Source organism: Stenella coeruleoalba, assembly GCF_951394435.1.
Source record: "Stenella coeruleoalba genome assembly, chromosome: 10".
Taxonomy (NCBI): Eukaryota; Metazoa; Chordata; class Mammalia; order Artiodactyla; family Delphinidae; genus Stenella; species Stenella coeruleoalba.
The window spans coordinates 104,717,350-104,858,225 of NC_137156.1; the positions used below are offsets into that span (position 1 = coordinate 104,717,350).

The 140,876-nt window shown below is 56.3% G+C and overlaps 2 protein-coding genes across 7 annotated transcripts; both read right to left on the reverse strand.

The window, feature by feature from the left end:
* Positions 1 to 3,615: 3,615 nt before the first annotated feature.
* Positions 3,616 to 84,243, reverse strand: ALDH1L1 (aldehyde dehydrogenase 1 family member L1). Of its 4 annotated transcripts, none has more exons than XM_079934825.1 (23): positions 83,670 to 84,243; positions 46,560 to 46,711; positions 44,901 to 45,135; positions 43,979 to 44,144; positions 42,262 to 42,363; positions 41,427 to 41,516; positions 40,168 to 40,305; positions 38,111 to 38,236; positions 35,471 to 35,562; positions 29,575 to 29,722; positions 28,181 to 28,300; positions 27,017 to 27,144; positions 23,813 to 23,963; positions 22,767 to 22,837; positions 19,254 to 19,359; positions 18,183 to 18,270; positions 11,423 to 11,516; positions 9,891 to 9,990; positions 8,597 to 8,695; positions 7,771 to 7,936; positions 5,343 to 5,448; positions 4,671 to 4,870; positions 3,616 to 3,850 (listed from the first exon to the last, which is right to left on the reverse strand). In XM_079934825.1, the coding sequence occupies exons 2-23, from the start codon at positions 46,684 to 46,686 to the stop codon at positions 3,795 to 3,797; spliced, it is 2,709 nt and encodes a 902-aa protein (XP_079790951.1). In that variant the 5' UTR covers positions 46,687 to 46,711; positions 83,670 to 84,243; the 3' UTR covers positions 3,616 to 3,794. The 4 variants fall into 4 exon arrangements, with proteins under 4 accessions (XP_079790951.1, XP_079790952.1, XP_079790953.1 ...); XM_079934826.1 differs by lacking the exon at positions 83,670 to 84,243 and adding an exon at positions 50,536 to 50,638; XM_079934827.1 differs by lacking the exons at positions 23,813 to 23,963; positions 27,017 to 27,144.
* A 22,850-nt stretch (positions 84,244 to 107,093) lies between these two features.
* KLF15 (KLF transcription factor 15) lies at positions 107,094 to 121,740 on the reverse strand. 3 transcript variants are annotated; one of them, XM_079933035.1, is made up of 3 exons: positions 120,278 to 121,740; positions 114,992 to 116,242; positions 107,094 to 108,190 (listed from the first exon to the last, which is right to left on the reverse strand). In XM_079933035.1, exons 2-3 carry the CDS (start codon positions 116,065 to 116,067, stop codon positions 108,028 to 108,030), a joined length of 1,239 nt encoding a protein of 412 aa, XP_079789161.1. In that variant the 5' UTR covers positions 116,068 to 116,242; positions 120,278 to 121,740; the 3' UTR covers positions 107,094 to 108,027. The 3 variants fall into 3 exon arrangements, with proteins under 3 accessions (XP_079789161.1, XP_079789160.1, XP_079789162.1); XM_079933034.1 differs by having other exon boundaries at positions 114,992 to 116,092; positions 120,278 to 121,739; XM_079933036.1 differs by lacking the exon at positions 120,278 to 121,740 and adding an exon at positions 117,318 to 119,860 and having other exon boundaries at positions 114,992 to 116,092.
* Between the last annotated feature and the right edge of the window lie 19,136 nt (positions 121,741 to 140,876).

The following is a 140,876-nucleotide window of genomic DNA, read 5'->3' on the forward strand; positions in this document are numbered from 1 at the left end:
CAGTAGCCCAAAGCCTCTGGGCCGCCTGTCCTACTAGTCTGTTATGGTCCAGGAAACGGTTCCCTCTTGTAGCTTCTTCCCACATCTAGAGTTACGCTGTTATAATCACTGATCTTCCAGAACTATGAATTTGACAATTGTTTTAGGTCACCTAGTCGTCGTCATTTTTATCGGGTTTGGTAATGCAAGAAACAATAATCTTGTAAAATAGGCAGCATACAAGTAATACAGCTAGTGACATGAATACGGTCATAAGTAAGTATTTGAGCTAAGAACTTCTTTTAGGTGCAGCCCAGTATCTCCCCAGGTCGTCTGACCAGTCTGTTCTGCACCAATCACTACCTTTAAGGGAAATGATATAGTGGCCTTGCCCATAAAGTCCACCAAAGATGTCTGCACGTACAAGGTGAGTGGTGGGTCATCGTGACCTCTTAGAGGATAAGCAAAGGAATGTTACCTTCTAAGGAGTTCCATGGCTGTCGCCAGAAGGAGGAACGTGGATTTCTGTGGCTGGGCAGATATTTCTGCCATTGGGGAGGTCAGGTTACACCCAACGCAGACGCCCATGCACACTAGTGGGGAGGGAGGAGGCCAAGGGCAGAGAAGAAGTTTAATTTTTTCTTGTCTTGCCTTAAAATACGAATTTAATTTCATCACCACCCTGTGTAAAATCGTGTAAGACAGCGGTCATCACATTGTAAAATGTGTTTTAGGAGGACTCGTGAGATGAATTCCATTCTCTTCTCCAGAAACACAAGCTTGTTTCTGTCGCACAGACCCCGCGAATTAGGCCACTGATCAGGTTTCCTCGCACTCTCGGTAGCTGGAAAGCCCTGACTAAACTGTGCTCCAGCTTTAGAAGCGGATAGGGTTTCCCTGCAGGCAGTGTGGGCGCCACCGCGTTCCTGCTCACCTTCCTAGCGCCCTTCTCTGCCCTGATTCACCCACGCATATGTTAATTGTATTATTTTTCTAAGCTGCCTTGAACTCCTCTGTCAACTCGGTGAGGACAAATGCATTTAAACATTATAAAAAGGGAGGGGCAAGTTCACCGTCTCCATGTAAAGGGCTGCTGGCGGGTCCCCTCTGAGCGCCGCCCAGCCTTATCTGCTTGTTGGGAAAACGCCCACCATCAGGCCACTTCCAGCCCGCCCCAGGGAAGGAGGGAGGGAGTGACAGCCTGAGCCCCGACTCCCCTTGCAGGCTGAGCCCCAGGAGGGGCAGCTCCACGTCCACTGGAGCTCTGTCCACTTGACTGGGCTCTGTGGCCACTGCCCGGCTGCAAAGGATGCTGGGAACTCCATCCTTCACGCAGCCGTGTGCCCGGGTACAATTTGAGAGTTCTATGACTTAGGAAAGAAGGGAAAGAAATGGCAGGTAACTCACAGTCTTATCCTCCTTACTGTGAGATACTAGAAAATACATGTTTTCTCCGCCCCAGCTCCTGGCACAGAGCCCCTGAACCCTTGTAATTTCCTAAATGATAAGAACACTGGGAACATCTTTTGTTCACCGAGGCGACTCTCGGGGGGCTCCTGGTGGGGTTGGTCACCAGAAAGATGAAGCCAGGATGAGAAGCTTCCGATTCTCAGCTCCTCTCCCGCCCCCCACCATCCTCCAGAGAGGGGAGAGGGGCCGCGAATGGAGTTAATGATGGATCACGCTTACACGAAGGCGGCACAAAATACCCCAACAGGACAGGGTCCAGGGGCTGAGCACAGCCACACCGGGAGGGTGGCACCCCCAAGTCCATGGGACAGAAGCTCCCGTGCTCAGACCCTCCCAGGCCTCGCCCTACGTACTCCGCCGTTCATCTGTTTCCTTTATCACGTCCTTTAATGAACTGATACATGTAGGTGTTTCCCTGAGTTCCGTGAGCTGCTCTAGCAAATGGACTGAACCCAAGGAGGGGGTCGTGGGAGCCTCTGCTGTGTAGCCACGTCAGACAGAAGTTGGAGGTAACCTGGGGGCCCTGCTTGGGATGGGCACCCGGGGGGCAGTGTTGTGGGGCTGAGCCCTCAATCTGTGGGGTCTGACACCAGCTCCGGGCAGCAGTGGCAGAATTTGGTTAAATTGCAGGACACTCAGCTGGTGTCACGGGACCAGCCCCCCGACATCTAGTGACCAGAAGTGACCTGTTCTGTGTGGAAGTGAAGGAGCCTCACTGGAGAGACAGACCCAGGCGGGAGAACTGGGTGCTTTTCTTATACACTTGCCTGTGGCTTCTGAAGGATTCCTGAATCCCTTCTGGAGACAGGATTCAGGACAAAGCCAGGCGCTGCCTCGCACCTGAACCAGAATTCTCAAGTGCAGCTTAGTCGCCCGGCCAGCCAAGCCCTGGGCCACGGGGAGGAAGGTGTTTCCTAGCTCGACCTGGGCGAGGACGGGCTGTGCTCCAGGCCCTGCCTGCTCTTCTGCCTGCGGGGCTGTTTTCAGGGAAGCCAGGCTGACCCCTGGGGACCCTGCAGGCTCCCACCTGGCGAGGGGGGCAGTAGAGCAGCCGCTGAGGGCCAAGCCGGCTGCAGAGCCTGGGCTCTGCTGTGGACGCCCTGGCCCTGGGGTCGGGGGGTTGGAGGTGAAGCAACGGGGACCCAGCAAAGGGGCAGGAGTGGGAGTGTCACTCCAGTTAGGAGATAATAAGGCAGGTCCATGTCCCCTCAGACAGGGCCGGTCCCCTCCACCGTGGGTCCTCACGAATGGCCCCAGGCAGGGGACAGAGTCCAGAGACGAAACACATTTCTCCCCTCTGTGGGCCATGAGACTGGAGACCCGGCACCAGACTGGGGGGCTGGCCCTGCCTCGGGCAGGCAGGTGGGCATGGGGCGGGGTCTGGCTCCGGGGCTGCGTCGCCCCTCGAGGCGGGGTTGCTGGTTCTTCCTGACCCCTAAGAAGGTCGGGGGAGAAGAGAGGACACAGGGAGAGAGGCCGCCCCAAGGCGGAGCGGGGCCCGGGGCCCAGACCAGCCCCGGAGCGAGTCTGGGACCCCTGCCTGCTTGGAGTTGCTGGGCTGTTCTGCCGGCAGGCGTGTCCGAGGTCCTCGCTCCTGGGATCTGAGAACAACGACGTCCACTCAGCCCCCTGGTTTATAAACAGGTGAACCCGTGGGCCAGGGGAAGGGTTAAGTGACCCACACGCGGGGCGGGGGCAGGGAGGGTGTGTGCAGGTAGCGTCTAGGGAGCAAGGAACCCGCTCCTCATGGCTCTTCTGCCACTCCCCAGGGAGGTCGGGACGCTGAGGGCCGGACGGACGGAGAGGAAGGCCGCATGGCGGGGGCCAGGAGAAGCGGGGAGGCCGCCGGGCCCCGGAAGACACAGGCAGGGCGAAGGGGGAGGACGGCCATCGGGGGGCCGTGGACGGGTCTGCTCGGCATGGGGGGAGGGTCCAGCCACTTGCTGGGGAGGCGTCCGCGGCCCAGCCTGCTTCCTCCCTGGCGTCTCCCGGGGTCACCCCAACAGACGTGCGTCCTAACTTCATCTCAGCACCCGGTTTCCGAGGCGGGAGTCGACACCCCGCCCAGGAGGGCGCCTGGCTCTCCCGAGCCCGGCCAGCTGGCCCGAGAGCAGGACCCGCTCGGAGGGCCTGGGCACACAGACGCGCCGGGACGCAGGGTGCCAGCCAGAACCTTTATTCGCACAGGGCCGCTTTCTGCCCGAGACGATGGCCGCGCTGACGGGACAGGATGGGGGTCCCAGATGGGGACAGGGGTGCAGGCAGGAGGCCTCCACCACGTTCATGGAGGGGCTGTGCACTGCGGGGGGCGAGCCCACAGCCGCGGACACATCCTGAGGCCCTCCTCAGTACTCGAAGGTAACCGTCTTGACCCGCAGGTACTCATTCAGAGCCGCCTCTCCTGCAAGACACCGCGAGCCCGGGGGCAACGTCACGGTCCCGGCAGCGCTGTGGTCTCATGACCCCGTTGGCCCCGTAGCTGAGAAGAGCATTGTGCTCTCCTGCACCTTCGCACCCCCCTGCCCCGCTGCAAGCCTGACGTCAGAGTTGATCCCCGACTGGTCCTAACCCCCAGCTTCTGGCTTCCACAGTGGCGGGATGCGGGGAGTGGGACCCAGCCTACATTACAGAGCAGCCAGGGAAAGAGGGGGGCCGGGCAGAAGTCCTCTTCCCTGGGCAGGCAGGCCCGGTGACACCGTCTCTACACTGGGACTCACGTCACCACATCGGGCACGCTCAGACCCCACGGGTTCCCCTCTCTGAAGCCCCAGCCCTGACCGCGGTCCCAGGTCCCGCAATCCGGACGTTGCCTGCCTCCCTGGCCTCCTGCCCGCCCCTGGGCCCACTCCAGCACTCGGCCTCTCTCTGCAGCTCCAAGACCAAAGCTGGTTCCCTCAGGACCCGCCGTCCCCTCTGGCAGGAATGCACGAACCTGGGCCTTCACGGCAGCTCCTCCAGCCACTCAGGTCTCAGCCCAGAGGACACCTCCTCAGGGAGGCCCACCTGGCCCCCAGCTGAAGCCACCCTCCAGCCTCCTGTTCAGATCGCTCTGTCTGGACGGCTTCCAGCAGGATCTGGCTTCCAGCCCCACTTATCACCGATCCCCTCCCGGCAAGAAGTGAGCAGCCATCTCGTCAGCTCCACCCCTGGCCCCTGGGACCGAGCGGGCTCTAACCGACGTTTGTTGAATGGATAAATGAAAGCGGGCACGATTAGGTTACCCAGGTCTTTGCCAAATCCCGACTGCTTGAAGCCTCCGAAGGGGGCAGCCACGTCGGTCTTGTTGTACGTGTTGACGAACACGGTGCCCGCCTCTAGCTTGTCGCTGACGTACAGGGCCTTGCTGATGTCCCTGGTGAAGACGCCAGAGGCCAGGCCGAACTCTGTGGCATTGGCCCGAGACAGCACCGCATCCACGTCGCTGCAGGGAAAAGCCAAGAGGGCCTCCGTGAGGAGGGCAAGGGTCCAGCCCTGGACGTGGGACCCAGAGAGACCTGTGCCCCCTGCCCCGGGGGTAGCCCGACACGGCCGGCACAGGGCACAGACCGGTCAGCCCCACTGACCAAACTGCAGATTCACAAGCGAAACAAACAACGGTTGCTATTCCGGCCACTGAGGTTTGGCTGGCTCATGACGCAGCCGTGGGTGCTCAGGGCTGAACCCAGCACGCCGTGGAGACGCCCAGAGAGACGCGGAGGACACTCCTGGTGGGCCCAGCCGCACTGCGGTCCCCTGGGGTCCCCACCCCCGCAGCTGCGAGGAGTCTGCGGGGTCCGGGCTGCGTCCACAGTCCCCACCCGTCTGAGCTCCCCTCCCGGCCTCGCAGCTCACGTGAAGACCCCAGTAACAAGGGCAAGAGTCAGGCTGTCATGAGCCATAAGTGGGCTCCCTACCCGCTGGCAAACCGAGAGATGATCATGATGGGCCCGAAGGACTCCTCCCGGGCTATGAACATGTGGTCCTCCACGTCCGTGAAGACGGTCGGCTCGAAGAAGAAACCTGTGGTGGAGACAGAGGAGTTCGTGACACTGTGGGTGGCTTTCCTGCCCCAGGCGCACGAGTCCTGACCCTCACAGCCTTTCAACTAGTGCTGTAAGCACAGTGAGGTGATGCTGGGAGCTGGTCTGTCCACCGCCAGGGCTGCAGCTCGCAGCCGGACGAAACCTGGGTTTTTCTAGTGACCTTTAGTCTGAAAGCACATCTGGATCCTTCGGCCAGTGCAGCCTCCGGAAGGCCCTCCATCGGCCCCGTGGAGCGGGGCTTGGACAGAGATCCTGGTGGACAGGTCCTCCCAGGACAGCCTCCCCATCCTTCCTGACCCTGCGGGGTGGGCACTGCCTGCCCGGGGGTAGGGGCCTGTGCTCTCGGCCAGACACACCTCCCATCCCGACTGCCGCCCCACAGGCCCCGGCTGCCCCACAAAACCATTTCTGGCGGCAGAAAGGCGTTCTCTGACTACTTCTCCTCTGGACATAGAGCCGCGGGCCCTGAGACCCGCTGGACTAAACTTTAGTTTGGCCTGATTTAGGGAAAACCAAGAGACTTGAAATTTTCTACCTCCAGTGTTCAGAAGAACAAAAAAAAATTTTATCTTTAATAAAATATTCCGTATTTTTATAAACTATATTTCAACAGTAATTACAGTTTCTTTAATAAAATATTCCGTATTTTTATAAACTATATTTCAACAGTAATTACAGTTTCTAAAACATGAGTTGTGTATGAACACCTGTTGACCCCTGGGGTGTGGCCTGTATTCACCGTGCCTGCAAAGGAAATGTGCCCCAGGTCCCCGTGCTCCGGGGTGGCCAGTCTCCGCCCACACCTCCGTCCCGGCTGCGTGCCGGGCCCCGGGAAGGAGGGCTGCATGCCCGGAGTCCCTCATCCTCTGGCCTCCAGGTGGGCGGGCCACTGGGAGAAGCCTGTATTCACAGCACTGTCCCCCATGGGGGCCCTCAGGCTAGGGGGTGGTGGGGAGCGGGCCCCACGGTTCCTGGGTGCTGCAGCCCTAGCTGCTCTGCAAAGGTGCCTTCACGTCACGTCAGCCCCAGACGCTGGCTTCGTGGAAGCCCAAGTTCGTGGGGGCAGGGAAGAGGGCAAGCAGACAGCGGTGGCACAGGGGCTACATAAGCTCTGTGCAGGCACGAGGTGCCCAGGAACGCCCGAGACCTGCGGGAGCACGATGGCCTGAGCCCGAGGTCACCTGAGTGATGAGGTCACCAGGTGGGGACGCTCAGGAGGCACCTGCAAGTGGAGGAGCAGCCAGCACACGAGCAGGAAGACGCCGGGCGTACTCGGAGGGAGAGTCAAGGGCCGCAGGTTGGACACAGGTGGGGAGACGCGCCGGGGTGAGCTTGCCTCTGTGGTGGCGCTCACCGTGGGAGGGTTTCAGCACGGGAGACACACAGCCAGACGCGGCAGCCGCATAAATGCATGACTGGGGGCTCAGGAGGCCCCCGGGACCCCCGCTCCGGTCCAGACTCAGGGGAGAGTCGGCACGATGGTGGCGGGGGAGATCTCCAGGTTTGAGAGAATCGGGCAGTTAATTAAGAGCTGGAGTCAAGAAAGGGAGGAGCCTGGAATCCGTTCCCTCCTTCCCTCCTTCACGCCATCGGGCGGACAGGCTGGCATGAGGCTCGGTGCCGGCACCAAGGGTTGGATGGTGAGGGTGTAGGAAACAGACGTGTGCCTGACAGGGGGAGCAGCCCAGATCGTCCGAACCTGCTGCTCCGGCTTCTCGGGCTCGGTGACTGGATCGGACTGAAGATTCTAGAGGGGCAGGTGTGTGTCTGGGGTCAGGTCAGGGCTGGGGATGCTGTGACAGGGTGGACTTGGCACCACTGAGACTCAGGGGCCTGGGTGACGTGCAAGCGGAGGGGTCCAGGGCTCAGGAGTCTGGGTGAGGAGACAAGTCCTGGGCGGGTCTGAGCCGCTGCAGGGTGAGAGACCCCCCAGGGAAAGTGTCCAAGCTCAGGACAGACCCGGGGCTCTCCCTACATTTAAGGGACAGGCGGAGAGGGGGTTTCCGGCCAAGAGTGGCCATGGAGGAGTGATGGCCAAAGATAGGCAAACCATGAAATCCAGCACCATGGATCCATGGGAGGAAAGAGTTTCAAGGATGCGGAGATGCTTGGGCAACCAGGGCCTCATCTTACCAGCCCCACACCTGACCTGGCAGGTGTCCAAATAGCCAAGGTGCCCCCCATCCCCGACGTCCCGGATTGGGGGCTGGAGCCTAGGCGCCTGGCCCTGCGACGCCTGCCCCGGAGGCCATGCCACTGCTGCCTTGGCTTGCCCACGTGGCCAGGAGGGCTGACTGACCTGGCCGGGGGACTTGGTTCCCACCACAGACCAGCGTGGCCCCTTCCTTCACGCCGCGCTGGCAGTACTCCACCAGCTTCTGGAGGTGGGCCTGGTGGTTCTGTGGCCCGTGGCTGGTGTCCCGGTCGAGGGGGCTGCCGATCTTCATCTTCCCCACCTCCTCCACCTGCAAAGGTCCTCCCCGTCAGGGTCGCCCGGTGCCGTGGTTCCTGACCAGTCGCCGCCTGACCCGCCTCCCACGTATGCCTTTTCAGCAACCAACCGCTGGCCCCTGAAGAAAGTCCACACGCAGGGCTCTGACTCCTGGGACCATATTCTGGTTCCAAACCTGCCTTCCAGGCTGCAGCCCCCACTGCACCCTCCGTGCAAGGAGACCTGGGCCTGGTGCCGGGGGCTGGGATGACGCAGACGTGCAGAGAGGTGGGAGTTGGGGGGGGCGCGCGCGGGGGCAGCACAGGGAGGTCCTGCACCCGACCTCCCAGACGGAGGAGCTACAGGCCACGGGGTGGGGAAACAAGACAATGACGCCCCGTGACAAGGTGGGCAGATGGAGCGGCGTGCAGGGGCTGCACCTGGACTCCCCCTGGCCCGGCCCCATGTCTGTTCGCCCGGGTTGCACCGGGAGGGCCCCGCCCGAACATGGGCCCCGCTGCTCACGTCAGGGGAGCCGCGGGGTTGCCGTTTCTCGCCGAAATAATAAAAACCAGGGAAGACTTGTCACAGCGCCCCCGACCAGGTGGATAGCGCCTGGCCCGGCCCTGGCTCTGCCTGCCAAGGCCCTGTACCCGGTGAGTGGGCAGTTCCCAGGCCCTGCGGCACAACTTACCACCCTCTGCACAAACTGGTCGTGAATCGAGTCCTCTACGAAGAGCCGGCCGGCGGCGATGCAGTTCTCGCCTTTGTTGAAGAAGACAGAGCTCATTCCCTTCGCAGAAGAGGTGACAGGGCTGGGTTACAACCCCCGGGCGCCAGCCCCCAGCCCCCACTGGGCCCCGGTGCCCCCTCGTCGGGAAGGGGAAGGAGGCAGGTGTCCTGACCTCCTGCGGCCATCCAGGCTCACCAGCACTGGGCACCATCCCCGGAGACGAGCGGCCACAGGGGAACAAGCAGGAAGTGAGGCCGCTGGGGGACCAGGCCAGCGGGGAGAGCACGAGCGGGCGTGCAGTGGGGGAGCCTGGACACCCCGCAGGCTGGGTGGGCTCCCGGGCATGACGGGGCTCAGGACTGTGCTCCTGGAGCTGAGCCTGGAGACGGGGTCTGCGCCCTGAAGCAGGCGGCAGGGGTGGGCCTCTCGGGAGGGATGGTGCCTGCCCAGGCCCGAGTCCCGAATAAACGTCCTCAGAGGCCCCAGGGAGCCTGCTCTTTGGACCTGGGGAGCCATTCAGGCTCAGCCCTCCTGGAAGAAGCTGCGACTGCACTGCCCAGAGACACACACAGGCCTGCGGCCTGGCAGCATCGGCCTCTGCTCGGCCGACAGTCTCCCTCGGTCTCCCCTCTAAGGAGGCTGCAGCCCCTCCACGCGGTGCCAGGCTCACTCCTCGGCGGCACAGCAGCACTTGGATGGGGTGGGGGTGTCTGGGCACCTGGCTGAGCGTGGCCTGACCGGCCTGCTCCCCCTGGTGTGCAGAGGTGTGGTGACGACAGTGACAGTGTCAGGACTACTGACCCACCGCACCTGCCACGTGGTCCACGCCCTTCAGCCATGACAGCTGAATCCCGTATGCCCATCCTCCCCCATCGTCCCGGTGAGAGCGCAAGGCCCAGAAGGGCTAAGTGACTTCCCGACGCTGCCCAGCGAGTCCATGGCGGCGCTGGGCAAGTGTGGGCGGCCGCTGCCAGCAAGGTCCCGCCCAAGTGCCCGGGGCTCTGCTTGCTTCTCTGTGCGACAGGAAACTTGGCCGTGCTGATTTCACAACAGACGGAACCCTGGCTCACGTTTCCCCATCTTTGAAGCCGACTGCAGTTATCCCTGCAGTTGTGAAACTTCTTGGGGGTCTGTTCTGTAAGGTACATGCCACTCCTTGGCCCCAAGGCCTCTTCCTTCCTTCTCTGCGGTCCAGGATGCCTGTGCGTCTGCCCGTGGACCCTGAGCCCCGGCCCCCGCCCTCCATGGCCCTCACCATCTGCACGGCCTTGCGGAGGTCGCAGTCAGCAAAGATGATGAGGGGAGACTTCCCGCCCAGCTCCAGGGAGACCTTCTTCACGTTGCTCAGGGCACAGCTGAAGGGAACAGAGTTGGCTAGCTGGGTCCCGGAGCCCGGGACACGGGGTGGTGGGGGGAGAGCCAGGTGAGGGACGAGAGCAGCTCCAGAGCACGCTTCACTCAAAAGGACGGTGGAGGGTCCGGGCTGGGGGGAGCCCCGTGTGACCCAGGCCGCGCCTTCCCCCGTCACTCTCCCCTCGTCCCCCCGCTCTCCCCAGCTCCCTGCCACCTTCCTAGCCCAGCACCCCAGCCCAGCCCTGCCCCAGGCCTTGCTCCCACGGGCACCCCTGCACCCCTCCCCTTGCAGACGATCCTCCAGGTCAGCCTCGCTGTCTTCAGGCCTGACCCCAAGAGGAGGCCACGCAGAGCCACTCTGATGGGCACCTGTGTGGTGCCCATTCAAGAAGGGGCACATGGCCCCCACCTCAGGGTTGAGGGGTACAGAGAGGCCTGTGGGAGCCAGGGCAGGGGCAGGGTGCAGCTTTAATCCCCATGGAGATGCCCCGCCACAGCTGGACCGTCCCGGGAGGTCCCATGCGTGACCCTCGGAGCACAGCAGTCACCGCGGTCAGGTGTCCTCAGAGAAAGGGCTTGGAGACCCTGCAGGTCAGACTGCACAGCAGCCCCAGCTCCTCTCCCTTTGCACCTGTCACTCAAAGTGCAGACGTCTGCCCAGACCTCACCCCAGAAATTCAGCTGCACTGGCGGGGGGTTTCAGGCACCCTGCGAGGCCTGGGGCAGCCAGAGCTACAGCTGCTGCCCTGGGGTCCGGCCCCATCGACCTCTCCAAGCTCGTCAGCAGCCTGGACCAGAACCACTGACATGCCAACTTCCTTCACGGGACCGGGGGAAACAGGCCTGGAAGGGTCAGAGCTCAGCCCACGTCGTATCATAAATCAGCAACACGACCCAGCGGGTTTGAGGCTGACGTCCAAGCACTAGGCGGGGAGCGGCCCTCGGCCAGCGCTGGTCAGCAGGAGAGGGCAAACGCCTCCCATACCAGCCGCAGGACACGGTAATTTTTGTTTAGTGGCCACATTAAAAGCAAGCTCAAGAGAATCCAGTAAAATTAATTCTATTTAAGCCCATTAATAATAATATCATTTCAACTGGTAACCTATATAGAAACTGTCGCGATGCTCTACTCTGCTAAGTTTCCGAGATCTGTGTCCCTCGCGCTCACAGCTCGTCTCAATCCCGAGCAGCTTCGTCCCCAGCAGCCGCGCTTGCTCGTGGCCCTGGATCGCAGTGAAGCCCCCGCCCCTCGCTGGTCCCACCCCGCTGCACCGGCCTGACCGAGGGCTCATCAGACTCATGGAATAAGGGTCTGCAGTGGCCCCACCCTGTGACAGCCACAGGCTCGAGCTCACACACAGCACTGTCTGCTTCACACGCGGGACCAGAGGCCATTGGCCCCGCAGTGCTGGCCCCTCCACTCACTCCGCCTACCTTTTCATGATACGCTTTCCCACCTCGGTGGAGCCCGTGAACGCGATTTTCCGCACGTCGGGATGGTCCGAGAGTCTCTGGCCGACCACTGAGCCTGGGGGAGGAGTGGGCGGGGGATAAGGATGGCCACGGTGCCAGGGCAAGGCAGGGGTCCGGCCACTCTCCTCCAGCCCGTCTTCCCATGGCCAGAGCTCGGGGCCCACGTGCCAGGGCCTCGGCACCCCCGGGCTCACCGCGCCTTGGTCCCTGGTGTGGGCAGAACTGTGTCTCCCCAAATTCACAGGCTGTAGTCCTGACCCCTGACCTCAGATGTGACTATACTGGATGTAGAATCTTTAAAGGGGTGACTGAATTAAATGAGGTCATTAGGGTGGCCTTAAACCAATACGACCTGTGTCCTCATGAGAAGAGGAGACAAGGACACACAGAGACACAGACGACCATGTGGGGACGCAGAGAGAAGGGTGAAAGCCCCCAACCAGTACACATTACCCCTCCTGTGGGGATGCCTGGACTCCTGGCCGCCCCACACTCCACGACCCCCCACACCATGCCAGGCCTGCAGGGACCCTCCCCAACGTGGCCAGCGCCTACTGACCCTCCTGGACCTGCAGGGACCCTCCCCAACGTGGCCAGCGCCTACTGACCCTCCTGGACCTGCAGGGACCCTCCCCAACGTGGCCAGCGCCTACTGACCCTCCTGGACCTGCAGGGACCCTCCCCAACGTGGCCAGCGCCTACTGACCCTCCTGGACCTGCAGGGACCCTCCCCAACGTGGCCAGCGCCTACTGAGCCTTCCGGGCTGCTGTGCAATGAGACCTCAGGGTCACCTCTGCGCAGACTTGACGCAAGGCCCCTGCTGACGTCTCCTCCTCTGCTACTGCACTCCCGCTTCCCTGACTGCCCTTCCTCCACCTCCTTGCGCCCCACTTCCCTCCACTCTTACAACACCCAGTGCCTCTGGCTGCACTCTGGGCCCCCTTCTCTTCTCCATTCACGGTCCCCTCAGTCATCTCACCCCGGCTCACCTCCTCAAATGCCATCTGCAGGCTCACCATCTTCTCAATCTCTATCTCATGCCCAGCTTCCCTGCATCCAGACCCATCTATCACGCCTCGGCCTGCTCGGCACCTCCACTTGGACGCCTTACAGCCTCTCAAACTCAGCATGTTTGAAACTGAACTCCTCAGCTTCCCCAGACCTGCTTCTCCCCCATGTTCTCCATTTCAGTCAGCAACCTCTCTGTGCAGCCAGCCATTCAAGCCAACAGTCAGTCCCCACACCTGCCCTCCCCCAACCCTCCACTAATCAGCCAGTCCCCCCATCGCCATTGTGCACCTGCCTCCACGCCTGTAGAACTGCCTGTGCCCAGCGGCACCAGTGAAGGTCTGCTTCAGAAGGTTTGGAGTAGGACACTTGCATTCTCTCTAAACAGTTAAGGCTCCATAAGTGATTTTTTTTTTTTTGCGGTACGCGGGCCTCTCACTGTTGTGGCCTCTCCCGTTGCGGAGCACAGGCTCCAGACGCACAGGCTCAGCGGCCATGGCTCACGGGCCCAGCCGCTCGGCGGCATGTGGGATCCTCCCAGACCGGGGCACGAACCCGTGTCCCCTGCATCGGCAGGCGGACTCTCAACCACTGCGCCACCAGGGAAGCCCCTCCAAAAGTGATTTTGATGCTAATTTCATTCCCCCACTAATGTTTTAAAAAATCACTGCCTTGGGGAGAAAATATTTGCAAAAGATGTATCTGATAATGGATTATTACCCCAAACATGCAAACAACTCAACAATAAGGAAACAACCTAATTAAAAAACGGGCGAAATATCTGAAAAGACACCTCACCAAAGAAGATATTCATACGGCAAATGATCACATGGGAAGATGCTCAACATCATATGTTATCAGGAAAATTTAAATTAAAACAACAACGAGACGCCCCTACACATCCACAGAACGGCCAAAACCCAGAACCTTAACAAAGTGCCGGCAGCGATGTGGAGCCACGGGAACTCTCGTCATCGCGAGAACGGGGTAGCCATTTTGGGCGGTTCCTTACAAAGCTAAACACACTATTACCATATGATCTGGCAATCGTGCTCCTTGGTGTTTATCCGCAGGAGTAAAAAACTTATGTCTACATAAAACCCTGCATCGGGGGCTGGATACAGACATGCACAGGAAAAATGCCATGGAAGGTCAATTTATTCATAACTGCCAAAACTTGGAAGCAACCAAGACGTCCTTCAGTAGCTGATGGATAAACTGTGGTCCTTCCAGACAGGGGAATGTTATTCAGCTCTAAAAAGGAATGAGCCATGAAGCCAGGGAAAGACACGAAGGAAGCTTAAATGCATGTTACTAAGTGAAAGAAGCCAATCTGAAAAAGCTACACACTGTATGATGATGACTAAATGATATTCTGGACAAGCCAAAACTCTGGAGGCATTTAATAGCTCAGTGGTTGCCAGGGGTTGCAGGGGAGGGAGAAATGAATGGGATTTTTCCTCGTCCACAGAGGGTTCTTAGGGCAGTGCATCCATTCCATCTGATACCACAATGTTGGGTAAATGTTGTTTTACACTCGTCACAGAATGTACAACAGCAAGAGTGAATTTTCATGCCAACTATGGACTTTGGGTGATGATGACATGCCAGTGTAGGTGTGTCATCTGTAACACATGTGGGACATTATGAGGGGGACAGGGCATGTATGGGAATCTCTATACTTTCCATTCGATTCCTCTGTGAACCTAAAACTGCTCTGAAAAATAAAGTCTATTGAATAATAATAATATCACTGTTTTAGGCTCTCCAAGAAATATTTATAAGAAGGTATCATATACTAGGTCACAAAGAAATTCTCCATTTTAGAAAGTAGAATTTTTACAGGCTATCATGGGTTGGATTGTGTCCCACTCAATTTCATATGTTGATATCCTAACACCCAGTACCACAGAATGTAATTTTATTTGGGAATAAGGTAGGTTGTTGTTGGGACAATGGTGTCCTTATAAAAGGGGAAACTTGGATACAGACATGCACAGGAAAAATGCCATGTAAAGGGCAAGTCCCAGGTCAGGGTGATGCTCTACAAGCTGGAAGAGGCAAGGAAAGGTCGTCCCCCAGAGCCGTTAGAGGGAGCACAGAACTGCCGACACCTGGATCTCGGGTTTCTAGCCTCCAGAACTGTGAGACGATACATCCCTGTTGTTTAAGCCTCCTGGCTTGGGGTACTTTGTTATGGCAGCCCTAGAAAACTAATATACAGGCTGAATTCTCTAATTATGACATAGTAAAGCTAGAAATATTAGAACAGAATTTTAGGGGGAAAAAGCTGAAAAAAAATCTCTTTTTACTTAGCGGGTCAGAGAGGATACCAAAATTACAATGACATATTTTTTAAGAATAATAAAAACATAAACACAATGTATTCAAAAGGTATGAGGTGAGGGGCTTCCCTGGTGGCGCAGTGGTTGAGAGTCCGCCTGCCGATGCAGGGGACACGGGTTCGTGCCCCGGTCCGGGAGGATCCCACATGCCGCGGAGCGGCTGGGCCCGTGAGCCATGGCCGCTGAGCCTGTGCGTCAGGAGCCTGTGCTCCACAACGGGAGAGGCCACAACAATGAGAGGCCCGCGTACCGCCAAAAAAAAAAAAAGGTATGTGGTGAGAGTCACCACCAAAGGCCAGTATGAGGAGCCCGATCGACAACTTCTCAGGGAAACAACCAAAACTGGTGAAAATCATTAAAAACAACAATTTAAAGTCTCTGTAAATCTTCCCAAGGGCAGAGACCAAGTGAAGAGACATTTATTCAGGAGAGTCTGTGGCACCTGAGCCGTGAACCACTCTCCCCTCTCCTCCAGCCTAAGCAGGTGTGGTCAGCAATGCAGTCCAGGGATGGGGCACCTCTCCAGGAGGGGAGGCCGGCATCCCCTCCGACCCTGAGTTTCAGAGGCCACATTCTTTGTGAGTATGGCTTCCACCTGCCCTTCTTGTAAGGTGACAGCTCTTTCCCATGTGTGGCAGGCTGAGTCTCCCAGGACCTCTTCCACCTGGCCCCAGCTGCTGCAGGGGGCCCAGCGCCTGAGGCTGTGGCTCAGAGATTTTGGCCGGGGAAGAGGTTTTCTATAAAAACAGAGAGCTCCAAAACACTCCCCAGAGGAACTGACTTTATTTTTTTTATTTTTTGCGGTACGCGGGCCTCTCACTGTTGGGGCCTCTGCCGTTGCGGAGCACAGGCTCTGGACGCATAGGCTCAGCGGCCATGGCTCATGGGCCCAGCTGCTCCGCGGCACGTGGGATCTTCCCGGACTGGGGCACGAACCCGCATCCCCTGCATCGGCAGGTGGACTCTCAACCACTGTGCCACCAGGGAAGCCCGGAACTGACTTTATTTGAAACTGTATGAGGAAGTTCAATCCTAAGGACATTCTCAAAAACACTAGATTTTGGAGGTGAACAATTAAGAGGAGGCTGGTAGCTCTATGGCAGCAATAAGATAGACCACAGGTCATTTAGTTTACCAGAGAGAACCAGGGAAGAGCCCTCTGTGTAAGAACAAACCTCAAGGGCTGAGCAAAGAGACAGGAATTTAACCAGATCAGACCTTGGAGCAGTTTATGCCCCAGGGTACTGGTGAAAACAATAGAGCAGCCAGCCTGCAGTGAGTGGAGCGGAGCAGCTGGCGTGATAACGACAGAGGCAGCCAGATGAGCAGACCGGGAGAGGAAGAGGCCCCTGTACACCGGCTGCCACTGGGCGACTGCACAGCCCACAGCTGTGCTCTCTGGGGGGCGACCTCACTGGCTGCACACTGCAGGGGAAGGACACTTCTCTGAAACCGTCCAGCAAGTCACTAAACAAATAAACAAGAAAATGGTGAACACAAGCTCTGGAGAGGGGACAGGGGACAAGTACCCAGAGTTGGTATACTGTGTTACCTAAAATATCTACGTTTTAACAAAAAAATTATGAGGCATGCAAAGAAACTACAGAACGTGACCCATCACAGGCAAAACGAGCAGGCAACAGAAACTGACACTGAGAGGACCCAGACGCCACACTTAACAAAGACTTCAGGGCAGCAGTTATAAAGACGATCAGGGCTTCCCTGGTGGCGCAGTGGTTGAGAGTCCTCCTGCCGATGCAGGGGACGCGGGTTCGTGCCCCGGTCCGGGAGGATCCCACATGCCGTGGAGCGGCTGGGCCCGTGAGCCATGGCCACTGAGCCTGCGCGTCCGGAGCCTGTGCTCCGCAGCGGGAGAGGCCACAACAGTGAGAGGCCCGCGTACCACAAAAAAAAAAAAAAAAAAAAAAAAAGACATTCAAAGAACTGAACAAAACCACATCTAAAGGCAGCTGCGATACGATGTCTCATCAAACAGAGAATAGCAAGAAAGAACAAATAAAAAAAGAACCAGGAGCTAAAAAGTACAACTGAAATGAAAACTCAGTAAAGGAGCTCAACAGTAGGTTTGAACTGGCAGAAGAAAGAGTCAGTAAACTTGAAGACTAATGGAGATAATGCAATCTAAAGAACAGCGAGGAGGGACTTCCCTGGTGGCACCGTGGTTAAGAACCCGCCTGCCAATGCAGGGGACACGGGTTCGAGCCCTGGTCCGGGAAGATCCCACATGCCTCAGAGCGACTAAGCCCGTGCGCCACAACTACTGGGCCTGCGCTCTAGAGCCGGTGAAGCCACAACTACTGAAGCCTGTGCGCCTAGAGCCTGTGCTCTGCAACAAGAGAAGCCACCACAATGAGAAGCCCGCGCACTGCAACGAAGAGTAGCCCCCACTTACAGCAACTAGAGAAAGCCCGTGGGCAGCAACGAAGACCCAATGCAGCCAAAAATATATAAATAAATAAATTTATTTAAAAAAAAAGAATAGCGAGAAAAAGAATGAAGAAGAGTTAAGAGAGCCTCATGGAAAAGTGGTACAGCAGTAACAACATCAATATACTCATAATGGAAGTGCCAGAAGGCATGCAGAAAGAGAAAACCACAGAAAAAAGTATTAGAATGAATAATGGCTAGAAACTTCCCAAAGCTGATGAAAGACATTACTCTACGCATCCATGAAGCGGAATGAATTCCACATCAAATAACCACAAAGAGAACCACACCCAGATGTAGCATAGTAAAAATGCTGCAAAACAAGGACAGAGGAAACTTTGAAAGCAGCAAGAGAAAACTGACTTGTAAATAAGAGAACTATAAGATCAACAGATGACTCATCAGAGACAGCAGAGGCCAGAGGGCAGTGGGATGATACAATCAAAGTGCTGACATTCAGCAAAACTATCTTTCAAAAAATCAAGGCAAAATAAAACATTTCCGGATAAACAAAAAATTAGAAAATTTGTTGCTAGTAGACCCACCTATGAAAAATACTTAAGGAAAACAAGTGACCTGGATGGAAATTCACATCCATAGAAAAAAACAAAGGACACCAGTAAACGTGATTATATAATTATAAAAGACAGGGTAAATGCATATTTTCTTTCCTTTCTTAACTGATAATTCCCAAGTTGTGTAGTTTATTCCAGAGCACACACACATGTACAGAAAATGGAAAACATCTGGGGAGGCATTTGAACGCTAAACCCTTCCACGTACAGCTCTCCCCGACCGCAGGGCAGCGTCCTCCGCCTCCAGGCAGGCCTCCCCACCACTGCCCCGCCCACCAGGGCACACCACATAGCAGGCCCTGTTTTGACCAAATGCACCTCATGCCCCCGACCACGGCCCTTACCGGATCCTGGCAGGACGTTGATCACGCCCTTGGGAATGCCAGCCTTCAAGGTCAGCTCTGCAAACTTCAAGGCTGTGAGTGGGGTCACCTGAGGAGGCAGGACAGGAGGGAAGTGGGCTCCGCCGTCCCCTGCTGGCGGCCGTCCCTTGCTCTCGACACCCCACAAGCCAGCAGCCGCTCCTCTTCTGGAGGAAAAGGGGTAACTTTTCCTCGCCTGGTTCGGTGGTCCACACCCCACCCACTGCTGGGCCTCAGGCTGAGAGGTGCATCTGTGGGTGCTCAGACTTTGTGGGGGCTAGGTGAGTGGGGCCTTCCAGGAACAACTGCTTTGACCTCTCAGCATCCCATCACGCTAAAGGGGGAGGTTAAGGGTCACCTCAGGGGTTAGTAGGCAGATGTACGCAAATTACTGGGAAATTTGTTATGCACGTTAAAATGCCTGAGGAGTGCCTAACTCAGGGTAAATACTATAAACGAGTATTATTTTGCTGGTTTTTACTATGTTAATACTCTTGAGGCCAAATCGCCCCAGAGGAGCTGAGTGAGACCCCCTGGGCCCACCGCCCCAGCATCTGACCTTCAGCTCCTAACTAAACCCTCCAAAGTACAGATGAGGGTTCGAGGCTTGTGGGGTGACCTCACCGCAGGGCACCCTGCTCAGGCCCCTCAGCCTGCATGAGGGACCCCGTCACACGGCTTCTCTGAGGGGGGCCTGGGTGGTGGGCACACAGAAGCTTCCCCAGGATGTCTGGGCCCTGAAGCACCAGCCTTAACAGCAGACACCCAGGGCTTGGAGCCCGGATCCTGGTGCCCGGGGCCGCACAAGGGGGCTGAGCTGGAGTCTGTGAAAGACCGCCGACCACTCACCAAGCAGCTACACGCACGCATGGCTAGCCTGACTCGGCCCCGTGGCCCAAACACCACCAGATCCGCCCAAGGCCGCCTCTGCCCCGTGCACCGGCCCACAAAGGCCGCCCTCCCCCACAGAGCCCTCCCCCTTGTCCGTCACCCCTCGCAGGTGCCACCCGCCCTCCAAGGCCTCAGGCCCCGCCAGGACGTGCCCGCACCCACCTGGGCAGGCTTGATCACCACTGTGTTCCCTGCAGCCAGGCAGGCGGCCATCTTCCAGGACAGCATCATCAAGGGGTAGTTCCAGGGGATGACAATGCCACAGACCCTGTGGGACGAGGGAAGCAGGCCTTTGTCTCTCCGCTCGGCCTGGGTCCCGCGTGGACCTGCCGCTGCCGCCTCTCCACTCCAGGGCCAGGCTCCTGATGCGGCATCAATGGCCCTGCAGAGGGACCGCTGACACCTGCCTTCCCAGGCCCTGATGGGGCAGTATGTCCAGTCCGGCAGTAGCCCCTCTTCCCAGCAGGGTGTGATGGCAGGGGACAGTGCACAGCTTCTGATGGGACACAGTCTAGGGACACAGTTGGGTACGGGCAGCACCAGGAGATGGGGAGGTGACAGCAGGCAGCAGGCACAGGTGAAAACAGGCAGGGGCTGAGACACAGGGGTCACAGGGGTGGCGGGGGGGACGCGGGAGAGGTCAGGGGTCATATGTGTGGACCAGGAGGATGTGAGAGAGGGTCAAGGGTCCCACAGGTGGTTGTGGATGAGGGTCCTCCTGGGCATTAGGCCAGGGTCAGTGCCAAGGAGACAAGAAGGACGCAGTCAGTCTGGGGACCTGACGAAGCCTGCCTGCTATGCACTGAGAGATGGTGTCCAGGGTCAGTGCTTCCCCTTTGTCCCAGAGAAGCCTCTGGCTGGGCAGTGTCTCCATGGAGGGAGCCCCTACGTCCTAGGAGACATACTGATGACACCTGTGCTCCCAGGAGGCATGTGGCCCTGCCTCCTCCTGAGCCCGTAGAACTCGGTGATGGCAGCCCCTCCCTGTGAGTCAGTTAGATGAGCTTGTCCACACGGAGCCCCATGCAGACCACGTGACTGCTGCTTCATCATCGTCACTGCCGTCTTCTTCATCACCTTCACCATCGTCTTCATCACCATCATCTTCATCACCTCCATCATCTTCAACATCATTTTCATCACCATCATCTTCATCATCTCCATCATCTTCACCATCATCTTTATCACCATCTTCATCACCTCCATCACCTTCACCATCGTCTTCATCACCATCTTCACCATCATCTTCATCACCTCCATCATCTTCACCATCATCTTCATCACCACCATCTTCATCACCTCCATCATCTTCATCACCACCATCATCTTCACCATCGTCTTCATCACCATCATCTTCATCACCTCCATCATCTTCACCATTGTCTTCATCACCATCATCTTCATCACCTCCATCATCTTCATCACCATCATCTTCATCACCTCCATCATCTTCATCACCATCATCTTCATCACCTCCATCATCTTCACCATTGTCTTCATCACCATCATCTTCATCACCTCCATCTTCACCATCATCTTCATCACCATCTTTATCACCTCCATCATCTTCACCATCGTCTTCATCACCATCATCACCATCTTCACCGTCATCTTCATCACCATCATCTTCATCACCTCCATCATCTTCATCACCATCACCATATTCACCATCATCTTCATCACCATCGTCTTCATCACCTCATCATCTTCACCATCGTTTTCATCACCATCATCTTCATCACCTCCATCATCTTCACCATCATCTTCATCACCATCATCACCATCTTCACCGTCATCTTCTTCACCATCATTACCACGATCTTCATCACCATCTTCTTCACCATCGTCACCAGCATCTTCACTGTCAACATCTTAACCATCATCATATTCATCACCATCTTCTTCATTGTCATCATCTTCACCGCCATTACCACCGTCCTCTTCATCGTCATCACCTCCATCATCATCAGAGAATGTTTCCCCAAACGATGACGGCTCAGCTGACCCAGCAGTGGGAAGAGCACACGCAGAGGCCAAGGGCATGACGGGTCACTGACGAGCCACAGGGTTCATGGGCCGGGAGAGCGGGAGTGCAGTGGGGCCTGGGGCCGGCACGGGGCCCCACACACCTTCCTGGGAGTGGTGGGGTGTGCTGAGGGGTTAGGAAAGCCGGTCCTCACCCCACATACACCCAGCACACCCAGAGGGACAAGGCAGTGGAGGGAGCAGGGTGAGAGCCCCCAGGGAAGCGGGAGAGGTCACCGAGGAGAAGGAGGCTGAGGCTCCGGAGAAGAAAACGCAGCACAGACTTCCTGCCCTCAAGACTGAATCATGCCCTCACATCCCGGTGCTGAGGACGTAACTCCAGTGCCCCAGGTGTCACCTGATTTGGAAACAGGGTCATCCCAGGTGTAATTAGTTAAGATGGAGTCTCCTCGGATTAGGGTGAGCGCCTAACCCCATGTGACCGCCGTCCTTATGAACCGAGAGCCCTGTGAAGACAGACCCGCAGAGGGAGAGGGCCGTGTGGGCGCGAGGGCAGAGCCCGGGAGCACCAAGGTGGCCTCCATCACCAGAAGCCAGTGGGGCAGCCTCAGAAGGAGCCAACTCTACCGACACGTAGCCTGGGACCCCCGGCCCCCAGACTGTGAGATGACCAAAGTCCACAGCGCGAGTTTCGCAGGCTGTGGTGCTTGGTTACGAAGCCCTGACAAAGCCCCCCACCTGCCAGTACAGGGAAGGCCTCCCCACCAACTCGCCCGGCCAGCCAGGCACCCGGGCAGGGGCAGCGTCCTACTCAGTCCGACGGGATGGGCACCCTGTGCGGGGGCTGAGGCTCAGGGACCTTGCAGACTCACGTGACTGGCCCCTGGCCCCTGCACCTGAGGGGGCTCTGAGCAGGGTCCTGGCTCCACACTCCTGACGCCTCGGCTGGGCAGTTCTTTGCTGGGGGGGTGGTTCCTGCAGCCCCCGTGTCCTGACCCCATGCTTTCCCCCGGCACTGAGCCCCTCCCGGAGGCGTCTGCATCCACGTGCTGAGCCCTTAGCTCTGCCACATGCCGTCTCCTTGGGTGCCCGTCCCCGTCCTGCGTTAGCGAGTCCCCACACTGAGCCTCGCGGGAGAGACACCAGGTCTCAGCGGACACTGCCGGGTGGCCTTGGCCGAGGCAGGCCTTTGGACATCGGATGGTAAGATGGGGCCCCTCGCTGCGGGTTTAAAATCCCTCCCAAACCTAGTCTTTCCATGTTGACTGGACGTCTGTCCTCCTCCTTGTGCCGCGGGCTGGTCTCGCTGAGGGTTCCTGTCCCCGCTGCTGTGTAGGAATTCCTTGTCCTTAAGTACACCGGTCATTACACTCTTCAGATAAAATTTGGGGGCGTGCCCTCTCTTCCCCCCATGACCCTGACTGATGGAGGGTTACTATAGGGATTAAACACAATTATGGTCTCAAAGTCGTTAAATAGTGCCTGGCAGGGAACAGGGGCTGTGGAGGCGAAAGCTGTTTTCACCCTGAGGACAGGAATTTTCATTGGTTTTTCTCTTTATTGCATCTCCGGCCCTTGCCATGTCTGGGAGGTAGTGGCTGGCAAATAAACGGCTGTCTGATAAATACACAGAGAGGGGACATCTGAGCCCCCCGCGCAGTCCTAAAAAGTGCCCGGCGTGTGACTCACCCGATGGGCTCCTTCCGGGTCATGGTCAGGTTCCGGTTGGGTCTGGCCTGGTTGATGGGGATGGTGGCACCCTGGAAGAAGCAGCAGCATCACCGGGAGGGGCTCTGGCCCCTCACCCCTTCCCCTGTGGGCAGCCAGCCTGCGCCTGGGACCCAGGGAGGGACAGGGGCTGTGTCCCGATGCCCCCGCTTGTGCAGGACAGGACAGCTGAGGGGTCCAGAGCCGGGTGGAGCAGGCAGCCACAGGGGGTGAGGTGCTGAGCCTGGCCGAGTCCTCAGACAGGAAGCAGGTCCTGCACGGGGACGGCCTCCGGGGCAGGGAAGGGCCTGGAAGGGCCAGGGTGGGGGCCCGTTGCCTCTGGGGGCCTGTGATGCAGGGGCTACCGGGGAGCAGGCACCGGGCAGACCCCTTCCCTTGAGCTCACACCTGCACTCGGACGGGGCGAGCGCCCAGACCCAGCAGAGACACCGAGAACCCCGCGGCCGTGGGTCTCCCTGGAAGGGCTCAGCCACCACTGCCTGCGGCAGGGAAACCTCCAATAATGGCCCCCAAGTGAGGCCCTGAGCCCTGGGACCTGGTGAGCTGCCCGTACGATGACACAGTATGACAGAGTTGGCCTTAGGGTGGGGAGATGGTGCAGGTGGACCAAGCATAAGCACAGGAACCTCGGGGAGAGCAGGTGGCTCTCCTCTAGGCCTCTGGTTAGTGGCAGCAGAGAGTCAGAGGGGCGGGGTGCGGAGGGCTGGGCAAGGACCAGAGAGACGACTGCAGGAGCCCCGGCCGCAGCCCTGCCCCCTGGGCGCCGCCGACACCCGGTCCTCCCCGGAAGCGCCAGCAAGGCCCAGCCCAGTGACACCCCGACAGCGACCCTTGAGACCCTGGCACAGAACCCAGCCCCGCCCGACCCGTTTCCCACCTGCAGAACCGGGAGCGGATAACTGGCGTTTTCTTAAGGCCACAAAGCTGTGGCAGGTTGTGGCGCGGCCTTCAGAGTGCTGTGCCGCCCTCGGGGGCCCTGCCGGCCCGGACGCCCGTGGGAGCCCCACCTGGATCTTGTCGCACCAGCCAGCGAAGTAGCGGAAGGTCTGGATGGACATGCCCACATGGGTCTTCAGCGCCAGCGTGTAGACGGCCCCCGCGTCCAGGGCCTCGATGGTGGCCAGCTCCTCCTGCTGCTGCTCCAGGAGGTCGGCCAGCCTGAGCGGGGCGGGCAGGGCGCGGGGCTCAGGCCTGGCACGGCCTCGCCTGCCCTTTCGGGGCCCCTCCTCAGGAGCCGGGCGCCCTGCCAGCACCACCTCACTCAGGGGCCGGCCTCAGCATCCTCATCTGTGACATGGGACGGCGGCGTGTCCTTGGCTGCAGGGGCGTGAGCATGGTGCCCCGTCCCCCTCCTCTCCTCTCTCTCTTCCTTCCTGGGATATCAATGGATCCACTGCTTCCTAATTACACCTCCTGCCTCTGCAAGAAGACGCCTTGTCCGGGGACAGCATGCTGGTGTCGAGCAGCAACCACTCCACGCGGCTGTACCGGGGATGAGGGACGGAGCATCTGCACAGCCTCCTCCAGGCTGAGCCCACGTCCAGCCGCCCTCAGTGGTCCCTGTGCCCCCGCCATCACACCCCACAGCGTCCTGCCAGCACCCTCCCGCTCCCGCCGCCCTTCAAACTCTCCGGCCGGCACAGACATGTGCCGGGACAGGCGTTCCAGACTGCCTGCCTCTCCCGCGAGCAGAGACAGCTGGCCTCCCTGACCTCCCGCTCCTGCTGGGTGCACGGCCCGCACACAGCGTGGGGCTGGCGAGTGGGACTGGGGACTGAGCAGAAGGGCCCATCGTCACCGCACAAACAGGAAGCACCAGGTCACTCTCCGGGTACGAGAGCAAAGGTAAGTCACATTTTGAGAAAAATTATAGACCAAACAGTGGAGATACCGTGTTGTTGGCGTTACAAGGACAAGGGTTCCATCAGCTACGAGGACAGAAGGCCAAAGACATAAATCCACATTAAAGTCAGCATGAGGTGGCCTGTGTGTGTCGGCCCCTAGGTTGTCACGTCTCCTGTCTTTTAAGGTGCTTGCAGCCTGAGACACCTTAGCTCAAAAGTCCGCCAGCGCCAACTTTTACACAGCCAGCTATTTTAAAATAGCCCAAATGTGCACATTTTTAGCCATTGACAAGTGGATGCGTCCCCCAGGAACCTCACCCGACAGCTGTCACCACTGGTGAGACAGGCTGTGCGGTTCCAGCCACGGGCCTTCCCAGTCCTCTGGTGCAGAGACCCTGGCGTGCGTGCTGCTGGGCAACTTTACCCAGACACGGGAGCCCCTCTCAGGTCCCTCTCCCCCGGGAGCGCCCCTGTTCCGCCACTACAGCCTCGGGGGACCTCCCGCTGTGGGGCGGTGCCCGATGAAGCCTGCAGTGTGTTGCTGGCTCTCGTGGCCACGTCTTCTTCCTTGGTCAACCCCCAATCCCTCCATCCGCCACACCTGTGCAAAATGCCATGTGCGTGTGATGTGACTGTGTCACGAGTCCCTAAGTAATTGTCACCTGAGCTGCTTGGGAGGCTGGGGGGCAGCTTGGGTGAGGGTGCCTTCTGCCTGCCAGAGCCTGGTCCCCGCACAGCACCAGGTCAGGGAAGAACGGGCAGGCAACGCTGGCCTCCTGAAGGTCTGCGGGGTGGGCACCAGGAGGGGCAGACGCTGAGGTGCCAGGCGGCTCAGACCCCCTTCCCCGGCCCCTGACCACGGCAGCCCGGGCCACCACCAGACTCTGGGCCATGGACCCAAGGAAGTGTGCGAGCACAGGGCAGCAGCTTTCCACGGATGCCCACCCACTCTGCAGGGTGCATTCCGGCAGCTGGGTACGCGGCTCCCTGGCTCCTGGGGGTGTCTGGTGACTTTCTCTGACTCCCCCCTGGACCTTTCTGCCCAGCTTCTCCCGTAACTGCGTGGTGTCTTGCTCCTGTAATGCATCCACGGGGGTCCCACTTCCCTCCATGGACCAGGGAAATCCTGTCTCGCCCCTCTGCGGGGACTGGGAGGAGACTGGGTCACCAGGAGCTGTAGAGCCCTGAGGGGTCTGTCTACGCAGCTGCTCGGGGCACCTCCCCCAAGGTCCTTGTGGCCAGTGGGCTATTGCAACACGTGCCACCACAGGGCAGCAGAGGGTCTCGGGGGAGGGAGGCGGTCTGGCTCAGGGCAGTCCACCAGGGTCCCTGCTCTGCCAGATCTCTGGGGCCTCAGATCCCCAGCCAATGCCTTCCTACAACTGATGGCTCCTGAGATACGGCAGGCTGGGCACGCCCTTGCCCGCCCCAAAGCCACCATCTCCATTCTGTTTTGCAAACCACTCTGGCTGCCTGTGTGGCGGCTGCCCCGGCATTTCTGGCCTCCGGAGTAGAAACAAAAGGCCTTCGGACAGCAAGGCCACGGCGGGGGCCCTCCCGCCCGGCGACAAGCTGGGGACCGCAGCGCGACCTGGCCCCAGCCCGGCTCCGCAGGACCCAGAGAGAAAAATGGGTTCCTGAGGCCGGCTCAGCAGGCTCCCCGACACGGCTCGGTTCACCCGCCAGCAGCCCCCTTCTGGAAACACCACCCCGCCTCCTGGGGCACCTGATCCTCCCCAGTGGGACCGCCTGGCTCGAGGAGGGCGGGCAGCAGCTCTCCTCCGCGCCTCACCCCACCAGGGTCATGAGCCGGAGCGTCCCAACCCTTCCCTGGACTTCCGACTGGGCCGAGGGTTTAGCAGAAGGGGAACGCGAGAGAGGAGATTCTGGCAGCGGGAGCCAGGCAGGGCCAGGACGGCCCGCGCCGCCCCGCCCCGCCCCGCCCCGCCCCGCCCCCCAGCTCCTTGAGCCCCGCCCCTCCCCCGCCCCGGCTCCTGGGAGCCCCGCCCCCCCGGCTCCCCCCCGGCTCCCCCGCGCCCCCCCCTTGGCTCCTGGGAGCCCCGCCCGTCAAGCAAGCAGTGCCCTCTGGGCCGGCCCAAGAGCAGCTATTAGCCTGCGGTGGCGGTGGCGGTGGCGGTGCCTCGTCTCCGCCCACACTGTTCCCTCCACCCGGGCACCTCCCCCAGGCCCCCGCCTGGGACAGTCCCTCCTGCCTCTTAAGCTACTTCCTCTGAGAAGCCTCCCCTGGGCCTCAGGCCGTGGTCACACTGCCCTTCCGGGACCGCGTCCTCACGGGAGGACGCGAGCGCCAGCCGCCGCCTCAGAGGAAGGCCCGGGACAGGAAGGTGGGTGCGGGCGAGGTCCCACCTGTACAGGAGGCGGCCCCGGTCCCGCGCGCTGATCTTCCCCCACAGCCCGTGCTCAAAGGCGTCCTTCGCAGCAGCCACGGCCTTGTCCACGTCGCTGACCTGGGCCAGGGACACCTGGCAGATGACCTGCGGTGGAGTGGAGCCCTGAAGCCCTGCCTGGCCACCTGGGCGGCCGCGGAGGCGGAGGTCGGCGGACAGGAGGGCATGGGCAGGGTCTGCACGACGAGGGGAGATGGGGCCTGCAGAAAGGGCCGTGTTCCTACGTCCCGAGGGCCTTCCCTCTACTCTCCCACTGATCCGAAACAGGGTGACAGACTCAGGCTGCAGCCAGAAGGCCGAGGGTCAGCTCAGCGTTTGCAAACCGAGAGCAGAGACCCATAGATTTAGTGAGGTGCAGGCGGGAGGTTTACTCCTGAAGGGACATAAGCCGGCCCAACGCCCCTGCATTCCATGTCCCGAGGCCGCCCACCTCCCGACAGCACAGGCCCCCATACCTCCCGCCATGTGGATGGGGTGGGAGGGCGGAGGCCAGCGCCTCCTTGCTGGTCACCACAGGTAGGCTGTGCCCTCCCTGCCCACGGCCCCGGCGCCAGGCATCCACACAGCCTCCTGCCCGGCCTTCCCAAAACTGGCCCCGAGGCTGTGGTGGCAGCACCTGACTTTCCTGCCTGAGGGCACCTGTCTGGGTCCACACAACCTGCCCATCACTTTCTTAAACTCCCCTCAGAGGACCATTCTGAGGCCCTGTCCTCTGCGGTGCGTGTCTGTAGGAAGGTGTGTGTGAGCGTGCACGAAAGTGACAGCGCCACACGTGTGCACTGAGCAGGACAGCTACAGCCAGGGCATCTTGACAAACCCGGGATGCGAGGCGGGCCTCCCGACGCTGGGGTCGTTCTTGAGGTGTGGAGGGGAGGGAATGGCCTCCGTTTCCTCCTTGGGAGGGCTTAACTCTGCTGCAGCCCCTCCAGAGTCCTCCCGCGTCCCCATCACCCTCCCCACCGCATCTCCCTCTACGCCATTCCTATAGGAAGGGCTGGAGGCTGACTGCAGTGTTTTCTCGCCCCAGCAGAGGCCCCCAGCCGGGACCCAGAGGCCCCCAGACTGGGGAGGGGGAGTAGATGGGAGAGGGGGCATCGGGGGCCTGTGCGGGGCCTGCACTCACACTTCCGTCTGTCGGGTTGATGGTCTCATAGGTCTTGGCGCCCTCGGCGTCCACAAACGCGCCTCCGATGAAGAGCTGGTGGGGCATTCGGAGGGTCAGCTTGTTCACAGTCTTTTCCACCTGGGGACGAAGGGCCACAGGCCGGAGCTGCAGTGTGGATTCTTCGCGAAGGGGCATCCTTGATGGGCACGACCCCACCAGAGACACAGGGACCACTCACCTTGCCCCCCCCCCCCCCACCAATACACAAGCAAGGGCCCGGGCTACTCGGTCTCCTTATCAGATCCAGCCCTGCTGCCCAGGGAGCGGTCGTGTGGGCAGCTGAGTGATAAGCAGAGATGGAGGGCCAGACTCCGCAGCTGGACTGCCTGGCTGGAGCCCCGGCTCTGCCACTGACCTTGGGCTGGTTGCGTGGCCTCCGCACACAGGAAGCGCCAGTGGGCAGACAGCACTTGCGGCCCCCAGACATGATGCGGCCCCCGCTCACTGCCCCTCGGGCCTGCAATCCCACGATGAACGCGGAGCCTCTGGGATGCCGCCCCTCCTTCCGCGGTCATTTGTCCACAGCCCTAAGGCCAGCCTGGTGTCCACCCTGGTCACCCATACTTTCTTCATCAGCCCTTGTTCCAAAGCACCAGCCAGACAAACTATCACAAAGCTAATTCCCATAGGAGTTGGTAGTCTACCGAGATACCCCAGGGATGGTTTTTCCACAGTTTCTTTAAAAATTACATTTGCAGTTAGTTACTTCCTCATACTTCATATATACAAGTTGACTGTAGAGGATCATTTGTTTTCCTTATTGGGAGAACATTCCCAATCCCTTTCTCTCTCTCTCTCTCTCTCTCTCTTTTGTTTCAACCAACGGAATTTCACACAGCTGACTGGTTGCACAGGTGATGGAAGGGCTGAGAAGCCATGAGTCAAGCCAGAGGCTGACACCAGCAGGAAGCCGCTGCCCTTGCTGGGAGGTGGTGGAGCCAGGACTAGGGGTGAGAGGCACCCGGGGTCCAGGGTGAGCTGGCAGGGCTGGAAGCCACGCCAGGAAACCCACCAAAGGAGAAAGGGGGTGGAGAGAGAAGAACACTGTAAGAGTCTCTCCTTAATACCCTGTCTCCTGTCTTGGGACCAAACCTGTCCCCTATACTGAGTCTTGGACAACAATTTCCTCTGTTGAGTTTGTCCTACCGCCTGGCATCTTTAGGCTATTTGGAATTACCAAGGGAAGCTTGGGTCACTAAAGCTTCTGGACATCCAGGCTTCCCCCAAGTGTCACTGTGGATCCACAGGTATGGGTGCCTGAGGGGTGTGCAGGCCGGGCCCATGTGGTGGGCCCAGGACTCACGTGGTCGATGACACCCAGGCCGGGCCCGCATGGGGGGCCCAGGACTCACGTGGTCGATGACGCACTTGCTCTCCTTGTTGTCCCCTCGCATCTTTCTCACTAACAGCTGTATGAAGTCCCCGAAGGTGGTTGCCATGTAGATGTCTTCATTTTCTAACTCCAGGCCGTCACACAGCTCCTTCACTTCCTCAACCAGTCTGGAGGGAAGATGGAAAAGCGAGGGCCTGGAGGAGGCCTGGCAGACCTGCCCGGTTCTAGTGGCAGAGGTGGTGGCTCATCTCAGCTCCCGAGGTGTGGGTGTCAGTCTACAGTTAGGGTTAAAAGCCCAGTCTGTGGATTCAGAGGCTCTGGTTTCAAGTTCTGGCTCCAGCACTTATGAATTTGTGACCTTGGGCAAGTGACCAATTGCTCTGAGCCTAGTTCCTTTGCCTGTAAAATTGGACCAGTCATGGCTCCTCTACTATTTCCTGATGAGTAAATGAGACAATCCACGTGGTAATAATTAATAGAAGATTAATAATAATCACTGAAAGACAGTGTGAAAAGAATGAAAACACAAGCCACAGATTGGGAGAAAATATTTCCAAATCACATACCTGATCAAAGACTCGGCTTCAGAATACGTAAATAATTCTTAAAATCAATTCTAAGAAAAAAATCCAAGTGAAAATAGGCAAAAGATTGACCAGATGCTTTACCAAGGCAGAAATATGGATGGCAAATAAGCATATGAAAAGGTGCTCCACATCACTCGTCGATAGGAAATGCGAACCAACCACACGAGATTCGGCTCCGTACTTACCAGCATATCTGAACTTAAAACCACTGGTTCAGACCAACCAGTGGTGAGGCTGCAGAGCACCTGAACCCCGCCCCCTGCTGGCGGGATTGGAAAATGGTACTTTGGAAGCCACGTTGCAAGCGCTTTGGCAGTTCCCTAAAAATTAAACATATACTTCCCAACGCTTCTAGGTATTTACCGAAGAGGAATAAAAGCCCCTTTCTAGACACAAAACGACAGAGCAAGAAGCTCCAAAAATCCGTCCCTCCACCTCAACAACTATTGGACAGGCAGGAATTGTCTGAACCAAACGCTTCGGAATTCTCGAGTCTCGGCGACACCTGCAGCTTCCAGGGGAGAACGTGGTGAAGAGCTGGGGTGTGGCAGGAACTTCCAGACTTTCCACCCCCAGGGCAGGAGGCAGCAGTGGCAGCAGGTCACTCCTGCCGTGGCCTCCTGGAGGCGGGGGTTGGGGGGCAATGAGGACCTCGTCCTCCACACATCTGCGTCGTGGGTTCCAAGTGCTGAGGGGCTGGCCCAAAGGATGGCCAATCCCATACACGCTTTGCATAGTGCGTACGACCCCAGGGATAACAGGAGAAACTTCAATGATTACACACAACAAGGTACACACACCATGCAAAGAAAAGTTTGGAAAAGTCACAAATGGACGGCTCCAACCCTCCACAAGCAAGATTTAACAACCTTCCCGGAGTGAGAGAATCAGATTCTCAGAACCGACACAGCACTACACGCAAAATGTCCAGTTGGAGCAAAACATCGCAAAACATACAAGGAAACAGGCCCATTTACAGGAAAAAAGAATTTGGAAGAAACCACCCCTAGGGATTATTATCAAAGACATTAAATCAACCATCTTAAATGTGTTCAATGACTTAAAGGAAACTAGGAAAATGATTATGAAAAAAATGAGAATATCAAGAAAGAGACAGAAATTATAATAATAAGCCAAACAAATTCTCAAGCTGACAGATACAATAACTGAAATGAAACACTCACTAGAGGCTTCAAGAGCGCATCCGAACAAGCAGAAGAAAAGGTCGTGAACCTGAAATTATCCAGTATGAGGAGTAGAAAGAAAAAAGAATACGAATGAAAATGAAAATGAGCCTCAGGGACCAGTGGAACATCATCAGATCACACTCATCATACCAGGTCCAGAGAAGAGATAGAACAGGACAGAAAAAATATTTGAAGAAATAATGCCCCCGAAGTTCCCAAATCTGAGGAAACACATGAATATACACGTTCGAGAAGCTCAATGAACTCCAAGCGGGATAGACTCAAAGAGAATCACACCTAAACTCAAAGAGAATCACACCAAGACACGTGACAGTTAACCCACTGAGATCCAAAGACAAGGATGGAATCTGGAAAGCAAGAGAGAAGCTAATCACACACAAAGGATCCTCAATAAAATTAAAACCTGATCCCCCCCCCAAAACCCATGAAAGCCAGAAGGCAGTGGGATGGCATATTTAAAGTCCTGAAAGGAAAAAAGTGTCAACCAAGAGTTCCATATGCATCAAAACTATCTTTCAAGAATGAAGGAGAAATTAAGACATTTCCAGATAAACAGAAGCTGAGGGAGTTCATTGCTAGTAAACGTGCCCTAAAGGGAGTCTTTCAGGCTGAAGTGAAAGGACATTAAACAGTAACTCAAAGCTATAAGGACAAGTAAAGAGCACTAGCAAAGGGTAGGTAAATAGGAATGCCAGTATTGCTGTACTTTTGGTATGGTTCGCAGCTTCTCCCCTTTTACTACATTACGTAATAGGCAAATACATAAACATTTAACGCCTACATTAATGGGTATTCAATGTATAAAGATGTATAAAGGATAATTAACAATAACAATGTATAAAGGATAATAACAGTATAAAGGGGTGGGGTGCCTATATATAGGATACGAGTGTCTACATTTTATTGAAATTAAGTTGGTATTATTCAAACTACATTGTTGTAAGTTAAAGACGTGAACTGTAATCGCCAAGGTAATTAAGAAATAGCAAAAAAAAAAAAAAAAAAAAAAGGGAATCCAAGTGGTATAGTACCAGAAAAAGGCAGTGATAGAGACACTGAGGAACAACAAGCATAAAAGACAGACAGAAAACAGCCAGCCAGCAGAAGTAAACCCTTGATCAGTAATCTGGTTAAATGGAAATGGACTGAACTCTCCTCTTAAAAACATAGATTATGAGACTGGATAGAAACAGCATCCACCCATACACCACCAGAGATTCACTTAGATGCAAATATGCAAAAAGGCTGAAAGTAAAAGGGTAGTAACGGTATTCCATGCAAATAATAATCAAAAGAGAGCTGGGGTAGCCATACTCTTATTAGACAAGATAGATTTTAAATCAAAAACTGTCAAGAAACAAAGGACATTGTACAATGGTTAAAGGGTCAATTGACCAGGAAGATATAACAATTATAAGCATATGCGCACCCGACATCGGGCCACCTAAATGTACGAAACAAATATTAAGATAACTGAAGGGATAAGTAGCATCGCAAAGATCCATGAGAGTTCAACACCTCACTTTCAATAGCGCACAGAATATCCAAGCAGAAGACCAAGAGGCAGACGGGGACTGAACTCTGGGGGTGAGACGGACCTCACACACACACAGGATACTCCACCCAGCAGCACGGCACCAATTCCTCTCAAGGACAGGTCACAGGTGAGGTCACGAAACAAGTCTTAACAAATGTAAGAAGACTGAAATCATACCAAGCATCTTTTCTATCCACGATGGTGGAAACGAGACATCAAAAACTGGAGGAAAACTAAATTCAAAAAAATGCGGCTACTAAACAACACACGCCTGAACAACCAGTGGGCCAAAGAAATCAAATGGGAAACCAAAAACTACCTTGAGACAAATGAACGAGGAAACACAACATACCAAAACTTATGGGACACAGAGAAAGAGTTCTTAAAGGGAAGTGTATGGTGATCGATGTCCGTATTAAGAAAAAAAGTCTCATATAAACAACCTAATTTTACACCTCAAGAAATCAGAACAAGAAGAACAAACTAAGTCAAAAGGTAACAGAAGAAAGGAAATGGCAAAGATCACAGTGGAAATAAATAAAATAGAAACCAGGGGGGGGAAAAAAACAATAGAAAAGATCAACAAAACTAAGAGTCAGCTTTTTGAAAAGATAAAAAAAGGAGACAAATCTTTAGGTAGACTAAGGAAAAAGAGAAGACTAAAACAAAAAAATTAGATATAAGAGACAATACAACGGATACCACACGGATAAAAAGCATCATAAGAGACTCCTGTGAACAATTACACATCAACACATTGCATGACCCAGAAGAAATGGATACATTCCCCGAAACACACAACACAACACTGAATCATAAAGAAACAGATAATCTGAACAGACCAGTAACAACTAAGGAGACTGAACTGGTGATCGAAAACCTCCCAACAAAGAAAAGCCCAGGACTTTGGGTGGGGCTCGCCAGGGAAAACCTGGTGAATCCCACCCAACATTTAAAAAGAATTAATACCAATCCTTCTCAAACTCTTCCAAAAAAACGGAAGAGGAGGAAACACGCCCAAACTCACTCTACGAGGTCAGCGTTGCCCTGATACCTGAGCCAGGTAGTGACAGCAGAAGAAACAAAGCTACAAGCTAATATCCCTGATGAATGCAGATGCAAAATTATCCTTCTCTTTATACAAATTAGAACTTATTACCACTGTGAAAGGGCAAGAGAGACAGTTCACATGAAGTTGAAGACTGGGTGATCTGATCTGTGGTGACGGATCATCCCTGGGGGCCGCCGACTGGGGAGGGGCAGGAGGGATCCCCTGGAGTGAGGCTGGGGCCCATGTCTTCATCAACGTGTAGCTTGTGAAATACGATATACATCACATAATATACATATTATACATGTGCTATAACGTGTGCGTTACACACGTTAAGTCAAAGCTACCACACTGTCCTCTCAAGATCCGTGCACCTCACTGCACGTAAAGTCATTCCTAAAATTTAAAAAGACTTGCGGGACTCCCCTGCCGGTCCAGTGGTTAAGACTTGGCCTTAAAATGTAGGGAGTGTGGGTTGGATCCCTGGTTGGGGAGCTAAGATCCCACATGCCTCGCGGCCAGAAAATCAAAATGTAAAACACAAGCGATATTGTAACAAATTCAATAAAGACTTAAAAAAAAAATAAGTAAACAACTAACCGTTTCAAAAAATAAAATGAAATAGAGTCGCAATCATGACTCCCTGACTGCCCGCGCTCCAGCCCAGCGGGCCCACCTGTGCCAGGCCCTACCTGCCTGGCCCCTCCCCACACATGCTGGCTTTCACCGGGGTGCTGGGCTTGTGGCAGTTTTAAAAGAGCCGTGCAGGGCTTCCCTGGTGGCGCGCTGCTTAAGAATCTGCCAGCCAATGCAGGCAACATGGGTTCGAGCCCTGGTCCAGGAAGATCCCACATGCCGCGGAGCAACGAAGCCCGTGAGCCAGAAATACTGAGCCTGCACTCTAGAGCTCGCGAGCCACAACTACTGAGCCCGTGAGCCACAACTACTGAAGCCCGCAAGCCTAGAGCCCGTGCTCCACAACAAGAGAAACCACGACAATGAGAAGCCCGCGCACCGCAACGAAGAGCAGCCCCCACTCGCCCCAACTAGAGAAAGCCTGCGTGCAGCAACAAAGACCCAACACGGCCAAAAATAAATAAATAAATTTACTTTAAAAAAGTAAATAAAATAAATAAAAAAATAAAAGAGCCGCACATTGTTTGATCTTCCTCCCATGAGGGGTGAGTCTCAGTCCCGCCCCTGCCCTTGAATCTGGGTGGGCTTGTGGCCACTGAGACCAGTCAGGGCAGTGGTCCGCACCTGTCTGCTTGCTGGCCTCGCGTCTGCAGAGCCAGGAGCCGCCAGCTAGACGTCCAGGTCCCAGAGTGGCTGCTCTGGGGCCACGACACAGCCTGGGGGAGGACATGCCTGCCCAGCTGTCCCAGCTCCCACTGGTCCACTCCTGGTGGGCCCGAGGCCTGCACACGTGAGTCCTTTCTGGATCCCTGACCCGCATGGTTTCCTGCCACTCCGTTTTAGGGTGACTCCTGACCTAGAGACACCTGGGACACCATCCCCACTCCAGGCCTTACCTGACGACGTCCAGCGACGCGGCCCCCGACTTGAAGAAGTCAGTGGAGTCTTCCACCTCCACGACGTTGGGGAGAATCCGTTTCCAGGCACCCTGGAAAGCAGGAGTGGTGAGCACGTGGCTCCCAGGGCCCGGACGCGAGCGGCGGGGGTGAGAACAGCCCCGGGTGCGTGCGCACTGCCCGGCGCCAGGCTGGCCCGTCCACTCCACTCTCTGATGCTGCCAGGTGCCTCATGGTACTGGGGTGATAGCCTCCCTGGGGAAGCAGGAGCCCAGGCTGCTGTCCGCACACCCACCTCACCTGGACCGCAGCTTCGCGGGGGTCCCCACACTGGTCCGGGGGGGCGGGAGGACAGATGTGCCGGAGCTCCTCCTGAGACCTGCCCCCCGCCAGCCCCACTGGGAGGGTTGCCCAGTGTGGGTGTCCCCGCCTGACACTGTGTGGGGGTGCTGCCACGTGGAAGGGAGAGCAAAGCGGGGGGTGGTTCTGTGAGTGAATGGGGCCACCGAGGGGGCTCGGGAGCCCTGGGTCTCGTCCTCACGGAGGGGCTAGCTGGCTCTGTGCCGCTCTGTCCCGGGCCTGTGGAGGGCAGTGGTTCCTGCCCCGGGCCTCGTGGACGAGCGTGGACAGGGCAGTGAGAGCCGAGTGGGCAGCACAGGAGGGCCATCCTGTGGGTCACGACGGGACACAACGGGACAACTGCTCTCTGGGCAGCTCCCAGCTGGGCGTTTCAGGGCAGGCGCTGGGAGGCCCATACTCAGGCCGGGCTCCAGGCTGTGGCCCAACCAGGACCAGCCCCCGGTGACCCCTAGGCTGACCCTGCCTGGCCTCTCTCAGGAGGCTGCCCTGGATTTGCTCCCGCCCCCCATCCTCCTAGAGACCATCAGAAGCCGTCCTGAGCCATCCCTTCTCCCTGGGCCTCCACCCAGGCTCTCACCCTCTGGTGACAGGCTTCCTTGAACCCCCAGCTCACACTCAATCCTGGGCATCTTTCAAGGTCAACTGCTAAATCACCTCTTCCCCCAAACCTTCACTGACTGCAACGCTCGCTCAGCCCGGGGCCAGCAGTCACTGTCGCTGTGTGGGCGCTGCACGCCGGCCCTCCTGGGGTGTGTGGAACCCGAGCGGCCGCGTGGCCTCGTCCAGACCCCAGCTCGGCGCCTGACAAGCCGTCAGATGCAGGCAGCCTCCCCTGCCTCGGTCTCCTCATCTGGGCAAGGGGCTGGGGGCAGCCCTGGGAGCATCCCTGGAATGAGGCTGGCAGAGCTCGGGGTGCAGGAGCCCATGCTGCCTCAGAGCCCGTGAGGCCTCTGCTGCACGTCTGGAACTCAGTTTAGAGTAACCCGGACACTCTAGAAGCATCTGCTTTTCTCATGACTGTTGGGCTCACGGCCAGCGGTACTGAGGTCCTAACAGGTGCCACTGAGCTGTTACCTCTTCTGCCACCAGCCTCAGCCATCCCGGTACCACTCGGCCACCAGCTCCAAAAGGCAGTCTGTCCAGCTGGCCCCGTAACCCCAGGGCAGGCTCAGGCCCAGGGCCAGAGCAATTGCTCCAAGAATACTTTTTGAATGAACAGGCTTTTTTTTTTAATAGACATTCAGAATGTTCAGCCTCCACCTGAGGAGGTGCTCGGTGCCCCCCGGAGCGGCAGGCTCCCCCGTCCCCCCTTGCTGGGTCCTGCGTCTGCACTGGTCACGAGCACGCAGTGGCCCCGCGGCCGCCGCCTGGCCCTCCGCGGCTCCCCGGCTCTCAGCATTTGCTGTTCCTGCCGTCCCTCTGCACTTGGGTCTCAGCGCAAACCACGTCCCTACCCAGGGTGGCCTTCCCCGAACTCCCTTCTGCAGGATCCCCGGCCTCCAGGCACCTCGTTCCCGTCACCGTTACTGCCCTCTGAGCACATCTCCCGTTGGAAATTATTTTATCCCTAGCCTGGTCGTTCGCCAGCTCTCTTTCCTGTGAGAAGGGACACGCGTGACAGCAGAGACACTGCGGACCATCACACCCCTAGTGTCTGGACGCGTATCTCAAATAAGCGAACCCACGACCGAATGACTGAACAGCTGAAAATCCATCCAGCGCCCTCTGAGCAACACAGCTAAACACCCTCCAAACCACGCCTTCCAGGGAAAGGGGGGTGGAGCAGAGAGCAGGAGGGCGGTTCTGGGAAGTGGCCGATGCCTGGACTCCAGGTGGGGGGGACACCGGGCCTCCGAGAGGGCAGTGGTGTCCAGCGGCACACGGGAGGGGTGGCCCGGAGTCCAGGGCGGCCAACTGTGACACCTGTGCTGGTGACCACGTGGGGGTCTCCCTCTCGGGAGGCCTTTCCAGAAGGTTCCGGCGCACATGCCCTACGGCAGGACAACTGGGTCCTTCAGCTATTCTATTTGCCCACTGTTGACAGTGTGTCCCCAGAGGAGTCGGACCCAGCAGCCGAATCCTAGGTCCCAGTGGCACAGGAAGGAGGGGCAGGGGGCATCAGGAAGCCCCGTGACAGGACAGGACCAACACTGTGCCCGGGGCCAGGACATACGTCCTTAGAGGGTACGCACAGCCCAACCCCAGGGGGTGTGATTTGCGAAACGCACCTGCTGTGCACGACCTGCCCCACCAGACGGTGGCCCCGCGGGCGTCTCTTACCCGCACAGCCTCCGCGGTGACCAGGTCCTCCTCCGTCAGCTCGAGGCCAGTGCTGTCTGCCCCCCTGAAGAGCTGCGAGGCTGGGATCATCTTGCCGTCCTCCAGCTGGATGCTCTTCACCAGAAGCTGCCAAAGGAAGGCTGTCGGGACCCGAGGCTGCCCGAGCCGTGGGCACACGCTCGTCTCCATCCTCCCCGGAGGCAGGCCCGGGAGCCCAGATCCGGCGAGGAGGCTGCTGCCATAGGGACCCGCTCGAGCTCCTTCCCTGCCGTCCACCCCACCGTGCTCTCAAGCTCAAAAACCAGTAATGGCTGGGTTACCCTGTAAAACTGATGCCTACTCGTTAGACTAAAGTAATTCAAGCACTACCTTGAAACTCAATGGAGAAAACAACTAACCACCCAAGAGCCCAGCTTCCAGAAACTCCCTAGAAACCTGGCACAGGTCAGCAGGTGCCCCTCGGGGCAGAGAAGCAGGTGAGCTCACGGCAGAGACCGCGTCTGTCGGGTAACAGTGGTCTATGAAAACGGCACCTTCTGCGCACACCGGACGGAACCACAGCCGGGCTCCCGGCTGACTGCCCACCCCTGCTGTCTTCCCAAGATGCTCTGGAGCTTCCTGGAGCTAAAGCCTAGCCAGGCCCCAGCTGGAAGTTCCTGAAAGACGCTCAATCAAGGGTCTCCGCGAAGGCTGCTCCTTTACTTTGCCGGCCTCACGATTCACGGAGGACTTAGCCCAACCCCCTACTTCCTCCGCCTGCCGCTAGCGGTCTACACGTGCACCACTCACTGACCGCTGTTGGTGGGTAAGCACGGTCATGGTCATGCAGAGAAGCCCAGGGGCTACGCCTCGCTGCCCCTCACCCTTCCCCAGTGGGGGTGGAAACCCAGGACTGAGCGCCGTGAGGATGCGGGGGCGTAGTCGGCAGAAGCAATTCACAGCGCAGAGCCTGCCCGGGGGGCAGAAGGAGGCTGTACGGCTCCAGAACCTGTATCTTTGCTGAGTGTTTTCCTCTGCCCTAGCCGCTTCCCTCGATAACTCACAAGCGCTAGAACTCGTTTCAGATCTGCTTTGGGAACATGATCGGAGACAGATACGTAGCGTCTGAAGGCATCAACCACGAATACCTCAAACACCCAGTCACTGCAGATTGCAGGCAGCCTCGGGCCAGGGGGGTGGGCACCCAGCGTGAGCTCACGCCAGGCCGACGAAAGCTGCCCTACACCCGCCTGGCCTGTGCGTGCCACCGCTACCAAGCGTTCAGCATCCCGGTGTTTGCTGAAATTCCCCAAAGTGCTCAGAGACCCCTGCCTGTCCTGCTTCTTCTCTGCCCCTGGTACCTTAAGGCCCAGATCTGCCCACCGCTGCGTGGGGTGAACACTAACGCAGAGTATCACGGCTGAGCGGTGGGCCTCAGAGCCAGAGCTAGGGCTGGACTCCCAGCTCTGCCACAGGCTAGCCTGGGTGAAGATGGGCAGGTGATTTAACCTCTTTGCTTCAGTTTTCTGCTCGGTAAAATGGGTATAGTACTGATACATGTCTCATACGGTTGTCAGGAAAACTAAATTAAACCATCCAGCTGTTTTTGAACAGTGCCTGGCACGCAGGGATGCTATAAATATTTAGTTGCATAAATCGTAGCTGTCACTCTGAGCTGCACTTCTCTAAGGTGAGTCAGAGCATGTTATGTGCCCGGTGTGGCTTCCTTGTTCAAAGAGAAGGAAACTGAGGCACAGAGGTCCAATGACCGTGCCCTGGGCACCCGGACTCCAGGTCCGGGCTCCCCGGAGAGGGCCTCCCCAACTCTGACACCCGCCCAGGGCACCCAGCTTGGGTGGGGGCACCTGGGCAGGAAGAGCCCAGGGCCAGCCTTCCCGGGACAGGGAAGAAGCAGGCCGACCCAGCAGTCGAGGGTCTTCCCTCCTGGAGCCTATCGTCTCCTTTTCCCGTTTCCTCCAGAAAAGCCTGGAGCCTCCCTGTGGGGCCCGAGCCCCTGGACAGGCGTGTGTGGCCTTCAGACTACAGTACGGACAGGGGACCCACAGCAGCAACGTTACCATTCGGTCGTCATTCCCGAAGAGGATGAGTCCCGCTCCGGTGACCACCCCTGGCCGATGGGCTCCTGGGATGGGCAAAGTTTCTCCCTCGGGCACCAGGCCTTCAGTGCTCAGCGTCGAGCTGAAAAACGTCAGCTTCTGTTGAGGACAGGAAAAGCAGAAGGTGCTGGATGAAAGAGGCCCACTGTGGGGGGCCAGGAGGGGCTGGGGGGGCTGGGAAATCATGGGGTGGGGGTGAGGGTCAGGGCACAAATGGGGGCACAGACGAGACCTGGAGAAGGCACTGAGGCCTCGGAGGGGCACTACGTCACCGCACACTGGCCCGTGACCTCCGACCCAGGGGGACAGACACCGGCAGGAGGTCTGCTGCAGCATCGCCAAGTGAGGGTGCTGCCTGGGGACACCACCAAGCCCTGGCTACCGTGCAGAGGGTCTGGCGGCGGCACAGGCAGCAGAGACCCCGGACGGTCTGGCAGCCAGCCTGCGAGCAGGGGTTGGGACAGCCGGGGGCTCCGTGGAGGACAGGGCTGCCCTCGACGGTGCTCGGCCAAAGGGCCCCACCCCCGGGGCAAAGACAAGTCAGGGCTGGGCCCGGGGTCTCTGAGAGCTGCTCAAATCAAACACAAATGCAGCCTTGAAGAGTTCCTGAGCAATTAAAACCACTTCAGTCACAGGAGCAGAGCTTAATGTAGCTTATTTTGCAAGTCGGTCAAGACCAACTTGACCTCAGTCACGTCTTGCTTGTGTCTCTGGAAATCGTAAGCAAAATTTGCACTGTTCCTCAAAATGGATATGAAGTAACCGTTAGCCAAATCCCTATCATTTGAGGAAATTCTTGTTATAACCAGTCACTGCCTCCTCAATTCACGGCTCATCAACAGACCGCGTGTGGTCTGAGGGCTCCCGGTCCCGGAACTGTCTTTTCCGTGTGTGCACAATAAACTTACTTAGCAGTACTTCGCCGATTCATCGGTTTTACTTCTGCTATTTCGGGACTTCTGACAGCCCGGGGCTGAGAGTCGAACAACCAGCACAGCTCGACCCCAGAGCGGCCGCTGCGCCTGGCGGCCTCGCTCTGCGCCAGCCCCTCTCCTTCAGCCGCGGGTCCCGAGGGAGAGGCCGAGGGGGCCGGGGGCACCTGGCTGGGGCTGGGGGTCTGGGCAATGGCTTTGTACCGCTTAGTTCAGCCACATTCTGATAGCTGTGCAGTCAGGGGACACACACGGAGCACAGCCCGTCCCGGCCACGCAGGGACACACCTGCCCACAGGCCTCCGTCCAGGCGCCCGGCACCTTGTCGTTCCCGCGGATCCAGTTATGAATGGCCTCTGCTGGCTGATCCCAATTGATCTGCGGGGCAGGACGTGTGTGCTCAGCGGTCTCTCCTCTCTCCCTGACCATCTGGGCAACACCTCTGGACTCCCCTCCTGCCCTGATGACCCTGACACTGGGTGGAGCCCTGGGCACGGGCTGGGAAGTCTGGCTTCCTCTCGACTCCAGTCGGAGGCCCAGAGCTGGGCTGGGCCTCCCCCTGGCAACCCGGATCTGGGTGCGCGTGGACCCTCAGTCTTTCACGGGATGTGAACTCCAGGATGGCCTGGGGGAGATAATGTTCTGTGCTCAAGATGGCCAAGGCCCTACACAAAGTGCAGGTCTGTCCCATCCCATCCCTGCCCCCCGGCGGCCTCCCCTCACTTACAGGGCTCACACAGATCCCGACAGAGCACCCCGCGAGCCCTGAGCACAGCTCCAGCCCAGGGGCCCACCTGGGCTCCCGACCTGCGACAGTCCCGAGGAACGAATTCCCTCTGGTGTCTCATCTCAGATATGAGGAGCCAGCAGCTCGGCTGATTTTTACATCCTCCCCCCCACCAGCTCTTCTCCCTGAGGGCCCGCTTGCCTCTTCCTAAGGAGGAACCAGGAAGCACCCAAACAGACCCTGTTCCCTGCCTGTCCAGGTGCCACTCGAGCCTAGCGCGTGCTTCCTGCACTGGGGCTGCTCTTTCTTCTGGCCTTTAACAGGTACGTCCTGGCTGCCCATTTTCCCCGGCCCGGGTACAGGCAGGCTTTGGGTGGGCAGGGCCCTGGCACTCACCTGGGCTGTTTCCTTCTTCTGAATCCCCTCGTAGGTGGCGCCGTCCTCAGGCTGAGGGAGCCTGGGGGCTCTGCCCTCAGCGATCAGCTTCACGGCCTGAACCTGGGGAGACAAGGGTTGGTTGGTGTCCCCAACATTAGGGCCCCCCAACTCTCAGACCCTGGGTTCACACTGAGTCTGGACCAGGCCACTCACTGAACAGACCCACCTGCCACCACGTGGGCACGTGACGGGCACCCACGGAACGGGTGCTGTAGGGACAGGTAAAATTAGCTCCAATCTACTTCCAGTCTGATCAATGACTGCAAGACCCCGCCCTCTCTCCCACACAAGGCCCTAGAAGATCACGTAAGCTAAAGCCCTCTACGGTGTAACACACACCAACGTCCACGTTTCTGTCTAAAACCTTCCCTGTCTCTTAGGCAGAATGGCTCCTGGACTGCGTGATGGGTTTGGAGGTCCCTAATAAGTTCAGCAGGAACCAGTTTCTCTGCTCCAGGAAAGAGGAAGGTTGTGGAGAAGAAGTCAGGGAGGTCGGGGAGGAGAGCCAAGGCGCTGGGCCCGGAGGGAGGGAAGGTGGTGGTGGGAGCCCCCGGAGACCCGAGGCTGAGAAGCCGGGAGAACTCAGAAGTGTCTAAGGCAGGACTGCCCAGGGGGAACTTCCCTGGTAACGGACGTGTTCCACGTCAGCCCCGTGTGGTTTCTGGGGACCTGAAACGTAGCCAGTGAGGCTGATGACCTTGATCTTTAACTACAAGTCATTTAAATTAATTTAATAACCACCAGTGACTAGCGGCTGCCCCCTGGACGCTGCCCTGAAGGATGCTCTTGGTTGTTTTCTGTAGGATGAACAAGATGACCCCTTCCTGCCTCTCACGTCAAACCTCCAGCAGGTCTCCCTGCTCACTCCTGTGAACAGGTGGATCCAAGGCCGCATAATGGGGCCCAGGGCTGGGGGCACAGCCACTGCTGTGCTATGGAGATGTCCCCATCTGACTCCTGTCCTGGCCGGCCTCCCCTGCTGGACACACCACCTCTACGGGGCCTGCACAACCAGCTCTGACATCAGCCTTTGGGTCGACCCTCCTCCTCCTGCGCGAATTCAGTGCAGTGACCACACCTGGGCCAGCCTTGGCCAGAAGCCCTCAAGACCGGAACATGTGACAGAGGCTGCCAATCAGAGTGCTCCCCCATGCCGGCCAGTGATTGGCTCGGGGTCATCACGTGACCTGAATTGGCCAATCAGAGTCTCCTCTGATTTTTTATTCATAAATTCTAGGGGAAAGAGGGTTTCTCTTCCCCTAGAATCAAGAGGTGTAAAACTTGAGCCACCGGTGACTTTTCCTCCCATTTAAGGGCAACCTGAGGATGAAGCTAATCAAACAGAGGAAAGCAGAATCAGGGTGAAGAAATAGAAAGATAGAATCCCGTGACAGATTAAGCCTCTGGATTCAGCCAGGCTTGACGGCATCCTGCCTGGAGTCTTCTATCAAAAATGTCCCTTTCTGGCTAAAGCTTGTTGAGTTGTTCTGACAGTTGTAAGCAAGAGTCCCGCCTATACAACATTATATGTCCTAATCCTGCCTCTGAAACCCTGAAATGAGCGTTCTCCCCCTCCAGAATCCTGGCCAGCTCAGGGCAGCAGGCTGGAGCTGGGCGGGGTGGGGTGGCGGTGGGGTGGGGGTGCCAGCAGGGGAGGCCCTGGGGGCAGCCTTACCATCCCTTTAACGCCTTCGGGGAAGAGGAAGCGGCTGTACAGCGTGCTCACGGTGTCGTCCGGGAGGATCTCACACTCTTTCTGGAGCAGAAGGTCCCCGGTGTCCAGACCATCGTCTGCCCAAAAGATGGTAAAGCCGCCCTTCTTGTCTCCATGGATGAGGGTCCTAGGGAGCAGAGGAGTGGAACCTGAGTCCGAAGGAAGGAGGAGAAGGAGGCCCTGGGGGCTGCCCCTGTGGCCGCCGCCGCCCTGCAGCACACCCCCATCTCCCCAGGGGAGGACTGAAGACGGAAGATGGTGTTTGCTGATGCCGACTGCGTGCCAGGTGTTGCGCTACAAGCCTTAACGCCTCGCGTAGCTCCATCCTCCCCACTGGTGTAACAGCGTCGTGCGCCCCTTTCACAGATAAGCAGACTGAGGCCCAGAGAAGTGAGGAGACGTGACTGGAGGTCAGGGAGCCTGAATCCTAATCAGACCAGTCTGACTACAAACCCGCTCTCTTCTCCAGCTCGGATGTCTCCCCTTCCTGACTGCTCCTCTGAACGGCTCCACCCTCCAGATACGTACATCACCTCTCATCTCAGACTAGCTTGTTCAGGTGATTCTTTCCTCCATCGCTATCTCTTTCCAAGCGGGGGGCTGCTGAGAGCACCGGTAGCTGGAGGGAGCCCCTCAGCCCACTCTGCCCCGGCAACCCCGCTGCAGGACGGGAACACTTTGCGGTTCACTGTGAGAACGCAGGGCGCACGGCGCTGCCTGACCCCAGTTCTTCCTCAGGGATCGTGCTGTGATCCACCGCGTGGACGCCGTCCCGCAGCGCGCACAGGCACCGCGTGCCACCTGCTCCTCAGGCGCAGAGAAGAGCTCCGGGCTGAGGGACGGGGACGCCTCAGGCCGGTGGGGTGTCTGCGCCCTGTCTCACCAGTTGATGGCCGACGCCCCCCGGTGCCGGGGGAGCAGACTCGGGTGGTAGATGATGGAGCCGTGGCGGGGGGCGCTGATGATCTCCATGGGGATGAACTGGCTGCAGAAGGGCAGCACGTTGAGCTCGGCTCCCAGGGCCTGGTACGTCGCCACCACGTTGGGCAGAGCCTGTCCCCTTGCCCGCCAGCGGGGAAACTTGAACACTGGAACTCCATCCTTGTCAGCCTTCAGGCCTGCGGGACAGCGGGTGAGAAACTGCTCCCCACTGCTGCACCCACTCCGACTCGGCACCTCTGCCTGCGCCGCAGGGTGGCTCCCGCACCCCCTCCCCAAGCCTGTCCCCCCAACTTCCCCCGCTGCCCAGCCGGGCTGCTCTGGACAGCCCAGAGGGGACGGCGCCGGCCAAGGCCCAGGTCTCAGGAGCTGCTGCGCCAGGACTGACCTCTGCTGACCGCCTCCCTCTCCCAGGCGCCTGCCTGACCCCTGGCCTCTTTAGCTGCCCGGAGCAGGGCGCCCTCCCCGCGGGTCGGATGTGCAGTCCGCAAGTCCCCAAGTTCTAGAATGCGGCTTCCTGCCTCTGCCTGCCCCGCTGCCCCTGCAGTCACCTGCCGCTTCCTCCGAGCTCCCCTCTGCCTGCCCCTCAGCCCCTGTCCAGCACTTCCCAGCCCTCGGTTCTCTGGTACACACCCTGGTGTGTGTACCTGGTGTGTGGCCCTGGCTGACCTGACCCACTGTCGGTCCCTCTGCCTCTGTGCCCTGAGGTCAGGGACGTGGGTGAACGTGAGCAGACCAGACCATGCTTGCCAAAGTTGTCCCCACCGTGACCAGGGACATCTGCTGGACATCTGAGGTTGGGTCAAGAAGGAGCCCCAGCCAGGCTCAGAGCTGCTGCCGGGGGTCCCTGAGTGGCTACGGGCAGGACTCAGGCTGTGCCATGGGTTGTGGTGGGCTCAGATCTGGAGCCGAGGTCTGGCTGGCATGGGGGCAGCCTGTGCTCTCCATCTGGGGAGACTCTCTATTCCTAATGCACAAAGCCCTGGGGCCCGGCAGCCCCGCGAGGCCCCTGTCCTCGTACGGACCCATATTCTGAACGCATCAGGCCTGAGAAGGGCCCGGGAGGGGCCTGGAGGTCTGTTCATCGAGCTGAGGGCCCTGCTTCCTGCTGCACTGCTGAGATGCCCTCGGGAACTTGTTAGAAATGTGACTCCCAAGTCCCTTCCGCCCCTCTGAGCAGAAACTCCAGGGGGTCCGCCGGAGGCAGCGTCGGGGCGTCAGCACTCCGCTCAACAGGTGCCCCCCGAGACGCGGTGCAGGGCACGCTCACGTCTGAGAACACTGGCTGCAGTGACTCCTGCCTGGGGGCCTTTTCAGAGCATGGGTGCTGCGGTCGGGGGGAGCCCAGAGTGGTCAGACTGAAGGGTCCTGGGAGCAGGCCAGGCTTCTCCACGGCTTCTCCAGGACACAGGCCCCACCCTGCAGTCCACTTGGTTCCAGAAAAGCCCAGCGGCCAGCTGGCACCTGAGCAGGATCCAGGGCGGACCACGAGTGGCCGCTTCTGTCTGGGGAAGCCCACAGCCCCACACAAGACCCCGCAGGCTCTGCTCCCACCACCGCCCACGGGGCACCGCCTCTCCGTGCTCCTGGGCCACCCACTCACCTAGGGGGTCCGCCTTCCCATCCTTGTCCGGCACAGTGAACACGCCCACGACCTCGTGACCCTCCTCCCTCAGGTGGCAGTAAACTTCCTGGCCGAACAGGCTCTGTCCGATCACTGCGATCTTCATGGCAGCGGGGCCGGGGCGGGAGGACCTGGGAAAGGAATAAGGCCTTGGCGTCAGACAGGGCTCGCTGGGCCAAGGGGGCAGCCCAGCCGCCCCCGCCCCAACCCCTCGGCCCAGCGCTGGGCTCCCTGGGCCGCCGGCCACTGTGGGGAGGCGGCCGCACGAGGAACGAAGGAAGAGGTCCTGAACGGTGGGCCTGTAGATACCGCAGCGTGAGCCTCAGGGACTCCTCCCTGGAGCCTCCAACACGGCATGGGGCGCTGCGTGTGGTGTCTTCCCAGGCGTATCTGAGCATGTTTCTGTAACTAACCAGTCCTGTGACCTCGGTCAAGTCACATCAGCTTCAGTTTCCTCACTTGTTCATGAGAAAGATGCTCCTCAAATGCTGCCAGGCTCTCCCTGGGCAGGAAGCAGCAATGGGCCTGGACTTTGGCTGCATAGAGACAGATGCCCAGCGGACGGGCCGAGGACGGAAGGTGGGGTGGGAGGTGCGACAGGGGCCACTGGGCTGCATGGGAAGACGCGCGGCTGGACCAAAGTTTGCTCATTCATTCACCATGCTCATATCCGTAAAACCTATTATCTACTTGATACGTTTCTTTAAATTATCTATCTACAAAAATATACATTTTTAGAGAAAATTTTATTGAAGTACTACATGTTTCGGACATACAGAAAAGTGTACACACTGTAAGTATGTAGCTCAATGAATTTTCACAAACTGAACCCACCAGTATAATCAGCGCTCAGATAAAGAAACACTCCAGAAGCCCATTTAGATAACAGAGAGGCAGGACAGGGTGGACTCCATTTACATAAATGGAATCACACTGCGCGATGTTCTGTGCGTCGTTTCCCCTCAGCGCTGTCCACGTAGCTGTGCTGTGTCCATTCTCATTGCTCCACAGTGTTCCCCTGTGAGCGTAAATAAATACGGTCACGTATCCATCCTACTGTGGGTGGACATCTGGGTAGTTTCCAGCTTGAGGCTATTACCAAGACGGATGTGACACAGATTCTGGCACATGGCTCACACTGTGTACAAGAATACTCTTCCGTTGGGTGTGTACCTGGGAGCGGAATTCCTGGGTCCCAGGTGTGAAAATGTTCAGCCTTACCAGCCTCTGCCAGTTTTCCAAAGCGGTTTTACCAATTTCCATGTGCTCTGCGTTGCAGCCTCCTGTCTGTTCATTTTACTCTCCTGCTGACAGGGACTGGAGCCATGCTGCTGGGGCTTCACTGGCGATTCCCTGGTGGCTGCTGAAGGTGAGCACCTTTTCCCACGTTTATCAGCCACTTGGATTTCTTCTCGTCTGTTTTTTCCACTGGGTGATCTTTTCCTGACTGATTTTGTAGGAGGTTTTTGTTTGCTTGGTATTGTTTCATTTTGTTTTTAAATAATCTAGACTATGAGTCCCTTGTCAGATATATTTATGAGAAACACCTTCTCCAGTTCTGCGGCTGGACTCTTTACTCTGTGGTGCCTTTTGATGAACACAATTTCTTAAACTCTATATAGTACGCTGCATCAAAGTCTCCCTTTATGCTTAGTGGGCTTTCTATTCTGGTACAGAAATCTTCGCTTCCTCCAAGTTCCTAGAGATGTTCTCTTCGCCTTCTAAGATCTTTATTGTTTGACAGAGGAGTAAAGGCAACACAATGGAGCAAAGATGGTCTTTTCAGCAAATGACGCTGGAAAAAATGGACGTCCACAGGCAAGAGATGAATCTAGACACACATCTTACACACTTCACAAAAATTAACTCAGAATGCATCACAGATGTAAATGTAAGATGCAAAAGTATAAAATTCCTAGAAGACAGCACAGGAGAAAACCTAGATGACTGAGTATCCGGTGACCTTTTAGATACAACACCAAAGGCACGATTCAAGAAAGAAAAAATAAGCTGGACGTCATCAAGATTAAAAAGTCTGCAAAAGACACTGTCACATGAATGAGGATGGTGGTCCTGTGTGTGTGTGTGGTATGTGTGTGTGGTGTGTGTGTGTGGTGTGTGTGATATGTGTGTGAGGATGGTGTGTATGTGTGTGTGGCGTGTGTGTGTATGGTGTGTATGGTATGTGTGGTGTGTATGGTATGTGTGTGGTGTGTGTGTGGTGTGTGTGTGTGGTGTGTGTGGTGTGTGTGTGAGGGTGGTGTGTATGTGTGTGTGGCGTGTGTGTGGCGTGTGTGTGTGTATGGTGTGTGTGTGGTGTGTGTGTATGGTGTGTGTGTGGTGTGTGTGGTGTGTGAGGGTGGTGTGTATGTGTGTGTGGCGTGTGTGTGGCGTGTGTGTGTATGGTGTGTATGGTATGTGTGGTGTGTATGGTATGTGTGTGGTGTGTGTGTGGGGTGTGTGTGGTGTGTGTGTGAGGGTGGTGTGTATGTGTGTGTGGCGTGTGTGTGGCGTGTGTGTGTGTATGGTGTGTATGGTATGTGTGTGGTGTGTGTGTGGTATGTGTGTGTGGTGTGTGTGGTGTGTGTGTGAGGGTGGTGTGTATGTGTGTGTGGCGTGTGTGTGTATGGTGTGTATGGTATGTGTGGTGTGTATGGTATGTGTGTGGTGTGTGGGGTGTGGGGTGTGTGTGGTGTGTATGGTATGTGTGTGGTGTGTGGTGTGTGGGGGGTGTGTGTGTGTGTGGTATGTATGTACGTGCACGTGTGTACTGGCAGAGAAAACGCCTGGAAGGACTCACACAGAAATATTAAAAGTCACCAGCTAGGGTTTTGGGGTTTGGAAGTCTTTTGATGATGGTAATTCTCTTTTTCTTTCCAGAATGTTTTTTTTGAATTTTTATTTTTTTATTGAGCGTATATTACTTGTGGAAAAATAAAGGGGACAAAGAAGATCCCTTTGGAAGCAGGGAGGCAGGGTCAGGGAAGACACCTGTGGAGCGGGCGGGGCAGGAGCCCTGGGCAGGGACAGCCCACCTTGGGCTTTGGCGCCCGTTAAGTCAGATGGGGGAGGTGCAGAGCCCACGAGGGCCTCCCGCCCGGTTGGCGCCCTCGGTGCCCTCCTCCCGGGGACGCTGTGGGGCTGAGGTGGCACTAGAGGGACCGTCGGGCTCCCCAGGCCCCCCGCCCCAGCCCAGAGGCCAGACCCTGCCCGGGGGGGCGGGGGGGTGGTCCCCTGCTCCGAGCACACTGAATTCCGACCCGATACCTGAGGGAGATTCCGCCTCCCCTAGGCAGGTGGCAGGTGAGGGGCCTGGACAGATGTGCCAAGGGCCCGGGCTCTGAGTACACGGAGCTAGTGCAACCCCCAAACCAGGTCGTGGGGCGGGGCTGGGGCTCTGGGGTCCCAGCTCCCCAACTCCCGCCCCCTCCCCCGGCGCAAGAAGGACGGCGGCGCGGGCGGGGGCGGGGGGAGGGCTGGAGCTCTCCAATCACAAGAGATCCTCGTTCCCGGCCCCCAGATCTGGCCAATCAGGGGGGACCATTCCCCATCCCGAAAATGGGGTGAGGGTCTTGGGGGGGGGCAGGCGGCGCAGCGGGGCAGGACCATCTAGTCACCTTCGGTTCGTCTCTTTCCCTCTCCGGCCTCAGTTTCCTTTTCTGTAAGTGGGGCCGATAACGCCCACCCAGGCCGCCCCGCCCTCCCCCACGCCACCGCTGCGCGATCCTCCACAGGCCCTGCCCCGCACCGCGGTCCTGTAGCCAGGGGACCCCCCGCCAGGCTGGAGTCTCGGCTGCCCCCAGGGGAACCCTGACTCGCGTCCCCGGCCAGGCTCGCGCGCCCCCAGGCGCCTCCGCCGGGGTGCCTGAGCCTAGAGCCCCCGGAGCCCCCGGAGCTCCCGGAGTCGCGAGCGGGGGCGGCCTCCCTCCCTGGGGCGCCGGGGACCGGGACTCACCACGCACGGGAGGAGCGCAGGCGTCGCTGGCCAGAGCGGACCTCTGAGTCCGGGTCCGGGCAGGGAACAGCGCTGGCGCTGGCCCGGCCTGGGCGGTGGGGAGGTGGGGCCGGCCCCTGCCAGTCCCGGAGCTCCGGCCAAGGCCAGCGCCCGGGAGGGGAGGGGCCGGGGCGGGCGCAAAGTCCCGCCGGGTGGGGTGGGGAGGGCGCTCCCGGGCTGCGACCCCTCCCGGCCCCACAGGGCTTTGCAAAGGTCCCGTGGTTGTGAGCACCCTCAAGGCTGCCGGGATAAGGGGAAGGTGGCCAGGCGGGTAACTTCACTCACTGGCTCAGCAACTCTCCACGTGCTGTCAAGGTCTTGCTCCGGGAAACCCACCCTTACTTCAGGAGGCTCCTACTTCAAGGTCACATCTTACGGGAAGCTTTTCCTAACCACAGCCCCGCTAGGAAAGACCCCCTCATCACATGACCACAGAAGGGCTTCAGAGTTCCTTCAGGCACCAGCTCAGCCGCAGTTTATCACTGCTTTCGGGATTATCTGACTGGCTCCCCCACCGGAACACGAGGTCAAAGACGGTCTCAGTCGCAGGAATTCCCCGGCACCTGGTGTAGTGCCTCGTGTTTAGTAGGTGTTCAGTAAAACTTGGGGAGTAAATGGCTGAATGTGAGGAGCCTGGGGTGGGAAAGTTGTGTGAGAACGTTGAAGCTGGAATAGAGAACGAAGAATGACAGGTGACACTGGAAGAATGGCTGGGAGATCGGACACCCCAAAAAGGTGTTAGGAAATCAGAGAAGAACCCACAGTCTTAGCGGGTGTACAGAGAGGAGGGGAGTTTAAGCAGCAAGTCTGGCAGCACTGCCACCTACAGTAACGTGGAAAGCAGGAAATGTGCAAGGGACCTGGGCTGTCCAGCTGGGGCAATTTCCAGGCAGAATGCTGAAGGTACCTCCTGACTTCTTGCTGCTTATACTAAAATGTGAGAGAAGACAGATAAGCCAAAGGAGGACTGGTAAATAAAAAGGAACCAGAACTTGCTGGTTTTCAAATTTCCTAGCTTCTCTGGATGTCAGGTGATGCTAAAATTAACACACAACTCCCAGGCGAAGGGAAACATAGGCATGGCCGTGGCAGGAAAAGAGAGTCTCAAGATGAAGCCCAGTGTATGCTGCAAGATCCTTTGTTAAGTTCTCAAAAAGGTCAAAGGTGGCACCTCAGAGTATTCGGTTCAACAGTAGGACTTCCGGGAAGCTTAAAAGTTGTCATTCAGGGCTTCCCTGGTGGCGCAGTGGTTAAGAATCTGCCTGCCAGTGCAGGGGACACGGGTTCAAGCCCTGGTCTGGGAAGAGCCCACATGCCGCGGAGCAGCTAAGCCCGTGCGCCACAACTACTGAGCCTGCGCTCTAGAGCCCAGGAGCCACAACTACTGAGCCTGTGCACCACAACTACTGAAGCCCGAGTGCCTAGAACCCGTGCTCTGCAACAAGAGAAGCCACTGCAACAAGAAGCCCATGCACCTCAATGAAGAGTAGCCCCCGCTCGACACAACTGGAGAAAGTCCGCATGCAGCAACAAAGACCCAACACAGTCAAAAAATAAATAAATGAATTTAAAAAAAGAAAAAGTTGTCATTCAGCAGAAGCCCAAGGTAGAGAAGGGTGCATCTCAAAGAGGTTGAGTGGGTTTGCCAGCTGATCAAAGGACTGAACCTCAATAAGATTCATAGAAGACACACTTCGTTTTTAAAAGAATTATATTGGCAAAAACTCGGACTGAAAGTATCAGAGACAGTGCAAAATGAAAAGAGACCTCTGGAACTCCCCTCCCCCACCCCCAAATTCTTCTGGCAGGAAGCAGCCTGAGAGACCACACAGGTGCAAACATAGGGTACGTTTTATGGAAATGAAAGGATGGCTTGCAGAGCAGAATGAAGAGTCCAGAGGTGGAACCAAGAGCATGAGGACACACTTTCAGGCCAGAATCAGACCGAGCCCTAATGAAGGAGCTTCCAGTCTCTGCCCAGGGGATTTCAGGACTGTATGATGAGTGACACCTGTGCGCCTCCCAGCCCTGTCCCCTTCGAGTGCCTGTGGTGGTCACGCTGTGCCTGTCCCACTGTTGTGTGCTGGGTGTGGGCAGGGCTTGGGAGTGCAGACAACTGGTGCTTGAATTCACAGGTGTTCAGATTGAGAGCCACTGTACCCCAGGAGCCTCCTCCACATCAGAACCTGGTTTAGACGCAGACTCTGGACTTTGAGCCCATCCTGCTGTGGCTGGGATTTGGGGAGTGCGTATGTTTTGCGTGTGGGAGAACTGTGGGTAATCTGTGGCTCTCGGAGGACTGTGGCAGTTTAGAGGTCTTTAACACACCCCTTCAGGAGAGGAGTGCAGTGCCTCGCGCCCTCGAGTGTGGCCTGAACTCCGTGGCTCACTTCTCACACGTGCAACGTGGTGGAGGTGACAGTGTGTGACTCTCCAGATGGAGGGTGACAGTGTGTGACTCTCCAGATGGAGGAATGGGGCCTGAGGTCAGAGAGCGGCAGGAGGCAGCTCTCCTGCATCCTAGAGCTACGTGGTGCTCTGAGCGCATCACACTGCACCCACCTCTGCCAGCTCAGCTCGCTCTGTGGAATGCCCTGCACTTGGTCCATCCAAGCCTTGCTTCGGCTCAGGGATGGGCTCCTGCAGCCCCAGCCCTCCTCCCTCAGGATCCCACGTTCATAGCAAAACTCGCACCCTGGTATACTCTGCCATATGCTTGTCTGTCTTTCCACAATGGCAAGACTCCTGAGGAGGGGGAAGGGTCTCCGTCAGCCGCCTCTAAAGAGGCCCCAGCGGGCAAGTGTGGACGGACGACGCCCCCAACAGACAGAGTCTCTGCTGAGCATCCTGCAGGCCCCTCGTGGCCGGGGCACAGTGGGGGCTTGCTCGGCCCTAGGCGGAGGGTGAGAGGCAGTCTAGGGGTCGCTCAGGGGGTGAGTGCGGCTCAAGCCAGGTGGACGCGTGACCAGATGGAACCTCTTTCTGTTGTGTAAGGATGAGTCAGCTGTCCCTCAGGAACTCAGGAGCTGGGTGCTGTGCGTATGCTGGAAGGGAAACATTAACTCGGGAGGTCTGTGGCCTTTGGGAAAGCAAAGGCAGTGGCCGCATGACCCAGGCTTTCTTTTCCAACTTGGGGCCAGTGCTGCCTTTGCCCAAGTCCTAAGGTCTCCTGTTCAGGTGCAAAGTGAGACCCGCCCCCCCAACCCCTGCATCTACCCACCTTGTGAATTACTCATGGTGTCACCTGATGCCCAGCCCCCATGGGGACTGAGAATTCAGGATGGTTTCCCTCGATATTCCCCCTTGAAACGGGCAACGTGGGATTTCACATATTGTCTTAGTTCAGGCTGGTAACACGATACCACAGGCTGGGTGGCTTATAACAACAGACATTCATCGCTTGGGGTTCTGGAGGATGGAGGTCTGAGGTCAGGGTGCCAGCATGGTCGAGTGAGGGCCCTTCTCTGGGTCACAGACTTCTCGCTGTGTCCTCACGTGGCAGAAGCAGCGAGGGAGCTCTGGGGTCCCTTTTCTAAGGGCACAAATCCCCTTCACGAGGGCTCCACCCTCATGACCCGATCACCTCCCAAAGCCCCCACCTCCTAATACCAGCATCTTTGGGGGTTAGGATTCAACATACAAATTCGGGGAAACGGACATTCAGACCACAGCACAGACAGAGGTGAAGTATGAGTGAACCTTCATACAGCTCCAGGCTTTGAACCGGGACCCACGCAAGGACCTGGAAATAAAAACAAGGGTTTCTGGAGAGCTGGGCTGACAGTCACAGAGCGCACAGCTGTGCTCCTGCAAAGGCCTCGCACAGGGGCCTGTTGACCCCTATGTAAAAATCAAACCTTGGTGGGGGGTGGTTGGGTTTGTATCCCCAGCGCCTGCGACAGTGCCTGGGCTGCAGGTGGCCCCCCAGGAGCTCAGTGCAGGGGAGCAAGTGAGAATGGCAGAGGGTCGGGCACAGTGTCCCTCCTGGAGGTGCTTGTAGCCCAGCGGGGGAGCAGAAACCAAAGACAGGGAAGTGCCATGATCAGTGAGAGGGGAGACATAAGGAGTGGGGCCTGGGCTGCATCAGGCCCCCCTGGGAGGATAAGGCCTGGCAGGACCGGGATGAGCTTAATCAGGAACCACCTGATTCAATCAGTTTAATCAGGAACCCCAGGTCAGGAGCTAGGAAACACGTGCAAAGACAGAATTTATCACAAGTTCATAATGAAACTTTCAGCTCAGATTCAGCTGCAACATCTCACTGAACCCTCTGGTCTGCCCTCTGTGCTGCTCTCCTCCCGGGACGCTGATGGTCACAGTGGCTCCTGCATCCCCCAGCCCCACACACTGGCTGGGAGGAGCCCAGGTGGTTCCTCTCGCATCTGTGCACTCTGCCCGGTGGCACCGTCCCGCACACACGTGCACGGCAGCGGGCGTGGGCTCACGTGTGGCCGCTGGGACGGCTTTCTGGTGCACGTCGCAGAGTTTCACACCCCCCTGCCCCCCAACCGACAAAACTGTAGCAAACATCCTTATGTGCGGGAACTTTTCTGAAGGCTAGTTTTCCAAATGTTGAATTGCTGAGTTACATGGTATGGACACTTTTGATATTAGCAGATATTACCCAAATTTGCTTTTTGAAGATGTTACAATACGTCACGCTTCCCCCTCACACTGCAGGGTAAGAGAGCCCTGGAAGTTGTCTGGCTTTTTCATTTCTGCCAACCAGAACCTCAGAACCAGAATCTTACTGTCGTCTTAAAATTGCAACTTTGTGACACCAGAGAAACTATCACCTTTACTATGCTTATTAACGCTGTGGATTCTGCTTCTATAATTTGCCTGCATTTTCCCTTTTTTCTCTTTGTCAATTTACAGAAGCCCTCTGTATACTGGAAGTAAGAAAAGCTTTTATGTTCTGAAACAAGTTCGTATGAAAAGTGAATAATTTGAGACAGTCTTGAATAATGGTGCTTCATAACCTTCAGGAATCGAAGGACCAGGACGCCCAGATGGAAAGGACTCGCCTGGCGCCACTTCCATGAACGGAAAAGCAGGTGTCCACACGATTTCAGAGCAGGGAAAAGGGAGGGCACTGAGAACCAAATAAAGAAGGAGGCTTTCTCAGAAGCAAGAACCACTGCTCTCAAAATTATGAGGGAAAATTACTTTCAAATATTTTATTCCCAACTCCAAGTGAGACACAGAGGGAGTGTAAGAACACTTTGAAGACAAGCTAGTACTGAAAGTTACACCCAGACACACACACGCAGCATTCTTTCTGAGAGGACACTGGAGCACGTGATCCAGAAAAAGAACAAAATAAACCCAGAGACAGCAGGATTTGGATCAAGGAAACAGGGTTCAGCATAGGAAGTAAAAAAGGACAATCTCAGGATGGCCGGCCAGGCCGGACAAGCGTCCGCAGAGAGGGGCTGGGATGGAAGCCCACAAATTGTACATTAGGAGAAGCACGAAAGAAAGAACATCGCTGTGCGTGTGACAGGCCTGATGGGGCATTTCAGAAAAATAAAGACCCATACATTGAAATTGAGCACATTTTAAAAACTAACTCTACGAATAACGAAGAACTGGACCAGGAAGGAAAATCACAATGTCCTACTGTGTCTCCACAGTGCCCAGTGATGCACGGTCATGACAGGTTCTTCAGTTTATAACCGATTATTAGTTTTACCAACATTTTGCTCTTCCTGTATTGGAAGGTCGGGGGTGAGGGAGAGGGGAGTCACTGGCGAGGCCCAGACCCTCGCCTGCCGTGACGGACCTTCTCCCCGAGCCGCAGTCCTGGACGCCTGCTGTTTGGAAACACTGACCAAGTCAGAGTCCACCGCACGGTCCTGGAAGGCCCACTGCCCGGCAGGCACTGTTCTAGGCACAGGGACGGGGAGCAAAGCCAGCAGCTGAAGGAGCGCATGTGCTGTGGATGCGGCGCCCGCGTGAGGCAGAGGGGCAGGAGTGGACGGGGTCTGGAGGCCTTCTTGTCCTGTGCTCTTAGCGCTGTTCAAGTGTGTAACCGCGTGCACGTGCTGTTTTCATAAAAACAAACGTTAACAACTGGGTCGTTCCAAGTCTTCTCCCTCACTCTCTCCCCTATGGGGACTAGAAAAGCACAATGCAGGGCACATGGTCTGATGGGTCGCGTCCCACGCCCTCGGGAGGGCCACCCCCCCATCCCCTCCCAGACCCAGCCCCCGTCCACGGGGGACCAGAGCCACCTGCTGGGTGTCAGGCAGACCCCAGAGCACGCTGGCAAGCACCAGGCTGGGGAGAAAACCCCTGGGCTTGGCGCCGTTGCAGCGTCTTCAGTTACTTGTCACCGAGTGCAGGTGAAGAGGCGGGGAGGCCGGGACAGGGCCCAAGCAGGAGCTGAGGTGAGGCCACCAGACGGAGGCCACCGCTGTCCGCTGCGTGCAGCTCTCGGGGCTGGGGTGCTGAGAGGGGCGGTGGGCAGGGGGCAGCCAGGCACTGGGCCCTGCTGTTTATGGACGACCCGACGAACCTCCGCAAGGGTCAGGATCACGCACCTCAGAGGCCGGCAGACTTAGGGGCCTCCTTACACCACGCGGGCCTTGAGCCCCCCTCTCCCGGAGTCCAGAGGAGTCCCCACTGCTCCGTCCCCCCCCGCCCCTTCCAGCAGGACACGTGCACACAGCGCTTCCTACGCCAAAACTCCTTTGTGGTAACACACGCTCCTGAAACGGACTTTTTGTTTCTGCAAAGCAGAACGGGCACATACATGGCAAGGGGATGTGTTTCTCTATCTCGATAGACATTCACACCTCACCCCTCCTGTGAAAGCGCTGAGAGGCCTGGACCTCCCTCGGATCCACCTGGACTGGCCACGGCCATCCCGGCTGGCCTGGGGGGCCGGCCCAGCCGGAGTCTGTGACCCCACGCCACCCAAGGGGGGGCTGGAGGGTGGGCGGGACTCCGCAGGCTCACTGGGCCCTACACAGACGATGGCTGGAATGTGGCGACCGGAACATCCCAGTTCAATGTGCGATCAGGGCAGAGTCAAGTGCTGCTTGATAATTAAGCTCAGGATAAGCAGAGCGCAATTAACAACAGTTAACGCATCCAGACAAGCTTGCGCGCTTGTCAAATGTAAAAAGGCAAATTCCGTTCAAGGAGCAGTAGAAGCAGAACGCGATCGCCAGGTTGGAGCCCAGGACACTGAAGGGAGGGTCTGAAGTGAGGACGGTGGATTGGAAGGGTGTCTTTTAACCAGGTTTCTGTAACTTCTTTTAAAAGTTAAAGTGAAAGAAAAAAATAATAAAGGTCACAACCATCCCAGCTCCCTGCAGATGCAACTCCACGCTTGTCCCGAGGGCCCGTGAAAGCCAGGCCTTCCCTGGAGGCCTGGGCGCCTAAGACCTGCACCAAACGCGGCCTGCAGGTCACCATGGAAGCGCACCTGTCAAGGTGCAGCTGGAGGATGCTGGTTTGGTGGCTGCGGGAATGCCTGCCCATCTGGACTCGTCTCTGCCGGGTGTTGGCAGCCACAGCTCAGGGACCTCCACCCCACGAGGCAGGCCTGGACCCGAGGGAGATGGGGTGGACGGCAAGAGCTTCCCCTTCCCGGTGAGATGCCTTTCCAAAGGCTCCTCGGAAGGCTCGTGGCTTGAACAAGCAGAGGCCACCCTGCCAGGAGGCTGTATGGCTCTCCCCTCCCCGTCCCCTCCTCTGGTGAGCACATGTGCGCTTGTCCAGCACACTCGCTCTGGTCAACACGTGCGCGCCTGTCCAGCACACTCGCTCTGGTCAACACGTGCGCGCCTGTCCAGCACACTCGCTCTGGTCAGCACGTGCGCGCCTGTCCAGCACACTCGCTCTGGTCAGCACGTGCGCGCTTGTCCAGCACACTCGCTCTGGTCAGCACGTGCGCCTGTCCAGCACACTCGCTCTGGTCAGCACGTGCGCCTGTCCAGCACACTCGCTCTGGTCAGCACGTGCGCGCCTGTCCAGCACACTCGCTCTGGTCAGCACGTGCGCGCCTGTCCAGCACACTCGCTCTGGTCAGCACGCCGACCTCAGCCCCTGGAACGTCGCGCACACACTGAGCTCTCCTGGCGCCCCGCCCGCTCCTACTCATCCTGCAGGTCGCATTTGTGTCCGCTCCCTGGGCAGTACTGCTCTGTAGGCACCGTCCACTCAGCGGGGCTGTCTGCACCAGTGCCCGGGCTGGGCAGAGCAGCTCGCCATACTCAGGTGCAGAGGGCTCCCCACCAGACACACACATACACCGCTCCATGCATGGGGTCCTGGGAAGCTGAAAGGGCCCAACAGTTATGCGGGGTCAGTTGGGGGCTTACTTGGCTGGAATGTCTACGGACAGTATGCTGGTCGTGGCCAGCGGATGGCCCCCAGATGACCCAGAAGGCCAACGACAATCTCTCCATGGCCTCTTCCTCAGGGGTGCCCGGGGCTGATGACTCAGGTGCTGTCTGGGGGAGCTCGCTGTCACCTCTGAGACCCTCTCTGTGGGGCCCTACTGCAAACAGGAGTGTGGCACCCTATCCGTGGGCTGGCGCATCCCCCAGCGAGCCGCCCGCCGAGGCAGGTCTGGCTGGCCCCACAGGCGGCTCTCCGTTTTGAGGGCTGCTCTGGTGAACTTGATCCCAGCGACCGGTTCCCCGAGCAGGGAGTTTGGACAGGGAAGGGCTGCCCCAGCTCTCCTGTGTTCTGAGGTTCCCCACAGGAGGGACACCGGGCTTGTGAAATTTCTCTGTTGATCAGATTGAGTAAGCCCCACTGAGGTCACTGCTGGGACAGGAGTTGGTAACTGGGGAGGGAGCCGTCCCCACCGGGGCATGGGAGAACCTTTCCCGTAAGGGTTTTCTGAGCTGCCTGGAAATGACTGGTGTCTCTAGTGGCAGATGGGCCACTGAGTTTAACCAACGTTTGAACAAACACCCACTGTGTGTTGGCCCTGATGAAAAGGACAAGGTTGCTGTGCTTCTGAGGTTCAAAGTCAAAGACCATTCTTTCTCTTGCTGAAGGTGCGCTGAGCACCTGCTGTGCTGCAGACGCTGTTCTGGACGCCGGGGCTACAGAAGGAACACATCTCAAAACACACCTCGCCCTCCTGGCACTTACATCCGATGGCTGGCGGTGGGCAATAAACAGAACAAACACGGCAGTTACGGAGTTTGTGAGATGCAGAAAAATAAAGTGGGGAAGAGGAAGAGGAGGGCTGGGCACGCTGCCTTTTAAACAGGGTGTGAGAGACGCCTCATGAGACAGTGATGGCTGAGCACAGGCCTAGAGAAGGTGAGGGAGCCATGTGGGCCCTGGGGAAGGGCACACCTGGGGGGAGATACGTCTGGGGGAAGATACACCTGGGGAGAGAGACACCTGGGGAAGAGCACACCTGGGGGAAGATACACCTGGGGAAGGGCACACCTGGGGGGAGATACGTCTGGGGAAGGGCACACCTGGGGGGAGATACATCTGGGGGAAGATACACCTGGGGAGAGACACCTGGGGAAGGGCACACCTGGGGGAAGATACACCTGCGGAAGGGCACACCTGGGGGAAGATACACCTGCGGAAGGGCACACCTGGGGGAAGATACACCTGCGGAAGGGCACACCTGGGGGAAGATACACCTGCGGAAGGGCACACCTGGGGGGAAGATACATCTGGGGGAAGATACACCTGGGGAAGGGCACACCTGGGGGAAGATACACCTGCGGAAGGGCACACCTGGGGGAAGATACACCTGCGGAAGGGCACACCTGGGGGAAGATACACCTGCGGAAGGGCACACCTGGAAGAAAGGGACACCTGGGGGAAGGGCACGCTGAGCACAGGCTCTGGGGCAGGGCTCTGCCTGGCGAACTCCTGGATGAAGGGGAATCAGGATGCATCCAGCACCTAGGTCGTGGGGGGCCATGGACCACACATCCACCTTTCCTTGCTCCTCATTCACTCAGGGCTGTGAGCACCCGCTGTGGGCAGTGAGAGTTCCATGGGGAGGGGGAAGCTGACGGCTAGGCGTGGGAGCAGAGCCAGCTCCCCCAGGCCCTTGCAGTCGCTGGCCCCCACTGATGCTCTCCTCAGCCAGCTGCCTGGCCTCATCGAGGACCCTACTGTCCCCTTTCCCATCCCCTGATATACTTCCTTCCAGTACCAGGCAATGCCTGAAATTGTCCAGTTTATTAACGAAATTTTACTCACTTATTTGCCCCTTTCAAGCCCCATGAGAGCAGGGATGGTGCCCTAGAGCAGCCCCAGCCCAGCGATGCTCAGTAAATGCCTGTGGGAAGGGTCCAGGACCCCGCGCTTGGGAGGGTCCTGCACCCGTGAGGCTGGTCCTGGGCCCTGCTCCCTCCTCTCCCTCCCTTCGTTCCAGAGGAGAGGTGCCCTTCACCTCCCGGGCCGCCCACGCCCCAGGGCTCTGGACCCCATCCTCTGAGACACCCCAGGACCTCTTCCCTCACTGTTCATTCTCTCCTCACCGCCCTCTGCTGATCACTGCCCAGCACTATGGTGTGTGCTCAGCTGTGCTCCGTGCTGCAAACCCTCTTCACCTGTCTCCCTGCCGACCTCCCCTTTCCCCTGGTCACGCAGACCTCTAAAGCCCAGGCTCTGCTCACCTGGGGGTTGGGACAAGATTCCGAGTTAGCAGCCATCAGAAGTGTCACGCAGGCATGTGTGTGCTGTGCAGGTGGGGTTCTCCCCGGGAGAGGATCTGTAGCCTTGGTCAGAGTCTCACTCCCAAAGGGTAGGAGCCCTGGGACGCCCACTGCGTTCCTCCTGCACGCAAAGCTTTATTAGAAACTGTATTTCTAGAGGCGGGGCACCTGCCTTCTTCTCGGGGGCCATCCGCCCAGGCCTGGGCTGGGCGCCCACGGAGGGAGAGGGCTCAGTGCGTCAGCTGTGCTTGTGGAACCAATGCCCAGGCCTGGGGGCTCCGTCTTGCAGGTGATTTTATGCTTTTTCACGTTGGCACATACTTAAAAGAATTTCCCAGTTATGGTTCAATCAGACCAGCTACCCTACTTTATACCATGTTTTCCGACCTCAGCACGTACACAGTAACATTTTAACAGTTCAGAAGAACATTTTCAGTCATCTGGAAGATGCAGGAAGCCTGTGTGCAACTTGGCTGGAAATTTCCCAGCATGCAACCCTGCTAACGCACTCACTGCAAAACCTCTCCCACCTCCCTGGGGCCATGTACCAGGAACCAGATGGATTCAAGGTGCGAACGCTGTTTCCAGATATTTTATTTTGTTATTGGGGCTGTGAATGGGATCCTCACTCGCTGTATTTTGTAAGGGGCTGTGGCTAGTGTGCACTAATGCACCTTATCCCCGTGTTTATCTTGTATCCAGCACTTCCTCCGCTCTCCACTCTTGTCCTGAGCACTTGCAGCCCCTCTGAGGGAGGATGATACTTCTCTGCCCCGTGGACACCAATTCTTGGCCGATGACTTGCGGGTTCGGGGCTGGATCCTGAGAGGGGAAGTGGTGTGTGTCCCTCTAAGCAGAAGCTCTGGGCATCGACTCCAGCTTTAAGACCCCCCCCCCCCCCACACACAGTGGCCTGCAACACAGTGTGCTATCATGCCAGGGACGCTGACGGGCTCAGGAGTCTTCCTCGGGGTTTCTCAGGTCTTTGCTGGGGCTGCAAGTCCTCTGAAGGCTCAGCTGGGCTGGAAGCCCAGGATGGCTCAGTCACATCGCTGGCAGGCAATGCTGCCCGTCACCTGGGGCCCGTGACCGGAGCACTCATACTCGGCATCTGTGGGGCCAGGGCTGCTCTCAGTGACAGTTCGGTTCCACGAGGGAGCGTTCAAGAACAGGTGTTCCCAGAGTGAGCACAGCGAAGAGTCCAGGTGGAGTGATGAGGCCCATCACTGGCCTGCAAGTCCCAGAATGTTGCTTCCACCGCTGTCTACCCATCAGGCCAGTCACTGAGACAGTCCAGATTCCGGGGTGAGGGCAGAGTCCGGCTCTCGGTGTGAGGAGCCTGGCTGCAGGCGGGGGGAAGGACGGTGTCCGACTCCACCTTGAGCTGTAAGGATCATCACACCGTCCCACCACTGTCCCCTCCACCGCGAGGCCGGCGCATCCCGGACGGAGCTGCTGGAACTCCTTCACTGTCCACCAGGCATGCACTTTAAGCCAGTAAACACGCGCCGAGCCCCCACCATGTACCTGAGCCTCTGGCCTCAAGACCCAAGGCCCCTTCAGCTCCACCCAAGCCCAGGTGTGGAAGGGGTGAGGGGGCTTGGCTCTGTTTGCGAGGCGGAGTGATGATAATTACTCTCCAACACTTAGGTAGCACCTACTGTAGACCACACACCGTTTTCAGCACATCAACCAGCATCGTGTTTCCAGGCAGAACTTGAGGGGCAGACGCATTAAGATCAGGAAGCGAACAGGGGCATCGGCTGTTGTTTTTACTGTAAATTGCTGGGGTAGTGTAATAAAAGAAAAACGAAGTAGAATACATAATAAATAGAAGAGATAAAGTGCTACCACTTTAAGTTACGATTTTGATCCACAAAATCCCAAGAGAGTAAACAGAAAAACTACTAAAATTAGTAAGTACCATCCTGTGAGCTCTGTGACCGGGCATCGGCCACTTCCACTCACTTCTCCCATCCGAGTCTCTGTGGAGCCTCCTGAAAATGCGGGATCCCCTGCCTGCCAGCTCGAAGGTGTACGAGAGAGAGAGTGGGTGTGAAGAAATGCTGAGATCACACTTGGGGAACATAAAGGTTCGTGCCCACGTGGGATGTTAATGTGCCTCCGAGGCTGTGATCGCCATGGAGCAGGTGCGCTGTGATCCTGAATGGTCCTCGGAGAGCCCCAGGCCCGGGGGACGCGGGAGGGGAGAGGCTCTCAGGAGAGAAGACACTCAGTGGAGGGGCTGATGGACGCTTGCCCTCTTCCTTCCTGCACCCCCCAGATCCAGTCCCACTTCCAAGTGCTCGCTGGTTTTGCTTTGGGGCCTGCAGACCTGTAGTGCACGCAGTTGTGGTGAGAAGTCGATCAAGACACCTCCTGGGCAACAGGCTGTGACACAAGTCGAGACGCTGGGTCCCTGGGGACCTGAGTCCTGAGCAGAGTACTGCAAACGTGGACGGCAGGAGACCCACCATCACCCCCGGGAGGAGTGTCCTCCAGCTTTTCAGTGGGAGCTGCCCTTGGCTCTGGTTCTTAGGAATTTGTTTCTCACCTCCTCTTCGATTCTGTGAGCTGCCCCATTGCTATGTGATTCTTGCTCCAGTTGACCAGACACAGGTCCTGCTGCCCGCGATCCAGGCACTGCCAAAGGCAGCAGAGACCCGAGGCTCCTGGGAAGATGGGGAGTGGCACATGCCAGGCCCTGCGGCCCGCAGACCACAACCAACCACATGGACCAAAAAACCCATTTTGCAGGTGAGAAAACTGAGGCTCAGAGAAGAATTTGATTGACCAACATCACAGCGAGTGAATGACAGAGGGAAAGCTGCAATCCACCCAGCCCAGGATCGGTTCGCAGTGCGCAGACTGGTTCTTCCAGATCCTGCACTGTCTCCTGCAAAACCTCCAGCCCAGCAGGGTCCTGGCTGCCTGCAGAGGGCGAGTGCTTTTTCACCACCTGGAATTTCTCTGCTGTGGGTCCAGGCGCCCCTGCCCCCCGCCCTGCCCCCAGGCCCGTGCAGGGCCTGAGCTGGACAGAGGTCTGGGGAGGCCCGTGGGCCTGCACAAAACCTCGGCCACATCTTTCTCCTGAAACAATGCCATCAGTCGGCATTTTGACAAAGGAGCCATTCGAACACTTTGGCTGTGGTTTCTTTTCCAGACATCTCCTTTCTGATCACGATCTCTCCCAAACCGCCTGTCAAAATTCCCACCACGTTTTCCTACCTGGAAGCCCCATTTTTAAGCCCCGAAGACTCAAGCACACAGTGTGGCTCTTTGTTCATAATTAAAGTCAGTTAGGCTGAGACACTTCCAAGATGGGCCAAGGTTCTTGTTGGAAATGACTCGCCACATACAGACTGGGGGACCGTCCTGCCCAGGAGGGTGCCAGCTGGGAGGGGCCCACAGAGCCGGCCATGGGGGAGCCCTGCACGGGGCCCAGGTCCTCCCCTCCTGGCCTCAGAGGGGGTCGTTCCAGACCCGGCCCGGTGGCGAGACCCCACTGCGCCCCCCTTGCTCATGCGTCACACGATTTACCTTCAGAGCACTGTGTCTCCAACCTGAGTCCCTTGGTTTTTATGGCATATTTGGATGCTATAGGCACAGTTATTAAAATTTTCTTTAAATCAAGTTATATCTTTGTTTAATATCCTTTGAAAAATATGTGTATGTCATCACTGAAAATGAAAAAGCAGCCTCTTACGGGGACTACGGGTCCCGATCTCACACGTGGACGAGGGGTCCTGGCCCAACACGGGCCCAGGACGCAGTTCTCAGTCCTGGGTTTAAGGCAAGGCACGGTGAAGAGATGGGCGCCCCCCTTCCTTGGTCACCACCAACCTGAGGTAAGTGTCCCCTAATTCCTGGCACACCTTGTGGGCACGAGTTCCCCTGCCTCAGCCTGAGCTCCACAGGAGGGGCTCTGGGCGAGCGCTGGGCTTCTCCGATGCTCTGCCTGAGCCGTGCCCATCCCTCCTGACCCAGGCGCCTGTCCCGGGACCAAGACGGAAAGCCCACCACCATGTCCCAGGCTGGCCTGGGAGCCGCCAGTCCCTCCGACTGCATCCTCACTCAGGCTCCCTGCTGCACTGCCCCACCTCTCCTTGGGGCCCAGAGCCCACAGGTGGGCCGACGCCTCGGACGGGCTGACACCTCTCTCCACGCCGGCCTAGGGCGCACATCAGATCCCCCTCCGTGGGGTCTCAGGGCCAACCTCCTGGCTGGGAGCTCACCATGTCCTGTGGACCTCACTGCCCAAGGGTCCCTGAACGCTCACAGCCCAGGGGGTCACCAGGACTGGAGGGGTCACTCTGAGCCTTCTGTGCTTGGTCCAGGAGACCCAAAGACCCCCTAAGGGGCTTCCCGGGATATGGGTCAGGCCACGTCGAATCTTCTCTGAGCCGGGTCTCCTGCAGGGGAGGCTGACAGGGTGGGGGGCCGATAAGTCAGGCCCACGTGATGTGCAGCCCTGGCCACCGAGGGCCTCGAGGTCAGTGAGGGGGACAAACAGGGGAGCTCCCACAGATACGTCTGCAGGAGTGCAAAATGGCACACGCCCACCGGGCCTGGCTAAGTGGACACCACAGCTCTGTGCGCCGTCAGAAAGAGCAGGAAACCCTCTGCATGTGTGGGGAGAGAGAAAGAAAGCGGGCCAGGCACAGAACGTGGAGAACAGTGCGGCGCGGAATGTGTATTTCACCTTGGGCTGAACCTGTCCCACGCGTGCAGAGCTGATCAACGTGCCAGCAGGGGGCGCAGAAGAGCAGGTAGACAGGGAGGGACAGTGAGGTTTTGGAAGTGAACATTTTTATCGTTTTGTTAAAAATCATTTTGATTTTGAACCAGGTAAACGTAGGACCTGCTGCAAAAAATGAACTAAAGAGAGAGAGAGAGCATGGAATCAGCCCCCGCCACAGAGCCAGCGGCACCGCCATGCCCTCCCCCCAGCTCCCCCCCACACCCCGGACCTCTGGGTCTGCAGGACACCCCCAGTCCCTGGAAAACCCAGCCTGGAACCACACTAGGGTCTGAGATCAGGAGCCTTAGTGCAGGACTCCGCGGAGCTGCCTCAGCTCATCTGCATGGCAAGAGCGTCCTGCCGTCCTGGCCGCAGTCCTCCGTGGCTGCCCTCCCAGAGGAGGTGAGGACAGCCAGCTCTGTCCTGCTGCAAATGGGAACGCGGGCCCGGAAACCTGGGGTTGGCCCCAGGGAGGGGACCAGCCGGTGCCCCGCTGCCTCGGCCTGCCCACCAGAGCCCAGGGAGCCATGGAGGGCCAGGGCCACCCACTCTCCCCAGCCCAGCAGACCCGAGGGCCTGGGGTCCTGCCTGCTCCTCCTGGCTGCACTTCCGAGCCCACGGCCTCCTCTCTGCCCCTCACTCTCCGCCACCCCATGTGCCTGCAGACCATGCGGCTGAGGTTCCAGAGACGCCTCCAGGATGGCAGCCAGAGTCACTGTGCCCAGAATTCCAAAGGGCTGTCTCCCAGGATGTGGGGCTTCCTGCCCAGGAGCTCCAGGGTCTAAAGCCACAGGGAAAATGCCTTTGTGGTTCCTGGAAAGACTCCATCCCTCTCGGCCCCCACCGACACTTGCGCCAGTGGCGGCTAGGGCGCTTATCTTTGTGGGTACCACCTCCCACCCTGATGGGTTCCCCAGGCCAGAGTCTTTTCCTTTCTCACTTCTGGACACTCAATATGCATGCAGGGAACAGGCATCCCCCAGTGTGCAGCTGGTTGAGTTTTACACGAACACACTCATGTCACCATCACCCAGATCCAGAAAGCAAACATTACAAGCCGCCAGGAGCCGTCTTGCTCCCCCGATCTCCTGCCATCAGGGGAAAACCCTTTCCTGATTTCTGCAACCATACGTCCGTTCTGCCTGCTTTGGGGCCTTTATGTGCGCGAATCTCGTGGCAGATATTCCCTCGCCCGTCGGGTTCCTCCTCACCACCGCCTGGCTCCCCGCCACGTGATGAACCGCAATCTACGCCCCCGCCTGCAGGGGGCCCTGTCAGGACTGTGAGGAACGGCCCTGGACCAGCTCTCCAGCGCATGCTTCCTGCTGAACGTGCACACACGTTTTGAGTGACACCCAGCAGTGGAGCTGTTGCTGTCCAGCGCCCTGGGGCAGAGCCTTGCCGTGAGTTTGCAGCTGGAGGAAGCCGGTGCACCGTCCAGTTACCGCCCCAGTCACGTAGTCACGTACCCGGGGGGAGGGCCCCAGGGAGCAGCGGCACGAGGGAGGCCAGACGCGTGACACACTACTGCCTCCTGGCTTGTTGACCGCAGGTGTGGCCGCGAGGTCCTAGGGTCTGGAAGCAGAACAAGGCCCAGGCGGATCCTCCCAGCTCCTCCCTGCAGGGTTGAGCGTGAGGCACAGGTCAGCCCTCGACACCCTCGGGAGGTACGGCCCGTGACCTGCCATCTCCCATCCGCATCCTGCTTCCTGCCACACAGGGCCCTCGGGTGAGGGGGCCTCGGTCCTCTTCTCTCCACCAAGAGGACACACACCCTGCCGGGTGATGCCACTTGCTCAGCTTTGAGCCAGGGAGGGGGTTGGTCCCCTGGAGGCTGTGGTTATTTATGTTTGCCTGGTTAGAACAGGATCAAAACCGCCCAACACGAAACAGAAAAGAAAATGCTGAAAGTTAAACCTCATTAACTGAATTTCTACTCACCAGAAGACACTGTTAAGAATGAAACAAACAACTAACAAAAGTCACCTTTTCTCCATCATGACCAGAAAGTGGGAAGAAGAACAAATCAATAAGAAAACGACATAACTCAGTAAAGACTGGCTGGTGAAAGGCTGGAGTAGATATTTCACCAAGGGGGATGTCCAGATGGTCAGTCTACACCTGAGAAGGTACTTAACATCGTCACTCACCAGGAGATGCGAATAAATGTCACCGCAAGATACCACGCCCCACCCCCCAGAGTGGCTACATTCACCACATCAGGTGTGGCCGAGAGTGTGGACCCGTGCACTGCTGATGGAGCACGGCTGGTGCAGCCACGTGGCAAACTATGGGGAAGCATCTGATGAAGCAAATTGACCATGTGAACCGGCACCTCCACTCCTGGTATAGAATCTACAGAAATGAAGGCTCACATCCCCCAAAAGCTACAGTCAGGAATACTCTCGACAACTCTGTTTTTTTAGCCCCAAATGTAAAACAACACAAATGTCTCTAAACAGTAGAAAGACCAATTAAGTGGTGGTGTTTAAGAACGTAACGGAACACCACAGAGTAACAAAAACAACACGAATCCTTGCAGCAACGTGGGTGGATCTCACAGGCATAATCTTGAATTCTCATTCATACAAAACAGCACACAACTGTGGATTTCATTCTTTAAAATACAAAACCAAGCAAAACTGATCTACAGCGTGAGAGGGCAGAGCGGAGGTTTGGGGCCAGTTCCCTTGGAGCAGGGACCAGGATGCCTCCTGGGGACCTGGGTGTCTTGATCTGGGCGCTGTCTCACACAATGTCCATCACACAGCTGTCCTTCTACGTGTAAAACTTCGTCACACGGCCTCACGAGATTTGTGCATTCTGCTGGACCGGCTGCCCTTCAAGAGAGAGGAGAGAAAAATGCCAAGCCCCACCCTGCACCTTTTCTCCTCAAAACCACCAGGCGTCAGGGTCATGGCAGAAGTTCCTGCCGCTGAGCACAGCCAGTCGCTGCTGCTTCGGCCATCAGCGGAGGCCGTGACCAGCTCTGGCCCGCGGACAGAAACGGTGAACATCGATTCCAAGCTGAAGCTCTTCGTTGCCGGTGTTGGACCCTCCAGCCCCTGGTGCCCGGCTGCAGCTCCCCCAACAAAGCCCCAAGGTCATCATGGCCTGGACCACGTGGTCCTGCATGGAGAACACTGCCTGGACGTGCAGTGGACCCTGGGTGAGGGACCATACAGCTCTACCGTGCGAAGCCACTGCTGCTTCAGCGTTGTCTGCTACCACGGTGCGACCTAGCCTCTACCTGATACAAGCGTGTTTAGGAGCCTGACAGAGGAACAACAGGCTCAGGTCTCCCAAGCCTGCTCTCACTCTTCAGGACCACTCCTAGCGTCAGGGCACCAAAAGCCCTATGTCTACATTCGATGGGACCCACTGTGGTGGTTCTGGGTGACGTTACCACAGTGCTTCACAGAGGTGAAGTGCTGGCCTCCGACTCTCTCAGACCATCCTCGGCATGCTGTTCCCTCTCCGGCTGCCCTGAGGTGCCCACACTTGCTGCAGGTCCTTGCCCACTGCCCAGGGCAGAGAGCCTCCACTGGTCGTAGTCAGAAGTAGCAAGTTTTCTTCCTGGGCTACTTCCTTCACTGCTCTCAACTCTTGTTTCTTGGCAACACGATCGGTCCGGCATTTTGGGTTAACAGAAAACAGGAGGTGGCAAAATGATCCAGCAACTCTGAACCCAGCCAGACATTGAGATGTGCAACCAGACACAGCGTGGTGGGGAGGTGAAGAGTGGCCAGTGCCTCAGCAGCCAGGCGTGCTCGCCCCAGGTGTGCACGTGAGGGCTACGAACAACCAACATTAGCTCAGCTCAGGGTTTGTCTCCCAGGGAGTCTGCCACAAACCTATGAAAGGACTTTGAGATTTCAGACCTTTTGGCGCTTAGAAACTGCACTGCTGATTGAAGACCTATGCTGTCAACCAACATTGCCCACAAGATTCTAGACGACGCAACAAGACCGAGAAATGAGGCAAAAACTTTGGAAAGGAAGGAGACAAGTGTCATTATATTAACTGTCCGTTTCAAAACAGTAGAGAGTACAGTAAGGCAGCTGGATTTCAGACTTATACTTTTTAAATTTGGCGTTGGCATATATGACTATAACACGTGTGTGCACACGGGCGTATATCTGTGCATGCGTGTGAGCGTGCGTAGCCTCCTTTCTCTTCTCCCAGATGGAGACCGAGGACAGTAACGCTCCTTGGCTAATAATTTCGTCCAGGCTTTTCCGGACTGCCCATTCCTAAGGCTTTCGTTGTGCTGCCAGGGAGCAGCCTGTAAGGGAAGGGGGTCTGTGGGCACTTTGTCTCCTGGCGAAGCCCGAAAGGGAAGCAGGAAAAGACCGAACTTCAGATAATGGTGCTTTACTGAGTCCACGGAAGGGGGGGGCCCTTTGCTAATTAAGAGGCAGTAAGGAGACGTTTCCTTCCTCAGTGTGGGGAGAACTAACCCTGGTCATTAAGTACACGTTTATGTTTAATTCAAGAGATACTTCTGTATCACGCACAGATTCATTTCCAGAAGGAATAAATACTTAAACATGAAAAATCAATAAAATTATTTCAATAAGATATACAATAATAATTCTAAAAACTTGGAGTAAAAAGTATTTTGTTTTTCAGAAGTCAGAAAGGAAAAAACATAACTGATTTAATCATGTAAAAATGGGAATTTTTATGCTAAAAATTACTGCAAATATTAAAAGAGGAAGAAGTCACTGGTAAAAAAAAACTCACAACCAAAATGAACATCGCAGAGTGTTATGGGCTGAATTGCGTCCCCTCCCACAAAGACGTATGTTGAAGTCCTCACCCGCAGCACCTCGTAATGTGACCTTGTTTGGAAACAGGATCTTTACAGAGGTAATCTAGTTAAAATGAAGTCATTAGGGTGGGCCCCAATCCAATACCTTCCATCCTTATAAAAAAGAAATCTGGACACAGAGACAGACACACACAGGGAAGAAGGCCGTGTGTAGAGAGAGGGTCAGAGTGATGCATCTTCAGGCCACGGAACGCCAAAGATCACCAGCGATCCAGCCGAAGCAGGAAGAGGCGAGGAATGATTCCCCTGCAGGTTTCAGCGGGGGCGTGACCCGACCAGCACCCTGATCTCCCATTTCTAGGCTCCAGAACAGAGACAATTCACTTCTGTTGCTCTAAGATACCCAGTCCGTGGGACTGAGTTACCCTAGGAAACTAACACAGAGAGTTAATAGCATTTAGGTATAAAAAATTCTTAAATATCAGTCATAAAAAAAAGATGAAAATGAAATGTAAAGGTGATCACAGGATATAAACAAAGAAGATAGCAAAAATCAAGTAAGACAGGAATCACGAAAAATAAATATAAGAGGTCTGGAGCAGTGCATACCCAGGGCAGGGCAGTGGGGGTCCTGCCTCCAGTTCAGACAATCACAGGAGGCTTCTCCGGACACAACTTACAAAACCAACTAAAATAGAGTCAGCTTTTTATTATCACAACGCACTGGGAATTCTCAACATTAGTAATACAATATAATCGTCCTTAAAAAAGTCTTGTGTTGTTCTAAGACCTACATACTTGCTGCAGTTACTGATTTTTAAAAAAAATAGAATTTCTTTTTTAGAACAGTTTCGATTTACAGAAAGATTGAGAGAATTTTAGAGAGTTTCCATCGACTCCCTCATCCAATTCTTCCTAAAAATTAACATCTTATATTAGTATGGTCTGTGTGTTGCAATTAACGAGCTACTATTGAGACATGATTATTGACTAAAGTCCAAGTTTATTTAGTTTCCCTACTTTTTAGCTAACATCTTTTTCTGTCCCAGGGGTACCCATTATATTTACTTATGTCTCCTTGGCCTTGGCTGTGATATTTTCTCATATTGTCCTTGTTTTTGATGATCTTAAGAGCTCTGAGGAATGAGTTTTGTAAGATGCCCCTTTCCTGAAATTTATCTCATGTTTTTCTCATGATTAGACTGAGGTTATGGGAAGACCACAGAGGCAGAGAGCCATTTTCATCACATCATATCAAGGTTACATGCCATAAACATGACTTGTCACTACTGATTCTGACCTTTTTGTCAAAGAAAGGTTGACTCTATTTATGTGGGTCTCTTTCTGGCTTCTCTACTCTGTTCCATTGATCTCTTAGTCTATTCTTTAGTCAATACTAGACTACCTTGATTGCTGTAACTTTATATCAAGCCTTGAAGTCGGGTGGTATCGGTCCTCTGACTTTGCTCTTCTTCAATATTGTGGTGGCTCTAGGCCTTTGCCTCTCCATGTATACTTGAATATTTATGTATGTATGTATATATGTATTTATTTATTTGGCTGCATCGGGCCTCAGTTGCGGCACGCGGGATCTTCACTGTGACATGTGGGCTCTTTGTGTGCAGTGCGCGGGCTTCTCTAGTTGTGGCACGTGGGCTCCAGAGTGCGGGCTCAGTAGTTGCAGCACGTGGGCTTAGATGCCCCGAGCCACGTGGGATCTTAGTTCCCCAACCAGGGATTGAACGCATGTCCCCTGCATTGGAAGGCAGATTTTCAACCACTGGACCACCAGGGAAGTCCCTATATACACTCTAGGCTCAGTGTGTTGATATTTGAAAGGTAACTTACTGGAATTTTGATGTGAATTGCACTGAATATGTAAGATCAAGTTTGGAAAGACCAATTTATTGACGATATTGAGTCTTCCTTCCATGGATGCAAAATATCTTTCTATTTATTTAGATCTTTGATTTTTTTTTTTTTTTAAAGAATAACTACAGGGCTTCCCTGGTGGCACAGTGGTTGAGAGTCCGCCTGCTGATGCAGGGGACACGGGTTCATGCCCCGGTCTGGGAAGATCCCACGTGCCGCGGAGCGGCTGGGCCCGTGAGCCATGGCCGCTGAGCCTGCGCGTCCGGAGCCTGTGCTCCGCAACGGGAGAGGCCACAACAGTGAGAGGCCCGCGTACCGCAAAAAACAAAACAAACAAACAAAAGAGAATAACTACAAAACTCTACATTCTTGTTCTGGACCCTAGATCTTGTTCTAGGGATCCTGTACATATTTTGTTAGATTTACACCTAAATATTTTATGACTTTTGGTGCTGATATAAATGGTGTTGCGTTCCTAATTTCAAAATCCAATTGCTCATTGCCTTCATATAGGAAAGCCATTGACTTTTTACACTAAGCTTGTATCCTGCATCTTTGCCATAATAACTTCTTAGTTCTAGGAGTTTCATTCAATTCATTGGGCTTTTTTACATCTACAATTATGTCATCTGTTAACAAATAGTTTAATTTCTTCCTTCCAAATCTGTATACATTTTCTTTTCTTGTCTTGTCTAATTGCATTAGCTAGGACTTCTAGCATGAAGCTGAATAAAAGTTGTGAGAGGGGACATTCTTTTTTAAAAATTAAATTAAATTAATTAATTAATTATTTTTTTAAACATCTTTATTGGGGTATAATTGCCTTACAATGGTGTTAGTTTCTGCTTTATAACAAAGTGAATCAGTTATACATATGTCCCATATCTCTTCCCTCTTGCGTCTCCCTCCCTCCCACCCTCCCTATCCCACCCCTCCAGGAGGTCACAAAGCACCGAGCTGATCTCCCTGTGCTATGCGGCTGCTTCCCACTAGCTATCTACCTTACGTTTGGTAGTGTATATATGTCCAAGCCACTCTCTCGCTTCGTCACAGCTCACCTTCCCCGAGAGGGGACGTTCTTGCCTTGCTCTTGATCTTACAGAGAAATCAGGAGGTTTCTCACCATTAAGTATGATGTTAGCTGTAGGGTTTTTGTAGACGGTCTTTATCACGTTGAGGAAATTTCTATGTATCCCTAGTTTGCTAAGAGTGTTTTAAAATCATGAATGGGTATTGGGTTTTGTCAAGTGCTTTTTCTACACCTATTGATACCATCATATGATTTTTCTTCTTTAGCCCATTGATGTGATACATAACATTAATTGATTTTTGAACGTTGAACCAATCTTGCATACCTGAAAGAAACCCCACTTGGTCATGGTGAATAATTCTTTATATAAGTCGTTGGGTTTGATTTGCCAATATTTTTTTAATTAAAAAAAATTTTTTTTGAATTTTATTTATTTATTTTTGGCTGTGTCGGGTCTTCGTTGCTGCACGCGGGCTTTCTCTAGTTGCGGCAAGCGGGGGCTACTCTTTGTTGTGGTACGCGGCCTTCTCATTATGGTGGCTTTTCTTATTGTGGAGCACGGGCTCTAGGTGTGCAGGCTTCAGTAGTTGCAGCACATGGGCTCAGTAGCTGCAGCACACAGGCCCTAAAGCGTGTGGGCTTCAGTAGTTGTGGCGTGTGGGCTTAGTAGTTGTGGCTCGCAGGCTCTAGAGCGCAGGCTCAGTAGCTGTGGCACACAGGCTTAGTTGCTCCGTGGCATATGGGATCTTCCCAGACCGGGGATTGAACCCATGTCCCCTGCACTGGCAGGCAGATTCTTAACCACTGCGCCACCAGGGAAGTCCCTGATTTGCTCATATTTTGTTGAGGATTTTTGTATCTATGTTCATCAGAGATAGTGGTGTGTGGTTTTCCTTTCTTGCAATGTCTTTGTCTTGTTTTGGTATTAGGATGATGCTAACCTCAGAGAATGAGTGAGGAAGTCATTCTTTGACTTCTCTTTTATGGACAAGACTGTGAAAAATTTATATCACTTGTTCCTCAGATGTTTTTTAGACTTCACCAATGAAGCACATCTGGGTCTGGTATCCTGCACTAGAGATTTTGAAATTCAAACTCTTGACATTTATACAATGGAATAAAGAGGATGAGAAAAGATATACACAACATGTTGATAAGGAAAAAAAATCAAGTTGCGTAACAGTATGAATGGAGTATTTCCATTCATACTGTTGTAAATTTATTCTCCCAACTTTTAGGAAAAATTTCAAACATACAGAAAAGTTGAAGGAATACATTAAACAACTGTGTATCTGTAGAGTCCCCACCTAGATAGCAACGATTAAAATGTTCCCAACTTTGATAGCTCCATGTAAAAGAGTGAAATTAGAACACTCCCTAACGCCGTACACAAAAATAAACTCCAAATGGATTAGAGACCTAAATTATAAGACCGGACACTGTAAAACTCCTAGAGGAAAACATAGGAAGAACACTCTTTGACATAAATCACAGCAAGATCTTTTTTGATCCACCTCCTAGAGTAATGGAAATAAAAACAAAAATAAACAAATGGGACCTAATGAAACTTAAAAGCTTTGGCAAAGCAAAGGAAACTACAAACAAGACGAAAAGACAACCCTCAGAATGGGAGAAAATATTTGCAAACGAATCATCGGACAAAGGATTAATCTCCAATATACATAAACAGCTCATGAAGCTCAATATTAAAAAAACAAACAATCCAATCCAAAAATGGGCAGAAGACCTAAATAGACATTTCTCCAAAGAAGACATACAGATGGCCAAGAAGCACCTGAAAAGCTGCTCAACACCACTCATTATTAGAGAAATGCAAATCAAAACTACAATGAGGTGTATCACCTCACACCAGTTAGAATGGGCATCATCAGAAAATCTACAAACAACAAATGCTGCAGAGGGTGCGGAGAAAAGGGAACCCTCTTGCACTGTTGCTGGGAATGTAAATTGGTGCAGCCACTATGGAGAACAGTATGGAGGTTCCTTAAAAAACTAAAAATAGAACTACCATACGACCCAGCAATCCCACTACTGACTACTGGCCATATACCCAGAGAAAACCATAATTCAAAAAGACACATGCACCCCCATGTTCATTGCAGCAGTACTTACAATAGCCAGGTCACGGAAGCAACCGAAATGCCCACAGACAAATGAATGGATAAAGAAGATGTGGTACATATATACAATGGAATATTAGTCATGAAAAGGAACGAAAGTGGGTCATTTGTAGAGACGTGGATGGATCTAGAGACTGTCATACAGAGTGAACTAAGTCAGAAAGAGAAAAACAAATATCGTATATTAACACATATATGTGGAACCTAAAAAATGGTACAGATGAACCGGTTTGCAGGGTAGAAGTCGAGACACAGATGTAGAGAACAAACGTATGGACACCAAAGGGGGAAAGTGGCGGGGGAGGGGGTGGGATGAATTGGGGAGATTGGGATTGACGTGTATACACTAATATGTATAAAATAGATAACTAATAAGAACCTGCTGTATAAAAAAATAAATAAAATAAAATTGAAAAATTCCAAAAAACCCAAAAAACAAAAAAAACAGAAAAACAAAATAAAATGTTCCCATCTTTGTTCTCTATTGATCTATCTAAACTCTATCATTTGAGTGTCAACTGAAGACATCGTGATGCTTTACTCATAAATACTTCAGCCCGCATCTCTTGAGAATAAAAATAATTTCCTACAAATCATAATGCCATTATCACATCTAATAAAATTAACAATAGCTCCGTATCATCTAGTATCTCATCATTATTTAAATTTCCCCAATTATCCTAAGAATTCCTTCCACAGCTCTTTCTTACAGTGGGGATGCAATCTACACTCACGCACTGCATTTGGTTATCATGCTTTTCCAGTCTCTGTTGTTCTAGAAGGGTCACCCAGCTTTTTTTAAATGGCACTGGCTTCTTGAAGAGCCCAGGTCTTGTAAAATGTCCCACATTCTGATTTGCCTGATTTTTTGTAATAGGATCATTTAATTTGTTCCTCCACTTTTCCGAATATGGAAATTAGGGGTTGGAGCTTAACTGAGTTCAGGCTGAAGATTTGTAGCAAAACACTTCGTAGGCATGTCCTCTTCATATTGCAGCCTAGAGGAGGCACCCAGGAACAGCTGTCCCACCATGAACGATTATACATGTGGCCACTCAATTATGCTGGTGAATGGCAGAGTCCCCACTAGAAAGCACAATGTTTTCTTTGAATATCTTGGAAAAGGAAACCTGGGAAGGGCACAGCACTGCCCACCGCCAACACCCATCGACTGGACATTGGTTCATGAAAGTGCAGGTCACCCATGCAATGACATTCTCTGCAGCTATTAAGAAGAAGGTTTCAGTGGGTTCAAGGCATATTCTGAGCTACATAGGAGAGAGGAAGATTTTCCTAAGCATGATATCAAACCTAGAACTCAGAAATTGAAAGACGGACAAATTTTACTGTATTTCAGAGTTAAGTAATCCCGAGAATGTAAGGGTGGTCCAATAGGAGAAAAATCAATCCGTGTAATACACCACATTAAGAGCATGAAGGGCGATAACCTCATGATCATCTCAGTAGATGGACGAAAAGCATTTAACAAAATCTGACACTCTTCCATGATAAAAACCACTCATAAGTAGAAGGGAACTTCTGCAACATGAACATGCAACGTGAAAAACCACAGCCAACATCATACTCAGTGATGAAAGACAGATTTCCCTCTATGATCAGAAAAAGATAAGGATGCCTGCTTTCAAAACTGCTATTCAACACTGTACTGGAGGGTCTAGCCAGATCAATTAAGCAATAAAATGAAATAAAAGGCACCAAAGTTGGAACGGAAGAAGTAAAACTATGTCTATTCACAGATGACATGATATAGGACAAACCAAAAGAATTCACCAAAAAAAAACCCCAAAAAACAAAAACCAGCAAACAAAAAACCCTACCAGAGCTAATAAACACATTCAGCAAAGTTGAAGGATATGAACGGTCAATATACAACATCAAGTTGTGCTTCTGTACATCAGCAATGAATGAACAAGCTAAAAAAGAAATTAAGAAAATAATTCTATTTATAAGAGCATCCAAAAGAATAAAATACCTAGGAATAGATATAACCAAAAGAGTGAAAGACTTGTACACTAAAAACTACAAAACAGTGCTGAAAGAAATTAAAGAAGACCTAAATAAATGCAAAGACATCCCATGTTCCTTGACTGAAAGACGTGATATTGGTAAGATGTCGACGATACTCAAAGCAATCTACGTATTTTATGCAATCCCTGTCAAAATTCCAACAGCCTTTTTTGCAGAAATGGAAATGCCAGCTCTCAAATCCATACGTAAGTGTAGGGGCCCTAAAGAGCCAAAGACAATTTTGTCAACGACCTAAATATAAAATGCTTAGAAGAAAACACAGGGTCAGTGGGCGCTTAGATTTGACACCAAAAGCACAAGCACTTCTCTAATGATTAGTGATGTTGAGCATTCTTTCATTTGTTTGTTGGCAGTCTGTATGTCTTCTTTGGAGAAATGTCTATTTAGGTCTTCTGCCCATTTGTGGATTGGGTTGTTTGTTTTTTTGTTATTGAGCTGCATGAGCTGCTTCTAAATTTTGGAGATCAATCCTTTGTCAGTTGCTTCATTTGCAAATATTTTCTCCCATTCTGAGGGTTGTCGTTTGGTCTTGTTTATGGTTTCCTTTGCTGTGCAAAAGCTTTTAAGTTTCATTAGGTCCCATTTGTTTATTTTTCACACCGGTCAGAATGGCCATCATCAAAAAATCTAGAAACAATAAATGCTGGAGAGGGTGTGGAGAAAAGGGAACACTCTTGCACTGTTGGTGGGAATGTAAATTGATACAGCCACTATGGAGAACAGTATGGAGGTTCCTTAAAAAACTACAAATAGAACTACCATACGACCCAGCAATCCCACTACTGGGCATATACGCTGAGAAAACCATAATTCAAAAAGAGTCATGTACCAAAATGTTCATTGCAGCTCTATTTATAATAGCCCGGAGACGGAAACAACCTAAGTGTCCATCATCAGATGAATGGATAAAGAAGATGTGGTACATGTATACAATGGAATATTACTCACCCATAAAAGGAAACGAAATTGAGTTATTTGGAGTGAGGTGGATGGACCTAGAGTCTGTCATACAGAGTGAAGTAAGTCAGAAAGAGAAAAACAAATACCGTATGCTAACACATATATATGGAATCAAAGAAAAAAAAAAAGGTCATGAAGAACCTAGGGGCAAGACGGGAATAAAGACACAGACCTACTAGAGCATGGACTTGAGGATATGGGGAGGGGGAAGGGTAAGCTGTGACAAAGTGAGAGACTGGCATGGACATATATTCACTACCAAACGTAAAACAGATAGCTAGTGGGAAGCAGCCGCACAGCACAGGGAGATCAGCTAGGTGGTTTGTGACCACCTAGAGGGGTGGGATAGGGAGGGTGGGAGGGAGGGAGACGCAAGAGGGAACATATGGGAACATACGTATATGTATAACTGATTCACTCTGTTACAAAGCAGAAACTAACACACCATTGTAAAGCAATTATACTCCAATAAAGATGTTAAAAAAAATAAGTTCTACGATAAATACAAAAACCTTCCTGATTAAAAAAAAAAAAGCACAAGCAACAAAAGAAAAAAATAGGTAAACTGGATTTCATCAAAATTAAAACTTATGGGCATCAAAGGCCATTCTCAAGAAAGTGCAAAAGCAATCTACACAATGGGAGAAAATATCTGCAAATCACATATCCGATAAGGCCTACTATCCAGAAGATATAAAGAACTTTTAAAACTCAACAAACAAAAATACAAACAAACCCATTTAAAAATGGGCAAAGAACTTGAACAGATGTTTTTCCAAAGAAGATGTATAAATGGCCAAAAGGCACTTGAAAATATGTTCAAGATCATTAGTCACTAGGGAAACGCAAACCAAAGCCACAATGGCATACCATTTCACACCCAATAGGATGGCTATAATTAAAACAAAAACAGACAAGCCAACAAACAGAAAATGACGGACACTGGCAGGTGCTATGGTCTGAATGTTTATGTCCCCACAAAATTCATAGATTGAAATTCTCATTCCTGATGTAATGGTATTAGGATGCGGGGCCTTTGGGAGGTACTTAGGTCATGAAGGTGGAGCCTCAGGAATGTGATTAGTGCCATTATACAGGGACCCCATGGAGCTCCCTCACCCCTTCCACCCTGTGAGGACACAGTGAAAAAGCACCAGCTATGGACCAGAAAGAAGGCCCTCACCAGACCATGCTGGCACCCTGATCTCAGACGTCCAGCCTCCGGAACTGTAAGAAATAAATCCCCGTTGTTTATATCCTACGTTGTTTATAGCAGCCCGAACAGGCAAAAATAGCAAGAATGAAAAAATGGGAACCCGTACGCTGCTGGTGGGAATGTAAAATAATTCAGCTACTGTGGATGTGTGTGTAGAAGCTCCTCAAAAAGTCAAACATTGAGTAACTATATGACTCAGCAACTCCACTTCTAGGTATTTACCCAGAGAATTGGAAACAGATAAACACATGTTCTAGCAGCACCATTTTCCACAGCCCCAAATAAACCGTGCAGACCGCGCAACGGTCCATCAGCGTATGAGTGAATAAACATTGTGACATCCATACAATGGAATACTATTCGGCCATTACTCTGGTGGCAACTCAGCTGAGTGTACTGCGGTTCAGGCTTGACTCTAAACACCTGGGGTTAGTGTCAGACTCCAAGGCTGCCCCCACTTCAGACGCCAGCCGCAAGTCTCTGGGCTTCCGCAAGCCACCACGCTTCTGATTGGCTGGCTCTAAATTCAGGCGTTCCTATGACACCTTCAGCTTCGATAATTCACGAGAATGACTCACAGAAGCCAGGAAAGTGTGAAAGAGGGTGATTATGTCTTGAAGCTTGATATTTCTAAACTAATACAGAAAAAACTTGTAGAAGGTGCATGGGAAAGGAACCTTGGAAAAGAGAGTTTTGTGTGTGATCAGGATTGGCTAAGAGTAGAGCGAATTTAATTAAGCGAACTTTATGGTTAAAAGTAAACTGGTGCAAGACTGAAGTTTGATTTGCCCTCTGTTAGGAGAACAAAGTTTCCTGCACTACTGAGCTGCTCTTGACCACAGATTGTAAGTTTCTTTCTCTAGCTAGCTTGGAGTTTTCCAAAGGGCCCCTGAGCCATCTCAGAAAGAGCTACGAAACTAATTAGGATTGCTTGGTATGTGAAATGACGTTGTCAGATGACTGGTGACAAACATTCTTAGGTTGTACTGTATGGGTAAGTGTCATTAATGTAAATATTCCAGAAAAAAAGTTATATAAAGGTCCTAAAACTTGAATATGCTCTGGTACAATGTTATCAGTCACGATTCTAGTTATTATCTTAAAATGTTGTGTGTTATAGCACTGTCAAGTGCATTATAATCAGATCTTTAATCAGGCTTTTAAAAAGTCTTTTGTCATTCATAAACAGTTATTGTTTCACTCTGATACTTTTACAAACATGCTTTATCTTCAAGAAAATTCACAGAAAAGACTTTTTGACAAGTATAGGTTTCTGATAACTTTTAGATCATATCACTGAACTGGGTAAAAAATTAAAGAATTCTAATTGAAGCCTTGACGGCTTCATAAAACTGTTAATAAGAGATCAGGGAGTAGTTACATAAGACTGAATGAACTGGTGAATATGGTTATAATTTTTACGGGCTCTGTCTGAAACATTACTGGCTTTTAATCTGTGTTTTCCAGATATAAGGAAATCCTTCCCCTCAAGCTAAGTACTGACTTACAGCAATTTGGTAAATTATACCTTCATAAGCAGAATTGAAACATTTACCTTTTCTCTCTACCTGATCCCTCCAGAGACTGGAAGCTCTTACGTTCCCAGCAACCTTATCAGGTAAATAAAGAAAGCCATCTCTTGACAGGTACAGGAATCTCAAGGTATTTTGGGAATCTCAAGAAAAGAGGAACTCATCCAGCTCTATAGCTATGGTAGGAAGAATCTGGTAGCAAGCCCTTGGCATGGCTTTCCTGGCCTTGAGAGGTCTTTTAAAAATTCAATCTGAGATTCCTTATAAAAAGTTCCAGCAAAGCCAATTTTTAAAGAATGTGTATGATCAACTACACTTATGGGAATCATCAGACCAAGTTTATTGCAACCAGACTTATACTGCAAATAAATTAGCCTTATTTTGGCTATATTTGGTAGAAATGAGGGTCATTTTAGAGATAAAAAGATTATGTTTCAGTGGGTTTTAAATTCTCGTTCTGTTAACTGAGGTCTGCATTTACAGCCTAAGACTCACCTGCCAGATACTTCCCTGTTATGTTACATAATGGTAAAGTTTAGCTGAATTATTAAAAAGACACTCTCAGTTTGTTTCTGAAGCTTATCACAGTGATCTGTCCTCACATGAAGATCAAATGCCCCATGACCTGCGTCCAGGCCCTGTCAGAATTGAAAGCTTTTGTGTTAACGGTACTGTTGCTCCTAATACTTAGGAAGAAAAGGAAATTCTTCAGTTGTCCCAGAGTATAACTACCATGACACGTAACACTGCTTGCTGCTAAGCCCACGCGTACAATGTGTGTGTGACAATTTCCTATGACTGATAAAATGCATAGCCTATAAAATGTTTCTCCCATCAACGTGCCTCTGAGCTTGTCCATGATATCTGACTAGTTCTCCCCAACGAGAATAGCTACTCAAACGAATAAACAAAAGGTAGGCCTACCACCGAGGGACGTTATGGGTCAAGGGCAGGCAGAAACCACCCTGGACAGAGGGTAAAATATTTTGATTTATTAAAGGAATTACAAACAAAAAGGGAAAATGACAGAAAAAGCTTTCACACATTGAGGTATACGTTATATGTGATTTATATATGATTTAACTTAACTAGAACAGCCTGCTTTTGTGGCCTATTGAATATGCATTGTACACCTCCTTTAATTATTAAGGAAAAATACATTTAGAAATCAAAATATAGTAACTGAGCTTTGGGCATCCTAAACAGAGCTGGATGGCCATTGTGGGCAAGACCTCAGACAAAGAACTGAAAACTTAAATTTTCTGAGCTGTATCAGACCCAAGGACACCTCCAGTCATTCTCAAAGCAGCTGCGACACTGTGATCTCTAGGTCTCCTCAGATCCTCTGTTGACACAAAGGAATTTTTACAGGGAATAACCTTACAGATGCAACACCCTCGGGTCAAACGGGCTCTGGACCCTGAGCTGTGTCTGACTCCCCTTGGCCACAATTTATATGGGAGCCTCTTTCTGACCCCAAGGTTCTGAAGACATCCTAAAGACAACTAACGCCGTCCCCAACTAGAATGCAAGGGTCGATTCTTCTCATGGCCTTTCCTGTCATCTCTCCCTGGCAGGTTAAAGTTTTCTGGAACATCACACGAGACACCCAACAGGGCTGGAATTTTATGGACTGCTGGGTCTGCCGTCAGCCTCAAACCAGGAATGAAAATTGGCCCCTGGACCAACAGGGGACCCCACTGACAACTGGGAACTTCACCAAACTCCAGTTTAATTCCTCCACATCTGTGCTCCTGCCCAGGGACATCAAGGTTGCCCCCATTACCACTCCCACCACAACAAAGGCACGTGCGTTAGTTGAACCCCCGTTTTCTGGGGGCCCAACCAATCTTCCCATCTGGAGCCTGGGTACATGGGCTGCTTCTTGGCCCTGGGAACGTGATCACACCGAGCCTGGAAGGTGTCCGGCCCACGCAGTCAGGGCACCATCATTAGCCCGAAGGTGACTAAGGAGAACCCCCCCCCGAGGGGCATGTGGTCCTGGGCCCCAGCACAGGGGCACCCAGGCCGCAAACTGTCTGTAAGAAAGCCCCAGTGGACGTGGGGCTGTCGGCGGTGTGCACCCGACCCACGCTACACTCAGGTTTTTAAATTCACTCACCACTCCGCCCGGATGCAGAGCCACTCTTCGGGGCAGGAGGAGAGCTGGGCTGGTGGCCGCAGGCGTGGTCGCCCCTGTAGGTGCCCGGGTGAGCCTGGCGGGAACGCCCTGGACAGTGGCCTGGGTAACTGGACAGCCCGGTTCCGACTTCAGAAGGCAAAGCTTCACTGGACTCTCTGGCCCACAAGACACTCAACCCCCGCATTGCTCCTGATTCCCTGCTGGCTGGTCCAGGGGGGCTTGCGCCCCAGCAAACGCTTCCGCTGTTGCTATGGTAACATCCACGGTCAAACAGAGGAGCGGCAGCCTCTGCTGGGAAGGCCTCTGCTGGGCAGGCCTGACTCAACAGGCCTGGGCGGCGTCCAAGGGGCGCTCCGGCTTCCAGGGCCCTCAGTTATTCGCCGGTTCTGGCTCTCCGGTCCGTGTGTCCTCAGTCTGCCCGGTGAGTTTCGTCTCTTCGAGAAGTGAGGCCATCAAGCTCCACATGACGACCCAGGGGTACAAGAAAACGCGGCGACGGCCGGGTGACCCCCGGGGCTCCCTCGGCTGGCCACGGACACCCTGCTTCTCAGCCCAGCGAGGCGCAGTGACAAGGCAGGGGGTTGTCACCAAGGCAGTCAGCGCGAGCTCCCCGCCATCCCTGAGGGCACGCGGGCTGTCGGCGGCGCCAGGAGGACGGGAAAACCGGAGGCGCCGGAACCGGAACGGCCACGTCCAAGATGGCGGCGGGCCTGCGTCCGGGAGCCCCTCCTCCCGGCGGGCTCGTCGCGGTACCTCAGCATCCAGGTGCACCTGCCGGTGCCCGTGAAGGACGATTAAAGAAGGCAGTTCCTTGGGCTTCCCTGATGGCGCAGTGGTTGGGAGTCCGCCTGCCGATGCAGGGGACGCGAGTTCGTGCCCCGGTCCGGGAGGATCCCACATGCCGTGGAGCGGCTGGGCCCGTGAGCCATGGCCGCTGAGCCTGCGCGTCCGGAGCCTGTGCTTCGCAACGGGAGAGGCCACAACAGTGAGAGGCCCGCGTACCGCAAAAAAAAAAAAAAAAAAAAAAAATAGAAGGGAGTTCCTCGGGAGAGCCCCCCCTCTTCCCAGAAGACGATGCCTGTGCCGCCTTCAGTAACCCTGCCTTGGAAACCTCGCCCTGATCCCCAAGGAGAAGCGAGCCCTCTGCTTCTCCAGCCCTTTCCGCCCCGTGCGCTACAGGCAGATCCTCCAGGCTTCCAGGGGGTTGGGCCGATGGGGGCAGGCGGCAGGAGGGCAGGGATAGGGTATTAGTGCCGCTTTCCCCTACCTTCCCGTAGTGTAGCTCTGTCCTCTGCGGCCACCGTCCCCTCCTGGACCTGCCCCTTCTGCAGCTGCAGCCATGGTGGGTCCAGGAACCACACGCCTGCCCGGCTCCCGAGTAGACGGCCAACAGCCCCCCCGACTCAGCCCTCCCCTCTGCAAATCATCCCTTCACCAATTTCTCTTAGTTAAACTCTGTAAAGCATGTGGTCTCTCTCCTGCCGAGACGCGGACGGATACATCAGCCGTGTAACACCTGGCACCTGGGAGCCTTTGCTGCAGGACTTGTACCTGGACAGACGGTCCCTCGGGCAACAGATACGAAGAAACTAGTATAAGGGAGTAAAAATTATCGTATGCATGTTCAGTTGGGGCAAATTATGAACAAGATACAAAAAGACCAAAAATCCAACTGCCACTTCTGATGAGTCAGGAGCAAAAGCAGGGTCCTGGGCATGCACCCTGCACACAGCACCACCCATGGGGGTGCACAGACCACCTAAAGTCACCCCTCCAGCCCGACCCCTGAACCCACCCTACCCTCACCCCGTATAAGGAACCAGATCACCAGCCCCCCAGGGAGCAAGGGCACCTGTTACTTGCTTTCACTCTCTCCTGTTACAGCACGAGTCCCAATAAAGCCTCGCCTGAATTTCTCGTCTGGCCTCTAATCAATTTCTGTTGATTAACGAGGCCAAGAACCCTGGTCAGTAACACTTAGATGCAAGAGGAAAATGAAACAGTGAACCTGCTGCCAGCCAGACTGTTCTTACCTTCTCTGCACCTATCACGGGGCCCTGAGAGTCACAGCTGCTGCGTTAGCCATAAGGTGAAGAAGCAAGTGACACTACAGTGTGTACAACAGGATCCCTGATAGATATTTAGATAGAGAGATATAGACAGATGATAGGCAGATGATAGATACATGATAGATAGATGGATGATACGTAGATAGATGATTGATAGATAAATGATAGATGATTGACAGATAGATAACAGATAGATACACAAAAGATAGATGGATGAGAACATGTTTTATGAAAAGAGATTTGGGGGACTTCCCTGGTGGTGCAGTGGTTAAGAATCCGCCTGCCAATGCAGGGGACACGGGTTCAATTCCTGGTCCGGGAAGATCCCACATGCCTTGGAGCAACTAAGCCTGTGCGCCACAACTACTGAGCCTGCATCTAGAGCCCACAAGCCACAACTACTGAGCCCATGCACCACAACTACTGAAGCCCAAGCGCCCTAGAGCCCGTGGTCCGCAACGAGAAGCCACCGCAGTGAGAAGCCCGCGCGCCGCAACTAGAGAAAGCCCACACGCAGCAATGAAGACCCAACACAGCCAAAAAGTAAATAAATAAATAAAAGATTTTTTTAAAAAGATTTTTGGAAGATTTATCCGGACATTGGCAGTGATTGTCTTTGATAGAAATGCCTGGAGGCCAGGCTTCACTTTCTCCACTCCAGAGTTGTCTACTTTTCACAGTGTCCATTCCTTCTTTCTCTTTAGCAAGACAGACGGCGTGGAAGGGTTTACTCTGTTGTCCATAAGAAACGACCCAAACTGCAGTGGTTTTGTTTTGCCCACAGGCAATCTGACCTGGCCTCGCCCGGGCGGCTCCGGGCATCTGGCTGCAGGTCAGCAGGGGCTCTGCTCCTGGGGTTTGGCGGGTCATCAGCTGGGGAAACAGTGGGGAGAGTGGCCGGCGTGCTTCTCACCCTCCCGCAGGCCAGCCCCGGCGTGTCTCCGTGATGCTGCAGATGTCCCAGGGGAGCACCAACCACAAGCACTTTCCAAGTCTCTGCGTGCCTCACGGTGGCTGCGGCCCTGTGGGGAGGCTGAGCAATGACGGTGGCCCCCAAGGGTCTCCCCAGAGCCAGAGGCAGCCTGGGATGCCAAGGGCACTGGGCCTGGAGGTTAGCACCTCAGTCCTGGGGCAGCTCCAGCCCTCAGCCGGCCTCGGTCACACACGGAGTCACAGCGACAGCGTCACCGCTCAGAAGGTTTAAGGCCAAGCCTCACGACCCTGCCCATCTCAGAGGGGCCACCGGGCTCCATGGTCCTGTGGCCACATTTGGTAGGGCTGTGCGGGCTCAGGACATGCCCTGCTCACCAACTCCCCTTGTGTCCCTGACACCATGGCCACCACCACTGTCCTGAGACGGATTTTTTGTGTGTGTGTGTGGTACGCGGGCCTCTCACTGTTGTGGCCTCTCCCGTTGCGGAGCACAGGCTCCGGACGCACAGGCTCAGCGGCCATGGCTCACGGGCCCAGCCACTCCACGGCATGTGGGATCCTCCCGGACTGGGGCATGAACCCGTGTCCCCTGCATCGGCAGGTGGACTCTCAACCACTGCGCCACCAGGGAAGCCCGAGACCGATGTTTTTTGTTAAGCTTATGCCTTGCTTACTTATGGGCCTTCCTGGCCCCAGTGAGTGTTTGGCCTTGCGACTCGGGTGAGTGGACACAGTGGACGCAGAGACAGTGCTGACTGAAGACTGGCACGTGTGGGGACCGAGGGCACAGGAGAGAGATGGGGAGGCCTGGGCCGGAGGTGAGGGGGTGAGGGTGGGATCCAGCGCACACCGGTTCTGGGTGCCTTCGAAGGCCCAGGCCGCTGAATTCAAGTCCTATCTCCCCGCTGGTGGGCAACTTGCTGGCGGGTGGGTTTTGTGGGGCTCTTAGGTCTCTATGCAGCCGCCTTCTGTGGCACAGGCTCGTCATTCTACCTCACAACCGGTCCACATGGATGCAGGGGGCAAAGAGAGGGGCTTGCTAGCCTGTGCTCTGTCTTCCTGCTTCCCAGCCTCCACAAAGGGAAAAGCCCCCATTAGTGCATCTTCTCCTGGAGGCCGTTCTTCAATTGCCCTGAATCTCAGTGTCTGGGAGAGCACAGAACCTCTCAGCCCAAGAGCCCCAGTTTATGGATGGAGAAAGTGAGGCCCTGGGAGGCCTCACAGCACCTGACGGAGCGGGGACGGTTCCTAGATCTTTTAACTCTCATGAAGGAGAAAGAGAGCAAAGAGAAGACGGTGCCAGGCTTGGCCCGAGGCTGGCCAGCACCCCCCTCCTTCCTCAGAGGCCAGGAAGTTTCCTCTTCTTACGTGATGCAAGTGAGCTGGCAAGGCCCCTGAGGACCCTCGTACGAATAACAACAGAGGCACCATCCGGCGTCATCCCCGTGGGGTGAAGGGCCTTCCTCCTGGTGCCCTGACCCACGGACCGGACCGGAGCTGGACCTGTGGGTGGCCCTGCAGCCTGACCGGAGGGGGGCAGTGGAGTGCAGCAGACCATCTGGAATACCGGCTCTGCTGGAAACCTCTGGCAGGGATGGCGGTGCCCCCAGGGGCCACGTTCTAGGGCCTGGGCAGGTCGCTCTAAAGTCCTGTGGAAAACAGCCGCGAGCGCCGGCCTGGCCAAGTCAGCACAGCCAAGTGCCTCTGCCGCTGGGTCATGGCGCTGCTGAGGCCGCTCAGCCCCGGGGTCCAAGACCTTGGAGGAGCCTCGGGAGGGCACAGAGGTCCCGGGACCTGGACCTGCTGCAGGGCGGGAGGTGCCCGGCATCTGTGCTGGTCCCACCAGCGCCGTGGGACACAGAGCAGAGCACTCAGTAGGCGCTTCGGCATGTAGCGGGTGCCTCAGCCCCTCCCACCCGGTGCTCTCCTGCGCAGGCATCGCGGGCAAGCGTGTTTGATGATTCGGCCCCGTTGTACGCGTGCATGATGCAAAGTCCCCGTGTGTGCGTCCCCTCCCTGCTGGCCCTTTCATCCCATTGCACAACGGAGAGAGGGGTTACATCAGCTCAGCGGCCCAGGCCAGCATGTGATTCAGCATTTCCAGGGCTTTCTGCTGCCTCTTGAGAAACTGGCTTTGATGGGGCACAGAGGGATCTGTGGCAACCCTCCTGCCAGGAGCAAGTCCCCAAGGTAGCCGTGCTCTCGCTTTGGCCGCCACGGAGCATGTGGCCACCTCGTCCTCCCCTACTCTTGTCCTGCCAGTCCCGGCCCTCCACCCCAGAGTCTCAGAGCAGAGAAAGGGCCTGTGAAGAGCGACACCTGTCCCTGGGGGGAGAGCTGCGCTCCCCAAGTCCAGGGCATGGGGCTTCAGCAGCACAGCCTCAGGCCACACAGGGGTACCTTGGGGGCTGGCGCGGAAGCCCCCCAGGCCTAAATTAGAAGTGAAACATGAGAGTAAAGAGCAATATAAGAAATGAAATCAGCTAAGTTTTGATGAAATGAAAAGTTAGAGATTTTCTTTAAAAACTTAATGCAGGGGCTTCCCTGGTGGCGCAGTGGTTGAGAGTCCGCCTGCCGATGCAGGGGACACGGGTTCGTGCCCTGGTCCGGGAGGATCCCACGTGCCGCGGAGCGGCTGGGCCCGTGAGCCATGGCCGCTGAGCCTGCGCGTCCGGAGCCTGTGCTCCGCAACGGGAGAGGCCACAACAGTGAGAGGCCTGCGTACCGCAAAAAAAAAAAAAAAAAAAACTTCATGCAAAGTCCATGCGGTCAGGATGAATTTTACCCCATAAAGCAGTACAGCATCGTAAATGGAATTCATCCCTCAAATGAATCTCTCTCCACTTCCCATCGTAACCAAACCAAAATCCCAGTCATTTCAGGAACACTCCTCCCCCTTTCTGGGTCTGTGTCCATCTCTGTGGGTCGGAAAGGCATTGGCACCGTGTTCATCCTGGCCCCGACTCTGGGTCCAGGAAAGCTGGGGGCCAGGATGGGCGTGTGCATGACTTGTGGACTCACACCCTGTCCCCGGCGGGCGTCGGTGGGAGGAGGAGAGGGGCAGGGCCACCCCACGGGGCGAGGGGAGGGAAGGACACTTCCCGGGCAGGCCCTCTTTCCACGGGGCCTGTTGCCCGGGTGTGAGGACACAGACCCAGAACGTGAGGGGAAAACAGCAGACCCCTTCAGAGACAGCCTCGCAGAGGGACGTAGCCGACCCCCCCGGCTGCCTCACCCTGCCGTCGGCAGGATAGCTGTGCAACTGTCCAAACGTCCTGTTGCACCTTGCACTGTGTTCTCATTATCAGAACAAACAGACCACCCAGGAGTGGAAGTGCAGGTGCTGGGCCTGAACTGGCAGGGCGATGCCTCGGGGCTGGAGGACATGTCTGGGTCACTCACTTGGGCTCTGGACCTCAGCCTGCAACCAGACGTCCACCAATGAAAGCAAAGGACGACACAAACGACAAGTCAGAAATGCGGGGATGTGTCATCAAAGACTCTGAGACAGGAGGGGGCCCAGGGCTCTGTGGGATCAGAGCCGCTGGGAGAGGACCCCACCCCCATCCCGAAGCCTGGCCACGCAGCAGCGGGTGTTCCTCGCAGGGGCATCTCGGACAGAGGCGGGCAGCGCTCCGCTTGGCTTCACGTAGGCGCAGCGCCCGACATGTTTCAAGCTACAGCCATTTACGAAGAATCCAAGGCTTGCCACCTCGTGATCCCGACTGGCCTTTCTCCCAAAACACTTGGATTCCCTGCCTGCCTCACATTTAAAACACACATACGCCCAGAGTTCCAAGTTAGGGGAGTTAATCCAGTCCCTCCAGCCACTGGGGGCTGCCCCTGCCCAGGCTGGGGGCCCCGCCACAAACACCCTGTGAGCCAAACACAAAGGCCGACTGGGGGGGGGTCAATCAGCGTAGCCCGCGGGAGGCGGGGGGGAGGGTGACTGTCAGAAGGGGGGCAGCTGGGCAGGCCTGACGTCAGAATGTCCCATTTTTTTGCACAAAGACAGAAACCTGGGTTTTAGAGGAAATCGAAACTTTTAAAATCATAGTAAGGCCAAACAGAATGTATCTGTGAGCTGGATGCTTGCAGGGGGGTGGGATGGGGACTGGGGTGTCCTGAGTGACAGGGGTCCCTGCGGCGCCTGGCGTGACAGGCACTCAGCAAGTAATTCCTGGATGGGTGGATGAATGGATGGACGAATGAATGAACGTGTTGGCAGGATGCCCGGCTCCCACGGGCCCGCGAGGTTGTTTACCCCATGTCCCGTGGGAGAACATGGCGTCCAGAGGGAGCTTCCCCACGGAAGTGCCGGAGCCCACAGGGACCGGAGGGTTGGCTGACAACCGTGGCAGCGAGAGGCTGGGGGGAGGACCCAAGCTGTGCGGTCAGGCCCAGGGGCCCTACTGGAGCTCCGTTTCCCTGGGCAGCGGCTGCCACTCCTTAAGCCCTCCTGTCACGGTTGGACACAAGCACAAAGGCACAAACACAAAAACCTCAGTTAGCGGGAGCCCCTGAGGAAGAAGCCTGGCCCCCAACAGCCCCTTGTGCAGCTCTTCCCAGGAGGCCTCAGGCCCCAAAGGCCAGGCCAGCAGGGCAGGGGCTGGGCTGGGCCAGAGAGGAATCAAGTGTGCTCCGCCGCCCCCCACCCCCACCCCGGGGGAGCTGGACGTGGTTTTCTGTGCCCAGGACTTCAGGCCCTTTGCCCTTGGCTCGTCCACTAAGGAGACAGGCTGCTCACCCAGGGCCTCCCTCCAAGTGTGTTTGAAGGTTCTCTGTGTGTGCGCTCCACTGCAATGCATAAGTGCACATGTATGCAAGCATCTTGCCCGTGAATGCATGGCTCTGTGTGTGCAAAGACCCCTACTATGTGTATTTGTTTGTGGAGAGCATGGTGTGGAGGGTATAGACCACTGTCTGTGTCCCACCTGCAGTGCCTGCTTGTGCACAAAGGCCGTGTGTTCCTCTTACTGTGTCGGCGCATTCTGGTGTGTGCGCGCGCGCGCTCGCCCCTGCGCACTTGCTGGGCTGAGGTGCGCGTGCCCTCGCCGCCCCGGAGGCCAGCGCCCTCCTGGACGTCGCCCCCCAAGACGCGCTCAGCACCACCACCACCACCCCCCGCCCCACCCCCCCGGCACCCCCGTGCCCTCCCCCTGCGGGCGGCGGAGCATCCGGCAGGGCTCTGGGCGGAGCGCCGCGCCCGGGGGAGGTCGGGCGCATTCCTGCGCGCGCTCAGGCCGGAATCGGTACATTCCATTCATAACACTCCCTCGAGCGGGGGAGGGAGGACGGAGCGGAGAGTTAGTGATTAAACGGAGGAAGAACGAGGCTCCGCTTGGCTGCGCGCAGGATCAGCGCTGGAGGCGAGGAGCACGTGAGCTGCTTCCCGGGAACCCGCCGGCTGCTCACAGGTGGCCTCGTGGTTGTGTTCGGACACGGCACCACGGTGCACCGGGCCCAGGGGGCAGTGACGGTCAGCGGCGGCCAAGGGGCCTTTGGGCAGCCTAAGTACAGGTAGTCTTCTCCCGCAGGCCCGCTATAGGTTTTGTTGTCACTCCCATTGTACAGATGGGAAGACTGAGCCTCAGAGATGAAGGTGCTTGTGCCTGGTAGCCTCATCACAGCAGCGACAGCCTTTGCAAAGCCCTGGCCCACTGAGGGGAGCTTTTGCCTGCCTGATGCCCACATCTCCCTCAGCTGAGTGCCGCCCTCCTCCAAAGCCCCCTATGCCCCTGCCACTCCTCTTGGCCCTGGGTGTGCTGTCCCGTTTGTTTTGGGGAGGATCTCACCTCCCCAGCTGAGCTGTGCCTTCCCCAAGAACGGGGCCCGAATCCCACCTGTGCCCGGCCAACAGGCAGTGGGAGCTCAGCTGGCGGGACACTCTGGCGTGAGGGATGTCATGGCCCCACTGGACACGGTGGCAGAGAGAACAGGCGAGAAGCAGCTGAATCTGACTTGGCTCCAGGTGGACAGGGAGGTGGTGTGGAGGAGAGGGGGCTCTGGCTGAGGGCACGGCCAGCATGGCTGGGACAGCTGTGGCCTCGTCCCAGTGCTGAGCAGGGGTGACGTGGAGTAGACAACTCAGTGCCCAGTTCTGCTGGCCCTGGCTGGGGCCAGGCCGCCGAGGGTGCAGGCTCTGCTGTGTGTCTGAGGACAGCCGGGGGGAGCTGGGGGCTGGGGGAGCGGCTGGCACTGGGGCTACGTGAAGAAAGGCTTCTGTGGGGGGCGCTGGATGGGCCCTAGCGTCACACTGCAGGCAGGTGGTGGGCAGCAGAGGACCATCTTCAAAAGGCAGAGAAAAGAGTCATGTGTCCACCCGTCCGCTGCAGGCCGCCATCCACCTGAGGCCCCGTGACCCCCGGATTAGCCAGAACGATGCCTAGAGGTTCTGTGATTGACGGGGGAGATGCTGGAACAGGGGGGCCTACGGGTCCCGCTCAGCCAGCCAGGCATCGGCCATGCAGCGGGCAGGGGCCTCTCCTGGGCTGGAAAACCTGGGCAGATCACTGCGCCATTCCAGCAGGTCACTGTGACCGGGCAGGCTTTGTCCGCTCAGCGTCGGTGGGCAGGGGTGGTCCTGGTGTCCCCGGGGGCAGTGGCAGGAGTCACTCGGCAAATGCGCTGGCCCCCTGGTCCCCACCTCACCCTCTCCTTCCTCCTCCCCGTCTCCTCATCACGATGGACTTGTCTGGACCCGTCCTCCCAGGGAGAAGCTGAGTCGCCTCCATTTGTGCCCACAGAGGCTTGCTACTCTGCAGTCTACAGCGGCGGTTCTCGACGTTGGTCCAGAGAGCTCTGGGCCCCCAAGACCCTTTCAGGGGGGTGCTCGTGATAGTGCCGGGGGGTGTTTTCCTCTCTCACCTCTCCTGAGGGTACAGCAGCATCTTCAGGGTGACGCGCTGTCGTGCAGTCGCAGCTCCAACTGCCGATGAGACGTGTGCTGTGCGTCCTTGCGCTTCAACGTCTCTCCATCCTAATTAAAGTTAATTAATTTAAAAAGGGATCCCAGACCAAAAATGTTTGAGAATCGCCAGTTTAAACTGGGTTCAAACCCAGGTTCTGTCCCTGACTGTCTACAAGGTCTGGAGCAAATACTTAACATAAGAACCTGCAGCCCCTCTGCTTAAAGAGGGCAGAACGGCACCTCCCTCCTGGTGCCCACACGGGCGTGCGTGAGGCTGGAACGGAACACGGTGGGTGGTGCACCCAGCGGGTAAACCCGTGGGGCTCTGCCTTGCAGACACCCCTCCGTCCTCTGGGGAAAGGCGGCCAGCTCCCTCCAAGGCCCTGGGCGCCCGTGGGGTTTGGGGGGACTCTTAGCAGCTCTTCAGAGTCTGGCAAACAAGAGCCACCCGAGCCCCTGCCCCAGCACATTCATCCCGCCTGGCACCTTCCCCAGGCGGGCGCCCGGCCAGCTCCCTGAGCACACATTTTCCTGCATGTCCGAGGTGTGAGAAAAGTAACACGTTTGTTGTTGATCTTGCTGGAAAGGGCCTGGTTTTAGAAAGCGGTGTGTTTTGAACTTGTTGCAGAGTACATTCTGTAAGTCCTGACCAAAATACCAACTGACGTAAAAGGAGCTCCTTCACGGAAAAAATATTTTGCTTGGAGATGGACCCCTGGATGCCGATGGAGGGTAAAGTGCGTCCTTCCCCACGCCAAGCCGGAGCCATCCGGGGCGAGTGCCGGGATTCAGCCTTTGCTGCCTGGGCTGCCACCTCCGAGGGAAGCCACGGGGGGAAAGGCCGTTCCAGCTGAAAAGAGAATTCAGTGTGGTGGCCAGTTACAAAATAAACATACAAAACCCGTGGCTTGCCAAACGCCCTAAAATAACTGTAACAGAATATATTGGAAAAAAGATCCCATTCACAATTCAATGAGAAATTAGGAATCCCGGCAATAAACTAAACAAGGAAACACACACAGGACGGGAGGCTCCAGCTCTCACCTGAGAAATAAAAATCGAGTCGGAAAAAAAAAAAATCATTGAGTCGACGGAGAGAAAGACGTGTCTCTGCATAGAAAGCCATAATATTTTTAAAATGTCCATTTTCTAGCAGAAATATTTGAAAAGGAAAGCAAGAGGGTGGGGGATGGGATTATCAGAGATGAAGGCTAAAATCCTTTAAACACTGAACTCCTGATGCAAGAATGGAATGGAAAACAATGGAAAGTCTACATGTCAGCCTGAAGTTATATAAACACTTGATACATGAAAAGATGACCTTTCAAATCAGTGGAAAAAGCAAGGGCCTTTTTCAATTAACAGTTTGGGCAAATCGCCAACCCGCTGAAATTAAATAAAATTAGATTCCTGTTCCGTGTTCTAGATGGATTAAAGATTCAAACGTAAAATGAAACCATGAAAACACTAGAAGCATGTTCCAGTGAATATTTATGTAATCTTGGGGGTGAGGGAGAACTTAACATGAAACCAAAGATTAAAACAATAAGGAAAAGGTAACGGGTTTGACCAGAAAACATTTCAAAACTTCATTGTGTCAATAACTACAAACAGATCGTCTCTTTAGAAATGGACTAGAGCGGCTTTGGCTGCAACCCTTTCCAAGCTCTCATCAACACAGGAAGACAACAAAACTCGCCACATTCATCCAGGCAGCAAATTTTCATCTATCGCTGTGAAAAAAGGAAATAAAAACAGAAAAGCCCCTGCCGGAAGGGAGCTGACATCTACGATGAGAGCCAAACAAGTGAGGTAAACGAATGAAAAGACTGCCCACTGAAAACTCAGACGGAAACCCAAAAGGGCGACTCTGGAGAAGCCGCCAGTGAAAAGGCAGGGCGACGGCTGCCATCTTCCTGCGCTCCTGCAGGTGGTCATTTCAGAGGCACCACCCTTCCAAACCCTTTTAACCCTCTTCAGTGTGTTTTTGTCTCCTTATGCTACTTACTCTGCTTACTTTTGCTTACTTTGCTACTTCCTTGAAAGGCTGCATGTTCACAGCGGGTCACACACACAATTGCAGATGAACGTGTGATTTCAGATTAGGAGGAAGTGTTCCTGATTGTAGGTGGTCCCTGGAGGAGTGTTTTCAATTTTAATCGTTTTCTATTGATTTTAAGGTCTATGAGGAAAGCACTGGTATTCCGTGTGTGGGAGACCTATGGCATTTCCTTTCGAATAAGTATGTTTAAGTAGGGAGTTGATTTGAAAACCAAGGTTAAGTGCACGATAACACACTTGGTTCAAGCACATGGCCAAAGTCACGACCTTGGCGAGGGAAGCGACTGCTCTCCGGGACACGCTGCTGTGGGCAAGGGGCCGCCAGAGGGCTTGCTCCGCCGTTTCAGGACCTCCAGCGACAAGCACTGAGGGGTGAGGGGACCCAGTGAGGAGGTGAGCAGGACGGTGGGGCTTGAGCTGGGGCGCTGGGGCGGGAGAGAAGCGTCCTTGTGGAGGGACTGAAAGCACCCGGGGGTGGGTTAGAATGAGGGCGTCTCGGCTGCGGGGAGACCCTTGGAGGAGGTCCCTTAGAAGGACCCTTGGCCCCTGGGGCTTTGAAGACAGGCTCTGATGCCGGGCTCCTGGGCTTAAGGTGCCAAATGGCTCTGTGCCTCTGTTGGCCCAGGGCACAGGCCCGGCCGCCCGTCCACGCGGGGTCACGTCCACATGGAGGTGGGGGGTGGGGAACCCGCAGCCCGAGGCCCCAGATGGAGGTTCCCCCCTCCCCGGAGCTGGCGCCGCGTGGAGTCAGCTCCCGCCCTGAGGGCGCAGGCACGTGGCTCCCTGGTCCCATGTCAGCTCTTCCCATCGGTCTCCTCCCACTCAGGGTCCCGGAGCTCACCTCCAGGACGCCCAGGTCCCTGCCCCAGGGTCTGAGGCTCTCCGGCCCTGGGAAGACGGGAGCAATACCCGCTCCTTTTCCCACCTGCCCGGGGGAGCGCGAGCCACCCCCAAAGGCCCGCTGAGATGTTGTCCGGCTGGACCCTGCTTCCCCGGGTGTGAAACCAGACGGGGTGCCTCGGCCAGCATTAACGCTGCAAGTGACGGGTGTGTGGCGAGTGGGGAGCAGGAAAGGGTCAGGGCGAGTCTAAGGAAAGGAAGCCGCGCACAGATCCGGTGTTTTCAGACAGAGCCACAGCCCTGTCACCCAGTCTTTCGTTTCTCTCTCCCTCCCTCCTTTTCTGTTTTTAAAGAAATTCAGTTCAGCACTAGAGTTGACAGCAACGCTTCAGTAACTCATGGCACAATCTCCCCTGTGCAGACACCACAGAGGCAATGCTTGTGAAACACAGACGTTTCGACAGTGCTGGAATTGGAACTATTGCTCAAGGTCCATCAGAAGCTCCCGCGCCATGTGTGCTGGCTGCGTGTGCCACAGCTGCTTCGCGCCCACCTCCAGCCTGCGCTCTGGGCGATGGGTGTCCGGCTGGCGAGGGAAGCCCAGCAGGCTGCTTCATGGAAGGACAGTCAGACCACAGGATCCGGAGACCCACCCCCGGGACAGCAGGGGCTCCTGGAAGCACGGAGGTGCCAAGAAATGGTTGCGGGGTGGGGCAGCCCATTCACCGTTCACCCCCGAGCGTCAGCCTGGGGGCTTTGTGCTTCAGTAAATGAGCTAAGTGGGGCCTCTGCAAAGATCAGGGAAGACAGAGGACCAAAGAAATTAAGAAAGTTGGCAAAGAACTCTACTCACAGAGGAAGAGCTGTCTGTTGAAATGACGACTACAAAAACAAAATGTAAATTTCAGACAGCATTTGCACAGCTATCTCAATAAGATTCTAGAAAACCTGGGAATCTGTGGAACAAGACATTAGTGGTAATAAGACAACAAGCTGAGATTAAATGGGAGATGCTGAGGGGCAGGCAGGAGCGACACAGGACATGGGTGGGCTTCTAACTCGTCATGTGGAGACAGTTCCAAGCCTGCAGAAGAACGTGTGGGAGTGAGGACAGTACAGAGACACTCTCTTCACCAAGAGCGACCTGTTGTTAACATCGGGCTACACTTTCATCATCATCTCCTGTCTCCCTCTGAACTACAAGAGTAGGACAGTCCGCGAAATGTGACAGATGTAATCCTGTGCTTCTCCTGGTACAGTAAAGCCTCCTGCCCAGAGCGCGAGGACCGGGGCGCAGAGGATGAAAGCGGAGAGACCAGGGATCCCAGGGGCCAGATGATTTTGAACTCGGATGATGCCTAGTTTCGGAAGCTGGGACGGTGCGTACACTCTGTGCCTGTGACGCTCTCCAGGGATGGAGGCTAGCCCCCCACAATCAAACACATCAACATCCCTTACGGCCCTCGAGAACGTTCAGACCACAGTGGCTCCAGCCATTCCCATCAGGTCTGGCCACCACGTGAGTCCAGGTCAGTTCAGGGTTTTCTGGCGAATGGTTATGGGCAGAATGTCCATTTTCAGAGCCTTGTGGACATGGAGGTGCGGTTGAGGCACTGTGGTGGGTCCCCGTCCCCCGGCGGAGCAGACGTTCCAGAAGACCCAGGTCAATCGATACAGGATGCAGTAAACAGGACTCTCACGCGGGGATAAACATCTCAAGAAAGCCGGCCGGGAGGGTGAGAGACAGAGTGGGCTCCTCCGGCCGCGGCAACGGGGAGGTCCCGCTGAAGTGGGACCCCAGGGCGTCACACAAACAGCACGGGGGGGTGGGTAGACTCATCAGGAACCTGTGGACCCCGGCGAGGCAGGGGATTCCAAGAGGGGCGTGGCCTACTCAGAGATGGTTTAAAAGGTTCAATATCTGCTGGGTGGCAGAGGCGGATGTGGGGAGAGAAGCAGAAAGTGAGGGACAGAGGATAGATTTCGGAGGCTGAGCCGCCAGGGAAGAGTGAAGGAAGCAGAAGACTCAAACGGCTTCTCAGTTTGGGGCCGTTTTCTTTTTTTCTTTTTTTTTTTGCGGTACGCGGGCCTCTCACCGCTGTGGCCTCTTCCATTGCGGAGCACAGGCTCCGGACGCGCAGGCTCAGCGGCCATGGCTCACGGGCCCAGCCGCTCCGCGGCATGTGGGATCTTCCCAGACCGGGGCACGAACCCGTGTCCCCTGCATCGGCAGGCAGACTCCCAACCACTGCGCCACCAGGGAAGCCCCAGACATACACTTTAGATGTCAGGTCATTGTTTTAAAAAATCAAACAGTAAAAGAAGGTAACAGTAGCTCAGGCTGTCACGTAGCTCAGTCAACCCTTAGAACAACGTTGGGCAGACACCGCCATCACTCCCCTTACAGACCGTGGCTTCCACAGCCCCGGGTAACATAGCTCAGGAGTGGCAGCTGGGAACCAAATCCAGCCCTTTGTACTCAGGCCTGTGCCCCCAGCCCGCTGCCTGTGTGCTGTAATCAAAAAAAAAAAAAAAAAAGACTCATCCGGGAGTTGTTGGGTGAAAAGTTGTCCACGTTTGTGCCTCTGGCGCCCGGGGCCAGACCAACCGCGTCCCTCCCTGTCGCCACTCCTTCCGCCCAGAAAGGTGATCAGCTTCACAGCCTCGCCTGCACCACGGGCGGCTCACACCTCTCCTGTCTGTCCCCCGATGGGGCTTTAACGATCGAGACCTGTCCCCTGGCGGCTGACCACCAGGGAGCCCACAAGGCAGGCCTAGAGCTTCCATCGCAGGTTTGGACACGTCACCCAGAGTTGCCCCTCTGCTCGAAACTGAAAGTAGTGAAGAAAACGAACACCTCAATGTTTAAAAGAAGGACAAAGAGTTGAACAGATATTGCACCAAGGAAGATATGAGGATGGCAAATGAGCGCATGAAAGAATGCTTAGAATGAGGCAGCGTTAGGCCCGCGATTTCATTCTTCAGAGCTGTTTTGACTGTTCCAGTCCTGTTGCGTTTCCATGTGAGCATTAAAACCAGCCAGTGTCTAGGAAAAAGGTTGCTGGGAATTTGAATGAGATTGCCTTGAATCTATGGATCAATCTGGGGACAAATGACATCGTAATAATGATGTCTTCCAAGCAAGGAACCTGCGAGACTCTCTGTTTATTTAGGTCTCCTTTGATTTCTTTAAAAATGTTTTGCAGTTTTTAGCCTCTTAGATTTATCCCTAAGTTTAATATTTTTTGTTCTACTATAAATGGTGCTGATTTTTTCTTTCAATTTCTGGTTGTTGCTAGTATAGAGGAATTGATTTTTGTTTATTGATTTGTATCCTGCAATCCTGCTAAACTCACTTAATAGTTCTAGTAGCTATTATGTATATTGCATTGGGTTTTCCACATAGGCAGTCACGTCGTCTGCAAATAAAGATGGTTTTACTTCTTTTCCAACCTCAATGCATTTTGTTTCTTGTTCTTGCTTCACTGCACTGGATAGAACCTCCAGCACAAAGTGGGCTAAAGTGGTGGAAGTGGACCTGCTGTCTCTTTCTGGTCTGAGGAATTTAATGGTCTTCCACCATTAAATACAGCGTTAGCGGTGGCCTTTATCAGACAGAAGAAGTTCCTTTTTTCCTAGTTTTCTAAGATTTTTAAAAAAATCTGATAGGATATTGATTTTTTCAAACAGTTTTTCTGTTTCTACTGAGATGGTCATGTGGCTTTCCTTACTTAATCTATTAATATAGTGACTGCTTTTTTCAAATGTTAAATGCACTTGCATTCCTGAGACAGGCTTCGTCGACTTGGCTGCCCTAAACAGCGCTCTGCAGGATTCCCTTTCGAGAATGTCTCCAGTTAGGGTGGCTGAAGACAGATGCCTTCTGTGGTTTAAGCGGCCCAGTGTGTGGACGGGACGGAGAGATCATAGCACACGTTCAGCCCAGTTCCTCAGTCCACCGCAGACCCCGCTGGCGATGTCAGGACTGCAATTCCTTCATTTGACCCTCAGCCCCATAGGAAGGCAGGAAGGCCCAGCAGCCAGTATACCTGCCGGGCAGGTGAGCAGACTGGGACCCGGGGAGTGACTTATCCCCGCAGGTGACAGCCAGAGAGGGCGGGAGCTGGTGGCAAGGCCTCAGTCGGTGGTCCTCACCTCCCCCTGCCTTCTGAGCGCTCCCAACACTGGACCCAGGGGAGCCGAGCCTCAATTCCCATTGGTGGCAGGTCCGAGAGGAGTAACCTCCATGGGCGCCCTGAAACCTGAAGCTTGTATTGGCAAGGGTCCTTGTCAACCCCCATGGACCCGACGAGGCAGCTGAGGCTCCAGGAGCAGGGACACAGCAGAGAAGCCACGTCCTGGGGGTGCGGAGCCCCTCAAAGCGCTCAGGCCTTGGCTCCCGGCCAGAGCTGCGCCCCGCACACACAGAGCTCTGCAAGGCATACCGAAGGCTCAAAATACATGCGTGAACATCCCAGAATGTTTAGCAGAGAAGCACCCGGCTAGCCCGCGGCCAGGCGGCGCCGCACGCATGGGGGCCGAGTGAGGACGGAAGTGGGTCCCCAGGATTGAAGGGGGTGTGGCCCACGCCCCCCTCCGCGCGCACCTGCGCCGGGCGCTGCGCCGCTCCTCCGACTCCGACCGCCCGGTTGCACCTCCCGGGGGCGGGTGGACGCCGCCGCGAGGAGCGTCCGCGCACCTTTACGGAGTGCCGTGCAAGAGCGGGTTGCACAGGTGCGTTCGCGGAGGTCACGCAGCCCCGCCCGCCGCCTCAGCGTCGGGGGCGGATTCTGTGTTTGCTTTCCATCCTTTTCTAGGGGCTCGGTCCCTACGCGCAGCTGAAACGAAACAACCCGCGTGCAGCTGCTGACTCGACCCCACCGGCTCCCTGAGAGGAGAGAGGCACCTTCAGCCGCCTCCGCTCCCTCCCCTCTCCTTCCCGCCTCTGCACAGCTCGCGCTTGGGACTTACATGTTTATTTTCATTCTTCCATGGTTACGTGGATTGACTTCCTACTGCCGCCGCTGCAACACATTCCCACGACCGCTCACACTTCTGAAGTCCTAGAATCAAGGCGTCGGGAGGGCTGGTCCCTCCTGGAGGCTCCAGGGCAGAAAGTCTCTTGCCTTTTCCAGCTCCTGGAGGCGCCTGCGTCCCTTGGCTTGTGGCCCCTCCTCCACCTGCAAAGCCTGCGGAATAGCAGCGTCCAACCTCTCCCTCTGACCTCTGCCCCCATTGCCACGCCTCCTTCTGACCCGCTTGAAAGGACCCACGTGATTACCCCGGGCTCACTGGATAATCCCGGGTATCTCCCTGCGTCAAGATCCTTAACTTGGTCACACCTGCGGAGGCTCCTGTGCCCCGTAAGGGAACGTACTCCCAGGTTCTGCAGATTAGCACGTGGACAGCCTTGGGGCCGTTATTCTGCCGACCACACTAACTGTGTAACTTTAAACAGTATGTTTAACCTCTGTATCTTATCCCGTCAATTTTAGCAAAAGCTCTTGCTACCACCCACGTCATTTGCTCAACAAATATTTGTTCTGGGAGCTGGGCTCACAGCACTGAACAAAACAGGCAAAACCCCTATTGCGGAGGAGTTTATGTTTTAGTGGGGAAGACAGATAATAAAATGAATGAATGAGTAAACTATGTTCCCAGCACAGTTGAGTTTTGGATGATGATTTGGCAAAAGTTATGTGCCTGCCCTTTGACCCAGCAAGCCCACCACTAAAAGTTGTGTATGAAGCTGTGTGCAAAGTCTGTTCTGTTTTATATCATTATTTATCGCAGCAAACACGTGGGAACAATCTAAAAGCTTATTAATGGTAAATAATTTACCATTAAATATAATTGGTAAGTAAATGGTGCCCAGAAACCAGAATTTATAGCTCAATGTGGTGATATTTATTCTAGGATCTGGGCTTATAGCAAATCCTGTGCCCGTGGAGCACAGTCTACGAACAAGTAAACCATGTGGTCTAAATTGCTTTTTTCAAGGCAGAGACTTCTCTGGGGGCCAGGAGACCTCAAGCATTGCACACCTTCCGGTGCTTGTCTAACTGGGCCGGAGCCAGACTGGCTTAACATGACTACCTGTACGCTGAGGACACTTGCTTCTCTTCCTGTAACAGTATTTGGCGTCTGCATTCAGATTTTAAAAGCTGCTTGCCGTTATTGACTCACAAGTACGTGCTGCCTTTTCTCTCTGGAGTCGGATGTTTCCAGTGAGGCGTCTTGGTCCGCCGGCCTCTGACGCGACCTTGTGACAAAGCTGGGAGACCCCGCTCCTCACTGTTCCCAGAGCCACCCCATTCTGAGGCTGCCCTGGGTTTTACAGGATTAGCTCAGCTCCGAGTCGAGGCCTGTTCACAAAACCGACACAGGAACCAGCAGGAAGAGCAGCCCCGGGGCCAGGCTTGGGTCTCCGCGCGCGGCTCCTGGGGTCAGAGCGCATGAGCAGGCCAGGGAAGGACCCAGGGCGGCCGGAAGCCTCCTGGGTCTCAGCATCCAGACCTCCTTCTACAGGGGCTCCCCTTGCAAGGCCCCCAGGGCCCCTCCCCCTGAGCTGAGTACCAGCCCAGAGTGCTTATCTGGACGCTCCTCTGCTGGACGCCCTCCTTGGCGTCTGAGTCGCTCTCTTGTCGGTCGTGCAGCGAGTCTGCTGTTTCAAATGTGCTGACTTACTGCATCTTCTCACAGCCCTTCACACAGGGGGATGTACCTGAGGTTCCACGAGGCTGCGGGCTCACCCAGCCTGGACGCCACTGTCCCCTCTGTGACCCACCGCCGTTCTCCCCTGGCCCCCTCTCCCCGGTGGGATATTGTCTTGGTTCTCCACTTGCCTTATGTGTGGGCAGAGCTAAAATTATCGTTATATCATTTAGTTATATATCAGTGTATTGTAATCATATTAGTATATATGTTACATGTTAGCGTGTTATATATTAGTATAGTACATACGTTATGTATCAGTATATGAAATGTTACGTATTAGTGTATTTATTATACATGTATTACTACGTTACCAATGTTGTGTACCAGTACATTACATGTTATGTATTTGTATGTCATGTGTTATATATTTGTGTATTACACATATTATATATTAGCGTATCATACATGTTATTATTAGTGTATTACAGGTGTTAGGCATCAGTATGTTATGCTAGGTACGGGTATGCCATATGTTATGCATTCGTGTATTATATATGTTGTGTATCAGTGTATCCTACATGTTACATATTCGTATGTTATACATGTTATGCGTCAGTATCTATGTCGGTTGACCCAGACTCTGATCCGGAGCCGCCAGCTCTCGGCCCCCTGCTCTCTGCCCTCCACAGCTGTCTCCCTCATGTCCCTCCTTCGTTCACCACCAGGTTCTGGAAGGTCTGTGTGAGTTCGTCTCCAGGGCAGGACGCCTACCGCAGGTTTTGGTTCCGCTGCTGCCCTTTTTCTTCCCTTGAGATGCCCCTTCGTCCCTCCCATCGCTCTGTCTACCCCGTCCTGGCGCTCTCCTGTTTCTGCCTGGGATCTCTTCGTGCCCTCCCAGGAGCCACGGGACTTTTCACCTGTTGGCGACTACAGGAAACCTCCGCAGATGCCTTTCTGGTCCCGCCGTGGGCCTCCGAGGTGTGCGTCTCTGTCTTCTGAACGCTGCTCTCTAGGCCACCATCCGTGTGTTCCTAACAGCCCCCTGGCGTCCAGTATCCCTCTTGCCTGACCTCAAATACAGCAAGATCTTTTCAGCCTTGGTGTTTGTCAGAGCCCGACCTTGCCCCACGCTCGGGCCCTCACACGCCCTTCAGAGCCCCCGTCCCACCGGCTGCCGAGCAGACAGCAGGCCCCTTCCCGGCAGCTCCTCTGCTGTGCCCACTGCCCAGGCCTGCAGGACCCTGAACGATGGAGCATAAGGAGAGCTACAACCCCTGCAAGCCCCGACCCCGGGCCTTTCTGCTTCTGCCCCCCAACCCCGTGGCACTTGTATGGACTCTGGGCCCCTCCGGGCATAGACGATGGTGACATCACAGGGTTTGTTTCTTGTTTACATTCGTCCGTATGAGGCAGGGACCTGCCATTTGCGGTCGTGCTGGTCACACAAAGCGCCTGCAGGGTTTCCCCTAGTGACACCCTGCTGTCTCTGGAGGCCTGACCGGTGGTCCCATACCTGCTGTGACACCCATTCTGAGAACGTGGACAAAGCCACGGGGCCACCACGACTTACCCGCTGGGCGGGCGCGCGGCCGAAGCCGCACCCCTCCCCTGCGCTCCTTTCCCCGTCATGGAAGCCCCAAATTTAGCTGTGCTCAGAACCTGCCAGATTAAGGCTATGTTGTCCAGCTTTCCTTGCAGCGAATGAGGCTGTGTGATTAATCCTGGCCGAAGGGACATCAGTGGACAGGCCTGTGCCGTGTGTGGGGAGCACAAGCCCTAGACTGCTCTTTGCGGGCGTGTGCGGGGCCCCCGGGGCGCCAGGCTCGAGGGCAACGAAGAAGGTGCCCGGGAGCCTCAGGGCTGTTTCAACGGAGAAAAATTTGCTTCCGCGGTGCTGGGGTCTCTTTGTTGCGGCAGCCCAGCCCACGCTGCCTGGCACGGTCTCCAGAGATGTGCCTCCCCGGCCTCTGCCCGCCGTGCGGGATGGCCCCATGCAGGGCCGGGCGGTGCCGGGCTGCTCAGGCTGGCTCTCTGCTCCGCAACCTTCCAGAGTCCTATTACGAACTGTTGTGGGCACACTGGGCCTGCAGGCCAAGAAAAACACTCCTCTTCCGGCCACACAAGTCACAAAGGGTGACAAAGGTGGTGGCGGGGGTCTCCCAGAGGTGGCCAAGCCAGGAGCCTCCACAGCGCTCTGGACTCTGTGGCGCTGCCAGGGGCCACGGCACAGGACAACCGAGGCCCGGCTCCCGGCCCTCCGTCCGGCCGACTCAGGCTCACGCCCTGGAAAGGGTCTTCGCGGCTGTTCTGTCAGCAGCAGGCTGCCACCTGGGGCTGTCACGCCCGTTCTGCGGGGTCAAGAGGCTCAAGAAACTCCCCCAGAGGGTGGGCGAGGATCAAGAGGGGGTCCTCGTCACCACCGTCCCTCCCCTCCGCGTCCCCGGCCAGCGCAGACGCCCAAGGGGGTCTGGAGCCCAGGCAGAGGGCGATGGCTTCGCCACCCGGCACACACGGCCAGCCTGGCTTCGGCCCGGACAGAGGGCCAGCCGGGGGGCCGCGGCTCTGAGTGGGTGGCTGTTGGGGACAGACACCGAGAGCAGGTGAGCGGTGTCCCGGGTCAGCGCCCAGCCCCACACGTCTGTGTGCTCACGGGCTCCTCCAGTGTGACCATCCCGGTGGCCCGTGGCCCTCTTATCCAGGCTCCACTGCTTCTTTATGGATGAAGAAAGCTCTACGTTAATGCACCTGGAAATCAATGCCTCGCTTCCCCACAGCATGTTTGGCCACAGAGAGTACGTCCGGTCAGGGTCAGAGGGCAGAGGTCACAAGGCCGAGTCCTTTCCCCAGGACCAGGGCCAGTCGGGATGGGGTGCCCATTCTCAGATGGTCTGTGCTGTGCTGGGCACACCTGCCCGCTGCACCGACAGGAAAGACAGCTGTAGCGAGAGGTTCCCAGGTCAGCGGGGACGGTGGCCTCCACCTCAGTAGAGGCACAGAGTACCCGTGCAGACATGCACACGTACACACGCACACGCCTTGCTCCACCTCTCCGCTGCAAACCCACGGAGCTTCGCCACCTGCTCCAGGTCCGAGGGTGTCACTGAGAGCCCCCTGCCCGACGTGCCTCAGGCCCCGGGAAAGGACGGCCTCCACGTCGTGTGGACAGAGAACTGGGCAGCCCTCTCGCTGTGGTGCCCAGTGCGGCTGCCCTGCCCCTCCTTGCTAGCTCTCGGCCCCTCCTTGCTCTCTGGTCCCCGCCGGCCCTGCTCCCAGCCCGCAGGGCGTGCAGATGGGTCCAGGCCTCAACCTCATCTCCCCAGAGCTCGGAGCAGCTGGGCTGCGTCGAGGCGGCAGCCTAACCCCATGCACTGGCCATCCCCCCCTCCACGCGCCCCCCCACCTCCGGCGTCTGCCTCCGCCTGGTCAAGACTCCTAATCGGTTCAGAAATCGCAAGTGGACATGACGTGCCATCTCCTGGAGGGGTTCGAGGGGGGAAACGGTCTGCTCCACACCCCCGCCACGGTGCACACGGTAAGTGCATGATACATGCTCCATGCACACAAGGTGGGAAGTACCAAGCCAGGGTCTCAGACAGGAACTCGGGAGCGGTGGCCCTGTGTGCGGGACCTGGCCTGCGGTCTCTGCCCACAGTGATGCTGGGATGGGGCGGCCGTGGGTCTGTGGAAGGGAGGCAGCCCTCCAGGAAACCAGAACGAGCAGAGACCCAGCCCATGGTGTGGAAGTGGGGCTGTGGGGACCCTGCACTCCTGGACCAGGGGCTGGACACCCAAGCAGCCTTTGTATCCCTCCGGGCACACACCACGGTCCCCTGAGTGCTGCGGGCGCAGACACGGAGACTCAGCCCCCAAATCACGCCCGTGCCTGGCAGAGCAGAGGGAAGCAGCACACGCATGCCACAGTTATCAAGGTCTTTTTTCTTTTTATTGGCAAAGTAAATATATTTTTATGAAGGACCAAAGAAAATATATATAATTGTAACATATGTACACCAGCTTATAGATTTTATTTCCAATTTACACAATGTTGACATGTTATTAAAAGATCTTCTGTAGAGGCACCTATGTACATTTTATTTACATACATTCATAGGATGTGAAGTAAACCTCTCAGAACAAGCTAGTTCATTTGATATTAATTTCTAGACAAAATAAGGAATGCGTTTCTAAATCAGGGTTTTGGGAGGCTCTACCTAGCTCTTCCACACGCAACGCAGCGGCTCCCCTCTCCTCTTGAAGGTGACCCTGGAGGCTGCCGTCTGGATTTGTCTGGAAACAGGATGAGGGGCTGAGCCACACCGGTACCGTCGCCCTGGGGCAGACCTGCATCTGTCCGTCTGCCCTGCAACTTAACTCAAGCACATGCACTGCCACCTCGCTGAGAGGGGGCTTGTCCCCCAATCCCACATCCACCCGGAGGCCAGGTCCTGCACCCCACAGCTCCCCACCGTAGCCTCCAGGGGTCAGGCGAAGGGAGGCGTCTTGGACAAAGCCACGCTCACACTCCATTGCAGCCCCGGACGTCTGGCCTACTTCCTTCTTCCCAGCACGGCTCCCTCCGGGAACTGACATTTCGAAACTGCACACGTCTTCGGCCCCAGCCATCGAGCGCTAGCCCTGGCCCAGGCGGGGAGCCCAGCGGGAGAGCGGCCGGGCCGCAGGAAGGCACTAGGGCCCCCAGGCCGCCTCCGGGCTCCCCCAGGCGGGGGCGGGTGGAGGCCTGGGTCCGCATCCCCGGGCCCCAGAAGGTGGCCTGGAAGACGACAAGTCCCTCTGAAGGAGGCCAATAACTTGTTGCTACAAAGTACCGGGCGGGGCAGGTGGTCGGGCGGCTCCGGCCCGGTCGGGGTCAGGGCCGAGGCGCACGGCTGCTGCGGGGGAAGCGGTGCACCTTGACATGCTTGGACAGGTGGTCGCTGCGCGCGAACTTCTTCTCGCACACGGGGCACTGGTAGGGCTTCACGCCCGAGTGCGAGCGCCGGTGCCGGGACAGCTCGTCCGAGCGCGAGAACCTGTGGGACAGGGCGGTGAGCGGCCGCACCACTGCAGCCCCCGGGGCCGGAGCGCTCGGGGTCCGCTGGGAGGGTTGCTGTCCCCCCCTCCCCCGCTGCCCCTCCGGCCCCTCCAGGGAGGCGAGAGCAGCCGACAGCAGGCCTGTGCCCGTGCTGGGGCCTGAGGGCCGCTGGTGACCCCACAGGCCCCCGACTGCAGGTGCACCTCAAGCCCCCCTTACACCAGAACTTGGGGCTCCTGTGAGTGTCCGCACGGGCAGCCCTCCCCCGCGAGAGGAGACAGGCCCGGGGACGAGGCCCCTGCCCAGCCCTGCAGGGAGCTCCCAGCTCCTCTGTCGCTTCCGCCACGGAAGAGGAAGGGCCCTCAGACTTGGCCCCCACGACCCCTGGACCCTACTTTCCTAAAAGCTGGGCCCCCTGAGATGTCCCCAAGCAAAACTGCACCCCTGCGAGGTGTTCCTGAGGGTTTAAATGGTTTCCCTGCAGCCTTCCTATTGTGGCCCCCACCAGCGTGGGAGCCCAGAGGCCACTGGGGAGAAGCAGCTGCTAGGGGACCCGAGCTGACCACAGGGCTTAGCTGTCGTCACTGACTTCAGGCACTCCAGGCTCTCCCCACTCCCGACCCTGGGCCAGGCAGTGAGACCCCACCCTCCCTACACACGCTCTCCTCCTCTGTGCTCTGCCTACACGACCTGCCCTTGGCCTCTCTCACTCCAGGACATATGCACGTACTGTTGTACTGTTCCCTGTCTGGAATGCTCTTCCCGCCGACCCATCCCTTAGAGCGCAGCTCAAATGTCACTTCCTCAGGAAAGCCCTCCAGGACTGCATCCCATCCTCAGCTCCCATGGCACTGGGCACTTCTCTTTTCTGGCCCTGGCCACTGTTGCAACTTCAGTTTTCAACTTTTTGATGAATGTCAGTCTGTGCCACTAGACCGTCAGCTCCATGACGAAAGACATACACGCCATGGCCGGCCCAGTGCCAGCGCATGGTAGGTGTCCAGTACATGCATTTATGCGAAAGAGCGGACACGGCGGCGCCCTTGGGAGGATAGAAGCTGTCAGTCAGTCCTCTCCTGCCCCAGAACACACATGCACACGATGCACACTGCGTACACATACATGCCACACGTGTGCACAGCATGAACACAGGTGCACGCACTCACACGTGTGCACACCACAAAGATGGATATGTGAACACGTGCACACGTAAGGACATGTGAACAGGAGCACCCGGCCCAACAGCCCTGTCCGTGGGCCACGCGCGAGGTAGGCGACGTGGCGGCCCGGAGCCGCTGTCCCCCACCCAGCCCAGGCCGGGACTGGCAGCCCACCTCGGGCCTGACCCTGTGTGTGGAAGCCTTGGTCCCACAGCCTGCTGAGGGCCAGGACGGTCCAGCAGCACTAGCCCAGGGAAGGCTCAGGTGGAGGGCAGGAGGGCCTCAGCACCAGATGGGGAGCCCGGCCCGGCGTCCCTCAGCCCCTCCGGTGCCAGGGTCCTGCCCCACGGTGCGATGCGGCCAGGCTTCTGTGCTTGGAGGCTGGCGCTCCACCTCCCATCCCAGGGAGCCAACCGGGGCAGGCAGAGAGCAGTGCTCTTGGCTACCTTTGCCAATAAGGAACTGGCCCGTCTGCCAGGTGAGGAAACTGAGGCTCAGAGCAATGAGTCCCTGATCCAGGGTCACCAGTGACAGAGCAGCCGAGGCCAGAGCGAAGGTCCTGCACAGCGCCCTGCCTGCCCTGCTCCCCGCAGAAGGCCTGGCCTCCTCCACAGAGCCGCGCCAGGTGGCGTGCGCCACTGCAGCCCCGTGCAGGCGGGGAGCGGCATCAAGGCTCCTGGCCGTCAGGGCCCGGGCCACCTGCCCCCAGCGGAGCCAGGCCTGCCCCAGGCGAAGGCTCCAACAACGCACCCTCCCGGCCAGGGAGCCGGGACCGGCCTCCCTGGACCGACGCCAGCACAGCGAGGGCTCGAAGGGGACGAGGGGCTTGCTGGGGTCCCAGAGCCGGTGGGGTGGCCAGATGGCTCAGGCCCCCCCACCCCAACGGTGAGCCTGCGTGGCCCTGAGCAAACTCGCCACCTGTCCTGGGCCTCAGAGTCCGTCCTCTCCCGTCCAGTGAGGTCCTTGGGATTCCTGCCCACCTCCCAGGACTTGTCTCAGAGGCCAAAGTGGTGACACAACGGCCACAGCGGCCTCTCATCAGGGGGGTGCTTGGGAGGGGCAGGTAGCCGAGGGACATCCAGGCCTGAGAAGAGCTGTTCCCAGACACACACCCCCTCCTCTCCCTGTAGCACAGGGGCCCTGAGAAGCCCCCCGCCGCACCCCCCCACCACCTTCTCCCATATGGCAGCCGTCACGGGAAGGGGCCAGGTGGGCAGGAAGCTCTGCTACCTACTGCCTGGACCACCCGGGCACGTCACCAAGCTCTCTGAGGCTGCTCCTCCTGGACACAGGGAGGGGCAGACTGGCCGCAAGGACCGCGAGGGTGCAGAGGCCAGGAGCGCGGAGGGCGATCGCTTGACGGCTGTGAGCTGGGCCCTCTTGAGTCACGACCATGATCGGTGCTGCTGGGGTGCAGGCCAAGGAAGCGCAGGGGTCCAGAGGACGCTCCGGAGCCGCCCCTCCGTCAGCCAGGAAGCCACCGCTGTGCACGGTCAGGCTAACGGTGCCCCAGGGCCATGCAGTGCGCGACCTGCCCGACGGCACTCGGGCTCTGCGACCGCAGGGAAGGGTCGTGGCAGCGGGGCCGCAGCTTCGGATGCTGTCCCTGGCTCTGCAGCCTCAGCCTGCCAGCCTCCTTCTGGGCCCTCCCGCTACGTGGGGCTGCTGGACGTCGTTAGTATCCCTATTAGCTGCGGCAGGAGAGCACTCTCTGTGGATGAACAGGACTTCCCGCTGCACGGAACTGCGTCCAGGAGTGAAGCAAGGAAATCTCTGGGAAGGTGGCAAACAGCTCTTCCTGGATGGTGAGATCCAGATAGGGACAGTCTGGCCCCAGCCCCTTCCAGGGCGCCGGAACCAGGCCACTACGGGGAAAGAAGAGGGCATACTGGGCTCAGGACCAGACACCGCAGGAAGGGGCGGTTGGTGACCTGGGCCAGTGATGACCTTGGGGGACGCCATTCACGGCCCAAAGGTGTGCAGGGCAGGGCACAGGACACGACGCCACGGCCAGAACCAGCCCCAGAGGAGGAAGGGTCAACTGCTCGCCAAGACCACCAGGAAGAAGGGAGGGGTCTGGGGGCGGTGAGCTCCCCACACGGAGGGCAGGCCTGGCTCAGGGCGAGGTCCACCCCCCACTGGAGGTGTGGAGGGGGCTGCAGAGACATCCTGAGGCTACAGGCGGGCTGAGGGCCTGGCTCTGCCACGTACCAGCTGTGTGACAGTGGACAACTTCCTGAACCGCTCTGGCCGCAATTTCCCCCTCTCTAAAATGGGACGACAGGCTGATGCCTACTCGTGGCCTTGCAGCACGTCAGGAGCTTTTGTTTCGCTGTTGTCACCCCTCCGCTCTGTTCTCCCGGCCCATACGCTGAGGCCTGGCAGCTGACAGCCTTGGGGAAGAGATGACTGACATTAGGTGCCCAGGGGGAGGGAGAGGGCCTGGGGCTGCATGTGGGAGAACTGTGCTGGCCACAGCGTGGGTGGGTCGTGCTCTGTCCCGGCGGGCACATGACTTGATCATTCTGGACTTCAGCGTCCCCCTGTGTAAAATGTGATGGTGCCGACACATCACGGGGCTGTTGGGAGGCCTCAAAGAGCCCGTGACACGGGAAGGACAAAGCCAGAACCATCGCAAGACTGACGACAGCTACCACTGAAGGAGACCCCCGGAGACACGGGGCACAGAGAGGGCCGAGCACGCCTGCGCTGCGGAGGGGAGGCTGGCGAGCAGACCGTGTGCCCGTGGGCCAGAATGAGGAGTTTGGACAGGAATCTGAGTGTACCAAAGTAGGCCTAAAGGCCAGAGTAGGTAATGAGCCCCCCGTGGAAGGAAGTATGCAAGCAAGTATGGGGATTTGTGGAGGGAATTCCAGCTCTGAGAGTCTTAGAACAGTGCCTGGCATTCCGTGAGTGCTTGTGAGCTGGTGACTGTCATGTTATCCCCTGTCCTGCCCCGACGGAGCTGCCCCAAAGCCCATCTATCCTCCCACCCAACTGCTGGAAGGACTCCCTCCACCTCTGTCCCTCAGCTGGAGGCTATGAGCATATTTAAGGGACACTCACGTCACGTGCACATTCCCAGGGGTTCAGGATCCCTGAAGACCAACCGGGGAGAAACAGCCCTTCCAAGGGGCGGGCGCCCTCAGCTTCCGGCCAGGCAGTGCGTCTGCCACATGTGACACCATGAAGGCCAGACCCAGACCTGGGAGAAGCCCCAGGAGTGGCTGACGGCAGGGACGGCTCCCAGGGGGCTCCGGGGAGATCTCACTGTGCCAGGCACCCACCACGCCTGCCCCTGCCGAGGGGGTCCTGGGCAAGACCCGTGCAAGGGCTCAGACAGTGGCAGAGCTGAGTCCCCACCATACAGCTCCTCCCATGGGGAACTCAGCCCCTCTGAGGCCACCGTGCCGGGGCTGAGTCCGCCCCCCTGTAAAGCACTGTGGGCTGAGTGTCCCGTCTGCTCTCTGGGGCAGCCCAGAAGGGCACAGGTCCTCTCCTCCTGGGGAAGCGGGCTGGCGGGTGGCCTTGACCAAGACCACACCTTCCCGCCCTGCGGCTCCACCCAGCCTCACTCTGAGCGGAGGGGCCCCTTCCTAACAGTCAGCAGTGGCCGGGGACGGTGGCCGGGAACGTGAGGCTGCCCCACGTCTCCACAGCCTAGCCCCACCACGAGGAGAACGCAGGCCGAGCCCTGAGTCTTGGGTGCCTCTGACCCGGAGTGCTGCCCCCGTGGAAGCCGGGCCAAGCCCCTTCCGGGTCCTTCTCACACCCTGACCTCGTATGAGAGCGACCGCACAACGCCTGGGAAGGGGCGCTGCTGTGCACCCCTGCACGCACAGCCCTGGCAGGCAGTGGCAGGGAGCAAGTCCTCACTTTCCAGATGGGAGACGGAGGCTCGCCCAGGGGACCACTGGAGGGCAACGGTGGGAGCGGCAGATCGGGGGCTGGGGCTCCGACCTTCGCCACCAGCTGCCCCACCCCAGGCGTCAGGACGCCCTCTCCTGCAGCTGAGCCCCTGCACGGCCCCGGGTCTGACCACTGAACACGGCACCCCGCCAGCCCACAGGCCCCACAAGCTGCCCCGTAAGTACACCCGGCCGGGAGGCGGGAGGCCCGCGGGGCTGGGGCTGGGGCTCTGGAAGAAGCCCTCAGGTCTGTGGGCGCCTTTGGAAAAGCCCCTTCTCTGGCCAGCTCAGCACTCCATGGCGAGGGGCCGCCAGCATCACATGCAACACTCAGGTCACAGCTCCCAGCCACGCCACAGCCTCGGCCAGCCGGGACTCTGCGGCCAGCACCTCTGCCCAGGGGGCCAACTCTCAGATGAGATCCCAGCAGGAAACAAAAGCTGCAAACTGTCCCCCGTGTGCTGTGTGCACCCACGCACACACACGCCCAGGGTACAAACGTGCCACGCGCACACGCACCATCACATTTGGTCACGCAGCAGAGACCCACGTGGAGACGGCAAGGTGCACACACGAGCCCGCACACACAGCCACACGCCCCTCGTGAGGTCCGGTTCTGCACACGGAAGAGCGTGCCTGTTGTTACACGCACACACACGTGCGCGCACACACACACACACACACACACACACACACACACACACACACGGAAGCTGCACCAGCCAAGACCCAGACTGTGTGGGCAGCACACGCACCTCCTGGGCAAGCCAGCTTCCTGCAGGGAGGGTGTCCTAAACAGGGGAGAGCCGCCGGGGGCACCCCTGAGCGTGTCGGCTCCCGACCTGCTGCCTGAGCTTCAGGAAAAGGTGGACGTGCCCTCCGAGAAGGTGGGCCCCCCGGGGGCCTGGGGGAGAGCCACAAGGGTGCCGCCCAGCTCGGCCTCCCATGGGCTGGGGAACCCTGGGCAAGCCCCCACCCCCACCCCTTGGAGAGCCGGTTCCCCCACGGTGCCGCCCCCACCCCCACCCCTTGGAGAGCCGGTTCCCCCACGGTGCCGCCCCCACCCCCACCCCTTGGAGAGCTGGTTCCCCCCACGGTGCCACAGAGTCGAGAGCCTGGAAGGAGTCTCCCGCCCACGGTGCAGCACCCCTAGTCTGGTCCTCGCTCTCCCTTGGCCTTTCTGGCTTCCCAAACCCACCGCCAGGTACCCCGTGCGGAGCACAGCCTAGGTGCCCCAGGACCCTGTAAAGACAGCTGGCGCCTCTGGTCGGGCTGTGACTTCTCTAATCTGATGCCTGGCTTCAAGTCCCTTCTGCAAAGTGGCGCGCCCTTGGGCAAGTTACTTAGCTGCTCTGTGCCTCTGCTTACTCAGCCGTAAAGGAGAGTAAGGGTGGTACTTACCCTTGGGGGCACCCCGAGGCACGAGGAGCGGTGCACAGGGCTGCAGCCGCCCTGCACTATTCTGAGCTGCCCCGTCACTACCATGAGAGCCCTTCTGTGTGGCCCAGCCCCTCTCCTCCAGCAAGGGCGCAGCCTTACCTGGTCACCGTGAGACTGCAGACCAGGGATCTGGAGGCACCAGAAAACCTCTGGGCGGTGTGCCAGCTCTGGCGCTGCCCCTGCCCACCCCTCTCTCCCCTTCCTAAGCAGCCTTATCTAAGGGTGGGGAGTGTGGCCTCGGCAGCACAGCCGGGAGCGTGGAGACGCCCGGCCTGCCGCCGCCATACTGACCTCCAGCCGCAGCCCGGCCAGGTGCAGGCGAAGGGCTTCTCCCCCGTGTGCCGGCGCAGGTGGGCCTTGAGGTGGCTGCTTTTGGTGTACATCTTGCTGCAGCCGGGGAAAGTACACTTGTGCATTTTGATGAGTTCTGCCGCCGGGTTCTTGGGGAACTTCTGGCCCATGAGGAGGCCGGCGGAGCCGGGCCCCAGGGGTCCCGACCCAATGGGCTTGGCGGCGATGGGCACAGGGGCGATGCGCACGAACTTGGAGGGCAGGTTCAAGCTGGAGGAGGGCACCGCCTGGGGCACCAGCGTGAAGGTTTGCCCCTGGATGTTGACCAGGAGCTGCGCCACCTTGACGCTCTCGGCGGCCTGCCCGGGGGAGACGGGCTCGGCGCCAGATTCCTGCTTCACCTGCACCGGCTGGATCTGCAGCAGCACGGGGATGGGGCCGTCGGGGGCGGGACCCCCACCCGCGCTCTGGCTGCCGCCCACACCGGCTCCCGGCGGGGGGGCACAGCGCTCTCTCCCACTGGCCCCAGGATGGAGGTAGCTCCTGTGTGGCCCGGCGGAGAGCTGGCCGCGGGCCTCCAAGTCCTTGCTGTTGCTTTCTGGGGCCTCCTTCACCCCTGGCTCCATGTTCTCCTCCAGAAACTCTTCGATCTCCTCCAGGGTGGGCTGGAAGGGCCTCGGGACGTCATCGGGGTCTCCCACAGGAAACTCGGGGAAGGAGAAATGCTCCCCCTTCACAGGTGCCGATGCTTTCCGCCAGGTCCCCCAGGCCATGGGGCCGCCGTTGGCCCCAGCGCTGCCACCACCGCCGCCGCCGCCCAGCGTGGCCTGGGACAGCAGGAAGTCCAAGATGCTGTCCTGGCCCTCGGCCCCGGGGCCGCCGCCGTAGCAGGAGCAAAGGGCTTGCGAGTCAGGGCTGGCACAGGAACAGAGGCTGGAGGCGTCACTGTCGTCCTCCGAGAGGGGCGAGGGCAGCATGTGGTATGCCCGTCCGCCGGCCAGCCTGTCACCCAGGTAACCAACGGGGTACTTCAGCGACGAGAAGGTCTCGTCCACTGGAAGCAAGTGGTCCACCATGCTGGCCTAGCCGTGCCGGGGGCGGCTGCGGAGAGGAAGGAGGAGGCCCAGTCAGGAGGGCAGCGCGCTCACCCGCCACCTTGGGGGCGCCTGACCCCACTCTGTGGCCGGCCACAGCCGCCCACTGCCGAACGTCTGGGTCCTGCGTCCATCCTGGCTCACGGGAGAACTCTGTCTGCAAGAGTGTTTTCTGAAATTGCACCACCTGTTTGCAAAAGTGCTCTCCAAGCCCATTGCACAACCCGGCTCTTGTGGTTGCACAGAGATTTTCCAGAACAATTCTGGGAAGGAACATGCGTGTGTCTGCAAGTGACTGGGTGTGAGTGCACGGGAGGGAGAGGGTGAGCGTGTGAGGAGGCCCTCGGCACCCCGAACAGCCAGGTGGCACCCCCGTCCAGCTGAGCAGAGTCACTGCCATCCCAAGGACAACCGACCTCAGCCTCATTCTTGCAGAATCACTGGAGGGGGCAGGAGAATGGCCACCTGCCCTCTGACCCCGTGCTGCTGCAGCTTGGGTAGGGTTTCCAGATTAAGCAAATAAAAATAAAGGCCACCCAGTTAAACCTGAAACTCAGATTCTAAAGAATGAGCAACTTTTTTTTTTTTTTTTGCGGTACGCGGGCCTCTCACTGTTGTGGCCTCTCCCGTTGCGGAGCACAGGCTCCGGACGCGCAGGCTCAGCGGCCATGGCTCATGGGCCCAGCCGCTCCGCGGCATGTGGGATCCTCCCGGACCAGGGCACGAACCCGTGTCCCCCGCATCGACAGGCGGACTCTCAACCACTGCGCCACCAGGGAAGCCCTGAACAACTTTTAATATGTGTGTCCAAACGTTAGATGGGGCAGGCTTATATTAAAGAATTATTTCATCTGAGATGCAAATATAACTGGGCAGTTTGTATTTTAATCAGGCAAGTCTAGTTGGAGGCAAAAAACTAGACGCCCTCACGGGCTGTTTCCCCATCTGAAGGGGGACAGCCCCCCACCCTCCAGTTCTTGGACCCCTCCTGTCTCAGCTGCCTGCTCTGTGAATCAGGGAAGGCAGGGACAGGCCTTCACAAAACGCTCTCAACGGGGCCGGCACCTTCCCCGGGGCTTTCCTAGCGGTGCAAGGGCCAGGCCCTGTGGCGGTAGCCCGAGGGAGCAAAAGGCACCCAGGTCCCAGAGCCCAGCTATTATCTCCTTTGACTTCACAACTGCCTGCTGCATGGAAAATAAGACCCCTTGGGCTGCACCCCGTGGATCACTCACCACCTCAGGAAGGCCCAGCTCACGCCCGTCTCCCTACTGGACCAGGGGCTCCATGAGGGCAGGCTGGGCCGTCGGGTCGCAGCTGTGTCCCCAGCTCCTGGTGAGGCAGCTGGTGCCCAGGAGGGGCTCAGAGAACGTCAGCAGAGAGGAGAGGGGGAAGCTGAAGGCCATGCTGGGTCCGGTGTCCAAGGAGAGTCAACAGTGTCTGGCTGTGACAGGGCCACCTCTGCGGACCTTTGTCCCCACCCAGTGACCATAGCGGGGTGTTTGCTGAGGTTGAGGAAAGGGTGTTCTGCACCCAAAGCCAGAGAGTCTCTGCTGCCTGGCATCACGTCTGTACCCACCCCCTTGCTTTGTCGCGAGCACCAGTCCTGCACCTGGCACCCAGCACTGCCCAATGGTCAACAGGCCCAACCAGGGGCAGGGACCTCCCAGAGCCAGGTCATCATTAGCGACCTTGGGCAAGGCCTCGCTCTCCCAAACCTCATTTTCCCATCTGTTCCATGCTCTGATGACCGTATCCAGGAAGCTAAGGCAAGGTGACAAGTTTGCACCCAGGGGAGTTTTGCAGGAGAACGTTTGGCCTTTTGGTTTTAAATATTCAGCTAAGCATTTAAAACTGGGAGTTTAAAAACATACACTATTCACCAAATCGGGTGCTGAGAAGGAATGAAAATGCCAGATAATGTGAAGAACAGAGTCCACACTCAGCCTGAGACCCCCCTCTCCCCTGTCGCCCACGCTGAGCTCCTGCCTCTGCAACTTACCAGCTGTGTGACCTTGGGCAGGTGGCACAACCTCTCTGTGCCATGTTTTGGATGGGGATCCTGCCAACTGTGCCTAGTTCCTGGGTTTTTGTACCACCAATGAGCTAACACACGCTGAGCACTCACTACAGGGGCAGGCGTCCATGCAGATGCCCGTCAGGACTAGTCTTCAGGGTTAGCCTCAGTGGGTGAGTATGTGGTCTTTCTGCCCCTCTGCTGTGATGCTTAGGAATCCGGGGACTCCAGCCTTCCTGGAACCAGGACTGAGGCGGTAAGGGGCAGATTGGGCCGTGTTCCTGCCCTTGAAACTCTCCCCTGAAATGTGATCACTATTCATGTGATCACATGAATATTCCATGATATTAAGGAATTACAGTTAATATTTTTAACTGTGATGATGTATTGGGGTTGCTACACACTTTTCAAAGGATGCCTTACATTTTAGAGATATAAACTGAGGTATTCACGGATTAAATGATACCAAAGAAATAGAGGGGGAAATAAATAAGTAGAGTAGGGCGGGGTAGGAGGAAACTTACGGATTCCCAAGGAAATGGGACCCAATCTCGTCCCAGCAGCCCAGCACCTGGACCCTGCCCATCCGCCCCAGACCTCAGCTCCACCTGCCCCGCTCGCACTGGCTGTGCCCCAAGCTCACCAGCTTCATGGCCTCAGGCCAGGGCCCTGGCTGTTTCCCCTCCGTGGACCCCTCTTCCCCAGCACTCTAGGATGGAGTACCTTATTTAGATCTCAGCTCATAAGTCACTCCCCGTGGGACCTCCCTGATCACCCTCGGTTACACCACCCCACATCGCAGTCTTCCTAACAGTCGCCACTGCCTGAAACTATCTTAGTTATGTATTTGTGTACCTCATTTTCTGTCTACCTCCCCACCAGAATATAAGCCGTTCTGACTGTTACCCCAGAGTCTGAAACAGGACCTGGCAGAACTTTGCTGACTGTGTGAAAGGGCTGGGGCCGGGGTGGGGAAGCAGCAGCCGACCGCCTGGGTCCTACCGCAGGGCTCATCGGCCTGGGTGGACGCAGGCACTGAGAGCCCAGTAGGGGCTGCGGGGTGCCGGGCGCCGGCCCTGAAACACAGCAGCACGTGGCACGGCGAGAGACGCAGGCTGCGTGCAGGGGGAGGGACGCCCTGTTCCGGACTCCGCCCCTCCCCGGCCCGGCCAGGCCTGCTGTTTATCCTCCCGGGGACACAGCGGCTGCAGGAACAACATGTAATTGATAACAAGCCCAGCGCCGGCCAAGGGCCTTCCATTGGGTCAGCGTGAAAATCACGGGGGCGGCGGGCGGGGGCCGCCCTTCAAAATAAGAGTCTCCACTCCCGCGCCGCCCCGCAGGCCCCAAAGTCGCGAGCCCAGCGTCCTCGCACCTGTGGGGCGGCGGGGCTCCCCACGAGCCACCCGGCCCTTGAGGGGAAGTGATTTCAGGGGCTCAGGCACTTGGGGATTTTGTCACCCGGGCCAGAAAACAGCGGGGGTGGGGGGAGGTCCACAGGGGGCCGACCGAGGGGAGAGAGAGCGAGCGGACCGTTGCGGCGAGCGGGGTGGCTTCCCCGCTCCGCTAACCGCGCGGGGGTGCGAGTTCCTGCCGTGTGACTGCGTGTGCGGGCCGTGGTGAGAGCCGGGAGGGGCGTCCGCGACACGCTCGCGCGTGGAGCCGCGTGGTGTCCCCGCGTGAGTGGGAACGTGTGTGGGAAAGGGGGCAGGGGGAGCCTGGGGCGCCGCCCGCGGGGCACCGAGCCCTCGGCCCGCGCCCCCTCCCGCGGGCCGGCTGCGGTGACCGACAGTAACCCCTCCGCCCCTCCCCGCCGCGCGCCCGCCCGCCCGCCCGCCCGCAGGCCCCGTCGCGCCCGCCATATGGGAGGCCGGCCCGCGAGACGCGCACGGACACGCGGGGCCAGGCGCCTAGGCAGCGGGCCAGCCGCGCGGGGAAAGTGCCGGTGGGCACGTGGGGTCGCTGACCCACCAGCCTGTCCGCCCCCGGCCCCGCGCGGGGCTACCCCGCTCCTCCGACATTTCCTCCGACGCTCACGCGGAGCCTGGGACAGCCGTGCGGGCGCCCGGCCTGGCGTGCAGAGGCCCGCCCGCGCCCCCCGAGCTCCCCTGCGCCCCGCCAGCCCCCTGCGCGCCAGGCCCGGTCCACTCGCGTCCGTCCTCGCCGCGCCGCTCCCACCTGAACTCGGCGCACGGCCGGCCGGCAGCCAGGCCCGGCGGTCCCGGGGCCCTGCGGGCTGCGCTGGGGGCGGCGGCCGCGCGTCCTGCACTCGCTCTTGGTCGCCCCGGCCCGCGTCGCTGCGGCGGAGCCCCCGCCGCCGCCGCCCGCTCGGCGCTCACTCCCGGGCTCACGTGACGCGGCGGGCGCCGCGAAGGCTCGCAGGAGGCTCGGCCCCGGGCGCGCGCCCCATTGGCCAGCGCCGCGCGTCACGCGCCCCGGCCCCGCCCCCCCCGGCCCCCTCCCTTCGCAGTGGACTCGCGGCGGCCGCGGTGTCCGTTCCCGAGGCTCTAGCCCGGGTGAGAACGTGGGGCTCCGAGAAGGGCCCACGCGGGGTGGGCGCCGCGGGGCAGCCCCGGCCCGACCCGCTCTCCCCGGCTCCCACCTGCAACCCCGAGCGGGCCAACAGGTAAGCCAGGACTTGTCGCGGACGCTGCTGGAGAGATGCGGGCGGGTGTCCGGCCAGGTGAGCCTCCCGCTCCCTCGGGAGAGCGCGCTCGCTGGAGTCCGCAGCAGCCCCTCGGGGACAGGAAGCACGAGGCGCAGAGTGAGCGGCCCGGGAGACACGTGAGCTGAGGGTGCCGCTCACCCAGCGCGCCCTTTAACCACACCTGTCGGATCCTCAGGCAACATTCTACAGATGAAGAGAAGGACTCTGAGGCCGTGGTCCTCCCAGCACACAGCTGGTAAGCAGGGAGGAGGGGTGAGCAAGCCCGTCCGTCTGCCCCGAGAAGGCATCTTCCGGGCAACCAGGATGGTGGGCAGAGAGCGCCTTCTACGGAGTTGCATCCTTTCCCTTCCTGGCTCTGGAGGCGGAGAGCGTTTCCGTTCCTCCCCAGGACACGGCTAGAACCGCAACTGATAGCCAGGACCTGTCCAGGCTCTCTGGAAGGCTGTGGGTCTGGGCTCCCAAGTACATGCCGGGCACTGGATCCTGCATCCCGGGGCCATCCCCGCGCACACAGCAGTGCCAGGGATGCAGCTCCTGCTACCACGAGGGGCCAAACTGGGGCTTGGCCGGTGGGTTTGGAGGACGCTAGCGTCGAGGATGATGATGATAATGATGCTGTCTGCACTGCCCGAACGTTCATGGAGGCCGTGGCCAGAAGCTGCAGAACAGACGGAGTTCACCCTTTCCTATAGAAGAGACAGAGGTCTGGAGGGTTCAAGCTCACTGCCTTGTCGCCTGTCATTGGTCCTTTGCTCCTCACACACTCTCAGGCCAGTGTCCCCCATCTCTTTGGTGAAAATCACACCGAAAAGTCAGAAGAAGCTTGGAAACAAAGACACATCCATAGCTTCAGCACACAAGGAAGCTTCGGCACGGGCTAGTGAGAAGCTGAGCAGAGAAAGGCAAGCACTGTATGGTCTCACCTATATGTGGAATCTAAAGCAGAAACAAAAACAGAATGATAGAAAAAGAGATCAGATTTATCAAAGGAAGGTGAGGGGTAAAATTAGAGGAAGGTGGTCGAAAGGTGCAAACTTCCAGGTATGAGAGAAGTAAGTACTAGGCATGTAATGTACAACATGATAAATATAATTAACGCTGCTGTGTGTTATATATGGAAGTCATTAAGAGAGTAGGTCCGAAGAGTTCTTATCACAAGGAGAAACACCTTTTTTTCTCCTTTTGCTTTTATTGTATTCGTATGAGAGGCTAACTAAACTTATTTTGTGGTAATCATTTCACAAAATACGTAAGTCAAGCCATTCTGTTGTACACCTTGCACTTATACAGTGACATATGTCAATATATCTCAATAAAACTGGAGAAAAAAAAAGAAACTGAAAAACAGCCAAGATGCTGTGTTACAACCTGAGTCAGATCATGTCCCTTCTTGACCCAGAACATTCCATGGCTCCCCCCTCACCACTGCCTTCAGTGCTCTACAGGGTCGGCCCCCATCCTGACCCCAACCTTCCCTGTACTCCTCTCCCCCTTGCTCACATCCCTCCCACCACAATGGCCCCTTGTGGCCCCTCCGACACACCAGGCACAATCCCACCTCAGGGCCTTTGCACTTGCTGTTTCTGCTGCCTTTGTAAGCTCTTCCCCCGTGGCTCTATCACCCGTTCAGATGTTACCTTCTCAGGGAGCCCTGCCTCGACCACCCAATCTAACATGTTCACACTCTCCCTAATGTTTCCTCTTTCCCTATCCTGTTGAATTTTCTTCTTGGTACTTATTCCCTGCTAACATATTATATATTTTAGATTTTGTTTCATTTGCTTTTTGTCTGCTCCAATAGAGTGTAAATTCCACCAAAGCGGTGATTTCTGTCCGTTTGGTCCCTTCATATCTCCAGCACCAAGCACACAGTAAGTGCTCAATTGTTGAATTAATGAATGAATTTCTGAAAGACTTAAAGCAAGCATGGTCAGCTTGAGAGAAATTAAACAGTGCTGAGGAATCTAGGCCAAACAGGTTGAGGAGTCGGTCACTGGCGAAATTAGGAGACCAGCTGTCCCCAAAGAGACCCAGAACGCCCCTGACTAGGTGCCAGGGAGCTGCTTTGTACAGGTGCCTCCTACCTGGCCCCTTCTCCCCCCCACTCCAGCACCACCTTGGCCTGGTTAAGCCCATTCATCCCTCAGATATCAGCTCCCCTTAACTTCCTTAAGGATGCGGTGCCATCTCACCCTTGCGTCCCACCCGCAGGCTAGCTCGGGGCTCCCGTGCCTGTCCTTCGTGGCACAGGGCCTGGAGTAGAGGAGGGGCTCCATCGACTTGGGTTGGCTGAATGAATGAGTGAATGAGTGAGTGAGTCGGTGCATGGGAACACTGGCAGCTCAAGTGCCTGAAGGTCCACCTGCCCGGCCACATGTAGCGCTTCCCCCAGGTCCTGTCAGGGTAGGGCAGTCTCCCGATGATGCGGGCAGAATCTGTTACCAGGAATTCCTCGCCAAGGAGAGGAGAAAGAGGCCAGGTGGTGCTCTTCAAAACAGAGGTGGTATACTCTTACGTGTTGATTGCCTGTCTCTCCCACTATCTGACAAGGTCCCTGAGAACATGGACTTGGGTTTTTTCTTCACTGCTGTGTCCCCAGAACCTAGGACACTTCAGAAATATCTGCTGAGTGAACCAAGACAGTCCCGTAAGTCTGTCGCACACCTCGTCCCTTCTTGGCGTCTGCTTCTCTGAAGATGAGAGCCACACAGGTACAACTTCGGGGGGCGTTCAAGCATTAACTGAATTAATTAGTACAGAACTTAGAAAAGTGCCTGGAACTGAGTACATATCTCTGACCCCCAGCCCCGCGGAGCTCCGTCTTAGGGAATTCATCCCCCGTCTGCAGAAGACCTCTGTGACCTTCATCGACCAGGGCTTCTAGGGTATTCTGAGAAGGCTATGCTCCCTCCGACCACAGGGCCTTTGCACCCACTGCTGCCTTTGTTGTGGACACTGTGACCCTCCTTCCCCATTAGCTCCTACTCATTCTCTACATCACATCTCAAATGCCACTTCCTCAGGGAAGCCCTCCTGGACACCTTCCCATGCTCTCCCAACACCATGTGCCTCTCCTTCAAAGCATCCCTCAAGCTTTGTCCACTTATGTGTGTGCTCGTTTAGTTCATGCTTGTCCCTCTGTGGCAAAGTCCTCACATACTCACTCTCCCCTTCCTAGAACTGCCAGTTCTCAGCAGAGCAGCGTTGCCCTGAAGAAAGCTTGCACTTCACAGCCTCCCTTGCGGCTGACCAGCAGGAAGTGTGGGCAGTGGCTCTGAGTTCCCTGCAAAGGGAAGGGCAGCCTCTTTCCAAGTCCTTCCTCTGTGCTGGCTGGAAGGCAGGATGCAGACAAGGGTGGGGAGTGACAGGTGCAAGGAATCCAGAGGGGTGGGGAGTGACAGGTACAAGGAATCCAGACCCAGACGGTGTCCCGGAGCAGAGTTGCCTCTCCAACATGGGCTTTCAGGAGAGAAAATTAAAGTCTCCGTTGTTTAAGCCCGAATTACTTTGAGTCTCTGTTTGGGAGACAGTTGTCCATCTGCAGGACAAGAAGCTCTGTGAAGATGGGGAACGCATACATCTTGGTTTCACAATATCCTCCTGCACGTGGAAGGGCCTTGATTAGTGTCTGACAAATGGATGGCTGAGCTCTTTGGGGGCCGGGTCATTTCTTTGTCATCCTGGTAAGCCCGCAGCACCCAGCTTGTGTCGGCGGGGGTGGGGGTTGGGGTGAGTGTCCAGTAGAACTTCCTGTGATGGAGAATGTTCCCTCCATCCCTGTTGTCCAGTAAGGTACCACAGGTGGCTGGTACCATATTGGACAGTGCTCGTGGAGCTGGCGGGGAGGATAGAGAGGATGTGGTGCAAATCGGCCCCTCCTCTAAGAGACCACCCAAGCTGGGCGGACATCTGCCCTGACCCTGACACAAGGCAGAGGGGCTTCGAGGCCCTGCTCCTGGCCCTTCGGAAGGTCGTGTTGAGGCATCACGTCATGGTGGCGGCAGAGCCAATCACAGCCGCCAGACCTTCCTCGTCACCCGGTTCCGGCCGACTCACCCACCCACCATCGCGGCCCGGGAGGGAACTTTATCTGCCTCCCAGCAAGGGGTCTCTAGCAGCCTGACCAGGTCCTGGTTAGACCCACGACATGCCGAGCCTACGCTGGGCATTTCACAGCCACATGCTCTGAGACGGGGCCCACTGCACGCCGGGCCTGGTGCTGTGACGCACAGGCCAGTCATGACTGCCTCAACTCTTTGCATTTTACAGAAAAGAAAGCTGAGGCCAGAGAGGTAGAGCAACTCACCCCAAGTCACACAGCACACGCAGCGCAAAGGCAGAGCTGGAGCCCACGCCTACCTCGCTCCAGGTGCTGTTGCCTCTCCTGGTCTCTGGGCTGCCGGGCTCGGCTGCCGGACGCTGTGCGTTCCTGCTCTACCCACCGCGCCTCCCAGTACAGATGGATGCCGCAGAGGCGGACGGCAGGCCCACACCACCCTGCGGTCCACCTGGAAGAGCGGCTCCACTCACACCCCAAAGTGGTCAGAGCAGCATCTACACAGTCTCGGTGTCCCAGAAGGGTGTTCTCCTCGAAGGTGGCTGCCGCCCAACCACCCCCCACCCCCGGCAAAGAGACAGAGGAGGAAGGAGTCCTCCTGGGAAATAGTGTAATGGACGCGCTGGCTGGACGGGGCAGGAGCCCCTGGGCAGAGGTTCAGTGGGCAAGGGCAGGAAGGGGGCCCAGCACTCTGCTATGCTCTTGAAACACGTGATTTTATTCAACCCCCATAACTCCTCTCCTACTAGGTCCATTTCACAGATGGGAAAACAGAGGCATAGAGAGGTCACTTACTCAGGATCACACAGCCAGCAGGAGGCGGTGCCCCTGTTCCACCAGAAAATAACAAAGTAGTGGGAGTCTGGGAGGTCTGCTGCTTCCTGGAGAAGGCTTGAGACCCTGGGGCTGGGAGGGCAGGGGAAGGATCTAGAGAAGTTCCCTAACAAGGTGGGGAAGGGGTGGGGGCAGGAAAGGGCTGAAGCACAGCTCGGGCAGTGACGCCTGGCACCCACCCATCCCAGGTCTTCTGTCACTGGGCCCTTCCTGTCCTCGCCCCGCAGCTTGGGGGAGCCCGCTGTACCCAGGCTGGGCGAGTGAGGACCAGAGGTCATGGCTCTGCAGGTCAAGCAATGACCGTCGAGCCGGGCTGAGCCAGGACACTATGGGGCGACAGGACGGAGGTGGCTCAGAGACTGGAAGCAGCAGCGTCGTGAATAAGGGGGGTCTGTCCTGCTCCACACATGGAGACCAGGCTCCCCGCACTGGGCGCTGCCCTCCCACCTGGTGACTCACAACCCCCTACGTGAGCCCTGGCCGCTGGGAAGGGGCAGGATGAGCCGGGAGCCCAGAGACCTGGGTTGGTCCCCACCCCCCATGGGTCTGTTTTCTCCTCGGCACCGAGAGTTTGGCCAAAACCACCTCTGAGGGGTTGTGTTGGGAGGACTCTGAACCCACAGGTCTTCTAAGGCAGCTGAAGGACTTGTGAAATCGGGCTGCAAGCGGCTCCCAGACCTGGGGCTGAGGCCCGGAGGTGGGCGGGTGAGGGGCGACTACGGCGCCGCGGGGTGAATCTGTGACACAAGACCAACCACTGTGAGACAGGAGCTGTCAGAGAACCAGAGAGAGCTCCCGAAAATGGGAAAACTTCAGCACCTTCACGAAAACCCAAGTGAGGCTGATCTGCAGAGTGGACACCCCTGAGAACCAAACTGAAGGTCAGATGGAAAGTGTGGAACTCCACAGCTGAGCTCAGGGTGCACTGGGCGGCAATCGGGTTCACGTTCAGAAGCAGGGGCAGGTGGAAACCGCCCCCGCCCCCGCCCCCGCCAGGCCCGGGCCCTCCTGGCGGGGCGTGTTGACGGGGTGACGGGGTTAATGAGTCACTCTTGCCCGGCTAAAGTCCTCCAGGGTCAGCGTGTGCGTTTCAGGCCAACTGAAGCCTCACCCCCCATCCCCACTCCCCGGGTGCCCGTCCTGAGCTTGCAGGGTCACTGGCTGTGACCCGTTCAGGGCAAACAGCAAGGAACCAAGGGTGCGGCTGGGAAGTGACTGCCGAGGGGCACAGGCCGGCGACTTCCCAGAGAGGGGTGTCCGCGCAAGAGTCCTGGGCTGCCCTGAAGGCCAGAGTCGGGAGGGATTCCTCCTCGCTTCAAACCAGTGAGGGAAACACTGGCTCATGTGAAAAACAGACGTAAGCAGATGTGGAAACGGCCTGTCCACGCCAAGGGAAATTTCTAACCTCACCACTTGATCAAAGAAACACAAATTGAAACAACATACCCTTTCATCCAATTGACATATAACTTGAAAACATCCAAGGATGTTATAACACTGTTGCAAAGGGGTGAAATTGGAACGTTCCCTGAAAGCGGCCTTATATTACATACAGTAAGTCTCCTTTTAGAACCTGATCGCAAAGAAATGACCAGATTTGCGGTCAGATTTATGTACAGACTCCTTCTTCCCAACAGTACTTACAGTTGAGAAAAATGGGACACCAACTAAAGTCCAACAAAAGGAAAACTGATAATGAACTATGCCCTGTCCGTGCAGTGGAATATCATTTATCTATTTCAATCAGGTTTTTAAAAGACTATCATCTCGGGTTCGTGCCCCGGTCCGGGAAGATCCCACATGCTGTGGAGTGGCTGGGCCCGTGAGCCATGGCCGCTGAGCCTGCGCATCCGGAGCCTGTGCTCTGCAGCGGGAGAGGCCATAACACTGAGAGGCCTGCGTACCGCAAAAAAAAAAAAAAAAGACTATCTGATGAAAGTTAAAGTGAAAAAAAGCAGGATGCAAAACTCTATAAAGGAATTACTCTAGATATGATCATGTAAAGAAAAAACATATTTGCAGAAAAAATTAGAAATAGATATCAAAGTATTTACAGTGACTGTTTTTAAAAATATTTACTTTGGAGTGATGGAATTACAATTTATCTCTTTTTAGCATTATCTCTTTCGCTTTTCCAGATTTTCTATGATGAATTTATATAACTTCTATAACCAGAAAAAAATATGGTTTTGTTGAACGTCTGTTTGTGCAACTTAGTATGTTATTTTTGCAATAGTTTTTTTGATTAGTATAAAAGTTAATGCTCTTACTGCCCAAAATATCAGGAAATACAGGCAAGCATAAAAAAAGAAAAACAAACATTCATAATCACATCATTATTGACATTTCTTGCTGTATTACAAAAATGGAAACATATACTGCTTTGGAGCCTTTTAAAAAAATGTGGCTAAAAACACGTAACGTAAAATTACCATTTTAGCCATTTAGGTGTACAGTTCAGTGGTGTTAAGTGTATTCACATTGTTGTGCAACCATCACCACCATCTATTTTCAAATTTTTTCTTCTTCCCAAACTGAAGCTCTGTCCCATTGAACACCAACACCCCATGCCCTCCCCCAGCCCCTGGTACCCACCCTTCTATGAATCTGACTCCTCAAGGGACCTCATATGAGTGGAGTCACACGGTATCTGTCCGTTTATGACTGGCTTAGTTCACCAGGCAGAATGTCCTCGAGGTCCATCCGTGTTGTCGCATGTGTCTGAATTTCCTACCTTGTCAAGGCTGAAGAATACTACCTTGTGTGTACAAACCACATTTTTGTTCTATTCGCCCGTTGAGCGACACTTGGGGTGCTTCTGGAGTCTTTTTAAAACAGAACAATAGATGTGTACTTCTTTCTACGCCAATAACGATAGATTAACAGCTGTCATTTAAAAGAATTGCCTAGCGTTCCGTACAGGTGGCACCATCATAATTTATTCCGTTCTTGAGGGACATTTATGTAGTTTCCGGTTTTTCACCGTCCTGTACAAAACTGCGAGAAATCCCCCCCCGTGTGCACGTCTTTGTCTCCTTAGCCTCCTATTTCTTACAAATAAATGTGAAAAGTGAGATTTCTGAGTCAAAGGGATTTTTAGCTTTGATATTTGTGACCAAGTCATCCTCCAGAAGCCGCGATCATCTGGACCCCTGCTGTCAGTGAGCCCAGCTCTTCATCAGCACCGAATAGCATCACTTTATAAAAAGTGACAACTTGTTCGGTCCGTTTTTGCCAGTGTGACAGTTTTTTTTTTTTTTCCAGGAGATGCCGTTGTTTCCGTCCGCATCCCCCGGATTACTGGGGAAGTTCGGTGTGTTTGGCGTGTGTGACGGACTCTCAGCGGAGACTGCCTGCTTCCACTCTCCACTCTCTGGAGCCACGTGGAGCTCTTTCTTCCTGGCAGGTATAGACACCCGTGTGGGCAGGTGTGTCGATCTCGTGGTCACATATGTGACTTCCGTGCCCCTGGAGTCGCAGGATTCCCTGATCTGTGTAGCCAGGTGCTGTCGTGGACTCTGCCTTTGGTGTCGTGTCCTTGGGGACCATGTGCAGATTTTCACACCTTGCCTGTGCACGGTCCCAGGTCACCTCCCTGCACTGTCTTGGTTCCGTGTTTCCATCAGCCTCTCTATCCTGACGGGGACGTGTGAGGTGGAGCCCCGGGCGCCTGCCCGTCCCCCCACCCCCCCCACCCCCGCCCTTCCCGCGTCAGCACCTCCCGCCCCTCCCCCCACCCTTCCCCCGTCAGCACCTCCCCCGCAGGGCTGGGCTTTCATGATCCACCTGTGGGAAGAGAATGACTCTCCTTCTCTGATGGATGAGGCTGTCCCAGAGGCCTTTGCTTTCAGAAGAGGATTCAGGAGCGGCTACCAGGTGAGGGGGCAGACGCTGGCATTTCAGGCACTGCCACGGTCCCAAGTGACGGACAAGCCATCGTGGGACAAGGAGCCGCTTATCCACGGCCACAGCACCAGTGCCACACCCCGCCCGTGATTCGTGGTGATTTATTACCTGCGTCAAGCCGCCCATCAGTCTCGCAGCAGGTCCGCTGCATTGCGTCCCTCCGTCCTCCAGCCAGGCGGTGCTGCCTCGACTTCCACGGTCAAGAGGACCCGCGGCGGAGGCGGATGGGGGTCTCCTGGTGCAGGGAGGGTGCGGAGGGCACACGGGGCCCAGGGCACGCAGGGGGGGCCGCAGGTCTGATTCCAAGGGCCCTCGAGCCTCCTCTGAGTCCCAGCCCCCATCCTGGGTTGGCGAGCATGCCAGGCACCCTGGGAGTACAGGGCCACAAAGCCGCCCTGTCCCGGCAGCACTCACAGGCGTGTACTGAGCACTTACTGTGTGCCCAGAACTATCTGGGGACAGTGCAGTTAACTGTAGAGACCAGGGCCTACCTCCTGGGAGCTTTTATTCCCGGGGGATAAGGCAGGAGACAGGTAACTACAGATGAGGAAAAATGCTAGGACGGTCACTAACACACAACAGGTCTTTGTGTCCTCATGGAGATTCTGATGAAACAATGTCTCGTGATAGAAAAAAGAAGACAGGGGGAACCTGCTTCGGGTGGGCCAAGCTCGGAGGACCTCTCTGAGGAGGTGATGTTGGAGTGAGAAGGAGCCCTGGGAAGAGCAGACGGAAGGGCAGTCAGACCAAGGGAACAGCAGGTGCAAAGGCCCTGAGGCAGGAACGGGCCTGCATGTTTGAGGCACTGACAGGAAGCTGAGGCCTTGAGCCAGGCAGACGTGGGGGTGAGGTGGGGCCTGTGGAGAGGGAGAGGGCAGGGCAGGGGTCCCCAACATTTGGCATCCACAGTAAGACATCACCTCTGGCTCAACCAGCTTGCAGGTTGCCAAAACAGTCCCCTAACTCGGGCCTCTGCTGTGAGTGCTGGTGATTTCTATTCCCTTCCCTCTGCTAATCTCTCTCCTCCAGTGTCATTAAAAGAAGGGAGAAAAAGAAAGGAAAGAAATTCAATGCAGTCAGTTACCCTCCCAACCCCTAATTTAACCAACACCCTCGTGGATGGTAATAAAGAGTTTTGTCTGTGTTCTCGTAGCAGGAGCGGCCCACTGCTGAAGCAAGGGGGAGACTGGCCCAGATTCAGGTTTTCAGAAAGACTGTCCCACCGTTGTGGGCAAAAGGGCTGTCGGGCGTAGGGGTCAGCGCTGTCCCTGATGTCCCCGAAGAACAAGAGGGACACACCCGAACGGTGTGAAGTCAATGACAATGAGTTCACGACAGGGCTCCTGACAGAGGGCAGCAGGCAGCAGGGGGCAGCCAGGACCGTGGCAGGAAGGAGGGAATCACACTGCCCTCTCTCTGTCCCAGCCCCCCACTGCCTGCCGGTGCCTCCTATCGGGCGAAGCAAAGCAGACACTCAAGGTGAGGCCCGAGGGGCGCAGCCCTGCAGGTCAGCCTCCAGGACCGGCAGAGACCCCAGAAGGAGCGGCAGGTGGAGGGTGACCACCTGGGAGACACAGAAGTGCAGGGAGCCAGGGGAGAGCTGGCGGCAGCGAGGACCACGTGGTGGCAGCAGGGATGTAAACGGCCTTGAGATGTGGGCGGCAGGACCTCAGGACTGGCTGGTGGACTGGATGTGGGTCAGGAAAAAGTGGAATCTCCTCGTGGTGGCTCTTTGATAAAAACAAGATGCAAAACTGTGGTGGAGAGAGAGGCAGAGTGGGGTGGAGAGAGCAGGTTTCAGGGAGCACAGGCCTGGACCCGAGCCCGGCTCAGCACGCATGCTGTGGGCAGGGATGACACTCAAAGTCTTTACCTGCTGGGAGGCACAGGCCCCACTGGTCAGATCGGAGCAGAGCTGGAGGTGTGAGGTGGCCCCTTCCGTTTCGGGGCCACAGACAGCCCAGGGGTGCCAGGGCTGGGTGCAGGCCGCTGGAGTGGCTGGGAGTAGAGGACCCTGGGGGCTAGGAAGGGCTCTCTCCTCACAGTTGAATGTTTCCCTAGCCGGTCCATCCAGACCAGGGCATCCTGGGTACATCACCACCCATGGCTGCCATCTGGGTTAAGGTGGCTTATGCTGGGATATTCTGAAGACAAAGGCAAAAAACATCGCAGAGGCTGAGCTCAGCCTGGGGTGGCTTGCGGGGGACGGACAGCCGCCGCCCCCAGCAGGAGGGAGGAAGACACGTGGCCTCGTCAGCTCCCACCCAAGGAGTACGGGAAGGGGCAGGGGCAAGCCAGGCCTGGAGGAGGGACTTTTCCTCCATGGACACGAGTCAGATGTGTTTACCACCATCTCCATCTGCCAGCTGGAAGCGAGAGCGGGTCATGGATCCACTCAGGAAAGTGCTATCAGCATGGTTAGGTCAAAAATCAGAAAAGAGGATAAAATCAAAAGGGAGAGGAAAGGAAGTACGGCGCTCATCGCGGACAGCAACAAGGCCCGTGCATGAAACTTTCCTCTCAGGCTTGCGCTGAGCAGCGGGTTTCTTTGTTTGGTTCACAGCCAAGAGAGCTGGGAAGGCACTGTGCTGGCACTCAAGGACCCCCACTTCCTTCTCCATCTGCACATTGTACCCCAGAAGGGCAGCTCCCAGCACAGTCCCTCCCTCATTCCTGGGACTTCCATCCCCTGCGACCCCATCCCCTGGAACACCCATCCCCTGGAACCCCCATCCCCTGGGACCTCCATCCCCTGGGACCCCCATCCCCTGGGACCTCCATCCCCTGGCACCCCATCCCCTGGCACCCTGCAAATGCAACCGCCTCTGGCTTCTCAGCTCCCTCTATAAAACATCATCCTCTCCACTTGTTTCTGTCTCCATTTTACTGATAAGGACACTGAAGTCCAGGGATGGAGAAGGACCTATCCTGGCCACAGAGCTGGACCCCACACCCCTCTGTGTTGCCCACTCGCAGGCACTGTCCCCAGGGGCACCTGTGTGGGACAGAGTCTGAGGGAGGGGAGGATACTTGCGGGGGTGGGGCGCTCTGGGCCATGAGACTTGGGGTGAAAGGGCCAGAAAGGGAAGGCATCAGGGAGACTGTGTGTTGTAGCAACAAGGGCAGGCTCTGTTCCAGGGGCTGCAGGAGGGCAGCGAGCGAGACCAGCACGGTCCCTGCTCCTGGAAGTTCCGTGCATACCTGACCATGAACATGGGCCAGAGGATGAGGCTCGGCCGAGTGCAGAGCCGGCACGCGCCAGGGCCCTGAGGTGAGACCGACTGCGAGCAAGCCGGCGCGTGCGGAGCGCGGCCACCCGGGCGGGCCGGCCTCAGGGAGCGCAGTGGAGGTCCGCAGGCCGGGAGGGCTTGCTTCCAGCACGGGCAGTGGGGGCCGTGCGGGGCTCTCGGCCGCCCCACCCTCAGCTACCCCGATCCGTGTCCTGGGTCCGCCACGGTCCAGCACCGCCGGCTGCTCTCACACTCTGCTTCCCGACGGCTCACGAGTGGGTTCTACCGGGCTGGAAACCGAACGCCCCGCGTCCGCCCTGGGCGCAGCCGGGAGCAGCCGCGAGGGAACGAGGCGTGAGCGGCCGCCAGGGTGCGCGCTGCTAGTCTGCTTTCGGCGCAGCGGCGTCGGCTGTGCAATCCACGTACGGCGTACGAAAGGCGTTCCGAGAAGAGCCGCTGCCCCGACCAGCCACCCTCCCCATCGCCCTTCCCGGAGGCCAGTCCCAGGATATGCTGAGCAGAGAAGCACGTGCATTTTTAAAACACGAAACCGACTGTCACGCACACTCACTGGCTTCACAGTCTCTCCAGGTTTGTTCCAGCTGGGCCGGTGGGGATGTTCCCTGACCCATCAGTCAGCTCCACCCTGCGGGCCGTCATCCCTGCCAGCCCCTGCTCCTGGGCGTGCCCTCTGATGCCACGCCTGCAGCGGGTGCCCTGTGGGAGCAGAAAGTCTGGGCAGGTGGGGGTGGGGGATCAGGTCAAGGGTATTTGCATGTTTAAAGTTGGATTAGTGGCAAGGAGTCCTTGATGCTTGACGGGAGACCCAAAGGCAGAGCCGGTTAACTGATGCCACACCCCGCGCACTGGAAGACCTGCTCCAGTCCTCGTGCAGGGGGGTAGGGTCTGAGGGGTGGGAATCATTGCCTCCCCCCTGCCAGGTGTGCTCCCCGCCCTGCTTGGGTAACTGCTGGTCCGGCGCCCAGTTCTCCCCATCTTCTTCTCTGGCCCAGCCCCAGCCAGCCTCAGGCCGTGCTCCTTCCTCAAGACCAAGACCTCTTCAACCACCTGGAAATGGCCCTTTATCTGTCCCAGTCCTGGCTGGACTTTTTCCCATGCCTCCGGCCACGTTTTGCAAAAGCAAATGTTTCTCATGCAGCATTGGGCAAGTTGCCACTGTTGGAAGGCCACGGAAATCCAGGGGCTTGGACAGCTAGGGCCTCAGAAGTCAGAGGTGGTCTGTGGTCTGGGCGCCGGGGCGTGGGGATCTGGGGTGCAGGCCGCCCCCTTCAGTGCAGTGGCTGTCTAACATGTGCCTGCATCAGTCCCAGCTGGGCAGCAGGAGGTTAGCAAACAGTCTCAAGCCTCACCCCCAGAAAGGCTGATTCGGGGCCTGGGAATCTGCATTTCAGGAGACACCCAGCTGGTTCTGAAATCCACAGCTCCGTCACCACTCCTCAGAGTCGCCGCTGTGTGCCAGGTGGCGCCCTAGGCATTTGGGCCACAGCAGCAAACACACAGGCAAAGATTTCTGTCCTCAGGAAAAATGAGACAGTGGAAAGGCTCAGGCAGTAAAGGAGAGGGCAGGTCAGAAGGGAGACAGGCTGTGGAGAAATGAGAGATGGGGGCGAGGGTCTGCTGGGGGCCCAGCTGCAGGCGTGTGCTGCAGTTTGGAACCCGCAGCGGGAGCAGGCCCCGTTGAGAAGGTGACGGCAGCCTTGAAGGCAAGGGAGCAGGCAGTACCAAGGTCCTGAGGCCGGCAGCCTGGAGAAGCTGAGAAGTCAGGGAGGCCAGTGCGGCCACAGCAGCAGCCCGGGGAGAGCCACCGGAGGGCAGGGGTGGGGAGGGAGGAGCCAGACCAGGTGGAGACTCTTAGGTCTGAGGCAAAGCAGCACCGCAGGTGAATCTATAACAGACCCCTCAGCGGGCCGGGAGCGCAGGCAGGGCCAGGTGCCTTCCAAGTGCTGAGCCAGTATTAACTCATCTGATGCTCACACAGCCTGGTCCCCTCGTGGTCCTTGTGTGGAGGAGACCGAGGCACAGAGAGGTGCAGTGACTCTCCCCAGGACACACAGCTCGAAGGCAGCTGAATCCTGATCTGATCCTTCAGGTCGTCTGAAGCCGGAGCCCAGGCCCTTGACAAGCCACACTTTTCAGGCGGAAAAGTCACAATTCCCGCCCTGAGCGAAGACGTTCGTAAAGAAACTAGAACACTGGGGTCTCATCAGAGAGGTGGGCCAGCATGGGTTGGAGTGTCAGGTAGGGAGCGGTCCGGGGTGGGAGCATGTTGCAGGCAGCTGGGCTGGAGATGGGGCCATGGGTGCGGGGAGCACAGCACTGGCCATGGAGGGATGCCCTGGAGGAGGTGGGCCTGCGCTCAGGGCCTCTGGGGGCTGGTGACCACTGGGAAGGCGGAGCGATGCCGGGACCCCCAGGCCTGGCTCAGAGCCTCCCCGGCTGTCTGGCCTTCACATGCTTTGACCTGTCTGGGCCTCAGTCCCTGTGAAACAGAGAAGAAAGCGCCGGCTCCCTGAGAGGAGCCTCCGGGCCAACGGGCTGGATCTCCACCGAGAGGTGCAGATCTGGGCAGCTCCCTGCCTTTGGCAGACAGGGACCTGCTCGTTGGTCGTGGAGTCGTTTGTCTTATTCTTCCCCCAGAACATTTCTATCACTCTGAGGCTGGGTTTTGAGGGTCAATGTGAAGCTCTTGTCTTTGAAAGTAATTTCTAATTCCCAGGAAGCTTTTAGGGTTTCAGTGTTTTATCTCGAAATACATAAAAAGGCCCCGCGTGTGAGTTTTCACCTTCATTTTAACCGGCGCACTGGGGGTGTTTTCCGATCCACGCAGCCCCTTCCTTCCTGACTCCTTTCTTCCAGGCTCGCTCTCACCACACACACCCAGCGCCCTCCCTGTTCTGCTCCCCGTGGCGGGGTCCCCTCTGCCTGGGGCTGTTGTTGCCACCCTTACCTCCTCAGGCCTCTGTCTCAAAGACAACTTCCGCTCGCTGACCAGTGTTCAAAGAACCACCCCCGTCCCCCGCCACCATCCCAGCGCCCGCCAGGCTTGCCTCGGACCCACTGCCCCTTCTCCTGGCCAGCGGCCCACTGGGCTGTTAGGCGCTGTCTCTCTCTCCAGAGAAGGTCAGCTCTTTGAGGGGAGGGACTCTTGCATCTTCTGTTCTTTGCTTCGTTCCCAGCATGCCCGGTGTGTGGGGGGTGACAATTCAGTAACTCTTTCTTGAACGATTGAAGGAATAATCTCACCCTGCTCAGGCTGCGGCCCACCCCCGGGAGGCAGTCCAAAGCCCCTTCTTCGGTGCCAGCACCAGCACCCGCTCGGACCCATGGCCGGGGCAGAAAAGGGCCGTCTGGGCCCGGGCTTCCTGCGCCCCCTGCCTGGTTCCGGGCTGCTCCACACACTCCCCGGGTGACCTCGCCTTCCTGCTCCATCTGGGTCCCTGGCGACTCGGAGCGGCTCGTGGCCTCGGCACAGCGAGGGCCAGCACAGGCCTCACGGGGCTTTGCTCTCCAACTTCCCATCACCCAGGTCACCAGCCCAGTCTGGCAGAATGCGCCCAGAGAAGCAGACCCACCGCTGGTCTTCCAGCCTTCGGGAAGGCTGCCCGCTGCCACGTCCACGTATGCTGCTGTGAACAGGAACAAACGTCAGGCGCTGGGAACATGTGGGATGCCCACCCTCTGGTACAGTATCTTAAAATTTATTTAAATTGATTGACTAGATCATGTTCTCAGGCACAGGGCTCACCGTCATGTCTTCAAGTCTGCTTAGCCAGTAGCTGGCATGAAGAGGGGCGTTCCAGTCACTCAGGCTACATAACAAATACCCCACAACTGACTGGCTCAAAACAATGGCAGCGGGGGCTTCCCTGGTGGTGCAGTGGTTAAGAATCCACCTGCCAATGCAGGGGACACGGGTTCGAGCCCCGGTCCGGGAAGATCCCACGTGCCGCGGAGCAACCGAGCCCGTGCGCCACAACTACTGAGCCTGCGCTTTAGAGCGCCTACGAGCTACAACTACTGAGCCCACGTGCCCCAACTACTGAAGCCTGCGCACCTAGAGTCTGTGCTCCGCAACAAGAGAAGCCACCGCAATGAGAAGCCCGCGCACCACAACGGAGAGTAGCCCCCTCTCGCCACAACTAGAGAAAGCCCGCGCGCAACAACGGAGACCCGACGCAGCCAAAAATAAATAAAGAAATAAATTTATTAAAAAACAAAAAAACAATGACAATAGTTATTTTGCCCTTAAATCTTCAATCTAAGTAGGCTCAGTGTGGACAGCACACTTCTGCTCCACTTGGCATCCGCTGGGTGATTTGAAGTCTGGAACCTGAAATTATCTGAAGCCTTGGTCACTCGAGTCTGGGATTGATGCTAATTCTTGGCTGACGCCTTAGCTGGGGTTCCCAGCCAGGACACCCACACGTGGCCTCTCCACGTGGCCAGGGCTTCCTCACAACAAGGAAGCTGATTTACAGGACTGAGAGTCCAGGAGCGAGAGTCCGGAGGAAGCCCTATCACGTTTCATGACCTAGCCTGGAAAGTCACACCACCTGACATCTGACGCCTTCTGTTCGTCAGGGCTGTCCGAGGACCTGCTGAGGCTCTAGGGTGTCCTGCTAAAGAGTAGCAAGGTTATGGATGCGCGTTCGGGACTGGACATCCTGCTCTATTTTTGGAAGATATTATCTGTCAAAAGGCGCTGCAAAATGCATGCAACATGCCGGGAGAAAAATGGCTCCTGCTTAGAATTCTGTGCCCAGCCCAACTGTCAAGCAGGTGACTGTCTGGAAGTGCAAGCTCTCTCAAGTCTTCCTCCCGTGACTCTCTCAGAAAGCCACTAGAAGAATGCTTCACCAAAACAAGAAAGTAGACCCGGGAGCCGGAGGCGCCTTCTTGCAAGGAAGGAGGAAGGGAAGTCCTAATGTGACAACCAGCCAGGAGGCAAGAAAGCAGGCAGTCAAGGTAAGAGTAGCAGGGCAGGCGGTCCCAGGAGGGATCTGTGCAAGAAAACACACACACTTGGGCTTCCCTGGTGGCGCAGCGGTTGAGAGTCCGCCTGCCGATGCAGGGGACACGGGTTCGTGCCCCGGTCCGGGAAGATCCCACATGCCGCGGAGCGGCTGGGCCCGTGAGCCACGGCCGCTGAGCCTGCGCGTCCGGAGTCTGTGCTCCGCAACGGGAGAGGCCACAACAGTGAGAGGCCCGCGTACCGCAAGAAAAAAAAAAAAAAAAAAGAAGTGATAGTTAGAGCTGTTGTAATGATGAGTGATCATGACATATAGAATCAAACAGATGATAAAGGAACCAACGGAATAAAATGGGGCCTGGACACGGTATGTACAGATAGTTCATATATGGCCACGATCGAAGTGCAGATAGAGGAAAGGATAGACCTTAGTATATCGTACTGCAGTAATCCGCTAGCCAAACAGGGGAAAGTGAAAGTGAGCCTCTGACCCACACTGTACACAAAAGTAGTTTCCAGGTGGATTAAAGACAAATATGTGGCAAGCAAATCTATAAAGCCTCTGGAAGATGAAGATACTTGCGACACATATATCGGACCAGGGATGAGCGTCTATAGTACCGAAGGACTCCCGCAAACTGTCAGGGAAAAGACAGCAACTCCACAGGAAAATGAGCAACGACTTCCAGAGACGCTGCACAGAACAGGGAGGCCGAGCGCCGAGAAGCGTAGGGAAAGGGGTTTCACCCAGCATCCTCGTCCACGGGGACATGCAAACTAAGAGCACACTGAGATGGGACTCCCATCAGACGGCAAAGAAGACAATTCAGAGTGTTGGCAAGGCCGCAGATCACAGGGAGCTTAGAATCCCTGTTGGTGGAGTGTGAACTGGTACCACCACTGTGGGAACGTCTGGTGTTAGCCAGTAGAGCAGAACGAACACCCATCTGCGGACCAAGCAGCTCCACCCATACCTGTGCATCAGGCGGCGCGTACAAGATCGGTTTCTGGAGCATTGTTTGTACAAGAAAAAACTGCGCAGAATCCCAATGCGATCGGCAGGGACTTCCCTGGCGGTCCAGTGGTTAAGCTTCCGCGCTTCCACTGCGGGGGGGCACAGGTTCGATCCCTGGTCGGGGAACTAAGATCCCGCATGCCCCGAGGCGTGGCCCCAACAACAACAAAACACTAATGCCATCGGTAAGATAGATAAATAAATTGTGCTGTGTTCATGCGATGAAATGCGGCCACGTGGCAATGGACGTGGGCGAGCCACAGGCACGTGGACATACCCCCTCCCAGTGCTGAAAAGGAAAGCTAATCCCCAAGAATAAGGACAAATGCTTCCATTTCCACAAAGTTCACCCACCATGTGCCAGGGAAGACTCAACAAACTCTCTCAGAATACAAAGATGGATGACAAAACTACAAAGCCAGGGGGAGCACAGCCCAAAAGTCAGGATGGGGCCCCACCAGGGATTTCTAAGGAACTGGCAACAGTCTGGCTCTTAACCTGGGTATTTGTTCCTTTGTAAAATTTTTATTCTTTGAATTGTACATATATTTTATACAGTCTTCTGTATAATTTATATATTTCATAATTCAAAAAGTGGACAAATGAGGAAGGTGGAGGAAAATGGAGGATTTAATTTCAGGGAGAACAGACAAAAACGTAATGTCTCACAAGGGAACCACACTGATCTAGGCATAAATTGGAAAAGGCTGACTCCCCAACCCTGAAGCAACTGTGGGGACTCAACTGACACGTATCTGAAACTGATAGATTGAGAAATCAAAGCTTAAACAGGTTATTTAGGAATATGGAGAAATAAACCAGAGGAGGCAGCCCGAAGAGTGTGCAAAGTGGGCAAGGAAGTGCTGATTTTTATTATATGGTATAAAGGAATATTTGTTGAACACTTAATAAACAGTTGTTGGAGAGATTGCAGACAGGTCCTTGAGAAATGCATATTAAAATGATATTTGGGATTTTGCTTCCCATCAGATTGGCAAAAATGAAAAAGGCTGGTAACACTCAGTGTAGGTAAATGTCGAAGAAGCTAACAGTTTCCAGCGACACTGGTGGCAGTGAGATTGGCACAGGCGAAAAAAGAACAGAACAAAAGAACACAACCAAAGGGCAACTCGGCTGCACCGATCTGGACTTGAAGTGAGCCCAGCACTCCTTACGCATTTCCGTACAGGGACAGCCCTTGCTGATAACAGAGGGGAAACCCGGAGGGGGTGCACGGATCTCCGGTGGGCCAGCCGTTCCACACAAACGCGAGTGGCCACCACGTGCCAGGCCAGGCACCTCGAATCGGCTGCCTGGCGACAACTTCGTCTGAAAAGCAAGTCCCGCGACAGTGGGGGTGGGAGGATCCCATTCCCCAAAGGATGGACGCCCCCTGCAAAGCCGAGGGTTCTGGAGAGATGGGAGTGCGGCAGACCCCTGAGCATCCACGCCTGCCCCCCTTCATTGGTGTCACTGGGATTTTTACACCCGTAACATATTTGTGCATTTCTTGTCTGTTTATCGAGTGCTTTAAAATGTCTGTGAGTCCACGGTTGGGTTTGGAGTGGGTCACATCCGCGTTGGGTTAGGTTTCATTGCTGTTGGTAGATGGGGGTTTGGGGTTAGAAATGAGGTTTTCACTAAAAGGCCCAGCAGAGTTGGAGTAAAAACGCCTCGGGTTAGTGTTTGGGGAGGACGGGGTTGAAAACGTGAGCCTGAAAGAGGATTCCGAATCAATGAAGTTTCGGATGGCGCCCAGGCTGCGGCGGTGCTGGAGTTTGAGGTAGGCTGCAGATCTCCCAGCAAGGTTTAAACTGGCGGGGGAGGGTGTTCGCATGTGGGCGCAGGGGCTGCCCAGACCTCGATGTCCCCCGCACCCCCTCCGGCATCTGCCTGCGGCTGTCTGCAGCAATCCAGGAGGGTTGCCCGGAGGCGGCCGCGTCCTCGCCCGCGGGCGCGCAGGACGCCGAGCGGGACCCCCGCCCCACTCCCACCGCCAGCCCGAGAGCAGAGCCGCGGGACGCGCGCTCGCCCGCCGACAAGGTCTCCGTTTGCGCCTGACGCGGGCTCTCGGGGC

Bases quoted from the DNA above. Each gene is read 5' to 3' on its own strand.
- KLF15 (XM_079933035.1), bottom strand. From the start codon at position 116,067: ATGGTGGACCACTTGCTTCCAGTGGACGAGACCTTCTCGTCGCTGAAG. The intron at 108,191-114,991 runs GTCAGTATGGCG...CCTGTCCCACAG, and splicing joins TGGCCGGGCTGCGGCTGGAG to GTTCTCGCGCTCGGACGAGC.
- ALDH1L1 (XM_079934825.1), bottom strand. From the start codon at position 46,686: ATGAAGATCGCAGTGATCGGACAGAGCCTGTTCGGCCAGGAAGTTTAC. The intron at 23,964-27,016 runs GTGGGACCTCGC...CGCCCCGCTCAG, and splicing joins CGGGGCCGCCTCCTGTACAG to GCTGGCCGACCTCCTGGAGC. The intron at 19,360-22,766 runs GTGAGTCACACG...CTCGTCCCACAG, and splicing joins ACCCGGAAGGAGCCCATCGG to GGTCTGTGGCATTGTCATCC.